The 144179-nt window shown below is 45.1% G+C and overlaps 1 protein-coding gene across 1 annotated transcript; it reads right to left on the minus strand.

Annotated features, from left to right (window-relative positions):
• Positions 1-20277: 20277 nt before the first annotated feature.
• On the minus strand, positions 20278-98529 carry LOC127395155 (microtubule-associated protein 1B-like). Its single transcript, XM_051641626.1, has 7 exons — positions 98107-98529; positions 89470-89571; positions 56170-56252; positions 55278-55418; positions 34044-40008; positions 31434-31672; positions 20278-20928 (listed from the first exon to the last, which is right to left on the minus strand). Exons 1-7 carry the CDS (start codon positions 98273-98275, stop codon positions 20773-20775), a joined length of 6855 nt encoding a protein of 2284 aa, XP_051497586.1. The 5' UTR covers positions 98276-98529; the 3' UTR covers positions 20278-20772.
• Positions 98530-144179: the final 45650 nt, after the last annotated feature.

A 144179-nucleotide genomic window follows, 5' to 3' on the forward strand; every position in this document is an offset into this window, starting at 1 on the left:
AATGACCAATCAATAGTGCTGATAGGCCATTTCCCAGTGGACCCGTGCAAGTAGATTTAAGCACATGCACCTTGTCATCTGTAATTATTGTAGATTCTGCCACTGCCAGATCAACTCCTGCGCTTCTGGCTGTGGCGGCAGTGAGCTCGTGGAGGCAGCCGCTACCCAGGGATATTTGTTCGCCACGTCCCTCTGCATGCGGCTCTGGTAGTTTCCCGAAAGGGAAGCACCATCCTTTCTAAATCGTGAGCGACATTCGGTGGCCTTATGCCCAAACTTATGACATCGGGCGCAGTTTCCGTTAAAATTACCAATTGGCCCCACACTCCCGGCTCCTCCTCCTCTTCTACGCTCTGGGCACTGCCGTTTCAGATGTCCCACTTTACCACATTGAAAACAAGCTTCATGGAGCCCCTTATTCCCCCGCCCTTGGGGCTTCCTCTGATCTAACGCTGCTGCTAGAGCCTGAGCGTGTATCTGTGCCTTTTCTGCCTCCATCAACAATGGGGCACGTGCACAGGCTTCCACCATCTGTGCAAGAGAAACCCCTGGTTGCAAAGTGGCGAGTATCTGTTTACAGGCTGAGTTGGCATTTTGAACAGCCAAGTCTTTCACCAAGACTGCCTTCACTTCCTGAGGAACAGTTGGGGCTGCATCCAATGCCTCTTTAAGTCGGTCCACAAAACTCAAAAAGGATTCCTCTGGCTTCTGCATGATCTTGGTATATGGCAGCTGGGGTGTGCCCACTTGCGGCAGGGCCAAAAATACGGCCAGAGCAGCATTTTTTGATTGTGTCAGGATTCGAGGGTGTAGCGCTGCCTGTCGGGATGGATCCCGAAATTGCCCCGTACCCATCAGTTGGTCTAAGCTGACGACGCGCAGCTGATGCCTTTCCACCAGGTGGTGTGATTATAACTTGGGTCACTAGGTGGCGCTCTCGTCCCGTCTGTCTCCCGAGCTGCCGGGGAAGAAGGCACTTCTGTTTTTTTACCCGATGACGTGGGCGGGCTGGGCGAGATTTGAGATAATGGCTGCCCTCCCCCCGAGGCGGAAGAATCGGCGCTGCACCGCATTAGTTCCTGAAACTCCTGTATCCACTCCTTCTCTGCATCAGAGATTCGAGCAGAGGGTCCATACTTAAGTTGTAAATAATTATCAGCTTCTGATAAACTCCATTCCCCGTCTGCTACCATGTTAAGAATCCATTTGCGCAGAGAGGGGGGCAGGCTTGTTAGTTCCCTGTCTGGCGGGGCGGCAGCCTGGTGAGTTGCCGGAGTAGTTCCCGAGCCAGACTCAATAGCCTGTAGCTGCTGCTCGATATTCTTTAGCCCGCCAACAATCGCCTCATGGGCGCTCTTATACGCCTCCTGTATTGTTTTAGCCTTAGACCCCCGATCTAGGCGCTGCATCTGCGCAAGCAGCTCTGACATTTTTTCTGCCTGTTCCTGAAGCGCCGCTTGCATACCCGCCGTTGCTGTGGGCGTTGCCGCCTCATCGTCTGGGAGGGGAACCTTGGCAGGGTCGATTTCCATCGGCAGCGGGGGTGCCGAGGGTTGTATTTCAACTTTTAGCCCCTCATCCGCTCGCTTTTCCCCCTTCTCCTCACCATTCTAGGGGGGCAATTCATCATCCACACCTCCCCACGCCTCCTTCTCTGCTAACGAGATCGGGAAGGCATTGTAACCGCCCTCCAGTCCCCCATCCTGAGGCGCAGGATCCTTTAACAGCGTCCGTTCCGAGGCGCCCGATTGTCGGCGCTCCTCCCCACTATTCTGCACCGCTCGCCGAAGAGCTGCGGCAACTTGAGCTTCCCCGTGCAACTGCTCAATCATGGAGCGGACTGCGCGATAGACCGGTGCGAAACGTTTCGCCTCCTTGGAGCCGATCTGCACGGACTCCCACAGTTCTCCCCCCACCTTGTTCCAGGCGGCCGGACTGTACACCTGCGAGGGCTCCTCCAAGAGTCCCTTCCGCCTGCACCATACCAACAGGTCGACCAGCGACTGTCGGTCTAACTTTCTTTCAGTCTTTTGCGCCAACTTCATTACACTGTCTACCGTGGCGCACTCCGTTGCCGATGCGGCAATACCCATCCTGCGTTCCCGATTCACTGATCGGCGTGGCCACAACCCGTCTCTCTCGAACAGCCCAGCTTACCCGCTGGCATCAGGATCCTTGCCCTTCTTCGGCTCCGTTCCTCTACCCCGTTGATCACGTCGGGGTCACCAGATGCCGAGGTCGTTTCCGTGGCAAGCCGGGAAAGAACATGACACACCAGTATGATGTAGATTCAGTCCATGTTTATTAGGCTGCGTGCAGATTATATAGTCTCAGGACAGCATGTACGCCACCCACGTGGCAGAGCAAGGTTTTTGAGTGGTTAGTGCACACTGTTTACATGTCCCCATTCCCCTTTTAATTGGTCCCAACTCCAAACCCTTTGTCCAGCCCCCCATCCTGTTTACCACACTACCCGACTGCTGTACATCATCTTCACTATCTAGTTCCCAAAGAATGGCCTTCACTGTTTCTCTTGTTATCTAAAATTTCTCATAACCATTCAGCACAGCTAGGGCCCCAACATCCTTCAGTCAATAAAGCCAAACCAGCACAAAGATATCACTGGGTTGTATTGCCACAAGGTATGAAAAATTCTCCTACCATGTGCCAGGTGTTTGTTGCCTGGGTGTCCTGGTTTGAGCCAGGATGAAGCCAGTTTTTCTTTTGCTGATTCCTTTTTTCATTTCAGTGAGCTTTCTTCAACTAGCAACTGCATGTTCTGCTAGGTTAAGACACTGGAATGTTTTTTATAATTGCTGGGCCCTCAAGGTTGTGCCTTTGCTCTGCTGGCTCAGACACTGCGGGGGGATTTGTGGTCCCCCCGTGGGAGGATGGGTTAGACGAACAGCAAAACTGGCCAGAGATATTCCATTCCATATATCTACGTAGGCTCGGGGGAAGGTCGGAGATGACAGAAGAAAACTTCCTTCCTTCCTGCTTTGCTCTCTCGCTGCTTTGCTTCGCCTCTCTGTCTCCCTTCCTTCTTCGCGCTCTCTCTCTCTCTTCTGTTCGTGGCCGGCGTCTGGGAAAACACCATCTGCCCATCATCGTCGACCTATCGACCTCAAGCCCTCCTGACCCTCGTAGCTCTCTGCCTTTCTCCAGGAGCAGCTTTGGGATTCCTCGAAATTGTCTCGTCTGAGGGAAGTGCTGTGGGAGTTGCTGGGGGTGGGGGGAGGCGAGAGGCTTCTACCCACACCTTTGTATAATCACATACATATATATATATATATATATACATATATCCTCTCATATCACCCATTAGTATTCTAATTAAAGCTGCACGGTTCAGTTTTCAATCTAGCCAAGTCTCTCTCTTTTTTTTTCTCTCTCTCCTTCCCTGCCTGGGTGGGAGGGGGAGGGGATCGAGAGCATTGTTGTCAAACTGAGTCAAACAGTGACAACAATTAATTGGCGCCCAACGTGGGGCTCGAATTTTAAGCCCAGATTACAAATTCTATCTCTGATGGGAGAAACCCCTCACATAGCAATGGCAAGCAATTCTGCTGAATTTCCTGATGGATTGAAAACTGAACAGACATTTGATGCCATGAATCTACTGGATTTTCTTTCAAGCCTGCAGCTGTACATGTGGTATGCAGCCGAGAGCATTCTGCTTTTTGTGGCTGCTCTTGTGATCGTTTTATGGTTTATTGATAGAACTGTAGCCATTATCAACCGTATAATCACTGGCTTGGTCATTTTAGGGATTATGATACTGTTCTTTATGGGGGCACTGTATATGTACAGTCACAGTACAAGTTCTAGCTGGTCCAACTTTAAACCTCTATTTTCTTTCAAGTTGAATTTCCCAGCTTTTGATCTGAATAGCATTGTCACAGTAGGGATGTTTTTGCTGAATGTTTATAATGTAATGTGGATGCGTAGGGCCAGATGCTGTTCTGCTCACTGCCATTCCCCCACAGGCAATGTTGCTGCCACTGCTGCTGCCAACACCACTGCTGCCAATACCACCACTGCTACTGCTACAAAAACAACTGCTCCTACAGAGATAGAGTCTGATCCATCGCAAATCAGGCTAGTTGATCCTGTGACCAGGAGCAAGGCAAAGGCAAAGCGCTCCACCCTTTTCACCTGCTCCCGTCTGAGATATCCAGAGTTGCTTAAAGCAGCAGAAGGTGAGGGTGAGGAAGAAGAGGATTCTAATACAGTTGATGGAGCGGGTGCCTCTCAGACAGATAAAAAACCAGACCACTCTCAAACGGATAAAGAGACAGCAGACCCTCCTCAATTAGATGACAATGATGACGACGAAGACGACGACCTTTTCCATCCTTACTCTATGAAAGAACTGCGCCTCATGAGAAAGGACTTTACCCGCATTGAGGGTGAGGGAATTCTTCCATGGTTGCTCCGATGCTTTGATAGTGGTGCTGAAACCCACAACGTGGACGAGAAAGAAGCCAAGCAGTTGGGATCCCTGGCCAGAGATGCTGGTATTGACAGAGCACTTAGTAGTAAGATGGGAACTACCACCCTGTGGGACCGACTTCTTTCAGCTGTGAGAGAGAGATACCCCCACAAAGGTGACATCGAATGGCGCCAGAGCATAACACCCACTCTTGAGAAAGCCATCACATACTTGAGAGAGATAGCTGTGCGAGAAGTTATCTATGATAAAGATGGACTTACAAATCCTGATGATGTTGAGTGTGACACACCGATGTTCCGGAGATTTGCTCAGGCTGTACCAGCAGCACATGCCCATATATTCTCCTTCAGGGGGTGCTTTAATGAAGGCGCAAGACCAACTGTGCGTGAGGTGGCTTTCAAAGCACGACAGTATGGAGACATCATCTCTGATTCCCTTCAGTTCCAAACCTCAGCCATTGAAAAAATGACTGACAGAAAGAATAGGATGCCAAATGGATGGGGAAGTAAACCCCAGATTCTCCCTAGAGACGACGGGCCACGTGTTGCAGTCATTAATAAGAGACGTCCTGCTACGAGACAGCAGCGAGGAAGACAGGACTCACTGCGACGCCACCTGTGGTCTCTCTTGAAAAATCATTTTAAAGAGGACATGAGAGTCTGGGATAAGAAACCCACTGATATTCTCCAGCTGCATGTGCAAGAGCTACTAAACAGAACAAAACCAGGAGATGGTTCTTCCAAGAGGAAGGTTGCATCAGTCAATAATCAGGATGGTTCATTGAGTTCTAATGCTCAGCCCTAGAGATGCCCTGCCTCCGGCCAGGAGGAGGAGAGGGATAACCAAGTTTATTGGACTGTGTGGGTTCGATGGCCTGTCACATCAGAACCGCAAAGATACAGAGCTTTGGTGGACACAGGTGCACAGTGCACACTGGTGCTGTCGAATCATGAGGGAACAGACTCCGTCACTATCTCTGGAGTGACAGGAGGCTTTCAACAGCTGACTGTTGTGGAGCCTGATGTGAGCCTTACTGGTGAGGAGTGGCAGATGCACCCTATAGTGACTGGCCCAGATGCTCCGTGCATCCTTGGCATAGATTATCTTAGGAAAGGATACTTCTGTGACCTGAAAGGGTACCGATGGGCCTTTGGTATAGCGGCTGTAGAGATTGAGGATACTGAACAGCTGCGTACTTTGTCTGGCCTTTAAGATGACCTTTCTGTAGTGGGGTTGCTGAAGGTTGAGGATCAACAGGTGCCAGTTGCCACTTCAATGGTGCATAGCTGGCAGTATCGCACCAACAGATATTCGGTGGTCCCTATTCACAAGCTGATCCGGCAATTGGAAAGCCAAGGTGTGATCAGCAGGACCCATTCACCCTTCAACAGTCCCATTTGGCCAGTGCGAAAGCCTGATGGCAAGTGGAGGCTGACAGTGGACTATCGTGGCCTGAATGAAGTGACACCACCGCTCAGTGCTGCTGTACCAGACATGCTAGAACTTCAGTATGAGCTGGAGTCGAAAGCAGCCAGGTGGTATGCCATTATTGACATTGCACATGCATTCTTCTCTATTCCCATAGTACCAGAGTGCAGGCCACAGTTTCCTTTCACCTGGAGGGGAGTCCAATACACCTGGAATCAACTGCCCCAGGGGTGGAAACACAGCTCAACCATTTGCCATGGACTGATCCATGCTGCACTGGAGAAGGGTGGAGCTCCAGAACACCTACAGTACATTGATGACATCATTGTGTGGGGTGACACACCAGAAGAAGTTTTTGAGAAAGGTAAAAAGATCATCCAAATTCTTCAGGATGCTGGTTTTGCTGTGAAAAGAAGTAAGGTCAAGGGACCTTCACAAGAGATCCAATTCCTGGGAATCAAGTGGCAAGATGGTCGTCGCCAGATCCCAATGGATGTGATTAACAAAATAACAGCTATAGCCCCACCATCAACTAGAAAGGACACTCAAACCTTTTTAGGGACTGTTGGTTTCTGGAGAATGCATATTCCATGTTACAGTGAAATTGTGAAACCTCTCTATGAGGTGACCCGAAAGAAGAATGATTTTAAATGGGGTCCTGACCAACAGAAAGCTTTTGAGCAGATTAAAAAAGAGATTGTGCAGGCAATGGCCCTTGGACCAGTTTGAATGGGGCCAGATATCAAGAACGTGCTCTACACTGCAGCTGGACACAATGGTCCCAAATGGAGCCTCTGGCAGAAAGCACCAGGGGAGACTAGAGGTCGACCCTTGGGATTCTGGAGCCGGAGCTAGAGGTTCCGAGGGCAACTATACAACAACTGAGAAGGAGATACTTGCAGCATACGAAGGAGTTAAAGCTGATTCAGAAGTGATCGGCACTGAAGCGCAGCTTCTCCTGGCGCCCAGACTACCACTGCTGAGATTCATGTTCCAGAATAACATCTCTCCTATTCATCATGCCACCGATGTGACTTGGAGTAAATGGACTGCTTTAATCACCCAGCGAGCTCGAATAGGGAAACCTAATCATCCAGGTATTGTGGAAGCAATTAAAAAATGGCCAGAAGGCACCCACTTTGGAATGCCAACACAAGAAGTGGTGAAATGAGCTCAAGAAGCTCCACCATATGATCATCTACCAGAGACTGAGAAACAGTTTGCCCTTTTCACCGATGGCTCCTGTCGTCTTGTAGGGAACCGCCGAAAGTGGAAAGCTGCCATGTGGAGTCCTACACGACTGGTTGCTCAAGTACCTAAAGGAGAAGGTGAATCAAGTCAGTTTGCAGAGGTCAAAGCCATCCAACTGGCCTTGGATATTGCTGAGTGAGAGGGGTGGCTGAGACTCTATCTTTACATTGACTCGTGGATGGCAGCAAATGCCTTGTGGGGTTGGCTAAAGCAGTGGCAGCAAAACAACTGGCAGAGAAAGGGTAAACCTATTTGGGTTGCTGACCTCTGGAAGGACATTGCAGCTCGAATAGAGAAATTGGTGGTAAAAGTACATCATGTAGATGCCCACGTACCTCTGAGTCGAGCCACTGAGGAACATCAACACAACCAACAAGCAGATGAGGCTGCTCAAGTGTTCCAAGTAGACTTAGATTGGGAACACAAGGGTGAGCTCTTTCTGGCTCGATGGGCCCATGATGCTTCAGGTCATCAGGGCAGAGACGCAACATACAAATGGGCTCGTGATCGAGGGGTGGACTTAACCATGAGCACTATTGCGCAGGTGATCCACAATTGTGAGACGTGTGCTGCAATTAAACAGGCAAGACGATTGAAACTGTTGTGGTATGAGGGGAGGTGGTCAAAGTACAGGTTTGGGGAGGCCTGGCAAGTTGACTACATCATACTGCCTCAGAGCCGCCAGGGTAAGCGCTATGTGCTTACAATGGTGGAGGCAAGTACAGGATGGTTGGAGGCATATCCTGTGCCTCATGCCACAGCCAGGAATACTATCCTGGGCCTTGAGAACAAATTTTGTGGAGACATGGTACTCCAGAGAGAATTGAATCAGATAATGGGGCCCATTTGAAAAATAGTCTTGTTACTGATTGGGCTAAAGAGCATGGTATTGAGTGAATATACCATATCCCATACTATGCATAAGCCTCAGGGATAATTGAAAGGTATAATGGTCTGTTGAAAGCTACCCTAAAGGCAATGGGGGGTGGAACTTTCAAAAATTGGGATAAAAATTTGGCAAAGGCCACCTGGTTAGTTAATACCAGAGGATCCATCAATCGGGCTGGGGCTGCTCAGTCAGACCTTTTGCATACTACAGATGGGGATAAAGTCCCTGTGGTATGTGAAAGAAACTTGTTGGGTAAAAGTGTCTGGGTGTATCCTGCTTCAGGCAAAGGTAAACCTGTCCGGGGTATTGCTTTTGCTCAGGGACCTGGACATACCTGGTGTGTAATGATGGAGGATGGTGAGGTACAATATGTACCTCAGGGGAATTTGATGTTGGGAGAGAACTCTTGATTTAACAACTGGTAAGGTATAGAGCCTGTATGTAATGTATGGTATGGAATAAGGGGTGGAATGTCCTGGTTTGAGCCAGGATGAAGCCAGTTTTTCTTTTGCTGATTCCTTTTTTCATTTCAGTGAGCTTTCTTCAACTAGCAACTGCGTGTTCTGCTAGGTTGATAAGACACTGGAATGTTTTTTATAATTGCTGGGCCCTCAAGGTCGTGCCTTTGCTCTGCCGGCTCAGACACTGCGGAGGGATTTGTGGTCCCCCCGTGGGAGGATGGGTTAGACGAACAGCAAAACTGGCCAGAGATATTCCATTCCATATATCTACGTAGGCTCGGGGGAAGGTCGGAGATGACAGAAAAAAACTTCCTTCCTTCCTGCTTCGCTCTCTCGCCGCTTGCGCTTCGCCTCTCTGTCTCCCTTCCTTCTTCTCTCTCTCTCTCTCTCTCTCTCTCTCTTTCTTCCGTTTGTGGCTGGTGTCTGGGAAAACACCATCTGCCCATCATCGTCGACCCATCGACCTCAAGCCCTTCTGACCCTCATAACTCTCTGCCTTTCTCCAGGAGCAGCTTCGGGATTCCTCGAAATTGTCTCGTCTGAGGGAAGTGCTGTGGGAGTTGCTGGGGGTGGGGGGAGGCGAGAGGCTTCTACCCACACCTTTGTATAATCACATATATATCTACATATATACTCTCATATCACATATTAGTATTCTAATTAAAGCTGCATGGTTCAGTTTTCAATCTAACCAAGTCTCTCTCTCTTTTTTCTCTCTCTCCTTCCCTACCTGGGTGGGAGGGGATGGAGAGCATTGTTGTCAAACTGAGTCAAACGGTGACAATGGCACATAAAATAAATTGGCATTCACCTAATCATATTGATTCCTGTGTGTCTGTCCGTGATTCCCTCCCGCAGAAAGGGTCCAAAGAAGGGCCACCAAGATGATCAAAGGCCTGGAGCACCTCTGCTATGAAGGCAGGCTGAGAGAATTGGGGCTGTTCAGCCTAGAGAAGAGAAGGCCCCGGGGAGACCTTATAGCGGCCTTCCAGTACTTGAAAGGGGCCTACAGGAAAGCTGGGGAGGGGCTTTTCATCAGAGAAGGTAGTGATAGGACAAGGGGTAATGGTTTTAAACAGAGAGAGGGGAGATTTAGGTTAGATATTGAGAAGAAATTCTTCACTATAAGGGTGGTGAGGAATTGGAATGGGTTGCCCAGGGAGGTTGTTGATGCCCCATCCCTGGAGGTTTTTAAGGCCAGGTTGGATGAGGTTTTGTGCAACCTGGTCTAGTGGTAGGGTTCCCTGCTCATGGCAGGGAGGTTGGAACTAGATGATCTTTAAGGTCCCTTCCAACCATCATGGTTCTATGATTCTATGATGACTTTGCTGTACTAAGCTAGCTGAATGGGTTACTTTTAATACAATGTGGTTTGTGAAACTGTCAGTCAATTATGCCAAGTATCCTGCATGTTGTGATAACATCAAGTCTTCTAAGACCTGTTGTGTCAACAGACAACATTCATGTTGATTCTAGACCCACCCAGGCAATCTACCAGTGGGAGATGGGAGACAGGACGAAGACAAAGGACTAGAATCAACAAAGACCCCCACAGGAGAGCCTTTGAGCATGCATAATTACAAAGCAAATATTATAACTAGTTCCAGGAAATAAAATTACTATGTAAAAGAATTCTGGGTACTCATTGGCATAAAACTGAATATGCATGCTTTTTGTGTATATTAGTTGGGGATTTTTTGCTAACTCATGGGAGCACTTATGGTGGAGAATCACCAGTGCTGCCCTGGTGCCATCAATAAAGAATACCTGCTTAACAGTGACTTGTTTGCTGTTGAGTTCTATTTCTTTTTTTCAGGTCCTTCCCATGGGAGAGAGTCCTCCACAAACCTCTCCTTCACAAGTCCTTTCCATGAGGTACAGTCCTTCAGGAGTAAGCTGCTCCAGCGTGGGCTTCCCACAGAGTCACGGGCTGCTTCAGGAACAGTCACATCCCCTGCTGCAGGGTCTTCCATAGCTGCATGATCCAAATCCACTGGCAACAAATACACATTCACCCCTCCTGGCGCCTTCAGGGAATGTTCCACCATGTTCCTCCATGAATGCAAGGGGACAGCCTGCCATCTTGCTATAGTTTTCAGGGAAACTTCTGTTTGGGCACCTTCTTCCTCACCAACCTCGGAATCTCTGCCCTGGCACTGCTTTCACCTCTCCAGCATAGCTCTTTCTCCCCTGCTTGCTCTCTGCTCAGGTCTTATATCAGTTCTTTCATATGTTAATCGCAGAGGCACATCCACTGTCTCTCTAATGGCTCCTTGGCTAGCTGGTTTTGGAACTGAGTAGCTTCTCAGCTTCTTACTGGTGTGACCAGTGGGGCCCTTCCCCCACTACGAAAAATCCCACCAAACCAGCACACTCTGGTAGCTGTAGCCTCAATCTGAGTAAAGCACACATAGGGAAAAAGAGGACAATGCCCTGGGGACTTCATGCTAGCCTGGACTGATCATGTCTGTGGGAGGTGGAGGTAGGGATCACAGCAATAGGTGGTGGTCAAAAACTGAACCAGTTGCACAGGCAATGCTCATATAGCAGAAGCACCGCATGACCAGAGACACCTTCTAGGAAGCCAAGCTTTGCTGTAATGCTAGGAACAAGCTGTATCTATGAGGTATCACCATGGGTATTACTCAAGAGATCCCTGAACACCTCTTTCCATCCCATCCTAGGAACCACGAAAAGTTACATTTTCCTCCCAAACAGAAAATGCTAGAAATCAGTATTAAACAGCCTCTAGGGCTGGGATGTCACAAATTCAATCCCTCATTGAGTCTAACTGTAAACCTAACACTGTCAAGTCCACCACTAAACCATGTCCCAAAGTGCCCTATCTAGATGTCTTTTAAATATCTCCAGCAGTGCTGACTCAATGAGCTCCATGGGCAGCCTGTTCCAGTGCTTCATAACCCATTCAGTAAAGAAATATTTACTAATATCCAATCTAAAGATCCCCTGGAATAACTTGAGACCATTTCCTCTTGTCCTATCATTTGTTACTTGGGAGAAGAGACTGAAATCCACCTTGCTACAACCTCCTTTCAGGTAGTTGTAGAGAGTGATAAGATCTCCCTTTAGCCTCCTTTTCTCCAGACTAAACAACCCCAGTTCCCTCAGATGCTCCTCATAAGACTTGCTCTCTAGACACTTCACCAGTTTTGTTGCCCTTCTCTGGACTTGCTCCAGCATTTCAATGTCTTTCTTGTAGTGAGGGGCCCAAAACTGAACACAGGATTCATCAGTGCAGAGTACAGGGGTGCAATCACTTCCCTAGTCCTGCTGGCCACACTATTTCTGATACAAGCCAGGATGCTGTTGGCCACCTTGTCCACCTGGGCACACTGCTGGCTCATGTTTAGCCGACTGTCGACAAGCACCCCTAGGTCCTTTTCTGCTGGGCAGCTTTCCAGCCAATCTTCTCCAAACCTTTTGAATGGTGTTATTGTGCCCAAAGTGCAGGCCATACATTCTTTTTTTTCTCCTGAGTTTCAGTCAAAGTTCTATGTTCAACCAGGCCAGTCTTCTTCCCCACCAGCTCATCTTTCAGCACAGAGGGTCAGCCTGCTCCTGCGCCTTTAAGATTTCCTTCTAAAAGTGCATCCTATGCCTATGGGGAGGAGAGGACGGGTCAGGTAATCCAAAATGGACCAGTCACAGTATTCCTTCCCATGGTGCTCAGTATAAAATAGTTCCTAAGAGAGGTTTCCTCTGCCTTGTGTTCTGGCTGGATTGGTGTTTGTTTGTATGTCTGCTTTCCCTCTGCTGGTGTTCCTGTATTCTGTTCTTTGTACTTGAGAAGAACAATGTTCATCAAGACAGGTTGCCTTCCCGAGTAGGGTTGCCTTGTCTGCTCCAAGACTTTTGTAGACTGTCGCTGGGACTTGACTCAGGCATCCCCATCTGCTGCTGAGTCCAGTTTGGGGACTTTTCTGGTCTGGAAGTAATTAGCAACTGAGGAGTGTGGGTTCCATATGTAATTCACCATTATTATTATTACTGCTTATTATTTCATTAAACCTGTTCTAGTTCTGTTTTCCCAACCTTAGTCTCTCTCTCTTATTCCCCTTTTTATCTTCCCCTGGGAGGGTAGTGGGGGAATAACAGAGCGCATCTGTCACCTGGCTATTGGCTAAAACCGCGACATCCACATGCTCCAGGAACCTCCTAGACTGTTTTTTCTCTGCAGTATTGTGTTTTCAGCAGATATCTGGTAAGTTGAAGTCCCCCACAAGAACAAGGTCTAGCACTCATGAGACTTCTCACAGCTGCTTATAAAATATTTTGTCTCCTTCTTCATCCTGGTTGGGTCATCTTTGACAGACTCCCACCATATCTGCCTCATTGGCCTTCCCCATGATTCTTAACCATAAGCACTTGACCGTTTCATCACCATTGTCAAGCTCTCAACTATCAAAACACTCCCTAACATACAGGGTCACCCCACTACCTCTCCTTCCTTGCCTATCCCTTCTGAAGAGCTTGTAGCCATCCATTGCAGCACTCCAGTTGTGCGAGTCATCCCCCTGTTTCGGTGATGGCAACTATATCATAGTTTTTCAGCTGCATAATGGCTTCCAGCTCTTCCTGTTTGTTGCCCATGTTGGGTACATTGGTGTAGATGCACTTCAGTTGGGCTATTGACCCTGCCACCTTTTTTTGGGGAGAGGCTCTGATTCCTACATGACTGTTTTCGGGTGCTTCTGTGGTTTCTAATCCATCAATATCCCCTGTGTATTTGCTGCTGCATGGATCTCCCTCTCCTACTTCCACTGAGATGGCAGATGCAATGTTCTGGTTTGGTTTGGTGGGTTTTTTCATAGCCGGGGAAGGGCCCCAGGAGTGGCTCCCTTAAGAAGCTGAGAAGCTCCCCCTGCTCCAAAACCAGCCAAGGAGCCATTAGAGGGACAATAGATGCACCTCTGCAATTAACATACGAAAGAACTGAGATAACACCTGAGCAGAGGAGCACTTAAAGGAGAAGAGCTGTGCTGAAGGAGAGCGGTGCTGGTGGTTGGTGAGGAAGAAGGTGCCCTAGCAGAAGTTTCCCTGCAACCCATGGCGAGATGGCAGGCTGTCCCCCTGCACTCATGGAGGAATATGGTGGAACATTCCCTGAAGGCGCCAGGAGGGGTGAACTTGGCCAGTGGACTTCAATTTTGTGGCCAGTGGACTCTGATTTGCTGCTAGTGGACTCTGATTACAGAGCTTTGGAAGACTCCAGCGCCAGGGGAGTTGGCAGTTCCCGAAGCAGCCCGTGACTCTGTGAGAAGGCCACACTGGAGAAGCTTGCTTTGGACCTCGTGGGAAGGACTCATGAAGGAGAGGTTCGTGGAGGACTCTCTCCCATGGGAGGGACCCCATGGGGAAGCAGGGAAGGGCTGTAAGGAATCCTTCTTCCTGAGGAGGATGGAGCAGCAAGAACCACCAGACTGTGAATTGACTCTAAACTCCATCCCCTGTCCCCCTGTGCTGCTGGGGGGAAGGAGGGAGAGAAACTGGGAACAAAATAATCTGGGCCCAGGAAGAAGGGAGGAGTGGGGACGATGTATTTAAGCACATCTCTTTGTGTTGTCTGTGTCCTGTGTGTATTTGATTAGTGTGAAATTAAATTATCATTTTTTTCCCCAAGTTGAGTCTGTTTTGCCCGGGGCCTTAATCAGTGAAGAACCCTCCTTGTCCTTTGTCTCAACCCATGAGCTTTGTCCTCCTTATCCCAGAGAGTGTGTGTGTGTGTGGAGTTCAGTGGGTGGCCATGTGGTTGTTTCTTTGTTGTCATGTTGGGCCCAAGACATTATTGGTGAGCCAGGCAGGAGAGAGACAAGGAAACACGACACCCAAGGACCTCACTAGCATACCATCCCATAAACATTGGTGTGCCGCCCCCAGGCTTATCTTTAGCAAGATAGGTTTTCTTCCTTCCCCCCTTCAAATCTAGTTTAAAGCTCTTTCAATGAGCCCTGCTAACTTCTGTGCAAGAATCCTTTCCCCTCTTTGAGACAGGTGTGGTGTCATGTAAACTGACCCATGATCAAAAAACCTTTAAATTCTGCCAGTGACATCAGGGTTAGAGCCAGATATTGATCAGCTAGTGTCACAACCCAGAATGGGGAGATTTGGATTGGACCCCCTTGTTTTCTAAACTCCCTCTTGTAAAGGGAGTAGCTAGATCCAATCCTTCTCTCAGGCCTGGCCCTCCCAAGAAGAGTCCCAATGGGCCCCCTCCCACCTTGTGGGTGAGGGATGCTTATTTTGTGTTATGACCCAGTTGCAGCTGGTTCATGGATCCCTTGGAATAAATTAAGGTGAATCAACACCAAATAACTGGTAAACAATTAAGAAAAATGTATTGGTACAGGGAAAACAGCAAGGCCATAAATGCTTAGGGTTTCTTAAACAAAGGCAACAAGTTTTTGAAATAATAGAGGAGATATGGAAAATAAATGACAGAGAAAAGAAAAATATATCATCACCCTTGGATCCAGTGACAATCTTTACTTGCAGTTGTGATCCTCAGGTGGTGGGCATGCCTGCACCCTAAGTTGTTCATAGAGTTGGTTCTCCAGTGGCAGGCATGCGCATGACTCTTAGGGTGTGTGTCTTTGATAGTCCAGTTCCTGCCATTCAGTCATGCCAGTCACACCCCTCAAGGACTTATATGGTGAGTTGCTAATCAAGGCACACCTTAACACAGAACTGCACGTCCTTCGGTACTCTTCAAGTAATAATCTGAGGGTCATACCAGGGTTGGAAGTTTTCATGTCTTTAACCCAGATTCCAGGGAGGCAGCAAACTTCCCTAAGAAGTGGGTCTGGTCTGCATATTGCGCCTTCTGTACCATTCTGAAGGTAGTCTCCTATGACAGTGACCTGTCTTTTTTTATTTATGGAAGCAGTTTTGATACAGGGCCTAGGCTGACTTAACCTTGGTGACACCTCCAAGCTAGATGAAACATAGTCCTGGTTATTGTTTGGTTCCACTTGCAAACCTTCATACCTATTATGCAAGGGCACCAGGGGAGGTGGGGTAGTCACAGAGGAGACACGCCTGCTGTGCTAGGCAGGAACTTGTCACCATTGCACCCTATCCCTTAAGTCACCATGTTCAGCCTGGTGGAAAGAGGATAGGGAATCCTCTGTATCATGCATCCAGTCTGCCTGTTGGGCCTGTCTCAGGGCAGGTAGGGTGCAATTCCAATAGTCTATCTCTCTCTTGCACTCCCTGATACTCCTCAACCTACTCACCTTCTCCTGGGGTCCCATTACTAAGGTGAGGAGTTCCTCTACCCAGGCACACCTTCCATAGGTGTGCTCACTGCTGTCATCCAATACTGGCATAAGAGCAGGGTACATCCTGCAGCCTGACACCTGGGTGGCAGCATGTTCCCACTGGAGCTCTGTCTGGGAAGATCCATCAGTCATGGTGGGCATAGAGCTTAGAGTGGATGTGGCCTTCTGCCGGGTGTATAATGTTGCTCCCTGGTCGAGTTAGCAGAGCTACAGTGCCCTCCCTATGCGCCCTGCTATGCAAATGGCCGTGTCATGCTCTTGCTGACGTGTAGTGCCACGCCACACCCTATTTGCCCGCCCTAGTCGCTGGCATTCCCTAAGGGCTTTTTTTAAACGTGGAGGAGGGCTTGGCTGCTGTTGCTTCTGGCTCCATCCAGGTCTCCTCAATGGCTGTTGCATGAGCTGAGGGCTTCTGGTGGCGCTCTCAGCTCCCCCTGAGGATCCCCCGGTTCGGGAAACTTCCCTGTGCACCGCGCTAGACTGCTCCACTGCAGATCCTGCTGGCACCAGAGCTGCTCGCCTCAGTGATGTAGCTTTCCTGGGTATCATCTCTGACAGTCCCTTGAATGTGTACTTACTGAAAATGAGGTGTTTTCTCATGCTGCTGAGGGATACAGAAATTAGAACAAAAAGAAGCCACATCATGGTACATCATGGTAATGTTTTACACCGCAAGAGACTGCATTGTAAAATTAAGATTGGCTCTTATCTAGCATTGAAATAGTAATTGATCTTATGAGAAAAAGTCCATATAGTAGGTAATCATGATTGAAGAAAAGGGAAAACTTGAAAATATGTACATACACAAAGACAAGAAGTATCAACACTACTTTACCACCTTTGTATTTTATTATGGAACTGAGTTAATTTCTTTTACACCAAATATCCTCAATGGAAGAGGGGACATTGCGCACAAATATCATAAAAGCACTACATATTACTTTCACTGGAAACTAATTTTCTACATTAGATATGACTGGATAGAAGTGATGCAGGATTATAATAAGACAATACCATACACAGCTGCAGACTGACACAAACACCATTCAAAACAAGAGAGCAGAGGTGTGTGAGGTGCTTCTCAGCCAGCAACAAGACTGTTTCTTTCCATAGTTTGGAAGATGATGGCTGCATGCAAATACATGAAAGCATATTTCAGATTTCCTCTCTTACAATTGTGATTACAGCCCAGTCTTGAAGAGGTAGCTCTGCCATCTGGACCTCCTAGCTAGTCTAGTGCAGAGAAGCTTTTTTTTTCTTCTTCTTTTTTTTTCTTTCAATATTTTTATGTCATTGTTTTATTTAGTTACTTATTTTTTAGATTTTTTTTGTAAAGTCACAGCAAACTTTTTTTCTTTATTTTAGATAGCAAACATTTTTGAACCAGGTGAATATTATAATTGCATTCTAAGAAATGCTTACCCCTAGTTGCTTTTAGTGTTTTATTCAATTAAGTGAAAAGATGAAAACTTAGTTTCTTACAAGTATAAACATTATACTTTTTCCTTTTCTAGTAAATCCAGACCAACAAAATTACTATTTCTCTCAAAACATCATTACCAAGTAAGAACCCCTTGCGACAGATGAACAAAGAGAAGCATATGATAGAAATGTCCTAAATGCACAGTAAGTGCTCTTTGGAACTGAGTTATTTGCGGTGGGAAGGATTGAGAATTCAATTAAGAAATTGATTAAATATTAGTAAATGAGTACCATAACTCCTAAAATGCATAAACTATCATAGACAATTTAAAAAACCCATTAATATACAGTTATCTCCATTCACCACAGTATGTAAGATGATAATAAAAAAATCAAAAGTGAATTCTATGAAAGATGGAGTGAAAAGCAGAGGTCAATAAAGTCAGGCCCACCACAGGGCTTTGAAAAGGCATGCAAGAGAGGCTCTGTCCAAGATCAAGAGTGGGGTGTGATCTCTGAAGTTAATGCTTCATTGAATTTTATAAAACAGTATAGTAATAGCATAAAGATCATGATGGGGAATGCTGATATGGGTAATACCATCATTTAAATGGACTATCCTTTACATTCAGATATTGAATCTTTATAATTAATCAATAACAAACCATGCTCCTAGAAATCTATGCTGATCAACAGCACTCATTATTAATGTACATGGTACATTTTGATGACTATTAATAAACTGGGTAGTATTATGATTAGCACTGTTAGATTAGTTCCACAGGCAGGAAAGACATTACGTTGAAGAGGAGCTAATGGAGGAGTTCATTGCTGTGTTATATCAAGGCATGATTGCCATTTAAAAGGGAAGGGATGGAAAAGGCATTACAATACCTCTGAATAGTCAGGCTGTGGTTTTAATGTTCTTGTAGCAGCAAAAAATGAATGAACCTTTTAAGAGCAGCTGTAACTGCCTAATTATTATTATTTTGAAAGTAAAGCAACTGTTTGAGCCATCACAAAATTATTTGGGGAGATTTAAGGCTTGATTATAGTTTCATTTACAGGACCAAATAACTGTAACTTCCCTGATTGTAGTGAAATTGCTCCTGATTTACAATAAGCAGCATAAGTGAGATTAGTCTCAGGACCACTGCTGTACTTAGATTTTCTACCAAAGCAGAGGTATGAACCATTTCAGATATTGTCAGAAAATCAGAAAATCTGTTCCCACCTACTCAAAAACTTTGAAATCTGACATATATAAGAAATTAGACAAAGCAGAATTGTAGAAATAGTGCAACTATTCTGCCAAACATTTTGCCTATAACTTTGAAGACTGTTTTACAAAAGCAATTTTAAGTGAATTATTATGAGCCAAGCAAACATGCTTGTTTTCACAATACATTTCCATCTGCCTTTTCTGCCATAGTAATTTTGAGTTATTCTTAATGACATAAAAGCTATATTAATAAAACAGCATTGCTTGAGATAGCTGAAAAAAGAAGAGAAGACATTAAAAAAAAAATCAAAACCCCCAACAATTGGCAAACAGTAATTCACAGCATTACATAGGACTCAGGACCCCACATTTAAAGGGCCCTAAAGCAGTATAAAAAAACACCCTCATAAAAATTAGGAGTGCAAATATATACCCATTAAGCAAAAAAATCCTAACAATGTAAAATTGAAAAAAATTATAAAATTAGGTCATAGTTCACTATATTGTGAAACTTAATACCAGCCATAATGATGAATCATACAGACCAGCACATATCTTAATTTTGGAGGCCTTTGCACCTTCTTTAAATTCAGATTTGCAAACCTACAATATAACAAGATTATTTTTTTTTATTGGGATAAAACTTCTGAGAATAAAAAATACAAACTGTCTTAAATGACGGAGCTGTTTTACATGCTGTTCCACTGCAAGAAGTCTAGAGAAGGAAAGGAAGATGGAAAGGAAGAGAGAGATTAAGTAGTAAAGAGGACTTATTTTAGCTTATTGCTTATTCTCTCTTTTTTCAAGATCTTGTGAGGATTGAGAATGTAGGTTACACCTTTTTAAATATTAGGCAATCGACATTTCATATCCCATTTTCTGCCATCATCAATAGGTTAATTTTACCATCAGGGTGCCCCTCCTCCCCACCCCCAAAAAGGTATCAGCAGGTGACTATTTTCAATAAATCTTACCTCAATATCCATTCTCACTAGAACAACATTATTAATTTATTTTACAAAACTACTAAAAAAATTGCCTTCACCTGAAAAATTTTTCTTTGCATTTTCCTGTAAATGAAAACTTTTGTTAAAAATCTATTAAAAGTTCACATAACACTAAAAAAAAAGGTTTCTGTACATTTGTTCCCATGTTTCCTCTTAAATTAAACAAATAAAATAAGGTAAGACAAAGGAAGGTTGAATACTGTAGAGACTTGCAGATAACCTTTTTCATAATCCTGAATGTTTCACTGTTTTGCAATTCTGATACTGGACACCACTTCAATCTTGCTTCTACAGTACAAAAGAAGCTTTTTTTAAAAAAAAAAAAGCTCATTTTGCCTTGTTGAACTGTCCTGGTGCATCAATGAATTGTTCACAGAACTAACATACGTAATTCATAGCACCAAGCCATTTGACCAGTCAGATAGGTTTCTAGTACCACACATGCAAACTCACACTTTTTTATTGGTGCAACTATGATCCTACATGATTTATAACTTTGCTGTCTCAACATAAAAAAATAAGTGCATCAAGTTTCTTTGTACATTCAAATCACTTTCTAAGGCAATTTGTCTACTGTATGTACTCCCAACTGCTTTGGTATTTTGCTTCAGTTAATTGACAGTGGACATGGGTGTTAAAGTGTGTAGACTTGTCAGTTCTGATTGGAGTGAGTGGATTTTTACTGGGAGCATGCCTTAGACCAACAATTCTGCGTGTTGAAAGAAAGGTTTTAGAATTTGGTCTACAATTGGTATGGTATGTAGATTATGCAGAGTTCAAATTAAAGTGGAAAACTGCCAATGAGTAGTTTAGGTTGTATGTCCCTACCTAGCCACATTCTGGTGCTTCTTATTTTCCAGCTAACTTAATTCTGTAAAGTAGGGACCTCCTTAGTGGTAGCTCAGATTGATAAAAATTTAAAACCCCCTTTTCATGTGAGTGCATAAACAGACTGCAGTAAGCAATACAGCTATTGCCATGAGACTACTGGAGATCTAATTATTTACTACTTTCTCCTCCTACCCCTCTCTCTCTTTCTCTCTCTTCGTGTTTCTTTAGAGGGCAAATGCCTCTACCTGGCTTCCAAATGTTCAGCAGAGATGAAACTGGATCTGTATTTTTGCAGTAATCTGAACCCTACTATGGGAATATTGTTATTTCCCTTAGCAATCAGCAAAGACTGAAAAATATTAGTGACTTGCATCACTGTGACACAGCATAGCATTTTGCAGGTATATAATTCAGCAGTTGAAATAGATGGGTTGAATTTTTAGAAAAGGTGTTTTCAAACTGAACAATTGCTGGAAACAAAGTTAAATCTCGTGGTGCATGGTCTTGTTCTTACAGTTCAATCTTGCATGCGGGAAATGATTCATCTTGCATAACAACAGTGCTACTGCTTGCCAAAACCATGATGTTGAGGTCCTGCTGTTTCTCATGCGTCTCTTGGTACCATTCCTTCATCACTTCTGAGTCATGGGTTGGAATTAAGGTCACCTGCAACACAAAACAGGAGAACTCTTGAGGAATGGACTGAGAAGAACTGATAATTGGAGAACAAGGGAGAACAGGCTGTCGGCAGTGGTAACAGGAGCGCCAGTGAGAGGCTGAGGACGCGGGGGAAGAAGGAGGGCCGTAGGGAGAGGTGGACTTGTAAACCTTGGAAACCAGAACTTGAATGCTCTTTTGGGAATAAATCAATGTGCTTACTGTGGAGGTGAAGGGCATTGGAGGTAAGAGTGTCCAAAGTTAAGAGGAGATCAGCAGGAGGCAGCAAAATTGATGATTTTAGAGGAATGAAGGGGACCCGAGGGTGTCAGTGTTTGACTCAAGTCTGACAACAATGCTCTCGATCCCCTCCCCCTCCCACCCAGGTAGGGAAGGAGAGAGAAAAAGAGAGAGACTTGGCTGGATTGGAAACTAAACCACACAGCTTTAATTAAACACTAATGATATAAGAAAATATATACAATTATATACAGATATGTTCAGGTATGTGCAAGAGCCTCTTGCCTCCCCCCACCCCCAGCAACTCCCACAGCACTCCCCTAAGCTGCGAACAGTCCCGAGAAATCCCGGAGCTGCTGCCGGAGAAAGCGGAGAGTGATGAGGATCAGGAGAGCTCAAGCCTGGGGGTCAACGGTGCTGGATGGATGGAGTCCTCCCCGAACGCTGGCCATGGACGGAAGAGAAAGGAAGAAAAAGCAGGAAGGAAGTTGCCTTCTGTGATCTCTGACCTTCCTCTGAGCTTATGTAGATATATGGAATGGAATATCTCTGGCCAATTTTGCTGTCTGTCTAACTCAGCCTCCTACAGGGGGGTCATAGATCTCCCCGTAGTGTCTGAACCGGCAAAGATGAGACCTTGAAGACCCAGCAGTTAGAAAAACATTCCACTGTCTTATCAGCTTTAGAAGAACACACTGTTGCTAGTTAAAAGAAAGCTCACTGAAGGAAAAAAAATCAGTAAAAAGGAAAATTGGCTTAATCCTGGCTCAAACCAGGACAGAGGGGAATCCAGCTGAATGTCTGGTTGTAATCAAGCAGGGAGAAAAGGAGGTTTTTAGTGGATACCGGAGCAACATTCTCAGTTTTGAATACTTGTAAAGGGAAATTGGGCACCAAACCAACAAATATAATTGGGGCCACAGGGAAGGAGGAAAATAGGCCATTCCTTCAACCCCTGGATTTGAAATTTGAAAATAAAATAATCACACATGAATTCTTGTATGTACCAGAATGCCTGATACCCTTATTAGGGAGAGATTTGCTATCTAAAGTAAATGCACAAATTGTTTTTGAAAATGGAGAGCTCCTTCTAAAGATACCTGAGTCAAAGACAGAAGAAATCTTGATGATACAAGAAAAAATAAAAGAATGAGAAATTCCACAAGAAGTGGATTTGGCAGTAATCCCTACAGTATGGGACACAGATATGCCTGGCAAATCAAAATTAGCACAGCCTGTGAAAATAGAATTGAAAGAGGGTGCAAAGCCTGTGAGGATTAAACAACATCCAATCAAACCAGAAGCCAGGAAAGGGATTAAGAAGTTGATAAGTTCGTAGAATATAAAATTCTCAAAGAATATGAACCCAGATACAATATCCCAATCTTACCAGTGAGAAAACCTTCAGGTGAGTATAGGTTGGTACAGGATCTGAGTGCTATAAATCAGATAGTTAAGGACATACACCCTGTAGTGGCAAATCCATACACTCTGTTAACAACTTTAAGGGAGGAACATCAGTGGTTTACAGTGCTTGATTTAAAAGATGCTTTCTTTTGCATACCCCTGGACGAGGAAAGCAGGAAACTGTTTGCTTTTGAATGGGAGAATCCACAAACAGGGCGAAAGATGCAGCTAACGTGGACAAGACTACCACAAGGATTTAAGAACAGCCCAACAATTTTTGGAAAGCAACTGGCAAAAGAACTCAAGATATGGAAACAAGATGATTCAAGAATGAAACTGGAACATTTGCTTCTACAATATGTGGGTGACATACTGATTGCTACAGAAGATAGATCCACCTATATAAAGGTGACAATAGAACTTTTAAATTTTCTTGGACTAAACAGGTACAAGGTATCCACAAACAAAGCCCAAATAACAAGACAGACTGTAATATATCTGGGCTTTGAGATTTCAAAAGGACAATGGCAATTGGGAACAGACCATAAGGAAGCCATTTGTGGCATCCTGGAGCCCAAAAATGTTCATGAACTGAGGGCCTTCTTGGGAATGGCCGGGTGGTGTTGCCTCTGGATAATGACTTACGGTCTAATAGCCAAGCTGTTGTATGAAGCTCAAAAGAATTCTCCCTTTGTATAGGGTCCACATCAGCAACAGGCCTTTAGAGACCTAAAACAAGCATTAATGTCTGCACCTGCCCTGGGACTTCCAGATTTAACCAAAGATTTCCAGTTGTTTGTTCATGAAAGACAGCATCTAGTGTTGGGAGTATTGACCCAGAAGCTGGAAGAGACCAGTTGGATATTTCTCCAAACAACTGGATACTGTAAGGGATGGCCTACTTGTCTCTGAGCAGTTGCTGCTACAGTGATGCTTATCCAAGAAGCCCAAAAACTGACTTTGGGAAGAACAATAACAGTGTATGTCCCACATATGCTCATAACTGTTTTAAAACAAAAGGGGAGACATTGGTTGTACCCTAGCAGAATGATGAAATACCAGGTGGTGTTGACTGTACAACCTGGTAAATCCTGCAGTCTTTTTAAGTTCTACACAGGAAGAAGGGCAGCTGCAACATGACTGCCTCGCTACCATCAAGCATGTATTCCAGTCGAGAGGACTTGAAAGACACACCATTGGAAGATCCCGACTGGGAGTTGTACACAGATGGCAGCAGTTTTGTGGAACATGTAGTTCGATACACTAGATATGTGGTAACAACTGAAAAATCGATCATAGAGGCAAAAGCATTGTCTGGCACCACTTCAGCCCAAAATGCAGAGCTTATTGCTTTAACCAGGGCCCTTGAATTAAGTGGAGGAAAGAAGGTAAACATTTGGACTGATTCAAAATATGCCTTTGGGATAGTACATGTCCATGGGATCCTGTGGAATGAACGAGGTTTATTATCCCAAGGATCAAATATTAAACATCAAAATGACATTTTGCAACTATTGCAAGCAGTGGCAATCGTGCACTGTAAAGCACATCAGGTGGGAAATACAAAAGAGATCAGAGGGAATAACTTAGCAGATAGAGCTGCCAGAAAGGCAGTGAGAAAAAAATCTTTACAAATGCCTTTAATTCCAACCAAAATGATAACTCTCCTGAAGGAGAGGCCTAAACATTCAGAAGAGGATGAAAAATTAGGAAAATTATTGGTTGCAAAGAAAAATCTGGCTGGATGGTGGGTCACACCTAATGGACAGGTAATAGTACCACCTCTCCTAATGAGAGAAATAATTCAGACAAAACACCAAGAATGTCATTGGGGTGTGGAAGCTTTATTAATCCTTTTAAAAAGGCAAGTGGTATCAGTCAAAATGCTAGGAATAGCCAAAATGATAACTGCAAAATGTGATGTGTGTTTAAAGAATAATCCAGTGATGAAGAAAAGAGTTCAAATAGGTAAGCTCAAATCTGGCACAGAACCAGGTGATTAATGGTAAATAGACTTTTCAGAGCTACCCAGACAAAACTGGTATCAGTACATTCTGGTGGGGGTTGAAACTTTTACAGGATGGCCAGAAGCCCTTCCTTGTCATACTACACAGGCAAAAGAGGTTGTAAAATGGCTATTCCAAGAAAGAATACCAAGGTTTGGAGTACCTATTGGGATCTCTTCAGACAGAGGTCCACATTTTGTTGCTGAAGTTGTGCAAAGTGTATGCAAAGCCCTGGGAATTACTTGGGATTTACATGCACCATGGAGGCCACAATCTAGTGGAAAAGTAGAAAGGATGAATCAGACACTAAAAAGGCAAATTAGCAAAATATGCCAAGAAACTAATTTGAAGTGGCCCCATGCACTCCCATTGGCATTGTTGCGGATCAGGGTACAGCCAAAAAGTGGCACCTCGGTCAGTCCTTACAAATTACTATATGGGGAGCCATATGAATCCCAGAACCAAATCCAAACATGCATGTAAAAGGAAAACAAGATGTGTATAACTATCTGCTTTCTCTAGGAAAAACCTTAACTGCAATCCGGGATGCAGTGGTGTTAAACAGCTCTCTCTGTTTAAAAAATCCCATGCATGATTTTCAACCTGGAGACTACATCTACGTAAAAACATGGACCTCTGAACCCTTGCAGGAACGCTGGAAAGGACCCTTTCAGGTGCTGCTAACTACTTTTACAGCCATCAAGATTGCAGAATCAGAGGCGTGTATCCACTACACTAGAGTGAAGAAGGCATCCTCTTCATGGAAGATCATCAATAGAGATCCAGAGACTTTAAAATCAACTCTAAAACATGTCTAATTTTACATACCAGTTTGGGATTGTTGTTATAGGTCTCATTTTTATTTGGAGACTAATGCTAGTGGGAGCCTGGTTTGAGACCAAAATTAAGAGAAAAAATTTAGATTTGAAGGTGAGAAATAAAATAGGTAGAAACGGATCAGCTGATATAACTCCCAAGAAAAGCACCAGAAGAAAATGTAATAGTTGGCTTAATTAAAGAATTTGCCAACTTGCAGAATGTAACACAGGTTACTGCTTGTTTACCAGTGCCAAGAGCAGTAGGTGAATCTGTTTCATGGGGAATTTTAACAATGAATTTAACCAATATAGAGCACAAAAATGAGAATACCCATTGTAAGCAGGTCCCCATTGTTGAATGGCAAGAACAAGTAGAAAACATTTGGAAGAAATGTAAATATCCAGGGAACAGAGCTGATTGTCAAAAGTTACCAAATTTTTGTTTTGAATCAATAAGAGATCTATCAGCTCATATGCATTTTCTTTGTAGTGGACCAACCTGTGATGAAAGAAATAGAGGATATTGTTCTCATACTGAACCAATTAAGATAAATGTTAGCCAAATAATTATGGAATATAGATCATAGAATCATAGAATCCTAGGAGTTGGAAGGGACCTCGAAAGATCATCTAGTCCAACCCCCCTGCCAGAGCAGGGTCACCTAGAGCACATCACACAGGAAGGCGTCCAGGGGGTTTTGAATGTCTCCAGTGAAGAAGACTCCACAACCTCTCTGGGCAGCCTGTTCCAGTGCTCTGTCACTCTCACAGAAAAAAAAAATGTTCTGATATTCACCTTGAACCTCCTATGCTCCAATTTGCATCCATTGCCCCTTGTCCTATCACTGGTCACCACTGAGAAAAGCCTAACTCCATCTCCCTGACACTCACCCCTTACATAGTTGTAAACATTGATGAGGTCACCCCTCAGTCTCCTTTTCTCCAAGCTAAAGAGACCCAGCTCCCTTAGCCTCTCCTCATAAGGGAGATGATCCACTCCCTTAATCATCTTTGTGGCTCTGCGTTGGACTCTTTCCAGCAGTTCCCTGTCCTTCTTGAACTGAGGGGCCCAGAACTGGACACAATACTCCAGATGCAGCCTCACCAATGCACAATAGAGGGGGAGGAGAACCTCTCTTGACCGACTAACCACACCCTTTCTAATGCACCCCAGGATGCCATTGGCCTTCTTAGCCACAAGGGCACATTGCTGGCTCATGGTCATCCTCCTGTCTACCAGGACCCCCAGGTCCCTTTCACCTACACTGCTCTCCAGCAGGTCAGCCCCCAACCTGTACTGGTACATGGGGTTTCTCTTCCCCAAATGCAAAACTCTACACTTGCCCTTGTTGAACTTCATCAGATTTCTCCCCGCCCAACTCTCCAGCCTGTCCAAGTCCCTCTGAATGGCAGCACAGCCCTCCAGTGTGTCAGCCACTCCTCCCAGCTTTGTGTCATCAGCAAACTTGCTGAGAGTACATTCTATACCCTCATCCAGGTTGTTGATGAAGATGTTGAACAACACCGGTCCCAGTACTGACCCCTGAGGGACTCCACTAGTCACACACCTCCAACCAGATTCCGCCCCATTGACTACAACTCTCTGCCTCCTTCCTTTCAACCAGTTCTTGATCCACCTCACTACCTGATCACCAAACCCATTCTTGATCAACTTATCTACAAGGATGCTGTGGGAGACGGTGTCAAATGCTTTACTGAAATCAAGATAGACCACATCTACCGCTCTACCATCATCCATCCACCTAGTAATTTCCTCATAGAAGGCTATAAGGTTAGTCAAACATGATTTACCCTTGATAAAACCATGCTGACTGCTCCTGATGACCCCCATGTCCTTGATATGCCTAGAGATAGCGACAAGAACAAGTTGTTCCATCACCTTTCCAGGGATGGAGGTGAGGCTGACCGGTCTATAGTTACCCGGGTCCTCCTTCTTGCCCTTCTTGTAGACTGGAGTGACATTTGCTATCCTCCAGTCCTCAGGCACCTCTCCTGTTACCCACGACTTGCCAAAGATGATGGAGAGTGGCCTAGCAATGACCTCCGCCAGCTCCCTCAGCACCCTTGGGTGCATTTCATCCGGACCCATCGATTTATGGATGTCCAGATTACTCAACTGATCCCTAACCCAATCCTCATCTACCATGTCAAACTCCTCCTCTATCTTGACTTCTTCTGGGGTTATATGAAACTGGGGCTCATGGGGAAATCCTGCAGGAGTAAAGACAGATGCAAAGAAGGCGTTCAGAATGTACAAGAAACAGAGATGCAGTGGGATTCTATATGGTCCATGCCTATATTGTCTCAATTTCAGTATATGTCTAGAGCTTCCTGGTGCTTTACTTGGGACGGGGCAGCTTTTGCAGTGTTTCCATCAATAAATGATAGAGGAAGTACACTGTGAGAAAAGGAAAAGTTAGTGTCTTGGTGGAAATGTGAAAAAGTATACAATTGCAGTACTGTGGACCTAGTAATTCAGAAAATTACCCCTTTGGCTGTGGCCTATGCCGAGGACTTAAGAATAGTCTTAATTTAACTAAAACCTATCTAACTAAAGGAGGAACAATATTTATCTGTAGAAGGTCTACAATTCAGAGCCCAGGACATTTAGTTTGGGCAATGAGTGATGGAACCTGGACAACACATCTGCCTCTGGATGGAAAAGTAAAAGAGATCATCTTAGGTATGCCAACTTTGTGCCAAATTTGGAAAAAATCACCCTTTAAGGGATCCCTAGAAAATTTGGAAATAAAGCGAGTAAAGAGATCAGAGACAGATGAAATATGGAACGAACCACTGACAGAAGTAAAAATTGGCTGGGTTCTAGAATCCCTCTTAAATCCCATAGCATCATATAGAAACAGGGAATGGGTCTATCAACTGACTGGACAGGTGGAAAAGCTGGTGAACATCACAAAGAAGGGATTTAGAGAATTAAATTTGCAGTTACAGGCAACCTCAAGAATAACTTTACAGAATAGAATGGCATTAGATTTACTCTTACTGAAAGAGCATGGAGTTTGTGGATACCTAAGAAGCAGCATGGACCATTGTTGTATACACATTCCAAATGTAACTCAGGATGTGGAACATGATTTAGAATTATCAGGGAAGATCAGAGAAGATACTCAGACAATCCAAGAAGATATGTCAGAGGACTGGATAGATAAGATTTTTAGTGGATCAGGCTGGAATCTGAGTTAATGGATAAAATCATTAATTGGCACATTATTTGTTTTATCACTAGTTTTCCTAATGATAATGTTGATCTACTCTTGTTTGAAAAGGCAAATTGACAGCAAAACTGCATTTAATCACATGATTATAAGTGCAGTATTGAGAAACAAGATGAAAGAGAAATGATAACAAGGCTCCCACCAGCATATAGTGAAGCAAAACAAGTAATTTTCTTTAGTGTGAAAGTATTGAAATAATTTTCAAAACTTTCAAAGGGGGAAAATGTTACTGATTTGAGGAGATTTTGATTATTTGGGGGGGTGTTGGGGGCCTGATCGGGCCTAGTCGGGCTTGATCAAGATAAGGCCTTAGGAGAAACTGTTCTGTTCTCATAGGAATCATATGGTGGGGGGGGTGATTGTGTTTTACTTCAATAGTCACAGAAACCACATTGTCCTGGTTTGAGCCAGGATGAAGACAGTTTTCCTTTTTATGGAACAACTTGTCCTTGGCACTATCTCTAGACATATCAAGGAGATGGGGGTCATCAAGAGCAGTCAACATGGTTTTACCAAGGGTAAGTCATGTTTGACTAACCTCATAGCCTTCTATGAGGAAATTACTAGGTGGATAGATGATGGTAGAGCGGTAGATGTGGTCTATCTTGATTTCAGTAAAGCATTTGACACCGTCTCCCACAGCATCCTTGTAGATAAGTTGATCAAGTATGGGTTTGATGATCAGGCAGTGAGGTGGATCAAGAACTGGTTGAAAGGAAGAAGTCAGAGAGTTGTAATCAATGGGGCAGAATCTAGTTGGAGGCCTGTGACTAGTGGAGTCCCTCAGGGGTCGGTACTGGGACCGGTGTTGTTCAACATCTTCATCAACGACCTGGATGAGGGCACAGAATGTACCCTCAGCAAGTTTGCTGATGACACCAAGCTGGGAGGAGTGGCTGACACACCAGAAGGCTGTGCTGCCATTCAGAGAGACTTAGACAGGCTGGAGACTTGGGCGAGGAAAAACCTGATGAAGTTTAACAAGAGCAAGTGTAGAGTTTTGCATTTGGGGAAGAAAAACGCCATGCACCAGTACAGGTTGGGGGCTGACCTGCTGGAGAGCAGTGTAGGTGAAAGGGACCTGGGGGTCCTGGTAGACAGGAGGATGACCATGAGCCAGCAGTGTGCCCTTGTGGCTAAGAAGGCCAATGGCATCCTGGGGTGTATTAGAAAGGGTGTGGTTAGTAGGTCAAGAGAGGTTCTCCTCCCCCTCTATTCTGCATTGGTGAGGCCACATCTGGAATATTGTGTCCAGTTCTGGGCCCCTCAGTTCAAGAAGGACAGGGAAGTGCTTGAAAGAGTCCAGCGCAGAGCCACAAGGATGATTAAGGGAGTGGAACATCTCCCTTATGAGGAAAGGCTGAGGGAGCTGGGTCTCTTTAGTTTGGAGAAAAGGAGACTGAGGGGGGACCTCATCAATGTTTACAAATATGTAAAGGGTGAGTGTCAAGACGATGGAGTTAAGCTTTTTTCGGTGATGACCAGTGATAGGACAAGGAGTAATGGATACAAGTTGGAGCATAGGAGGTTTAAGATGAATATCAGGAAAAATTTTTTTACTGTAAGAGTGACAGAGCACTGGAACAGGCTGCCCAGAGAGGTTGTGGAGTCTCCTTCGCTGGAGACATTCAAAACCCGCCTGGACGCCTTCCTGTGTGATGTGACCCTGCTCTGGCGGGGGGGTTGGACTAGATGATCTTTCGAGGTCCCTTCCAACCCCTAGGATTCTATGATTCTATGATTCTTTTTACTGATTTTTTTTCCTTCACTAAGCTCTCTTTTAACTAGTAGCAAGTGTTCCAACTAGAGCTGATAACGGTGGAATGTTTTTCTAACTGCTGGGTCTTCAAGGTCACACCTTCACTCTGCTGGCTCAGACATTACGGGGAGATCTATGAACCCCCTGTAGGAGGCTGAATTAGACAGACAGCAAAATTAGCCAGAGATACTCAATTCCATATATCTACATAAGCTCAGAGGAAGGTCAGAGATCACAGAAGACAACTTCCTTCCTGCTTCTTCTTCTTCCCTTCTCTTCCATCCATGGCCGGTGTCCGGGGAGGACTCCGTCCATCCATCACCATCGACCCCCAGGCTTGAGCTCTCCTGACCCTCATAACTCTCCGCTTTCTCTGGCAGTGATCCAGGAATTTTCAAGACTGTTCACAGCTGAAGAGAGTGCTGTGGGAGTTGCTGGGGGTGGGGGGAGGCAATAGGGGTTTTGTACATTTCCTAAACACATTTGTATACAATTGTATATATTTTCTTTTATCATTGGTGTTTAATTAAAGCTGTGTAGTTTAGTTTTCAATCCAGAGTGTCTCTCTCCTAATTCTCTCTCTCCTTCCCTACCTGGGTGGGAGGGGGAGGGGATCGAGAGCATTGTTGTCGAACCCAAGTCAAACGGTGACACAAGTGTACATTATTACCATATAGATCATGAAACATTCACTTTTCTTTCCTACTTACAAACTGCAAGGTTTCCAAACTTGGATCATATATGGTATAGCAACAAGATGAAATAGCCAAATGATCCTGTAAACCAGTTCCAATTGGTTTATTCTGCAGAGATAGGTCAGAAGGGCCAGAAATGGGGGAGCAGCTGATTATGGTGCAGCTCTGTGCTTCACTTGTGTGTCCTCTCACATCACTGGTGAAACAAGGTGCCCAGGCTGGGAACTCCTGTCCCCAGTAGCCACTGCGCACTCCAAAAGTGCTCTGGTTTCCTGTAGTTGCTTCCCAGAGAAGATTAAATTTCCAGGCAGAAATACTAGTGAACAGCCTACCTGCATGCTACTCTCCCACTGGGCCTTGCCCTCCAGCAGGGAGTCCAGAACAGCCCTGCTTGGTTCCTCGGCTGCAGAATCGTTCCCGCTCACCACGTAGTAGGATGATCGCACCCTCTTGAAAAACTCAATGTTGACATTCTTGCTATTGCTGTGGTTAGGAACGTACACCAGATCCAAATACACTGGAGGTCCTGGAGGAACCGCTGTATATTTTGCTGACTTACTATTCCCAAGTCCTTTGGAAATCAAGCAACAAAAGAGTATATCATAGACTGGTTAAAACATGCATTTGTTAAATACCATTACAACCACTGTGATGATATTCTTAAAAATGCTATTGTTGGTTAAGCATTACATAGCTACAATTGTACTTCTGTGTCCCCTGAAACAGTTATGGCATTACCCTTCTACATCTAATGACACGTTCCAGCTTTCTTGTATGCCAATTACAATTGTACTAGGAGGAAAAAAATGGAATAAAAGTAACTAACTATATAATACAATAAAAACTCACTACTACATAACCAACATTTGACTGAACCTTTCCCAGTAATATACTGTTATTATCCAACAATTACTATGCAGGGCTGTGATTACTGAATTACCATTCAATAAATGGCAGTATTGTTTTCCAAGTTAAGAAGTAGTTTTTCAAAAGACTCTGGTATGCGTTATTATAAAAGCAAGGTGTCGCAAGCCGGTAGCCCCCCGGTTACACAGGGAATCATGCAGAAGCGGCCTTGAGATTTGGGGTATCAGCACATACCAAGACATAGTAGTTGTTGATATGTTCAGACTGTCTTACAGGTGCATCAGGAAGCTACTACATGTGAGCAGAAAGAGAGGCAAAGAGGATCTTGGGAGAACAGAGAAGTTTCCTAATGCAATTACTTCAGGAAACTGAGAACAAGTGTTTGTCTGTCTGTTAGATCCCTATTTGCATACATAAACTAGCCACTTATTACAAAAAGTAGAGGGAAGCATGTTTTTGCTGTTATACATAGTGTAGCATCTGTTTTAAGAAGAGGTTCAGTCAAAAGGAAGTTCAAACACTTGCATTAAAAATGCTACCAAAAAAGCTGCTTTTGCTACACCCTGGATCATTATGTGAACTGACAATCAGGATTTAACCAGTATTTGTATCCAGATGATCATAATTTATGTTTTATTTGCTTTCTCATGATGTTACAGAGGATGAAATTTGGTAAACTAAATTCTCTTAGCAATACAATCTATTTAGGATCACATATTGTAAAGCCAGGAAAGTCCAATATAATTGTCTAGTGTGAACTGCCATTCATCACAGGGCAATGTGCCAAATAAGCATTATAATATTATAAGATTTCCTGAATTACAGAGTTTTAAAATATTAGGTATGTTACAAAATCTTTTATAATTTTTCATCATAAAACATCTGTGATACATCTTTCTGAATTGTGGCTACCAACACCGGATAAAATATTAGACGTTACATTTTGCACTTAAATGTCATTATCAAATAGAGCCTTGTCTTCAGCTCTAGCATATACCTGAGAAGTATGCTCCAAGGAAGAAGACCCTAATATAAAGCTAAAGTGCTGGAAAACTGTACAGCATGAGGATCAGTACTTCTGCTTTGAAAAGCATCTATTAACAGAGACATACAAACAATGGTGTAAGAAAGGAACAGGAGACCACTTAAAATGTGGAAGCTACAGATAGCTGAATTTTACATTTAGGTGTAAAATGTTCTAATATTTTATCCAATGTTGGTATCCACAATTCAGAAAGATGTATCACAGATTTTTTTATGATGAAAGATTATAGGATTTTGTAACATACCCAATATTTAATAGTTTGCTTATACTGAATCCTAGACCTGCTCCTTGTAAAAAGCTTTTAAGAACATCAGTCCTGACAACAGCAAAATCAAACTATCCACAAAACGCTCTCTAACAAGATGTGCCAGAAACAACATATTAGCACAATGCGTCCTTCAGTAATCTAATTAATATTTTATTACTACTTAGAATACACAACATTAATTAAAAATTACATTAATTTTCTGCATGTTTGGCCATCACTGATGGCCTAAGACTTGAACTGGATTATGTGATATACATACTCAGCTCACTGAAAATGCTCTTACTACTGTTATCATTTTAAAAAAATTAATCCAGAAAAGTAACAAAAGCATCCAATGTCTGAGAGTACCTTTGCCTCTCACAATATTAAATTGCATTATTTTATATTAAGAGCATTGTGTCTGCATGATTGTTACAATTAATAAAGTGGTTCACTTTACTACTGATTTCACTTCCCCTACAAAACTAGTACTTTTAAATCTATTTGTTAACAAGTCAGACAACTAGTATTAAGTTCTTTACATGTGATGCACTCTAATTCTTTACATCTGAGCAAACTGACACATCAAGTTTCTCAGACTGAAAAACTTAATGCAGTGAATTTCATTCATTTAAATGTGGCCTTGATATGCCAGATTTATATTTAAAACATAGACTTTCTCTGGAGGTTTGCTACAAACCTCATTCTCAGCTGATACAAAGGCAACCTAACTTCACTGCAACAACTAAGAAAATATTAACATTAGGGAACTCCTGTCTTTACCTGTGGTTGCAGTCTTTGCTGACTTGGATGTCGTATTTGCTGCATTCTTGGTGTCCTTATCTTTCTCTTCCACTCGAGACTTTACTTCTGGAATAGAGATATTTTTGTTTGACTTCTCCACAAACTGCTTCTTTTTTTGAGAACCCATTTTGGAATTTTTGTCTATAGATTCTTTTATAGCTGGTTTTGGTGAAGCCACTTGATTTGATTTACCATCACTTTTTTTAACAGGAGAAGGCGACTTGGTCTTAGTACCCTGCTTTTTTGTCTTTGTCTTTTCTTTGAGTTCCTTCTTCAAAGTTTTACCCAAATTCTGATCAATGGGCAAAGTCTCTGGATCAACCATGGAGACATCAGGGTGCCTCAGAGAAGGGCTGTGATCCTGCATTGGGACAGGTGGTGGGTCAATTTGTTTGTACATGATCATCTTGTCTGTTGGAATGGTTTCTGACTCATCTTCTGAATCAATGTTAGCATCTGCAGTGATGGAAGGACATTCCTCAGTCTCAGGGGGAACATCTGAATCAGTCTGAGATGGGGCAGACTCACTCACAGATGTGGGAGGGGTTTCATCACACTGCTTCCCTTGCTGCTTTCCCCCAGGAGGTGGCTGGGCTCCCCCAGATTGAGTTAATGGCTTTTCTTGATCTTGAGACTGTTCTTCACTTGCAAACCACTCAAAGGGATTTGGGTTGATAAATGAGGGTGAAAGTTCAGTTTTAGGATGTGAGCTCGTGGTTTTCCCTGTTATCTCATAAGAATAATCTGTGGCCTCAGGTGACCTAGTAGCTTTCCCTGTTATCTCATAGGAATAATCTATGGCCTGAGGTGATCTAGTTTTTTCAACTGCCTCATAGGAGTAGCTAATATCCTTTGGTGACCTAGTAGTTTTCTCTGTGTCCTTGTAAGAATAACTAAGTTCTTCTAGTGACCTGCTACTTTTCTCTGAATCTTCCTTTTCTGGGCTGATTAAAGGTTCTGGACTGTGCTTTATTAGGGGTTCCTGGTAACCAAATGCTTTGACAGAGGACACTTGCAGCAACAACAAAGATGTATGACTAGCTGACACTGCTTCTGTGATTACAGGAGGTGAATCTGGAAAACTAGGAGAGTACAGAGAAGATTCCCTTGGAGTTAATGGAGATAGGTCAGACTTTGGTGATAGCTTTTCTCCAAGGCTATGTACCTTTTCAGAGGTAAAAGGAGAATGTAGTGACATATCTCTGAGTGGAACAGCACCTGAAAAAGTTTCTTCTGGCAGTGGTGAAGTTAACTGAGAAGGTGTATGAGCTGATGAAGCTGAGGATGAAGCTTCAATTTGAGAAATTGAAATAATTTCTGAAATATCCTTCTCCTGAGAGTAAGATGACTGTTCCACAGGGGAAATCTTCTGTGCAAAAGTAGGCTCCTGTATATCTGAAGGACTATAATCTACTTCTGTTGGTCCATTTTCAGATATATGGTGTATACTAGTGTCTACAGTAGGACAGCCTGGAGATTGCCTACTAAAGTCCATTGCTAAAGACTGCTCAGGGGACTCCTGACCAAATTCAAATACCATGGTTGACTGCTCAGGAACTCTGTGATTGTGCACCGGGGTTCTTGATTTTGAGGTTTTAGGTGAGAAATCTGGTGGAGAAATTGACATGGGCCTTGGGCACTCTTCCTTAGATGGAGACATGTCTGCTTCCTGAAATGTTGTTGGTGTTTGTACAACTGACACTGAAAGAGAATCATCAACCTCAGTAGAGTGAGGGGATCCAACCTCAGCATGCAAAGGAGATGCATCATCAGTAGTTGGTTCTGGAAATGAACTAGTAGCAACAGATGCTGTAGAGACAGAAGCTACTCCTTCTATATGGGAATAGGTGTCTTCTGCTACAACCTCATCAACTGGTGTTGCAGACTTGTCAGAAACAGTTCCTTCAGAAATTGACATTTTGTTGTCTTCTTTTAAGGAACCAAATTGACTGATATCTATTTGAGTAGGTGAGAGATCACCTGCTAACTTCTGCTCATCCAAGACCAGTGAAGACTGGGAGCTGCTGGGTTCTGTATGTTCTATTTTCCTTTCTAGACTGAAGCCTTCCTTAATTACCATAAAATCCATATTTTTTTCATCTTGTTTTTCTTGAAAAAGGCCCACAGAGCTGGCCTCAGAAGCTGGGCTCATCTGAACAAGTGATTTTTCTTTTTCAGGTTTCCTCTCAGAAGGACTTCCATAATCTCTGGTGGGAGAGTTTACATCAGCACTCAAAAATGTATCATAAGTGGTCTCTGAACATATCAGTGATGGACTCCGTAGAGGTGAGAGAACCTTTTCAATAAGAGATTCTGAATCTGGAACAGGCTCATCCAGAGGGCTTATTGTGGGTTTTTCAAACTCATCTTTGACTTCACTGAGTTCAAAGCTAACAGGAGCTTCTGTTGACTTTTCACTGGTTTCAGAGGAAAGCTGACTGGATTTTTCATCACTGGGAGACTGATAATAAGGTGTGTGGCCAGCACTACCAGCAGCAGACTGTGAGGGAGATGCTACTTCTAATATTTTATATTCAGGGCTTGCACAGTGTTCTTCAGCAACTTCTTGATGTACATTGACAGGGACAGGCTCAGCTGAGACCTTGATCTCATTGGGAGTGAGCGAAAAGTTCACACTACGTTCACTCAGTGGTGTTTTGGCAATGGGTGATGGAGGGGACAAACTCTCAGCTAGACTCTTGGCTGGACTACATTTTCCACCATCTTCTGGATAGGGTTCTTTGATTTCGAATTTGACAGTGCCTTGTATTTCACTTCCTTTTTGCCAATATACATCTTGGAATGCAGATTTGCAGAATTTGTCTTCCTCTAATGAAGAAGGTGGTGAGATGGTAGAAGCTGAGGCATTATAGTCTTTACCTTCTGTGGCCTCTGATAAATTATTAAAAGCATACAAAAGTGAAGAAAGATTAGGTCTAGCAAACTCTTGAGAGTATACTGATGTCTCATACTTGGTAATGTTCATATACTCCTGCGAAGGTGACACGCTTTCCTCATTGTTAGTTTCATCACTCATGACATCCCGGGGTGTAGACATTTCATCCATTGGAGTTGGTTCACTGGATATTTCAATGGTAGACTGTGTATAACCTGAAGTAGCAGTGAATTCCTCAGGTTGATATTCTCTGTCTTCTTCATCAGAAGCAGTGGCTTCACTTTCTGAACCACCAGGTAATGTTTCTTCATGGATAGAAGAGGCCTGTTCAACTGCTGGAGGCTGAGGCTCTGACCATTTTATTGGTGTAATTATGAGTAGGCCATATTTATCTTCAACTTCACCTGCTTCTGCAGCTTTGTCTACCACAGCCATCACATAATCTTCTTCAGCTTCTATTTTTTCAGTCTCCTCTTCATCTCTGATGTCTTCAGCTTTGTCTTCTTCCTCTTCTTCAGTCTCTTCAGTTTCTGCCTTTTCTACTGCTTCTTCCCTGTCTTCCTCAGCCTGTTCATCTGCTGCCTCATCATCTGCCTTTTCAATAGATTTTCTGGATTTAATGTTAGCATCTGCTTCAGCCATTATTTCTTCTGAACTCTCTTCCATTTCTCTTGCTTCCTCCATATATGGTTTTGCAGTGTCCAGTGGTCTCTTTTCTTCCTCATCTTCAGCTTCTTCTGTCTCTGCCTTTTCTTCATAATCTCCTGCTTCATATGATTCTTCCAAGCCAGTTCCCTCATCTTCAAACTTTTCATTGTGCTTTTTCACAGGTTCCAATTCTTCAGGTGTTTGTTCACACTCACCCTCAGCCTCTGTCATAGGTATGCCTTCATCAGAGGACTCGGCAGGTTCTTCATTACCTAATTTTTCTTTTTGGACTTCAAAGGCCTCTTTTTGTTCTGTGCCAGTGAGTTTCAGTTCATTCTCTATAAGTGCAACTTGAGGTTTTGTTTCTTTTATAGTTTCAACTTCTTCAGCTTTTAATTCCTCAAAATCCTTTGTTAAATCCTCTGGTGAAGACATAAGGGATCTCTCCACTTCAAGTTCTTTTCCACTAGCTGCAATTTCTGCAGCTGCTACAGTTATGACACTGGCTTCAGCTGCTGCAAGGGTAGCTTGTCCTCCACTGACTTTGATCTCATTCTTCACAATCTTAATTTTTCCTTTTTCCTTTAGCTTTCCAGCAGGTACTGCTTCTTTTTTAGCAAGTTCCTCCTTCTTTTGTGGCTTAGGCTTTGCTGCTGTTTTTTTTACTTCAGTCGAAGGAGAAGCTGTCTTCTTTGTTTCTTTAGGAATCTTTTTTATGGCCTTTTTGGCTTCTTTTTCTTCCTTCTTAATTTCCTTCTTCTCTTCTTTTTTACCTTCTTTTTTTGCTTCCTTGGGTGGAGCTTCTTTCTTTACTTCCTTCTTAGTTTCCTTCTTCTCTTCCTTTTTCACCTCTTTTTTAACTTCTTGCTTGATCTCTTCTTTTTTTGTTTTTTCCTCTTTTTTGATGGGTGTTTTCTCCTCTTTTTTAGAAACCTCTTTCTTTGTTTTTTCTTTTTCCTCTTTCTTTTCTTCAAGTTTTGCTTTGACTTCCTTTTTCACTGGCTTCTCCTTTGCCACTTTTGGTTTTACATCTGTAGCTTGTTTTTCAAGAGTTTCAGGTTTTACTAATTGCTCTTCTTTACTTGTTACATCTTTTTCTGCCACTACAGGTTTGTTCTCCACTTTTGCTGGTTTATCTTTTTTAGCTGGAACTTTTTCTTTGCTTTCCAGTTTCTGAACCTTTTCCAGCGCTGGACTAGGCTTTGCAGGCTCTGGTGTTTCTTCTTTAGATTCCTTTCTGAGAGGCTTGCTTGGTGGTGTCTTTGAAACAGGCTTCAGACTCTCCTTGCTGTCTGTTCGTTTTTTCAACTTTGCTAGTTTCACAGCTGGACTAGCAATGTTCCCAGTTAGGTCTTTTTGTGTAACCACTGGTTGTTTAAGGAAGTCTAAGTGTTTAAGTTTTTCTAGTCCTTCTAGAATATTATATTGGGTACTGTTTCCAGGAAACAGAACTCGGATTATTTTTTCTGCAGGATTAGCTGGATGCCACACAATCAGGGATGAGACAGAGTTGAAATAGGATAATGGAATGTCTAGTTCTTGGCCATTTGATAGCAGGAATTCAGCTTTATCTTTGCTAGTACCACTCCACTGTTGCATAAAATATTGCATCTCTTTGCTGTTTTTTACAGGATTAAGCACATACATCTCAAGTTTGCCAACTCCCATTTTCTGAAACAAAATGATGGGGTCAATGGTATTTTCTACATTTCTGAAAAGAGGTTCTGGTTTCATAGACAATTTATTTAAATACTGGAGAGTAAAACAAGCTTCTTCTACACTCCTTTTTACTCTAAAGTTAGGATCCAGGTTCTTCAGGTTCTCAGGTACATTAAGGAATATAAATCCTAAATCAGGTGAGATTAGATTTTTCATCCAGTCACTGTTGGAAGTAGATCCTTGGGACTGTTCCTCTTCTAATTCAGCTATCTTTCGCTGAAGCATGCTATTGATTCCTGGAAGGTTATCATCTCCAATGTGAGTGAGTAGAATGGAATCTACCCTGTCCAAGTGCCGGATAAGTTTCCAAAAGCAAGATTTTCTTTCGGATCCTCCATTGATAAGCATGTTGAATCCATTCACTGCAAACAATGCAGAGTCCCCTCTTCCACCTGGGAAAATATAACAGCAGGGTTTGGAGACTTTCAAGAAGCCTCCTGAAGTTGGAGGTTCCAAAATGTCAAAGGGTGATGGCACTTCTACTGATTCTGAAAGATACTCTGTGAATTCAGAGAGTCCTTCCATTTCAGGCAATATGGAAGCTGAGTTGAGTTTAATGTTAATAAAGTCTTGAAGGTTGTGCCTGTCAAGGTTGGAATCTTTCCAGTCCCCTTCCTCAGGGCAGAAAAGAGTTAAGCTAGCTTTGTTGGCGGGGTGTGTGGTGCTCAACAATTCACCAATCTAGGGTTGTAAAACAAAAAACCAATAAGATGCATGGAAATTAATTTTTTAATGACTGTTAATGTCAGAACATAATATTTCATGATCATATAGTTTATACCTTTTTCATTCACTTCTGCACTGTTGAGTACCCATCCTAGAAGCTAAAGGAACCTGTTAGCACAATTAGTTTACTACTGTATTTTTTTAAAATACAAAGGAGCATCTTATGAGAGAAGGTCCCTTCCTCATTGCCCAATGTCCTGGTCTGAGCCAAGACAGAATGACAGTCTCTTCTAAGTAACTGTACTTGCTGAAATTAATGGCATGTTTTTCGGTCAGTGTCTGCTTCTTGGACTGATAAGGCTCAATGTTTATAGTTCTCACTGGAGAATGGTATGCAGAACCAAGTTCACTGCTTGGTTCTACTAAACTTCTTATGTGCCGGAAAGAAAAGGGAGGAGTGGACTGGACAGGTGACCCAAATTGACCAAACAAAGTATTCCATCCAATACATGTCATACTCAGTATAAATCTGAGAGATCACAAGGGTTAAGCTCTTCTTCATCCACAGTCTTCTTTTGATCCCAATCCGTGTTCCTAGATTCAGCTCCCATCTGCTGCTGAGTCCAGGAGTCGAGTCCAGAATTTTCCCAGGGCCTGCTCTGCAGCTTCGGTGGTGATGTATTATTGGGGGGAGCATTATAGTGGTTTTGCATATATTTGTATATATTTCATTATTTTCTTTTTAATCATTATTGTTTAATTAAAGCTGTGTAGTTTAGTTTCCAACCCACAAGTCTCTCTCCCTTATTCTCTCTCCTTCCCCTATAGGGGAAGGGAGAGGGGTTAATAGAGAGCATCTGTCACTCATTTAATTATCAAGCCAGTGTTAAACCTTGACACCCAAAGGAGGAAAGTACCCCAAGGTTCCCCCTTCCCTCCATCCTTTATAGGATGACAGTACAGGCTTTTATATTTAGAGGGAATGAGGACTATGAAGCTAATGCTGCCAGAGCTGCCACTCGGCTGGAACTTCAATACGAACTGAAGTCCAAGGCAGCTAAATGTTATGCAACTATTTACAATGCTAATGCCTTTTTCTCTATTCCCATAGCAGCAGAGTGGAGGCCCCAGTTTGCTTTCGCCTGGAAAGGCATCCAGTACACCTGGAATTGACTGCCCCAGGGAAGCACAGCCCAACTATCTGCTGTGGACTGATTAAGGCTGCACTGGCAAAGGGTGGAGCTCCATAGCATCTTCAGTACATTGATGATATCATTGTATAGGGTAATGGAGCAGAAGAAATCTTTGAGAATGGTAGGAAGGAAAACCACATTCTGCTGGAAGCCTGTTTTGCCATAAAGAGAAGCAAGGTCAAGTGACCTGCCCAGGAAATCCAGTTGCTGGGAATTAAGTGGCAAGATGGGTGCCTACATGTCCTTATGGATGTGGTTAACAAGATACCAACTATGTCTCCACCCACTAATAAGAAAGAGAAACAAGCATTCTTAGGCATTGTGGGTTTTTGGAGAATCCACATTCCCAGGTACAGCCAGATGGTGAGACCTCTCTATGAATGCCATTTCAACGCAGCCACCGAGGTGGAGGGATCACATCTGATCGCGTCGTGGGACTCTTTGCCGAGGCAGCGAAACCGCGGCAACGGCAACACCAACAAGCGCAGAGAGAGAGGGAGGCTGCCTCCTTGCCCCAAGCGGGAAGTGACAGCTCCTGACCAATAGGGGACGGCTCTGCCTCAGCGTGGGCAGAGAACAGGGTGAAGGCGGCCTAACCCCTGTCATATACAAGTACAGCGCTTAGGGAGCACGAGTGACCCGGGAGTGCAGTGAACAGGATGGGCAAACACGGTGTGGCACATCAAAAGGGTGTGGCGCAGCAGTTCGCACAGCAATTCGCGCAGCAGTTCATGCAAGCAGGGCGTGAAGGGCAGGGAGGGAATGGCTTCAAGCTGCAACAGGGTAGGTTTTGACTGGACATTAGGAAATTTTTTTTCACAGAAAGAGTGATCAGACACTGGAATAGGCTGCCCAGGGAGATGGTTGAGTCACCATCCCTAGATGTGTTTAAGAGTCATTTGGATATGGTGTTGGTAGATATGGGTTAGGGGAGAACTTTGTAGAGTAGGGATGATGGTTGGACTCGGTGATCCCAAGGGTCTCTTCCAACCTGAATAGTTCTATGATTCTATGAGTGCACAGTCCATCCCTTGGCTTCAGAGACAACTTAACTAGTGGTCATTGCCCTCCCAGAAGAGTGTTAACTATGGTTTTCACTTGGGCAAAAGCCATTGCACCAGGAGGAATGTGGTGACCCAGACAGAGGTCCCACGCAGACATATAGCTATCCAGGTCTCCAGCCTCAGGGAGTGCCTAAGCCTGTTGTTCATACCAGAGGACAGCAGAGAGACTAGTTGTGTGAGGTGTGACCAGAAAAAATATCTACTCAGCATGGTTACATAGCTGAAGGAGAAGATGGGGAGGCTAAGGAGTATCAGGGAGTGTGAGGGAGATAGACTGTTGGTGTCATGACTTAGCCTCCCTGAATCAAGCCCAACAGTCAGGTGGGTCTCATGATGCAGAGCACTCCCTGTCCTCTCTCTGCCTGGCTGAGTGTGATGGCCTACAGGATAGTGAGCAATGGCAACAAGTTCCTGCATGGCACAAGTGTGTGGTAGATGTGTCTCTAGAGTAACTGTTTGCACCTCCCCGGGTGACCTTGCAAAACAGATATGATGCACTGCAAGGGGAACCAAATAGTGATGAGGGTGATGGTTCACCAAACTTGGAGGTGTCACTGAGGCAAAGTCAAACCACACCTCGCATCAAAACAACCTCAGTTAAAAAAAGACAGGTCCTTGTTATAGGTGACTTGCTTCTGAAGTGGGAGGCCCTATATGTAGGCCGGACCCAATTGTTAGGCAAGTCAGCTGCCTCCCTGGGGCCAGGATTAAGGATATACAAAGAAACTTCCCTACCCTAGTTCAGCCCTCTGATTACTACCCATTACTAATATTTCAGGTAGACAGTGATGAGGTAGCTACTAGAAGTCCAAGGGCAATGAAGAGAGACTTCAGGGCCCTGGGACGGCTGGTTGAAGGATCAGGAGCACAAGTGGTGTTCTCCTCTATCCCACCAGTAGCAGGGATTGATGAGGAGACAAACAGGAAGAGCCAGCAGATTAACTCCTGTCTCCGAGACTGGTGGTAACCAGCAGGACTTTGGTTTCTTTGATCATGGGTTGATCTACAGAACACCAGGCATGCTGGCAACATGTGAGGAAAGCCTAACCCAAAGGGGAAGAAGGATCCTAGGACAAGAGTTAGCAGGGCTCATTGAAAGAGATTTAAACTAGGTTTGAAGGGGGAAGGGGATGAAAACAGGTTTACTAGAGAGGAGGCTGGGAGCAGCATGCCGGTGCTGGTGGGTAAAAGTGCTAGCAAGGTCTTGCAGTCTGTTGTTTCAATGGAGGTAGGGGATGATAATGCATGTGGTAGTGAAGACATGAGGGTTAATGATAGGTTGGTAACTAGGGAAGTGTCTGAGTGTGGTCAGGTGGGAATCAGGGCTTGTTCCCCCAAAAAGGTGGCAGGACAATTAGCCCAGCTGAAGTGCATCTACACCAACGCACGCAGCATAGGCAACAAACAGGAGGAGCTGAAGGCCATTGTACAGCAAGAAAACTATGATATAGTTGCCATCACAGAAACATGGTGGGAAGAGTCGCACAACTGGAGTGCTGCGATTGATGGCTACCAAATTTGCAGAAGGGATAGGCAAGGAAGGAGAGGTGGTGTGGTGGCCCTCTATGTTAGGGATAGATTTGAATGCCTAGAACATAATGTTGTGAATGGCAGTGTTGAGTGTTTATGGGTAAGAATCAAGGGGAAGGCCAATAGGGCAGACATAATGGTGGGAGTTTGTTATAGACCCCCCAATCAGGATGTAGAGGATGATGAAATATTCTATAGGCAACTGGCAGAGGTCTCACAATCGCTAGCCCTTGTTCTTGTGGGGGACTTCAACTTCCCAGATGTCTGCTGGAAATACAATACAGCAGAGAGAGAACAGTCCTGGGGATTCCTGGAGTGTGTGGAAGACAACTTCCTGACACAGCTGGTGAGGGAGCCAACTAGGGAAAGTGCCCTATTGGACCTGCTGCTTGTTACCAGAGGAGGTCTTGTGGGGGATGTAAAGGTTGGAGGTTGTCTTGGGCAGAGTGATCATGAAATGATAGAGTTCTCAATTCTTGGAGAAGCAAGGGGGGAGCCAGCAGAACTGCCACCTTGGACTTCCAGAGGGCAGACTTTGGCCTGTTTCAGAGCATGGTTGAGAGTGTCCCTTGGGAAACAGTCCTGAAGGGCAAAGGAACCCAGGAAGGCTGGTCATACTTCAAGGAGGAACTCTTAAAGGTGCAGGAGAAGGCCAGCCCAGGTCCTGAAAGATGAGCCGGCGGGGAAGACCAGCCTGGCTAAATAGAGAGCTTTGACTGGACCTCAGGAACAAAAGGAAAGTTTACGGCCTTTTGAAAAAAAGGGGTTGGCAACCTATGAGGAATACCAAGATGTAGTGAAGCTATGCATGGGGAAAATTAGAAGGGCCAAAGCTCAAGCAGAACTCAACTTGGCCACTGCAGTTAAAGACAACAAGAAAAGGTTTTTTCAGTATATCAATAGAAAAAGGAAGACTGGGGAAAAAGTAGGCCCACTGATGAATGAGGTGGGCATCCTAGTGGTGGAAGACACAGAGAAGGAAGAGTTACTGAATGCCTTCTTTGCTTCAGTCTTCACTGCTAAAGGTGTCCCTCATGAATCCCAGACTCTGGAGGCAAGGGGAAATGTCTGGAGAGAGGAAGACTTTCCCTCGGTAGAGAAGGACTGGGTTAGAGACCACTTGGCCAAACTGGACAACCATAAGTCCATGGGCCCTGATGGGATGCACCCACGAGTGCTGAGAGAGCTGGCAGATGTTACTGCTGAGCCACTCTCCATCATGGAGAACAGAAGAGGTGCCTGAGGACTGGCGAAAGGACAATATCACTGCAGTCTTCAAGAAGGGCAAGAAGGAGGACCCAGGGAACTACAGGCCAGTTAGTCTCACCTCTGTCCCTGGGAAGGTGATGGAGAGACTCATTCTGGATGTCATCTCTAAACAGATTGAAAAACAGGAAGTTATTTGGAGTGGTCAACGTGGATTTATCAATAGAAATCATGCCTGACCAATCTGCTAGCCTTCTATGATCACATAACTGGTTGGCTGGATGAGGGGAGAGCAGCAGATGTCAGCTACCTTGTCTTCAGCAAGGCTTTTGACACTGTCTCCCATAGCATCCTCATTAGGAAACTGAGTGTGGACTAGATGAGTGGACAGTGAGGTGGTGACACGGCCCAGATTTAATAACCCAGGAAGGTTAGAACTGGACCCCCTTGCTTTCTAAGCTCCTGCTGCAATAGAGGAGCCTAGGTGCGGCTGGATCCAGTCCTGTACGTGTCACAACTCAGACTGGGCAGCCCAGGGAGATTAGGACTGAACCCCCTTGCTTTCTAGACTTCCTTCAGAGAGGAGCCTAGGTGTGGCTGGGCCCAAAATCCTTCTCTCAGACCTGGTCTTTTCCCAGAGAGAGTAAATGCATTACGGTCCGAGCAAAAGCTCAACTGTCCAATACCTCTTGATCAGATTAGGGTGTAGCAACACACAAGGTTTGTTTATAACAAATAACGCATTTATTACACTAGTAGGAGTTAATACTGAGCAACCTAAACAAAACCACCCGCGCATATATATAAAGTAAGGAAAAGGGGATGAAAAGAAAAGGGGGGGAAGACAGTAGAGAGAGAGACTGAGGTCCTGAATCCAGCGTCGGTGGTACAGCCAACGGGGGAGGGTCGGTGTCAATACTCGATGTTGATGAAGCTCCCCAAAGCCCACCATTGCAGCCCCCTATTTTATAGGCCTAAAATCTTGATTTCACAACGAGTACGTGTGATTGAGCCATACACGTGTGAGCAGCTGGAGCAGACCTATGCTCCCTCATTGTTGTTATCTCAGTCGTTGTGGTTATGTCATCTATGAAAGCCCAAGGCCATATGTAGGCCATCGCTGCAGTCTCCATCCTCCCAGGCAGGCCTTTTGAGACTTTGTTCGACGGGCTACAATGGGGTTTTGACACCATTTCCCAAAATAGGTCCTGAGGGCTGGTCCCTCACAGGTGGATGGAGAGCTGGCTGTGTGACAGAACTCAGAGGGTTGTGATTAATGGAGCAGGGTCAAGTTGGAGGCCTGTAACCAGTGGTGTCCCCCAGGGGTCAGTACTTGGTCCAGTCTTGTTCAACATATTCATCCGTGATCTGGACAAGGGGACAGAGTGTATCCTCAGCAAGTTTGCTGATGATACTAAACTGGGAGGAGTGGCTGACACTCCAGAGGGCTGTGCTGCCATCCAGCATGACCTGGACAGGCTGGAGAGTTGGGCAGAGAGGAACCTCATGCGGTTCAACAAGGGCAAGCGTAGAGTCCTGCACCTGGGATTAGATTGTTACAGTGTGCTCCGTGCCTGCCACACAGCAGAATAACAAATATGAGACAATATTCCATCCCTATTGCTGCCTAAGAAGGCATTAAATAAGTAATTTCTGATTTAAAACAAAAGGGCGTTATTGTGCCCTGCCATTCTCCCTTTAACTCCCTAATCTGGCCTGTAAAAAAAACAAATGGTAAATGGTGAATGACAGTTGATCACAAAAAACTGAATGCCAATACAGACACACTCACAGCTGCTGTACCTAACATTGCTGATCTGGTGCTAGAAATCCAGGAAGCAGCACACTCAGTGCTGGCCTCATTGGATGTAAAGGATATGTTTTTCCAAATCCCTATTGATCCTGAGGACCAAAAATATTTTGCCTTCACTTGGGATGGGGTACAGCACACTTTCACAAGGTTGCCCCAGGAATATAAACACTCACCCACACTGGCCCACCACACGCTTGTGTGTGAGCTGGAAAACATTCCAGAAATCAAAAATAACTCCAAAGTCAAGGTCTATCAGTACATAGATGATGTGCTGATAAGGGGCCAGAGTGAGAAGGAGGTAAAAGCAGTTTATGATGCCATAATTAAGCATTTAACAGACATGCAAATAGAGGTCCCTGAAGAAAAATGGCAGCCACCTTTCCAAGAGGCAAAATTTCTGGGAATAAGGTGTAAGGGGGGAATCTGGAATATTCCTTCTGATACTTTGTCTCATCTGAGAGAGATAAAAGTACCTACCAAAGCTACAGGAAATACTGGGGACCCTTCAGCATTGGAGAAAGCATATCCCAGATTTATCCATCATAGCAAATCTTCTTTTTGATTTATTGAAAAAGAATTGTCATTGGGAATGGGATCAGTCTCATGATGAGGCCTTGAACTGTTATTATTGGAGGCACAGACATTCCAGACTCTGGGACCTCTCCACGCAGAGGATCCAATAATAATAGAGTGGGGGTTCTTAGCCAGTGCCTTATCATATCACTTTTGGCAACGGGGACCTGAAGGGAGTACTCGACCAATTGTCTTCTATTCTCAGTCATTTGAGGATTCAGAAAAGTGATATTCCATTCTGGAAAAGGGGTTGCTAACAGTGTGTACAGCACTGAAAGAAGTCAGTAAGATTATTAAAAAACAAAAGGTAATCCTTCAAGGCCCTTTCAAGGTAGTTAACCAAGTACTATCTGGAAAAGCCCCTCCAGAAGGAATATCCCAAAAGGGTACAATCAGAAAATGGTATAGTCAAATTGAGTACTATTCTGGCCTTTTCAAGCTTGAGGAAGGTCCGGACAAACAATTTAAGATTCAGGAACAAATTGGATCGACAGATGAGAAAAATTTAACCATGAAAACTCCCAGTCCTATTAAAGAGGCCCTGGAATATAAAAGTGAAATGGTTAATGCTTGGTTTACGGATGCTTTGTCCTGGAGAGAAGGAAAAACCTGGTTGTTTAAATCTGCTGCAATTAAACCCTCCACAGGCAAACAAATAATAAACCAAGATAAGGGCAGCGCCCAAGTGGGAGAGCTGGATGCTGTTCTCAATGTTTTTGTAAAAGAAAAAGCCTCCAAGGATCTGTGTATATTTACATAGATTCCTTTGCAGTCTTCAAGGGCTGTGTGGAGTGGATAACTTTCTGGGAACAGAGTAGCTGGGAAATTAACAGGGTGCCTGTTTGACATAAGGGGAAATGGCAGCAAATACTGAAGATTACTAAAGAGAACCCTAATTTTCATGTAGGGTGGATTCCTTCTCACCAGACTAATTTGAAAGATGAAGCTACTAAGTGGAACAACTATGTTGATGAAATAGTTAAAATCAGTGCGGTGGAAATCAAATCAGCTATCACAGAAGCAGAAAATCAGAAATGGAAAAGACTGCTTGAATGGCTCCACTGTAAGAGAGGTCATTCAGGAATCTTGGACTTATAAAAAGAGGCACAAGCCTGTGGGTGGCCTGTCACCCGTGAGCAATGCAAGACAGTCATTTCTTCATGTGATCTTTGCAAAATCAGACTTGGGGAACATCCCCTAACAACTGACAATCTGCATATCAGGGACGGGAAACCCTTGTGGTCCACATGGCAGGTGGACTATATTGGTCCCTTCCATAGATCAGGAAACAAACAATACGTCATTGTGATTGTGGAAGTGGTATCAGGATTAACCTGTGCTGAAGCTGCTTCTAAGGCAAATGGGGAAAACAGTTTGCTTTTTGGAAAAGGTATTTGGGGTTCTGCTTAAACCCACAAATATTCAATCTGACAACAGAACTCACTTCACCTCACATCTTGTACAGCAATGGGCTAAAAGGGAAGGTATTAAATAGACATTTCATGTCCCATACTACCCACAAGCTAATGGGATAGTAGAGCACACTAATGGGTTAATTAAAAGTCTCATCCTCTCACAGGATTCAAAATGGGATGAGAGATTGTGGTATGTAGTCACTACTATAAACAATAGGTGGGGGGTGAATGGGTGCCCTCGCCTAAATGCCTTTTTCCCTGAGTCACCTACTCAAGATAACAGACAGCACAGAAGACTTTACAACAAATCCAAAACTCCTCTCCAACCTGGACAAACTGTTTTGTCAAACCTGACCCCCAGTACCGGCTTGTGACACTGACAAATATTGGTAAGGTCAAGCTTACCTTACAAACACCAGTGAATTCAAATACATGGGTTGCATCTGATTTAAATGACAAACAGCATAAAATCAGTACAAAATGGATAATTTATGTTGAATAAATCAGTGTTTTCTTTTGGGAAAAATCAATTATTTCTGTGTACCTGTCTAGTGATGTCAGATAATATATTGCGGTCTGACAACTTAAAGAGCCAGAGACATCCCGGTGACAATGTCAGGCCTGATCAACATGTGACTGGACTCCAGAGGAGTTACTTTGTGACCGCTATGGGACTGATCACTCCATAGCCTAAACAAGGTACTCTATAACATTGTCTCCTTCTATGCTTGCCTTAGAGTTGTTGTTTGCAATATATTGTATTGAATGGGAAAAATTAAGAACATTGTTAAAGGACTCACTGAAGTGGCAAAAACTCGGTTCAAATTTGGGAATTTCCTTAATGGTCTGCTTTCTTTTCCTTTTTTGACAGAATTGGGGACTGGGTTTATGTTATCATTTCAATTATTTTATTCCTTATCTTGTTCCTGTGTGTAACTACTGTTTGTTCCTTGTGAATGAATTGTGTTTGAGTAAGGCGACTTTGCCAGACTCCCACCAGAACAAGGAAATCCGAAGCCAGTGGAAAATTATGAAGACCTAAGGGCTATTACCCAGGTTAAAGAATAATAATTAAGAAAGTTTGTTGTAAATAAAAGAGATTGTAATAATTGTTATGAAGTAATGGAAGTTCAATAGATTGAATGTTTCTTTATTTTAGTGTTTTTCGAAGTTGTGTTTATGTTTCTGTATTATTCTGTTTTACTCATTAAAATGAAGATAGCAGTCATGAAACTTTAATGATACATTGAATTGTTAAGAATGCTATTGTATATGATGTTTGGGAGTTGTTCCCTTGTTTGTTGTTATGGATGATTACATATTAGTAGTAGTTTTACATTTGTTTCTACACCCGAGGAGGGGAGGGATCTAATGTGAGAAAAAGGGTTTGGACAAGAGCCTGATTGATACATACATTGATAGACAAAAAAGACTCTAAATTATTGCTGCCTTAAAAGCCACGGGGTGAGATGTGGGGAATGGTCCATCTTCTCTGCCCCCACATAAGACTAAACAAAATGCCTTTCAAGCCAGCAAACCAAGAGTGGCATCTTTTTACTGATTTAGCCAAGGACAGACTGGAACAGGCCCTTTGCTCTACCAGGTAAGTCCACAACAAGAAAAGAGCATAAGGGTTATGATAACTGGCAGCAAAATGGACAACAGGTTAAAGACTGCCTCTGACAGAGTACGTACCTGGCCAGTGCTAATTGGGTAATTTGAACAGTGGTACTTTACTCAAACAGTGACTTCTGATCTATAAAAGAGGGCAAGTTCTGCAGGCCCGGGGCTCTCTGCCTGCCCGGGAGGAGACCCTGCTGCAGTACCAAAAGCCGCCTGGAACGCCAGCACCGCTGCCCAGAGAAGCCGAGGTGGGGGCACCTGTACCCGCTCCGCGGAGTGCCAGCCTGCTCCCCGAGGGACTGCTGCTCGCCAGAGCCTGCCTGGCTTGAAGTGCTTGGCCTAAGCCTGCCCGAGCCTAATACCGGAGCCGGAGCCAAACCGAACCGGAGCCCGCAGCTGTCTTCCCGGTCTGCCTGCCGCTCTGCCCCCGAATTGGAGCTCGCTGCGACTCACGGAAGAGCCGCATCTTCCTGCCTGCCTGCCTGTTACGGGGGGTCGCCCCTGTTACCGGGAAGCCGGCCCCCCTACGGACCTGCTACCGAGCCCTGCCAGCCAGAAAGAATCCGTGTCACAGGAACCACACGCTACGGAAAGGTAAACACACACACACTCTCTAACTTTCCTACCGGGCTCAACTCCTACCCTTGTACTCCATTGATTCCACACCTCTCCCTTGGAGTGTACATTTAATAAGACCATAGTACTTTGGAATTATTTTCCCGACATATCCCTAGCCTACCTCTCCTGAGCCTTGGTCCCTTGGTCCCTCAGTTTGTGTTAACCCTTAATAAACTGGTTAATTCATAAACTAAACATTGGTCTCAGTAACAATTTGTGAGCATGGTGAGGGTGGTATTTTAATCTCCGCTCTAAAATACGGTCCTGCAGCAGCTGTTCCTCTGTGAGAGGCGAACGCCACGTGTGAGCTCTCGGTTTCATTCACAAAGCCCTCCACATTAGGAGGGGAAGTCGCAGAAGCGTCCTGACAGCAGGTAGCCTCTGTGGCTTTGGCTCACAACACCCACACATTCTATGATTCTAAGATTCTATGGAAATAGGACAACTGGCAGCACAGAGCCATCCTGTGGCAAGATATAGCTACCCAGCTAGAGACACTTTTGGTAAAGGTAAAACATGTAGATGCCCACATGCCTAAAAGCTAGGCCCCTGAAGAACACCAACACAACCATCAAGTGGACCAGGCAGCTAAAATGTTCCAAACAGATTTGGACTGGGAGCACAGAGGTGAACTGCTTTTAGCTCAGTGGGCCCATGAAACTTCTGGTCATCAAGGAAGAGACCCAACATGCCAATGGGCTCATGACCAAGGGGTGGATTTAACTATGGATATTGCACAGGTTATCCACGATGGTTAAAAACCTTGTGATATGGGGGATGTTGGTTAAAATACAGGTATGGATAGGCCTGGCAGATTGATTATATCACACTCATCTTGTAGTGGCATTGGACCCCAGAGAGGATCAAGTCAGACAATGGGACTCATTTCACAAACAGCCTAATAGACAATTGGGCCAAAGAGCATGGTATAGAGTGGATATATCGTATACCCTATAATGGACCAGCCTCTGGAAAGATTCAATCTTATAATGGCTTGCTAAAAACCACCCTGAAAGCAATAGGTGGTAGAACTTTTAAAAACTGGGATAAACATTTAGCACAAGCCACCTGGTTAGTTAACACCAGAGGATCTATCAATCGAGCTGGTCCTGCCCAATCAGACCTTTTACATGCAGTAGAAGGGGATAAAGTCCCTGTATATGAAAGGAATCTGTTGGTAAAAACTATTTGGGTCTCTCCTGCTCTAGGCAAAGCAAACCCATCCTTGGGATTGTCTCCGCTCAAGGCCCTGGACATACCTGGTGGGTAATACAGGAAGATAGTGAAGTCCAGTGTATACTACAAGGGAGTTTAACTCTGGCTGAGAAAATTTAATTTTAGGTTGCATAGTTTTAATTACTGTATAATAGTAAGTGTTTTTCTAGGATAATACAGTGGCATCCTGGAACCTCAAGATGAACCTGCAGCACGAGGGCACGAACCCCAACAAACTCCATGCCATCTCTCCTGCCCTGAGAGACTGTCATGATGGATGAAGATCTGCAACATGAACTCAACAAGCTGTTGTATAAAGACAATTCATAACACAGTGAATGAGTATGACACAAAATGGTATGGAATAAGGGGTGGAATGTTATGGTTTGAGGGGACCCAGGCTAATTTTATGGTATTAATATGAGAACCTAGAGAGTGGGTGTTGTTTAGGATCCCCAAGAGATCCAGGGGGCAGAACAGAGAGGGGTCAGTATTCCCTCCCATTTCCTGCCATACCCTATAAAAGCCAGAGGGGTGAAGTCCGTCCCTTCCCCCTTCCAGCTTCTTTTCTCCCTTCGCTCATCTGGTGGACATCTTGGGGAGAGGCTCGTGCTCTTTGTATTCAGCTTGCCACATGCTCTGCAGGATCTGATTTGATCAATTGCTGGGAGGAGCTCTGGCCCCTTTTCCCGATTCGGCTCTGCTATGAAGGACTTTTGGACACATATCAGAGACCACTGAAATGGGTTTTTTGTATATATTTGTATATTTTTCATTATTATCCCACGTGTTACTATCCCTTCCCTGTTGTATTAAACCTGTTCTAGTTTCAAGTTCCAACCTTGAATCTGTCTTCCTTATTCCCCTTTTATCTTCCCCTGGGAGGATGGGGAGGAGTAATAGAGAGCAATTCTGTTCTGTGTTTTTGGTTCGCCCTGATCACTAAACAGAGACAGACAGTATCAAAAGCCTTACTAAAATCCAGAAAAACTCCATCCACCACCTTCCTTTCATCCACTGGGCAGGTGACCTTATCATAGAAGGATATCAAATGAGTTAGATAGGACTTTCCCTTTGTGAACCCATATTGACTGTGCCTGATGATTGCATTGTTCTTTACGTCTTTCAATAGTATCCAGTATGATCTTCTTCATAATTTTTCCAGGTACAGAGGTTAGACTAATAGAGCTGTAATTTCTTGGGTCTTCCCTCACACTCTTGCAAATTGGAATAACATTGGCTAGTTTCCAGTCAGCAGGGACTTTCCCAGGCTCCAAAGACCTTTGGTAGATCATCAAAAGGGGTCCTGTCATAACCTCCGCTAACTTCCCAAGTACGCTGGGATGAATCTCATCAGGCACCATGGACTTATGAACATTCAACTGATACAGCCAATCCTTTACCATTTCAGTGTCCACAAATGGAAAATCACTGTTCCTGCGCTTGTGGTCCTCCAAACTCAGAGGACTGGGAAGCCCAAGGTCTGTCAGTATTATTAAAGACTGAAATGTTTTCTAACCTTTTTTCCAATTTGTAGACCACCTAAAAATTTCCCATTTTAAAAATGTCACATGCACAGACTGCAGTATGGCAAATATGATCTTTCTTCGCTTTTGTGAAATCTTTTAGAAGCAGTGGGAGCCCAAGATTTCATAGACAATAAGCTGGAAGCTAACATTTTAAAACAGCCGTTTTTGCTGGTTGGTGAGCATGCTGCCAGCAGCAGAGACAAGCCAAGTGAGCTTTACTCAGAGACCAACATGGGATAGGGATCAACATGATTGGCAGATAAGGAGCAGCACAGCCCTATGTCATCTGCTGATCTGCAGAGAGTTGTCCCTGCAGAGGGCTGTCCCGGTGCAGAGATGTCCCGACATTGAGTTGTCCAGCAGAGAGTTGGCTGCAGAGAGTTGTCCTAGACCCCGTCCACCACTGCGACAATCCCTCAATGGCTGTAACTCATAGCCAGCCACCACTGCTCCACTTTCCAGCCAATGGTTTGGCTTCCTAACTGTAATGGTAGTATTTACCCCTAGTTTTGTATGTTGTCAGAAAGTAATTGTGTGTCACTAATTAGCTAGTGATTCAAAGATCTTGGGTTTGCAATTTCATAGAAAAGTAACTGCAAATTGACAGTGACTTTTAGATGTCATGCACATTTCAGAGAGCAGGACTACAGTTCTTTCCCCAATCTTACAACCATATGTTCAACAAAGAGGCTTTGAGAAAAGGATCAAATGGATACAATAAGGTCACTCTAGAGCTCATGCAAACTTTGCTTTTTCAATGCTGAACTTTCAAATCTCACTCCACTGAAATGCTCCTAATTAATTTTGGAAACTAAATATCTAGGAATACAGTCATATAGTTTATTTAAATATACGTTTTACTCAGCAGCCAAATTAAGTGTGACATCTTGTTTACTATGGCTTCCTGCCCTATGGGAGCTTTCAGACACAGTACATTAAGCAAGACAGCAAAATAATAAGTTGTGAAAGAAACAGCATTAAATATTGGTATACTTCATACTTATATTTTTGGTACGTAAAAATCACAAGATGTACAGATTTCACTAACAAAATTTTAAACATTACAGTAAAGAAGCCAAGCAGGTAAGTGGTGCAAAAAACTACAGCCATGCAAATAGATAGCCTCTGTCTTATTTAATGTCACCTATTACTTAGTTGCCACCAGGCAAGAACCTGGTGTCAAATTCAATTTGAGTGCTTTGCATGTGCACCTTAGATGAACAAGCTGTATCTTTTAAACACGCTATCTCCTTCCATTGTCAAAATGTTCCTTGGTTTTCTGTTTCTTGAAGTTACAATTTAACTCCCAAAATTAAAATGGAATACCTTTGTTAAGTAATTAACATCAAAACTAAAGTAAATTAAATTAATATCTTGAAAGCAAGCCTATAATGAAGAGTAAAGAGCATCAGCATCAGTGCTAACACCATAGAGGGCCAGTTTTACTCTTCTAAAAACCTGTACCATCACATTACAATTTATGGAAGACACTTTTCTTAACACACCTCTTGATCTGTGAAGATCTCAATGAAGTTCTGGAAGGAGAAGGTCCCTGACTGAAGAATGAGTTCTCCTGTGTTTTCAAAGCATTGTCCAGTTAGTACAAGGAGCTTGTGTCTTGCAGCATCTGTGATCATTAAGCGCACCTAGAGTGAAGGAGAGAAACACAATAATGGGAGTTACCACGTTTGTACATTCCTCTGAGAACATACAGTTTACATCGTCTAATTTAAAACATATTTTGCACCAGTGTCCCAGAACTGTTGAAACATTTTCAAGTTATAGTGCTGTTTACAAGAGGAGACTGAGGGGCAACCTCATCAATGTTTACAAATATGTTAAGGGCGAGTGTCTGGAGGATGGAGCCAGGCTTTTTTCAGTGATGTCCAGTGATAGGACAAGGGGCAATGGGTGCAAACTGGAGCATAGGAGGTTCCATGTAAATATCAGAAAAAACTTCTTTACTGTGAGAGTGACAGAGCACTGGAACAGGTTGCCCAGAGAGGTTGTGGAGTCTCCTTCGCTGGAGACATTTAAAACCTGCCTGGACAAGTTCCTGTGTGATGTGCTCTAGGTGACCCTGCCTGGCAGGGGGGTTGGACTAGATGATCTTTCGAGGTCCCTTCCAACCCCTAAGATTCTGTGATTCTGTGATCAAGAAGGGAATTTGGTGTGTTATGATGAAATGTGTGTTGGGATAAGTGGTGTGTTTCTGTCCTATACCTCTGACACATTATTAGGAGTTCAGGAAACCAGAAAGAAAATCAAGGGATGGCTGATGTCTTTGATTATATTTGCTCCTAACATGTCCTTTTGTCCAGTTAGGAGCTGCTCTCAACCTGTCCACTTAATGGAGCTTTTATGACAAATCCAGTGAAGTATTTCTGACTGACTTACCTCAGTACTAACTGCTTCATCTGAGGGATTGATCAGGACTACAGTTTCTAAGACATCACTTTTGTGGTGAAGAATCTTCTGACCTGCAAGCACAGAGATTAAAAAAAATAAAAAAGAAAATACATTAAATTCAACAAGCATGGTTTAAACCAGTGCTTTCCCTGAGCTAGTTATATGTTCCAATGTGCGACAGCCCTCTGGTTACCCAGGGCAACACACAACAGCCACAGCAACTACTGTGCTGGCTCATGCCTTTGGAAATACCCATGGCATGTGGTCCTATGGGCCAGAAACAACACTCCAGAAAATTCAAGGTAATGAAAACAAACTGGCAACAGCTCTGGGGCCTGTCCCTTCATCCTGGCGAGAGGAGTCCCTGTTATTCACCTTGGTTTAACTGAGCTAATGTGGATCAGGGACTGGAGTAACCATCACCAGCTGACCATCTAGCCCTGGATTTTCATTGATGTATCTACATCACAGATACAGCTGAGATTACACAGTCCTGTAACATACCTAGGTGGTTTTAAATTAACTTTTCCAGGAACTATTGGTAGCTTAGCCACAGCAGGAGGAAAGTCAGCATGGGCTGCAAATTTCCCCTGCAAGAAGCAAAGTGAATACTTAGGCCATATGCCAGCTATTCTGGTTTGAGCCAAGATAGAACCAATTTTCTTCATGGTGATTTTACTTTTCAGTTAAGTCCCTTCTAAGTACCTACACTTGCTGAAATTAACGGCATGTTTTTCAGTCAGTGTCAGCTCCAGGATTGATAACACTCGATGTTTATAGTTACTGCTAGAGAATGGTATGCAGAACCAAGGCCACTGCTTGGTTCTGAAAAACATTTTATGCTCCAAAAACAAAAGGGAAGAAAGGGGTCACACCAGCAACCCTCCTTTGGGGAGGAGCGAACCAGACAGGTGACCAAAATTGACCAAAGTATTCCATCCCATATGCATCATACTCGGTATAAACCTCAGGGATCACAAAGGTCAAACTCTCTTCGTCCATGGCTGGTGGCCTGGGAGGATTTAATTTGTCTGCCTCTGATCCTGATCTGTGTGTTCCTGAATCCATGCACTCCTGCATCCAGCTACCATCTGCTGCTAACTCCAGGAGTCCAGTCTGGGACTTTCCCAGGGCCAGCTCTGCAGCCTCAGTGGTGCTTTTGTTTATATTTGTACATATTTAATTATTTTCCTTTTCATCACTACTGTTTCATTAAAGCTGTGTAGTTTAGTTTCCAACCCATATAAGTCTCTCTCCCTTATTCTCTTTCCTTTCCCTTCCTAGGAAGGGAGAGGGGTTAATAGAGAGCATCTGTCAGCCGTTTAATTGGTGGCCCAGTGTTAAACCATGACACCAGTGCTGCCCACCATGGATAACAAGCACAATTTGTGATACAAGCAAAAGAGCCCAGAGATGTCCCCGCTCACCACCACCAGCACTGTCCTGCACAGCACACACATGCTCCCCATCACACACTGGGAGCACTCTCAAGCCAGACAGCACCCCATGCAGACCACAGGTCCATGACTGCACCAAATGAACCAGGTGAAATCTGGGACCCACTCTGCCAAAACTCACCGTTCAGCCTTCTACTAATAATAATTAACACTGGGACACTGTGAGAAATTCCCTATCGGGATGGTTGAACACTTGCCGTGGTGCCCTGCTTCATCTTTCTCCTGCTTACAAAAACTGCTTACTTGCTATAAGTAAGGTTAGGCAACAAGAGTGAACAGACACAAAATACAGCTAGCTTCTGAATTAATAACATCTGGGCAATATTGGAACAGCCTCATAGTCCACTGGCTTTCATAGTTAGTAGTTACTCTGTTCTCTGTATTTCATAGTGATCTGATTGGGAGTGGATGCCAGGAAAACACAACAGGAGTCTTGATTGTTTTTTTCCTACAGTAATTAGCAAGTTCTTATCAGCATCTCTTTCTGTAAGAACTGCACTGAGATTACTTAGAAGCCGTACTGTCATTCAGAAATTCAGACTGGTAATTAGTCCAAAAACCAGAAGAGCAGTCCCTTCTGAGCAAACAGTAATATTGATCAATTAAAATAATTAATTGTGCTTAAAAGGATGCATGAGGGACACTGAACAAGTCACCTATTTGCCAAATTAGAAAAAGTGCCCTGTAAAGAGGAGGACAAGAATGGCAATGGTGAAAAGAGCTCTGCATTCCTGAAATTACTCCAGGAGCCCAGTCTGGGACTTTTCCAGGGCCTGCTCTGCAGCCTCAGTGGTGACATAAGTGTTATTGAGTGGGGGGGACCGCAATGGTGGTTTAGTGTATATTTGTATATATTTCATTATTTTTCTTTTCATCACTATTGTTTCATTAAAGCAGTTTAATTTAGTTTCCAACCTGTAAGTCTCTCTCCCTTATTCTCTCTCCTTTCCCTATAGGGGAAGGGAAAGGGGTTAATAGAGAACATCTGTCAGTCATTTAATTGCCCGCCCAGTCTTAAACCATGACACAATGTTGTGTTTGAGAAGTGCAACCATTTTCCTTGATGTTTCTGGGTATACATGGCAGGAAAGGCCTGGTATATTTTAATTCCTACTCAGGACAACATCCTGTTTATGGGTATTCGCATATAGTCACATCTTATAAGCTTGAGTTCCCACTGCTTTTACATCCATGGTAAGCAAGAGGTTAGTTAATACATTGCAAATTATGACAGCCTAAAGAGCCAGAGACATCCCGGTGACAGTACCAGGCCTGATCAACCTGATACTGGACTCCGGAGGAGTTACTTTGTGACCGCTGTGGGACTGATCACCCCATGGCCTAAACAAGGTGCTCTACAACATTGGCTCCTTCTATACTCACCTTTGAGTACAGAACTCACTTAAGTAACAAGAACTTGGTTCAAATTTGGGGATTTTCTAAATGATTTGCTTCCTTTTCTTTTGACAGAATTAAAAATTGGGTGCATGTTTTAATAACTGCAATTATCCTTTTCCTTTTACAGTTTTAAACAAGGTTGATAAAAAAGGAATGTTGTTTGTTTTTTTTGTTTTGTTTTGTTTGTTTGTTTTCTAACTGTGGTTCCTCAAGGTCGTATCTTTACTTTGCCGGCTCAGACACTATGGGGAGATCTATGATCCCCTGTAGGAGGCTGAGCTAGACAGATAGCAAAATTCCTGCTCTTCTTCCTTTCTCTTTCGTCCATGGCCGACGTCCAGGGAGGATTCCATCCATCCATCACCCTCGACCCCCAGGCTCGAGCTCTCTTGACCCTCATCACTCTCCACTTTTCTCCATCAGCAGTCTGGAATTCTTTAGAACTGTTTGCAGCTGGGGGGAGGGGGGGACGAAATAAGAAGCTTTTGTACGCGTCTGAACACCTTTGTATATGGTTGTACATATTTTCTTGTATTATTGGTGTTTGATTGAAGTTGTGTGGTTTGTTTTTTGGTCCAGCAGGGGCTCTCTACTTTTTTCTCTCTCTCCTTCCCTACCTGGGTGGGAGGTGGGGGGGATCAGGAGCGTTGTTGTTGGGCCTGAGTCAAATGGTGACATATATCATAGTATATTATGTTTGGGAATTGTTCCCTTGTTTGTTGTTATGGATTATTATATTTTATTAGTAATGTTATATTTACATTTGCTTTTACACAAAGGAGGGGAAAGATCTAATGTGAGGAAAGGGTTTGGACAAGAGCCTGGTCCACACATATATACTAATGGACAGTAAGGACACTACATAATTGCTGCCTCAAAAGCCACAGGGTGAGATGTGGGGAACGGTCCATCTTCTCTCCCTCCACATAAGACTAAACAAAATGCCTTTCAAGCCAGCAAAAATTGATTTAGCCAAGGACAGAATGGAACAAGCCTCTTGCTCTACCAGATAACTCCACAGCAAGAAAAACAGCATAAGGGTTACGATAACTGGCAGAAAAATGGACAACAGGTTAAAGACTGCCTCTAACAGAGCACGTACTTGGCCAGTGCTAATTGGCTAATTTGAACAGTGATACTTTCTCGAACAGTGATTTCTGATCTATAAAAGAGGGCAAGATCCACAGGCCGGGGCTCTCTCTACCTGACCGGGACGAGACCCTGATGCAGTACCTGGACCTGCCTGGAACGCCAGCCTCGCTGTCCGGAGGAGCCGAGAGGGAAGTGGGGGGGGGGGCGCCTGTGCCCGCTCCCCGGGGACCCTGCCTGCCCAGCCTAAACCAAACCGGACCAAAGTAGGAGCTTGCCCAGCCTGCCTTCGCCACCCACTTCGGGACTAAAGCCGTGCTTGCCGCAGCTGCTGATGCTGGGAGGGGTCGCCCCGGTTACCGGGAAGCCGGCCCCCCCACGGATCTCCTGCCGAGCCTGCCAGCCGCATCCCGGGAACCACGCGCTACGGAAGGAGGGTAAAAACACCGCCCCCCCCCCCCCCCCCCACTCTAACTTTCCTGCCGGGCTCAACTCCTACCCTTTCACTCCATTGATTTTACACTCCTCCTCGGAGTGTGCCTTTAATAAGACCATAGTACCTTTGAATCCCTTTTCCAATATACACCTAGACAACCTCTCCTAAACCTTATTCCCTTAATTAGTGTTGACCCTTAATAAACCGATTAATTTGTAAACTAAACATTGGTTTCAGTAGCAATTTGTGAGCGTGGTGGGAGGGTATTCTAATCTACCCTCTAAGATATGGTCCCGCAGTGGCCGTTCCTCTGTGAGAGGCGAACGCTACGTGTGACCCTCGGGCTCATTCACAAACCTCTTCACATTCGGGGGGGAAGTCGCGGAAACATCCTGACAGCCGGTAGCCCCCCAATACCGGCCCGCGACACTGTCAGTCTGGTGAAGTTCCCACTGACTGGAAAAGGGGAAACATAACCTCCAGTTCTAAAAAGGGGAAAAAAGGAAGACCCGAGGAACTACAGGCCAGTCAGTCTCACCTCTGTGCCTGGCAAGATCATGGAGCAGATACTCCTGGAAATTATGCTAAGGCACATGGATAATAAGGAAGTGATTGGTGGCAGCCAATGTGGCTTCACTAAGGGCAAATTGAACCTGACAAATTTGGTGGCCTTCTACAATGGGATCACAGCATCGGTGGACAAGGGGAGAGCAATTGATGTCATCTACTTGGACTTGTGCAACGCATTCAACACTATCCTGCATGACATCCTTGTCTCTAAATTGGAGAGAAATGGAGTTGATGGATGGACCACTTGTTGGCTGGATGGTCTGTAAGGGTTATGCCACTTACCACAAAAAATATATGTCTCTCATAAAACTATTTCATCATATGAACACTGCTCTTGCACGGTGCCTGTGGCACCAGGCACCATTCAAGATCTGAAGTGCTGGCTTCTTGCAGGGGGATGAGCGGGCTGCCTGCCTGTGGGTATTATGTTCTGCCCCAGGACTCAAGATTGGCTGAGCCAAGGCTGGCATGCAGATGAGATAATGCATTGCGGCACCTGAAGCCGGGTCACTGTAACCTGAAGAGATGTTGCAGAATGGCTTGAGCAGCAGGGCCATGGGCCCCTGCTATCTCCTCGAGAGGCCTTGAGAGTGTGGCACAAACAGCAGCTGTACAAGCAATCTCTTTTCTTAGCCTAACACAAGTATAAACAATCTCTGTTAGCTTAAACTAACTCAAGGACAAGGTAGAGAAGTAGAATGATAGAAAACAAGGAAGAACCCTGGAACTCAGATGTGTGTTATTATCCAGTAAAATCACTGCAAGTAGTTGCCGTCCAGTGAAATCACTACAAGTAGTTACTATCCAATGAATTCACTATGCGTGGTTACTATCCAATGAATTCACTACATGTAGGTTTGGAAAAGGGTATAAAAGTAACACTGTGTATTCAATAAATCGAAGCTTGCTTTATCAATCACATTGATTCTGGACTGCTTGCTTCCCTCGCCGTCGGCAAGAGAAGTCACTGGACAGCACAGGGGGGGTTTCTGCGTCTGTTGAATTGAGACCGGAAATCCCTGGTACTCTGCAGGCACGCTAGTCTGCTGTGGCCTACCAGATCTTTGTGGGATACTGAGGGGATAAAGGCTGAAGTCTAACTGCTCTTTTAAGAACACAGAGCTGAGACCTCTGCCTGCTTCCAAAGAAGAAAGGAGCTGCTGCACCGGACCTCTTGCCTGCAGCCGAGCCTGAGTCGAGCCAGCAGCAGCAGCAGCAGCACAGCGCAGGAGCCCCGCCTCTGCCGAGCCGAGGACAGCACAGCGCCAATCCCAACCGAGCCGAGGACCGTCGCCCCGAGAAAGCTTGGGGTGGAGCCGGGTAGCGCCCGAGCTCTGCCGCACACGTGGTGCGTGTCTGTCTGCTGTCCATGCGGTGCGCGCCTGCTGCCCTCCAGCCCAGGAGCCATCGCTGCTGCTACCTTCAATGCGTCAGGAGTGTCAGAACCGCATCCACAAATCTTCCCTGCTTTCCTATCTCTCTATAGTTAATTCTCCATTCTTACACGCACAACAGCGACCCCAACGGGGGGGAACTGCGACGCACACTAAATCACCTCTCTTTATCATAACAGTCCTTTTCCTATCCTTTGCATCCTGTCAGTGGCTTGTATTACAGTTATATATTTGTACATCTCTGGTTTTGTTCATAAAATACCAACACCTATAAACCCCTCACAGTGTCCTCATTCCCTTTTTGAGCAGAAGTGTGTACTATCTGGGGGGGGGGGTTGACAGGTATCAAGTAAAGCCTAAGGGGGAGGGGTTAACTGCTTGAACCCCCCCTTGTTCTGTTTTTGAACCCTTACATGGTCACACTCAAAGAGTTGTGATCAACGGCTTGATGTCCAAATGGAGACCAGTGATGAGTGGTCTTTCTCAGGGGTCGGTACTGGGACCAGTGCTGTTTAACATCTTTGTCAGAGACATGGACAGTGGGTTTGAGTGCACCCTCAGCAAGTTTTCTGACAACACCAAGCTGCGTGCTGTGGCTGACATGATGGAAGGAAGGGAGGCCATCCAGAGGGACCTTGACAGGCTTGAGAGGTGGGCCTGTGCAAACCGCATGAAGTTCACTAAGGCCAAGCGTAAAGTCCTGCACGTTTGTCGGGGCAACCCCAAACACAAATACAGACTGGGTGGAGAATGGATTGAGAGCAGTCCTGAGGAGAAGGACTTGGGGGTGTTAGTTGAGGAGAAGCTTGACATGAGTCAGCAATGTGCACTTGCAGCCCAGAAAGTCAACTGTATCCTGGGCTGCATCAAAAGAAGTGTATCTAGCAGGTCAAGGGAAGTGATTCTCCCCCTTTACTCCATTCTCATGAAACCCCAGCTGGAGTACTGTATCCAGTTCTGGAGCCCCCAACACAAGAAGGACATGGAGCTGTTGGAGTGGGTCCAGAGGAGAGCCATGAAGATGATCAGAGGGCTGGAGGACCTCTCCTATGAAGACATTAATGAGAATTGCTGAGAGAGTTGGGGTTGTACCTGAAGAGAGCCTACAGCAATGCTGGGGAAGGACTTTTTATAAAGGCATGTAGTGATAGGAGAAGGTGGGGATGGCTTCAAACTGAAAGAAGGTAGATTTAGATTAGATATTAGGAAGAAATTCTTCACTGTGTGGGTGGTGAGGCACTGGAACAGGTTGCCCAGAGAAGTTGTGGAAGTTGCCTCCTTGGAAGTGTTCAAGGCCAGGTTGGAATGGGCTTTGAGCAACCTGGTCTAGTGAGTGGTGTCCCTGGCCATGCAGGGCGGTTGGACCGATATGATCTTTACGGTACCTCCCAACACAAACCATTCTAATATTCTATGATTCTTGTGTTTTATTTCTCTCTCTTTGTAATTTTCATTGTAATTGTAAATAAGTATTTATTATTATTGTTATTATTATTATATTTCAACTATTAAACTGTTGTTATCTCAACCCATGAGTTTTCTCATTTTTACCCTTCCACTTCTCCCATCTTGCTGTGGAGGAACTGAGTGAGTGGCAGTGTGGTGTTCAGTTGCTGACTGGGGTTAAATCATGACTGTCCTTTTTGGCACCTGAACAGGGACTCAAAGGGTTTGAGATAATAACAGATTGACCAGACTGTATTAGAAGGGATTTATATCTGTTAACAGCTGCAAGTCACAATACTGAGTCATCTGTTCTCGATATTAGTTAATTTGCTCTGAACCATGCTCTTTTGTTTTGCTCCACATGTTTAAAGATTGGTGTTGGCTTTTGCAGGTTGCTGTGCTCTGTAGTGATTAGTGATGTTTTGCCTGGGAGATTTGTTATTAAAACACTGGCCTTGAGTTTAATCTGGTATTTTGGCTCTGTATCAAAGCATTACTTTGGGTAATGCTTACAAAGCAGTACTTCGGGTACCATCTCATATATACAATTAACAATTACACTTCTTCCTCTGAGCATCTTTTTTTGTGGAGGAAAAACAGAATGGCACCTTCAATACCTTCTTCTGTGATGTTTTCTCCCTTCTCACAATAACTTCTCAGTATCTTGAACATCCTTGGGTAGTTAAAATACTTATATTGGTATTTCTTAGGAATATTGCTTTGGTTTTGTCTGAGGTTAATAAGCAATTTAGGAATATGACCCAGGCTCTGTGAGAGTATCATCATGAGTGGCACAGCACATGGGAGAATATGGGCAGGTATCTAGGGAACTTCTTACCTCCAGTGGTCTGGAACTTCACTCCTGAACAACTACAGCATCCTGATGATGTGATAGAATGTTTGGAAAAAAAAAAAAAAAAACCACAAAAAAAAAAAATGCCATGGCTATTCCAAAGAGGCACAATTTACCACACTGTGCTGGGCCCTAGCCAGCATCTACCAAACACTGCTCAATATTATGCAGCACCCTCAGGGAGAAGACAGGGAAAACATACCAACAGACACTATATCAGTCACCTCTATAGATAAAAAGAAGCAATGGAAGTAGAAGTCAGCTCCTTTGGTAAGGGATGAAGAAGCTTCTCCTTAGAGGGAGCAGGAGAAAGAATCAGAAGAGGCAGTCTGTTCTGTAGCAGAGCAGTCACAAAAACAGGAGGAAGAGACTGAAATAATAAACATAATCATAATAATAATAAACATAATCCCTAAGTGAGCTGCAAGATATGCAAAAATATTTTAGCCATCAACCACGTAAACTAATTCTCATCTGGTTACTCTGATGCTGGGATACTGGAGCCAATAGTCAGGAATTAGAGGATAAGGAAACCAGGCATTTGGGATCCCTTGCTGAGAAGAAGGCCATTGACAAAGGGACTGGAAAAAAGGCAGGAGTCCTCAGTCACTGGCAGCAAACCCTGTCAAGTATGAAGAACAGGTATCTCTTCAAAGATGAACCTGCAAATTCTGAAGGCAAATGGACCACCATTGAGGGAGGTATCCAGTATCTGAGCCATGTTGGAGGTGATCTATGACAACTTGGATGATGGCCAGGCATCCAAAGACCCAGATTAAATACAGTGCATATGTTCCACATGACAAAAGTTTGTATGAAATGCACAGTTGTCATGAACAGACATTATATACCCACACCCTGGTGATAATGAGCTGGACAGACATAGAAGCACCAACTACACATGAACTGGCCAGACAATTCTGAGAATACAAAGATAATCTTGCTTCCTCCATGAGGGCCTGTGTCTTGCCTGTGGACAGATGTCCTGGTTTGAGAATACCAGGATAAATTTTTTTCTATGGCCATACTAACCTGAGACGGCCCAGAACACTACCAGTTGCTACTAGCCTGTTTATGTGGCAATTACAATGGGGGAGGAGCAGCTGTGCCTATGGTATTCTTTCCCATGGTGCTCAGATCTCCCCCAGGGAGGTCTGCTGCCTCCCTGGGGGCCCGGGTTAGGGATATAACCAGGAAACTTCCTGGTCTGGTATGGCCCTCAGATTACTACCCTCTTTTGATCTTTCTCGTAGGCAGGGATGAGGTAGAGAGAAGAAGTCTGAGGGCAAGGAAGAAAGATTTCAGGGCCTTGGGATGACTGGTAAAGGGATCAGGAGCACAAGTTGTGTTCTCCTCTGTCCCTCCAATTCCAGGGAATGATGAATGGGTAAACAAGACCCACCAGATCAATACCTGGCTCCAAACCTGGTGCTACCAGTAGGACTTTGGGGTTTTTGACAACAGTTTGATTTACAGGACACCGAGCCTGCTCACAATGGATGGGAAAACTCTATCTTGCAAGGGGAAAAGGGTACTAGGGCAAGAGTTAGCAGGGCTCACGGACATGGCTTTAAACTACACTCGAAGGGGGAGGGGGCTAAAAACAGGCCCACCAGAGATGAGCCTAGAGGTGAAGTGCCAAGGATGGGATGAGCCCAGCTCAAGTCCATCTACACAAATGCATGCAGCATGGGCAACAAACAGGATGAGCTGGAAGCCATTGTGCAGCAGGACAGCTATGATGTAGTTGCCATCACAGAAACATGGTGGGATGACTGTCATGACTGGAATGCTGCAATGAATGGATATAAGCTCTTCAAAAGGGATAGGCAAGGTAGGAGAGGTGATGGCATGGCTTTATAGGTTAGGGAGTGTTTTGATTGTATAGAGCTTGATTACAGTGATTATAAAGGTGAGTGTTTATGGGTAAGGATGAAGGGGAAGGCGAATAAGGCAGATATTGTGCTGTTATAGACCACCCAACCAGGATGAGGAGGCAGATGAAGTATTCTACAAGCAGCTGGCTGAAGTCTCACATTAGCCAGCCCTTGTTCTGGTGGGAGACTTCAACCTACTGGATGTCTGCAGGAAATATAACACAGAAAAGAAGAAACAGTCTAGGAGGTTCCTTGAGTGTGTGGAAGATAACTTCCTGACACAACTGGTAAGTGAGCCTACCAGGGAAGGTGCCTCGCTGGACCACCTGTTCACAAACAGAGGACTAGTGGAAGATGTGGTGATCAGAGGCACTCATGGGCTTAGCTGTCCTGGTTTGAGCCACGATTAAGCCAATTTTCCTTTTTATGAGTTTTTTTTCCTTCAGTGAGCTTTCTTTTAACTAGCAACATTCTGTTCTAGCTAGGCTGATAAGACATTGGAATGTTTTTCTAACTGCTGGGGCTTCAAGGTCGCACCTTCACTCTGCCGGCTCAGACACTACGGGGAGATCTATGACCCCCCCCCCGTAGGAGGCCAAGTTAGACAGACAGCAAAATTGGCCAGAGATATTCCATTCCATATATCTACATAAGCTCAGAGGAAGGTCAGAGATCACAGAGGACAACTTCCTTCCTTCTTTTTCTTCCCTTCTCTTCTGTCCATGGCCAGCGTCCGGAGAGGACTCCGTCCATCTATCACCGTCGACCCTTAGGCTCAAGCTCTCCTGACCCTCATAACTCTCCGCTTTCTCCAGCAGCAGCTCTGGGATTTCTCGGAACTGTTCCAGCTCAGGGAAGTGTGGTGGGAGTTGCTGGGGGTGGGGGGAGGCGAGAGGCTCTTGCACATACCTGAACATATCTGTATATAATTGTATGTATTTTCTTATATCATTAGTGTTTAATTAAAGTTTAATTAAAGTTAGTTTTCAATCCAGCCAAGTCTCTCTCTTTTTCTCTCTCTCCTTCCCTACCTGGGTGGGAGGGGGAGGGGATCGAGAGCATTGTTGTCAAACCTGAGTCAAACGGTGACAACAATTTATTGGTGCCCAACGTGGGGCTCAATTTTAAGCCCAAATTATACATTTTTATTAAATGGGAGTGTTCAAAATTCCATCTCTGATGAGAGGAATCCCTCAGATAGCAATGGGTAACAATTCTGCTGAATTTCCTGACGAATTGAAAACTGAACAGACACTTTGTGCAATTAATCTACTGGATCTTTTTCAAAACCTGCAATTGTACATGTGGTATACAGCCAAGGGCATACTGCTCTTTGTAGCTGCTCTTGTGATTGTTTTATGGTTTATTGATAGAACTGTAGCCATAATCAACCGTATAATTACCGGCCTAGTGATCCTAGGGATTATGATACTGTTCTTTATGGGGGCACTGTATGTGTACAGTTACAGTACAAGTCCTAGTGGTACAACTCCTAAGGTGAACGGTTCATGTTGATAACAGCAGTAGCTGGTTCAACTTTACCTCTCCGTTCTCTTTCAAGCTGAATCTCCCAGCTATTGATCTGAATAGCATTGTTACAGTGGGAATGCTTCTGCTGAATGTTTATAATGTATTGTGGATGCGTAGGGCAAGATGCTGTTCCGCTCACTGCCACTCCCCCACAGGCAATGCTGCTGCCACTGCTGCTGCCAACTCCACTGCTCCTGATTCCACCACTCGTACTGCTACAAAAACAACTGCTTCTACAAAGATAAAGTCCAATCCCTTGCGAATCAGGCTAGTTTATCCTGTAACCAGGAGCAAGGCAAAGGCAAAACGCTCCTCCCTGAGATATCCAGAGTTCCTTAAAGCAACACAGGCTGAAACTGAGGAAGGAGAGGACTCTAAATCAGTTGATGGAGCAGGTACCTCTCAAACAGATAAAAAATCAGACCACTCTCAAGCAGATAGAAAAGCAGGCCCTCCTCAATCAGATGACGACGATGACCTTGTCCAGCCTTTCTCTATGAAAGAACTGCGCCTCATGAGAAAGGACTTCACCCGCACTGACAATGAGGGAATTCTTCCATGGTTGCTCCGATGCTTTGATAGTGGTGCTGAAATGTGGATGAGAGAGAAGCCAAGCAGTTGGGATCCCTGGCCAGAGATGCTGGTATTGACAGAGCACTTAGTAGTAAGACAGGAACTACCACGCTGTGGGACCGACTTCTTCCAGCTATGAGAGAGAGATACCCCCACAAGGGTGACATCGAATGGCGCTGGAGTAGAACACCCACTCTTGAGAAAGCCATCACATACTTGAGAGAGATAGCTGTGCGAGAAGTGATCTATGATAAAGATAGACTTACAAATCCTGATGATGTTGAGTGTGACACACAGATGTTCCGGAGGTTTGCTCAGGCTGTCCCAGCAGCACATGCCCATATATTCTCCTTCAGGGGATGCTTTGATGACGGTGCAAGACCAACTGTGCGTGAGGTGGCTTTCAAAGCACAACAGTATGGAGACATCATCTGTGATTCCCATCAGTTCCACACCTCAGCCATTGAACAAATGACTGACAGAAAGAATAAGATGCCAAACAGATGCGGAGGTAAACCACAGAATCTCCCTAGAGACAACTGGTCACATGTTGCAGTCATTAAGAAGAGATGTCCTGCTACGAGACAACAGCGAGAGAGACGGGACCCACTGCGACGCCACCTGTGGTCTCTCATGAAAAATTGTTTTAAAGAGGACATGAGTGTCTGGGACCAGTTACCCACTGATATTCTCCCGTTACGTGTGCAAAAGCTACTAAACAGAACAAAGCCAGGAGATGGTTCTTCCAAGAAGAAGGTTGCACCAGTCAACAACCAGGATGGTTCATGGAATTCTAATGTTCAACCTTAGAGGTGCCCTACCTCCAGCCAGGAGTAGGAGAGGGACAACAGAGTTTACTGGACTGTGTGGATTCGGTGGCCTGGCACATCAGAACCACAAAGATATAAAGCTTTGGTGGACACTGGTGCACAGTGCACACTAATGCCATCGAATCATAAAGGGACAGACTCTGTCACTATTTCTGGAGAGATGAGAGGTTCTCAACAACTGACTGTTGTGGAGGCTGATGTGAGCCTCACTGGTAAGGAGTGGCAAATGCACCCTGTAGTGACTGGCCCAGATGCTCCGTGCATTCTTGGCATAGACTATCTCAGGAAAGGATACTTTCCGGCAATTGGAAAGCCAAGGAGTGATCAGCAGGACTCACTCATCCTTCAACAGTCCTATCTGGCCAGTGCAAAAGCCTGATGGTGAGTGGAGGCTGACAGTGGACTACCGTGGTCTCAATGAGGTGACACCACCACTCAGTGCTGCTGTGCTGGACATGCCAGAGCTTCAGTATGAGCTGGAGTCAAAAGCACCTAGGTGGTATGCCACTATTGACATTGCTCATGCCTTTTCCTCTATTCCTACAGCACCAGAGTGCAAGCCACAGTTTGCTTTCACCTGGAGGGGAGTCCAGTACACCTGGAATTGACTGCCCCAGGGGTGGAAACACAGCTCAACCATTTGCCATGGACTGATCCATGCTGCACTGGAGAAGGGTGGAGCTCCAGAACACCTGTAGTACATTGATGACATCATTGTGTGGCGTGACACATCAGAAGAAGTTTTTGAGAAAGGTAAAAAGATCATCCAAATTCTTCAGGATGCTGGTTTTGCTGTAAAAAGAAGCAAGGTCAAGGGACCTTCACAAGAGATCCAGTTCCTGGGAATCAAGTGGCAAGATGGTCGTCGCCAGATCCCAATGGATGTGATTAACAAAGTAACAGCTATGGCCCCACCATCTACTAAAAAGGACACTCAGACCTTTTTAGGGACTGTTGGTTTCCGGAGAATGCATATTCCATGTTACAGTGAAATTGTGAAACCTCTCTATGAGGTGACCCGAAAGAAGAGTGACTTTAAATGGGGCCCTGACCAACAGAAAGCTTTTGAGCAGATCAAAAAGGAGATTGTGCAGGCAATGGCCCTTGGACCGGTTCGAACAGGGCCAGACATCAAGAATGTGCTCTACACCGCAGCCGGACACAACGGTCCCAACTGGAGCCTCTGGCAGAAAGCACCAGGGGAGACTAGAGGTCGACCCTTGGGATTCTGGAGCTGGAGCTAGAGAGGTTCCGAGGCCAACTACACAATAACTGAGAAGGAGATACTTGCAGCATATGAAGGAGTTAGAGCTGCTTCAGAAGTGATTGGCACCGAAGCACAGCTCCTCCTGGCGCCCAGACTACCACTGCTGAGATTCATGTTCCAGAATAACCTTTCTCCTATCCATCATGCCACCGATGTGACTTGGAGTAAATGGACTGCTTTGATCACCCAGTGAGCTCGAATAGGGAAACCTAATTGTCCAGGTATTCTTGAAGCAATTACAAACTGGCCAGAAGGCACACACTTTGGAATGCCACCACAAGAAGTGGTGAGACGAGCTCAAGAAGCTCCACCATATGATCATCTACCAGAGACTGAGAAACAATTTGCTCTTTTCACCGATGTCTCCTGTCATCTTGTAGGGAACTGCTGGAAGTGGAAAGCTGCCGTGTGGAGTCCTACATGACTGGTTGCTCAAGTAGCTGAAGGAGAAGGTGAATCAAGTCAGTTTGCAGAGGTCAAAGCCATCCAGCTGGCTTTGGACATTGCTGAGCGAGAGGGGTGGCCAAGACTCTACCTCTACACTGACTCGTGGATGGCAGCAAATGCCTTGTGGGGTTGGCTAAAGCAGTGGCAGCAGAACAACTGGCAGTGAAAGGGTAAACCTATTTGGGTTGCTGAACTGTGGAAAGACATTGCAGCTCAGATAGAGAAACTGGTGCTAAAAGTGCATCATGTAGATGCACACGTGCCTCTGAGTCGAGCCACTGAGGAACATCGACACAACCAACGAGCAGATGAGGCTGCTAAAGTGTTCCAAGTAGACTTAGACTGGGAACACAAGGGTGAGCTTTTTCTAGCTCGGTGGGCACATGATGCTTCAGGTCATCAGGGCAGAGATGCAACATACAAATGGGCTCGTGACCGAGGGGTGGACTTAACCATGGACACTATTGCACAGGTGATCCATGACTGTGAGACGTGTGCTGCAATTAAGCAGGCAAAACGGTTGAAACCTTTGTGGTATGAGGGGAGGTGGTCAAAGTACAGGTTTGGGGAGGCCTGGCAAATTGACTACATCACACTGCCTCAGAGCCGCCAAGGTAAGCTCTATGTGCTTATAATGGTGGAAACAAGTACAGGATGGTTGGAAACATATCCTGTGCCTCATGCCACAGCCAGGAATACTATTCTGGGTCTTGAGAAGCAAATTTTGTGGAGACATGGTACTCCAGAGCGAATTGAGTCAGACAATGGGACTCATTTCAAAAACAGTCTTGTCACTGACTGGGCTAAAGAGCATGGTATTGAATGGATCTACCATATCCCGTACTATGCACAGGCCTCAGGGAAAGTTGAGAGGTACAATGGTCTGTTGAAGGCTACCCTGAAGGCAATGGGTGGTGGAATTTTCAAAAACTGGGACAAACATTTGCCAAGTCTCTCTCTTTTTCTCTCTCTCCTTCCCTACCTGGGTGGGAGGGGGAGGGGATCGAGAGCATTGTTGTCAGACCTGAGTCAAACGATGACATTAGCGATCATGAAATGGTGAAGTTTCCAATTCTTAGTGATGTAAGGAGGGGGGGTTAGCAAAACCTCCACCTTGGACTTTCAGGGGGTGGACTTTGGTTGGGAGACAATCTTGAAGGGCAAATGGGTCCAGGAAGGATGGACACTCTCCAAGAATGAAATCTTAAAGGCCCAGGAGCAGGCTGTCCCCATGTGTCACAAGATCAAAGGGCAGGGAAGATGGCTGGCCTGGCTGAACAAGGAGCTTTAGCTGGGACTTAGGAAAAAAAGGAAGGTTTACCACCTTTGGAAGAAGGGACAGGCAACTCAAGAGGAGTACAGAGATCCTGTTAGGTCATACAGAGAGAAAATTAGGAAGGCAAAAGCCCAGCTGGAGCTCAACTTGGCCACTGACATAAGGGACAACAAAAAATTTTTACAAATACATCAATAATAAAAAAAGTGACAGGGAGAATCTCCATCCCTTATTGGATGCAGGGGGGAACATTGCAACCAAGGATGAGGAAAAGGCTGAGATACTTAATGCTTTCTTTGCTTCTTTCTTTAATAGTCAGACCATCTACCCCAAGGATGTTCAGCCTCCTGAGTTGGAAGATAAGGGTGGAGAGCAGAACAACTCCCCCATAATCCAGGAGGAAAGAGTTAACGATATGCTTCTGCACCTAGACATGCACAAGTCTAAGGGGCCTGAGGGGTTCCACCCTAGAGTACTGAGGGAGCGAGGTTTTTTGTGGACTGTTGCTGGGACCCTAGAGTCAGGCACCTCCATATACTTCTGAGTCCACTTAGGGACTTTTCTGGTTGGGATGTAATTACCATCTGAGGAGCATGGCTTCCATGTTTACATATTAATTTATATATTTGAATATGTTTATATATTTATATATACTTTGTCATCTTCATTATTATTGTTACTATTTATTATTTCATTAAACCTCTTCTAGTTGTTTTTTTTTCCAACCTTAAAATCACTCTATCTTATTCCCCTTTTATTTTCTCCTGGGAGGGTAGTGGGGGGATAACAGAGAGCATCTGTTACCTGGTTGTTGGCTAAAACCATGACACATTTATTGGTGCCCAACATGAGGCTTGAATAATTGGGGCTTTGCTATAAAACAAAGTAAGGTCAAAGGACCTGCACAGGAAATCCAGTTTTGGGGAATAAAAGGCAAGATGGGTGTCATCATATCCCAATGGATGTGTTCAAGAAAATATCATCTATGTCTCCACCTAGCAAAAAAGAAACACAAGCTGTCACCTAGCAAAAAAGAAACACAAGCTGTCTTAGGTATCATGAGTTTTTTAAGAATGCATATTCCAAATTACAGTCTGCTTATAAGTCCTCTCTATTAACTGACCTGAAAGAAGAATGACCCTGAATAGTACCCTGAGCAATAGACAAGCCCTTGAACAAATTAAACAAGAGTTTGTGCAGTAACACTTGGGCTAGTTGAGACAGGACGAGATGTGAAAAATGTGCTTTACACTCCAGACAGGGATAATGTCCCCACCTGGAGCCTTTGGCAGAAACTGCCCGAAGAGACTTGAGGTTGACCTCTAGGGTTTTGGAGCTGGAGAGATAGGGGATCAGAAGATAGCTACACTCAAATTGAAATAGAAATATTGGCAGCATATGAGAAAATTCAAGCAGCTTGAGAAGTACTTGGTTCTGAAGCACAGCTCCTTTTGGCACCTTGATTGCCTGTGCTCAGCTAGTTGTTCAAAGGGAGGGTCCCCTCTACACATCATACAACTGATGCTATATGGAGTAAAAGCAGGTTGCACTGATAACCCAACAAGCTCAAATGGGAAACCCTGACCACACAGTAATTCTGAGGGAATTGAGATTGTTTAGTCTGAAGATGAGGAGACTGAGGAGAGACTTTATCACTCTCTACAATTACCTGAAAGGAGGTAATAGTGAGGTGGGTGTTGGTCTCTTCTCCCAAGCAATTGGTGATAGGATGAGAGGAAATGGCCTCAAGTTGTGCCAAGGGAGGTTTAAATTGGATTCTAGGAAATATTTATTTACTGAAAGAGTGGTCAAGCATTGGAACAGGCTGCCCTGGAAAGTGGTGGAGTCACCATCCCTGAAGGTGTTCAAAAAACATGTAGACGTGGCACTTTAGGACATGGTTTAGTTGGCATGGTGCTGTAGGACCTGATGACCTTAGAGATCTTTTCCAAACTTAATGAAAAGGCTGAGGTACTTAACACTTTCTTTACCTCAGTCTTTAACAAAAATACTAGCTACCCTCAGGACAACCGGGCTCCTGAGTTGGTAGACAAGGATGGGAAGCAGAATCCCCCATCTGTAATCCAGGAGGAAGTAGTTAGGGACCTGCTGTGCCACTTAGATCCCAACAAGTCCAGGGGTCTGGATGGGATTCATCCTAGGGTGCTGAGGGAGCTGGCGGAAGAACTGGCTAAGCCACTCTCAATCATTTATCACCAGTCCTGGCTGACTGGGGGGGTCCCAGATGACTGGAGGTTGACCAATGTGACGCCCATCCACAAGAAGGGCCGGAAGGAGGATCCGGGGAACTATAGGCCTGCCAGCCTGACCTCAGTGCCTGGCGAGATTATGGAACAGATCATCCTGAGTGCCATCAAGCGGCATGTAGAAGACAACCAGGGGATCAGGTCCAGCCAACATGGGGTTAGGAAAGGAAGGTCCTGCCTGACCAATCTCATCTCCTTCTATGACTGGGTGACCTGCCTAGTGGATGAGGGGAAGGCTGTGGATGTGGTCTACCTCGACTTCAGCGAGGCCTTTGATACAGTCTCCCACAGCATCCTCCTGGAGAAGCTAGCAATCCACAGCTCAGACAGGTGCATGCTTCGCTGGCTTAAAAACTGGATGGCCAGAGAGTGATGGTGAATGGTGCTGCATCCAGCTGGCATCCGGTGACCAGCAGTGTCCCCCAGGGATCAGTACTGGGCCCAGTCCTGGATGTGGGGATTGAGTCCACCCTTAGCAAGCTCGCAGATGACACCAAGTTGGGGGGAGTGTCGATCTGCCTGAGGGTAGCAAGAAGCTGCAGGAGGACTTGGACAGGCTGGGTCGATGGGCTGAGGCACTGGTGAAACCTCACCTTGAGTACTGTGTACAGTTCTGGGCTCCTCACTTCAAGACGGATATTGAGGTGCTGGAGCAGGTCCAGAAGAGAGCAACGAGGCTCGCAAAAGGACTAGAGGGAAAGTCTTACGGGGATAGGGTGAGGGAGCTGGAGTTGTTTAGCCTGGAGAAGAGGAGACTCAGGGGGGACCTTATCACTCTCTTCAACTACCTGAAGGGAGGTTGTAGTCAGGTGGGGGCTGGGCTCTTTTTCCAGGCAACCAGCAACAAGACAAGAGGGCATGGCCTGAAGCTGCGCCAGGGGAGGTTTAGGTTGGATATTAGGAAGTACTTCCTCACGGAGAGGGTGATTAGAGATTGGATTGGACTTCCCAGGGAAGTGGTGGAGGCACCGTCCCTGGATGCGTTCAAGGAAAGGCTGGATGTGGCACTTAGTGCCATGGTCTAGCCGATGTGGTGGTGTTAGGGCATAGGCTGGACTTGATCTTAAAGGTCTTTTCCAGCCTTGGTGATTCTATGATTATGTTCTATGATTCTAAGTGATAATGGACTGACCAGCGGGCTGAAACTTTGGAGTGTTGCCAGAGCAGGCATAGAGTCCTAAAATGCAGAATTGTCTCAAAACAGCCGTCCTTAAATCTGGACATTGTGGTTGGGTGGGGTCCTCAGTTGAAAAGCCACCTGAACCCTCACAAGGAGAGCCCCTCATTTGGTAACCAGCCTCATAAAATGGACACTGTCGGGAGCCCCTCCTTCAGTAGCCCCCCCGATAAATGGGACAATGTCCTTATTTGATAAGGAACAGTGGCCAGCAAGAGGAGCCCTGCAGAGGTACAGTGCCATCTTGCGAAAGAACACTTTCCTGTTTAAGGACAGAGCGTATGCATGAAAATAAAGGTCAGTCAACCCTGTTGGGGGGAATCAAATGACCACCTGGACCCCCACTCCCCACCAACTCATTTCCAGAACATTCTTGAACTCAACGCTGAGTCTGCGCAAGGTAGTCTGAGCCTCACCTAGGAGAGGTGGGGCCTGGTGCCATAAAAGAGACAGACTCAAAGTGCTTGGTGCACGTGTCCACCATCCAAGGACCACAACGTCATGCCGAGATTGTCACTGCATCCAAGGGTGGTGGTATCTTTTCTATCCCCTCTTTCTTCATCTCTGCCTCTCTGTTTCTAACCTTCTTCTCGGCACATAACGGTAACATAATTTCTAATTTTGCTACATTTTGTTAGTTGTAACATGTTGCTTTGAGAGTGATATTGTTGTGGGTTTTTTGACAAGCTTTATAATCTTACTTTAAGTAAAGTTGTGTTTTGTATAAGCCTCCTGGGTAATGGTCCTACTCTTAGAATACAGCGCAGAGAATTCCCTATCTTAATCTCGTCGAATGGGTTGTTAAGAGAGATTAACTAAGAGAAGGTTGACCCTGCCGCTAGGGAACTCTAGCCATCTGTGACAGGAGGTGACTCGTGCTGAAGAGGCCTCTCTGTATAATAAATTACCAGAAAATGAAGAGCAATATGCCCTGTTTAAAGATGGATCCTGTTGTGTTGTGGGAAAACACTGAAGGTGGAAAGCTGCTATGTGGAGCCCTTACACAACAAGTTGCAGAAACTGCTGAAGGAAAAGGTGAATTGAGTCAATTTGCAGAGGTGAAAGCCATCCAGCTGGCTTTGGACATTGTCGAACGAGAAAAATGGCCAGTGCTCTATCTCTATACTGACTCATGGATGGTGGCAAATGCCCTGGGGGGGATGGCTACAGCAATGGAAGCAGAGCAACTGGCAGAGCAGAGGTAAACTCATCAGGGCTGCCACATTGTGGCAAGACATTGAACACAACTCTTTGGACCCAGCCATCCAACCAATTTTTTATCCTACAAACCCTGGCATGCATCCCCCAGGCTTATTTACAGCAGGCTCAGTTTTATCCCCTTTCCCCTTCAAATCTAGTTTAAAGCTCTGTCAATGAGCCCCACTGACTCCTGTTCCAGGATCCTTTTTCCCTCTCTGGGGCAGGTGCATTCCATTTGTTGCCAGGCCTGGTGTCTTGTATAGTAACCCATGATCAAAGAACTCAAAGCCCTGCGGATGACACCAGTCCCGGAGTCATGAACTAACCTGTTGGCCCTTCCTGTTAGTTCCCTCATTCATCACTACCATTAGGGGGATGGAGGAAAACACAACTTGTGCTCCTGATCCCTTAACCAGTTTCCCCAGAGCCATGAAACCTCTCTTGATCACTTTTTATGTTCTCGTTACCACTTCATCACTACCTACCTGAAAGACCATAAGTGTGTAGTAATCTGAAGGCCTCACCAGGGTGGGAAGTTTACTTATGACATTCTTTATCCCGGCCCCAGGGAGGCAGCAGACTTCCCTATGAAGTGGGTCTGGTCTGCATATTGGGCCCTCTGCACCTTCAGGAGGGAGTCACCCACAACAATGACCCGTCTATTTCTTTCTGGACTGAGTTATGATGGTTGGTGTAGAGTGAGTTGGCCTTAGTGGCACTTCTGGCCTACGTGAGGTATCCTCACCGCTATCAGCCATTTCCTCCTGCAGGGCCCCATATCTGTTCTGCAAGGGCACTGAATACCCACTATAAGGTACTACAGGATACTCCCAGCAGTCTACAGACAGGAGCACCTGGATTTGCAGCCAGTACTAATGCATCTCTTGAAATACTTTCTGCATTTGTATCTACATGGTAGTTGATGGCTGAAGCTTCTCATGCTGTTCTGAGGCTGATGGCACAGTTACAGTGGCACCTCTCATGCTACATTTGGCAACAGGGACGAACATGTGCTCCCCATTACACTCAGTCTAGAGACAAGGAGCATCTAAACTCTTTCCAGTGAAGGCTGGGTCTGGTCCTATTAATGAATACAACGGTAGGCAAATCACTGTGAATAAAGCATAATTTTTATCTGGTAAGAAACAGAAGTTAAAATTTTCCCTTTCTCCCTCTTTATGTGAAAATTTGGTCCTTGTTCTGCCTTAAAAATATTAATATTTCCTCTGATTTTCAAGGCTTGATCCAAAGTCCAATCCAGTTATTTCAATGACCTTTGGATCAAGTCTTTTCTCATTATAAAGTCCAATTACAAACACTTAATATTTCTCTCAATTCACTGATAAACAGTACCAGAAAGTAACAGAAAATTCAGGAAATTAAAAAATATAAATCTTAGAAAGAATAACAGACATTTGAGAAAAATGTTGCCCATGAAAACCAGAAACTAGATGAAAAAAATGGCAACTATTATCTAGCTATACATTTTTTATAAATTCATGATGTAACAGATGAGAGATAGGGTCACCTGTAAATATTACTGGGAAAGGGTCAAAAATAAAATATTGTTTACGTCTTCAGTTTAAGACATCCAACATAGACAAAATGTTAGCAAAGAAAGACTGAGGAGACTCGTAAGGGACAAATTAAGAAGTATAATGCTGCAAGTATTTGTTAAATAACCATTACCAAAATAACCCTTGTGAATATACAATTAGATACACTGAATTGTCCTAATGAAAAGGAATGGGGATTCAAATTTCATAATGGAGTTAAAATTCTGTCAATATTCATCACAACCTTAATCCCATGCCTCCGATTACTGCCTCACACATGTCAAAAAACAGTCCCCATAAAATATGGGCTATTCTAAGACAAGTGAACTCATTGTATGCACTTGTGATACAAAGCAGTTAAAAATAACCTCTGAGCCATTTTGCTGATTCATGCTAACAGCTTAGCATGAGCGGGTACTGGTGTTTTGGCAGTAATGTAAATTCACGCTAATTTTCTTTGAGCAGAAATGCAAGTCAGTGCCAGAATGATTCTCACACAAGCTCAACAATTGCCCTGGTTTGAGCCAGGATGAAGCCAATTTTCCTTTTACTGATTTTTTTTCCTTCAGTGAGCTCTCTTTTAACTAGCAGTAAGTTTTCCAGCTAGTGGACTGATAATGCTGGAATGTTTATGTTACTGCTGAGATGCCAAGGTCGCTTCTTTGCTCTGCTGCCTCTTCTGCTACAGGGAGGAGAAGAGTCGTATCTACAGCCCTCCCATAGGGAGGAGTGGACTAGACAGACAGCAAAATTGACCAAAGTATTCTATTCCATATATCTACATAAGCTCGGTGTAAGGTGTCACAGTTTGACTCAGGACTGGTAATTAAACCAGTGACAACAATGCTCTCGATCCCCTCCCACCCAGGTAGGGAAGGAGAGAAAGAATGAGAGACTCTCTGGATTGAAAACTAAACTACACAGCTTTAATCAAACACTAATGATGAAAGAAAATATATACAAATGTGTTCAGGAATGTGCAAAAGCCTCTTGCCTCCCCCCACCCCCAGCAACTCCCATGGCACTCTCCTTAGCTGCGAACAGTCCCGAAAAGTCCCTGAGCACTGCTAGAGAAAGAGCTTAGAGTTATGAGGGTCAGCAATGCCTAGGGGTCAATGGTGACGGATGGACCGAGTCCTCCCTGGACGCCGACCATGGACGGAAGAGAAGGGAAGAAGAGGCAGGAAGGAAGTTGTCTTCTGTGATAGAGAGGTGATTGTCCCCCTGTACTCAGCACTGGTGAGGCCACACCTGGAGTATTGTGTCCAGTTTTGGGCACTTCAATTCAAGAGAGATAGAGGTGCTGGAGCGAGTACAGAGAAGGGCAACAAAGCTGGTGAAGGGCCTAAAGAAAAAATCTTATGAAGAATGCTTGAAAGAGATGGGAATGTTTAGTTTGGAGAAGAGGAGGCTGAGGGGAGACCTCATCAGTCTCTACAACTACCTGAAAGGTCATTGTATAGAGGTTGGTGCTGGTCTCTTTTCACAGGTAATTAGCGACAGAACAAGAGGGAATGGCTTCAAGCTGCAACAGGGTAGGTTTAGAGCGGACATTAGGAAAAAATGTTTCACAGAAAGAGTGGTTAGACACTGGAATAGGCTGCCCAGGGAGGTGGTTGAGTCACCATCCCTGGATGTGTTTAAGGATCATTTGGATGTGATGTTGGTGGATATGGGTTAGGGGAGAACTTTGTAGAGAAGGGATGATGGTTGGACTCGGAGATCCCAAGGGTTTTATCCAACCTGAATAGTTCTATAATTCTATGATTCTATGATCTCTGACCTTCCTCTGAGCTTACGTAGATATATGGAATGGAATATCTCTGGCCAATTTTGCTGTCTAATTCAGCCTCCTACGGGGGGGGGGGTCATAGATCTCCTAGTAGTGCCTGAGCCAACAGAGCAAAGATGTGACCTTGAAGTCCCAGCAATAACATAAACATTCCAGCGTTATCAGTCCTAGCTTACTGAAGGAAAAAAAAAACAAAACAGTAAAAGGAAAAGTGGCTTCATCCTGCCTCAAACCAGGACGTAAGGTCAGAGATCACGGAAGACAACTTCCTTCTTCTTCTTCTTCCCTTCTCTTAAATCCATGGCCGGCATCCGGGGAGGACTCCGTCTATCCATCACCATTGATCCCTAGGCTTGTGTGTTCCTGACCCTCATAACTCTACCCTCAGCTCCTGTCTGCTCTGCCACTATCTCCAGCAGCAGTCTGGGACATTTCAGGACTGTTCACAGCTAAGGAGAGTGCCATGGGAGTTGCTGGGGGTGGAGGGAGGCAATAAGATTTTGCACATTCCTGAACACATTTGTATAAAATTGTACATGTTTTATCATTAGTGTTTAATTAAAGCTGTCTAGTTTAGTTTTCAATCCAGAGCGCCTCTGTCCTAATTCTCTCTCCTTCCCTACCAGGGGGGGAGGGGATTGAGAGCATTATTTTTGCTGGTTCAGTTGCCAATCCTGACTCAAACCATGACAATAATTTATTAGCTGACAAAAAGATAATTCACTTATTGTCCCATCTCTGGAATTTTGATTAGTGCTCAGAAAGGAAGGCTTTGACAATTCATGTATTCAGATGTATAGACTATTGCACTGTAATCCTTCCTGAGCCACCAAAATCCTAGCACCCTCCCAATCAAAAAACCCCAAAAAAACAACAAAACAAAAAAACCCCAACAACTTGCAAGTGGATGGGAATGCCATGTGCTCCCCTGACAATCATCCTTGCGAGGACACCCAGTCTCCTTCCACTTCAGCACTGATGTGCAGCCCCACCACTGCAACATTGCATTGCTTGCAGCAACACCCTGCAGGTACACCAAACACAGGTGCAGCATAAGTCAGCTCAATTCCCTATTCAAGTCCTACTCTGTCTCCATTTTCTTTCTGCCAAGACAGAAATACTTTAAGATACACAATTCTGGTAGCCAACTAAAATTAACCTTTCCAACATATGATGAGCTAAAATAATACAATCATAGTATCATTTAGGTTGAAAAAGACCCTTAAGATCATCAAGTCTAACTGTAAACCTAACACTGCCAAGTCCACCACTAAACCATGTCACTAAGCACTGTGTCTTTTAAATACTTCCAGGGATGGTGACTCAACCACTTCCCTGAGCAGCATGGTCCAATGACTGACAAACCTTTTGGTTAATAAATTCTTCTGAATATCCAATCTAAACCTCCCCTGGTGCAACTTGAGGCCTTTTCCTCTTGTCCTATCTCTTGTTACTTGGGAGAAGAGACCAACCCCCACCTCATTACACCCTCCTTTCAGATAGTTGTAGAGAATGATAAGGTCTCCCCTCAGCCTCCTTTTCTCCAGGCTAAACAACCCCAGTTCCCTCAGTCGCTCCTCATAAGACTTGTGCTCCAGACCATCACCAGCTTCTTTGCTCTTCTCTGGACACACTCCAGCACCTCAGTGTCCTTCTTGTAGTGCGTAGCCCAACTTCCTGATGTCTGCTGGAACTATAACATGGCAGAGAGGGAACAGTCCCAGAGATTCCTAGAATGTGTCAAAGATAACTTCCTGACATAGCTAGTGAGTGAACCAACCAGGCAAGGTGCCCTGCTAGACCTGCTCTTTGTGAAAAGGGCTGGTAGGAGATGTGATGACTGGAAGCCGTCTAGGGTACAGCCACCACAAATTGTTTAAGTTCTCCATTCTTAGTGATGCCAGGAGGGAGGGTGGCAAAACTGCCACCCTAGACTTCCGAAGGGCAAACTTTACCTTGTTCAACACCCTGACTGCCAGAATCCATCTGGAATCTGCTCTGAAGGAGTATAGGAGTCCAGGAAGGCTGGACGCTCTTCAAGGAGGAAGTCTTGAAGGCGCAGGAGCAGGCAATCCCCATGTGCTCTAAGACAAGCCAGAAGCATAAAAGACCAGCCTGGCTGAACAGGGAGCTTTAGCTGGACCTCAGGGAGAAAAAGAAAATCTATGGCCTTTGGAGGAAGGGGCAGGACACTCATGAGGACTACAAAAATGCTGTGAGGCTATGGAGGGAGGGAATTAGAAGGTCCAAAGCTCGGCTAGAAATTAATCTGGCCTCCATGGTAAAGGATAACAAGAAAAGCTTTTATAAATATATTTACAGCAAAAGAAAGACCAGGGAGACCCTCCATCCCCTATTAGATGCAGGGGGAAACATAGTGATAAATGACGAGGAAAAGGCTGAGGTGCTTAATGACTTTTTTGCCTCAGTGTTTAGTAGCAGGACCAGTTATGTTGAGGGAATCAAACTCCCTAAGCTAGGGGACAGGAACCAGGAGCAGAACAATCCTCCCACAATCCAGGAGGAGATAGTCAGTGACCTGCTACACCATGTAGGCAGGTACAAATCTATGGGGTTGGATGGGATCCACCCAAGAGTGCTGAAAGAGCCGGCAGGGGTGCTCACCAAGCCACTTGCTATCACTTACCAGCAGTCCTGGCTGACTGGAGAGGTACCAGCAGATTGGAAATCAGCCAATGTTACCCCCATGTACAAGAAGGGACGGAAGGATGATCCGGGAAATTGCAGGCCTATTAGTCTGACTTCAGTCCCAGGGAAGCTGATGGAGCAGATCATCCTGAGTACCATCACATGGTACATGCAGAACAACCAGGCGATCAAGTCCAGTCAGCATGGGTTCATGAAGGACAGGTCCTGTTTGACTAACCTCATCTCCTTCTATGACAAGGTGACCTGCTTATTGGATGAGAGAAGGGCCGTGGATGTTATCTACCTTGACTTTAGCAAGGCCTTTGACAAGGTTTCCCACAGCATTCTCCTAGAGAAGCTGGCTGCTCATGGCTTGGATGTGCACACACTTCACTGGATAAAAAAATTGTTGGTCCAAAGTTGTGTTCAATGGAGTTAAATCCAGTTGGCAGCTGGTCATGAGTGGTGTTCCCCAGGGCTCAGTGCTGGGGCCACTCTTGTTTAACATCTTTACTGATGACTTGGATGAAGGGATAGAGGGCACCTTCAGTACGTTTGCAGATGACACTAAGCTGGGTAGAAGTGTCAGTCTGCTTAAGGGCAGGGTGGCCCTGCAGAGGGATCTAGATAGGCTTGACTGATGGGCCAAGGTGAATAGCGTGAGTTTCAATAAGGCCAAATGTCAGGTCCTGCACTTTGGCCACAACAACCCCTGGTAGCACTACAGGCTTCGGGAGGAGTGGCTGGAGAGCTGCCCAGCAGAGAGGGACCTGGGAGTGTTGATTGACAGCTGGCTGAATATGAGCTGGCAGTGTGCCCAGGTGGCCAAGAAGGCCAACACCATTCTGGCCTGCATCAGGAATGGGGGGACCAGCAGGACCAGGGAGGTGATCTTGCCCCTCTACTCGGCCTTGGTGAGGCCACACCTTGAGTACCATGTGCAGATCTGGGTGCTGCAGTATAAGAAGGACATTGAGGTGCTGGAGAGGGTGCAGAGAAGGGCAACTAGGCTGATTAGGGGTCTGGAGAACCGGCCTTATGAGGAGAGGCTGAGGGAGCTGGGGCTGTTCAGCCTGGAGAAGAGGAGGGGCTGAGGGGAGACCTCATTGCTCTCTACAACTACCTGAAAGGAGGTTGTAGTGAGGTGGATGTTGGCCTCTTCTCCCTAGTGACTAGCGATAGGACAAGAGGAAATGGGGTCAAGTTGCACCAGGGGAAGTTCACATTCAGTATTAGGAAAAATTTCTTCACAGAAAGAGTGGTGAGGCATTGGAACAGGCTGTCCAGGGAGGTGGTTGAGGCACCATCCCTGCAGGTGTTCAAAAAATGGGTAGACGTGGTGTTTCAGGAGATGGTTTAGTGGTTAAGGGTTGTAGGGCAGACAGTTGGACTTGATAATCTTGAAGGTCTTTTCCAACCTTGATGATTCTGTGTTTCCCTACCTGGGTGGAAGGGGGAGGGGATCAAGAGCATTATTGTCACTGATTTAATTGCTGATCCTGAGTCAAACTGTGTCAACAATTTATTGGCACCCAACATGGGGCTGTATCTTAAGCCCAGGCTATAAATTCTGACTAATTGGCTGGATGTTTAAAATTCCAGCTCTGATGGGAGGAATCCCTCAGAGAGCTATGGGCAATGCTTCTGCTGAATATGTTGACAGGTTGAAAACTGGACAGACACTTTCTGCAATGTTTCTGCTGGACTTCCTTCCCAACATGCAATCATATATGTGGTATGCAGCAAGGATAATACTGCTCAGTGTAGCTGCTCTTGTGATTGTTTTATGGTTTATCAACAGGATTATAGCCAAAGCCATAATCTATCATCTGATAAGCTATTTAGTGATAACAGGGGTTTTGATACTGATGTATAGGGTGGCACCATATAATGAGGATTTTTATGTGAACAGAAAGGTCTGTTGGTAATGGCAGGGTCAGATTAACCTCTCCATTTTCTCTCAGGCTGAATCTTCCAGCTTTTGATCTAAATAGCATTGTTTCAGTAGGGATGCTGAATATTTATAATGTATTGTGGATGTGTAGAGGAAGATGTTCCACTCACTGCCCCTCCCCCACAGGCAAGACTGCTGCCACCACTGCTGCTGCTACAAAGACCAAGGCCACTCCCACTCGATCCCAAACAGTAAAAGTTAAAGTTAATCCTGTGACAAAAAGCAAAGCAAAGAAACAGCCAACTGAAACCACAATAATGCATTTAACAGTAGAGGACCCCTTTTTAAAAGCAATGTTAAAAGATCTATTCAAAGGAGCAGACCCTTCTAAAATAGATGGAGGAGCAGGCCCTTCTCAAGCAGATAGAGAAGCAGGTTGCTCACAAGCAGATGAGGATGAGGATCTTGTCTGGCCTTTCTCTCTAAAAGAACTGCGCCTCATGAGAAAGGACTTTACCCGCAATGAAGGTGAGCTGCTGCTTTGTTGGTTGCTCCGATGCTTTGCTAGTGGGGCTGAAACCTATGACGTGGATGAAAGAGAAGCCAAGCAGTTGGAAACCCTGGCCAGAGATGCCGGTATTGATAGAGCACTTGGTAGTAAGAGAGGAACTACCACCCTGTGGAGCCGACAGCTGTAAGGGAGAGATACCCCCATAAGGGTGACATTGACTGGCACTGAACCAGAACGCCCACTCTTGAAAGAGCCATCACGTATTTGAGAGAATTAGCTGTGCTAGAGGTGATCTATGATAACCTGATGACGTTCTGTGTGAAATACCATGTTCTGGAGGTTTGTGCAGGCTGTAACAGGAGCACATGCCCATATATTCTCTTTCATGGGATGCTTTTATGACTACTTAAGACCAACTGTGCATGAGCTGGCTTTCAAAGCACAAAAATACTGAGATATGTTCTCTTATTATCGTAATTTCCACACCTCAGCCATTGAAAAAATGACTGACAGAAGGAATAAGATGCCAAACAGATGGGAAGGTAAACTCCAGTATCTCTCTAGAGACAATTGGGCTCGTGTTGCAGCCATTAAGAGCAGACGTCCTGCTACGAGACAGCAACGAGAGAGACAGGACCAACTTCGATGCCACCTGTGGTCTCCCTTGCATGATTATTATAAAGAGGACATGATAACCTGGGACAATAAACCCACTGCTGTTCTTCAGATATGCATACAAGAGCTGCTAAATAGAACAAATGCAGGAGACGGTCCTTCCAGGAAGAGGGCTGCTCCAGTCTCCAGCGACTGGTCCTTCAACCAGGATGGTGCATTGACATCTAATGCTCAACATTAGAGGTGCCCTGCCTCCAGCCAGGAGTAGGAGAGGGACAACCAAGTTTATTTGACTGTGGATTCGGTGACCTGGCACGTTAGAACCACAAAAGTATAAAGCCTTGGTGGACACTGGTGCATGGTGCACCCTAATGCCATCGAATCATCAAGGGACAGAATCTGTCACTATTTCTGGCGTGACAGGAGGTCAAGAACTGACTGTTGCGGAGGCTGATGTGAGCCTCACTGGTAAGAAGTGGCAAATGCATCCTATCGTTTTTCTTTTATCATTAGTATTTAATTAAAGCGGTCTAGTTTAGTTTTCAATCTGGAAAGTCTCTCCTTCTATTCTCTGTCCTACTGTTAGAAATGAAATGTAGTGTTGTTTTTGCATTCTAGTGTTAGAAATATAGTGTTGGGTTTGTTTTTTTTATATATATACCCTAGTGTTAGGAATATAATAGTTTGTTTGAGAGAAGTGAGATATCTGCATGTTCCAAGGGACACCGGGAGTGGTTTACAGTCCAAGAAACTGAGGGAGTGAATTGAGCTCCATCTGGGGATCCGAACATGGAGAAGGATTTATGGCCCAAGATAAGACCGAACAAAGCCACTTCTGTCTTGCTCCTCAGGGCAGGATGACACCAGTAGGTATAGATAATTTTGTTAATTGGGAAGACAGCCAAGGGGGCAAGAAAGGTCAAAATTTTACCTTAAAAGGTAAAAAGTAAACTGCTAGAATGGAATGTGTAAACAGGGGCGGGAAACTTACAGGATAATTTGAAGCATCGGATAGGCTGTAAACCCTGGAGTACTCAGCCAGTGGGGAAACAGGGGAGGGAACTTTGCATTGGGAATAGGGAATATAAACCGTTATTCACCTTACTATGGGTGTGCCTACTTGCTTAGGTCACCCATTCTTGCAAGAATGTAAATAAACTGTGCTTCGCTGAAGGATCTGTGTGGGCCTGTTCATTGGCACGACAAACGTTTCTCACACTACCTGGGTGGGAGGGGGAGGGGATCAAGAGCATTGTTGTTGCTGGTTTAATCACCAATCCTGAGTCAAACTGTGACAATTTGTCAAACAGAAATAAAACATTCTGAAATTTTATTAACAAATGGCAAGAAAACACCCTCTTTCCTATCAAACAGTAGAAAGACACAAAGGAGCCTCATGCAGATTCAACATCAGAGGGACTAGAGAGACTAAAATATTGTCCTCTCATCTGTGCAGTGGGATTCTGAAAGTGTCAATGAGCTTCTCCACAAAATTTGAGAAATTAAATTGGTCAAGAGAGCTAGCTGTATTCCTGGATGTTCCTTCTTTCCTGGTTTCAGGCTCCCTTAATTCTCTTTCAACAGATATTTTGGCAGCTTATTGTTTAAAGATTGAACAATGCTGGAAAACACATTAATTGCTGCTTGTCAAAGAGATGTTGATGAATTCTAGTCATGTGCAATTAAGCTGCAATTCAATGCAATGACAGACTAAATAGGCAAGTCTAGAAAAACAAGAAATAAACCAACCAAAAATAAAATTCCTAGAGAAAAATTCCTAGAGGATTCTGTAATCTTTCTGTTGAAAAAAAAGAGGTGCACAATTGTCATGGTTTGGGCAGTTGCTCTAACATCCAATCCAAGAAGGGGAACTGGGAAAAGGAAAGGAGACCTGTGGGTTGAAATGAAAATAGATTTAATATAACAATAATTATGAACTAATATTCCCCCTAATGGTAATATAGGATACAAAGTAGTCTCGAGCTGTGCACTTCTAGCAGTGAAGGCTGAATGCCTGTCACGGGTTTGACTCAGGATCGGCGATTAAACCAGTGACAACAATGCTCTCAATCCCCTCCCACCCAGGTAGGGAAAGGAGAGAGAGAGAATGAGGGAGAGAGACTTTGGGTCAATGCTGTCATGCTAGCAAGATGTCAGGATTTCTGTCAACAGTGTATAGCAAATTACCCTAGGAATGTGATGTAATAGAGTATGATACAACATTTCATAGCTCTTCTCACCATACTTTAGAGATGTTCCTGAAGCCAGAATTTATAACATTCATCAATATTAGGTTGTACTAGTCAATATGCACAAAGCCACAATAATTTAACCAATTAAAGCAACCTATACTCCTTGGAGAAGGCTATATATTTTTAAACAAAAAAACAAATTAATTTCACACATACTCAGCATTTGTGTTATAGCAATGAGATGTTAGAAAACTTACCAAACACTTGAATCCCATGCACTAAATCAAATTTTACACTTCATTAAATTGTTGAGGTTTTAATTTATTTTATGAATCCTCTAAAGGAAAGACAGGCTTGAAGAAAAAGCAGTAGAAGTTTTGGTGTCATGAGTCCTGTAAAATTCTTATTTCTTCATACAAGCCAATGAAAGTTCCTGCGAGTCAAGGTAGACACTCCATCCCTCAGCTTTTTCATACCAAGAAAGAAAAAAGTCCAAGCCCTTTGGGGACAAACATGGGGCTTGAGCCACACTTGTACAACAGTCATGACATAATTTCTGTCTCTATTAAACTGTAGAGCTAACCTTTCAGGTTATTTTCTGTATGTGCTCTACCTACCACAGTGAGGAACAGCTTCAGTCTCCAGGACTACTAGATTGGTGCTACATGAACAAGTTGGTCAGTCAAAAAGTGAGTTTCGCTTAACTTTAATGAGGCCCTAAAAAAACATCTACTGTCAAAGTAATCATGGTGAGATACATGAAGCTAAACTAAAAGACTGATTATTTTAAAGTTTCAAACATTTCCTGTTGTGAGAAAACTAACAAATTATAATTTTCAACCCATATTTTAAAAGAAAGAAAAAAATATTAATTGTAAAGAATCACAAAAGAAAGTGGGCCATCCGATAGCTGAGTATATTTATTAATTCTGCTCTGAAAAAAAAAAACAACATATAAAACAAAGCTTTGCCAAACACTTCAAAAAACTCACCTCGAATTTCAGGAGAGAATCGAGCTGAATGGCGAGACACAAAAAGTTTCAGTTCTTGATCCAAGATGCGTTCAATCAAATTTGTGTCCCATGATCGGATTCCTAAAATTCAAAATGCAAAACACATCTAGCTTGATATAAGAGCACTGGAAATTTTAATTTATTATTTCTCCATTTGTCTTAATGGTATTTGCCTATTTCTAAATTCCATAACAAACCTGTCTTCCTTTCAAGCCATGCAGCTATACTTTGCAAAGTGCTGAGTGCTCAGAAGAAGCACTTTTGACAGGGATCAGTCAGAAACAAGACAAAATCTACCTTTCCAAAAGATAACAAGCCTTTAAGGCCCCTGCTTTAGGACTCCTGGTTCCAACATTCTAGTATCCAGATTACGAGAAGTTATTGATGTCCTGGACTTGACTTTAAAATAGCAATACGCTGATTTTACAAAACTGAAAAGAGAGAAACACACAGGAGATAAGTTTGCCCTATTGCAAAACCATTGTATTTGTCCCCCTGAGAATCACAGAAACACAGAATGTTAGGGGTTGGAAGGAACCTCCGAAGATTGAGTCCAACTCCCCTGCCAGAGCAGGACCAAAAAAACTAGGGCAGATCACTCAGAAAGGCATCTAGACAGGTCTTGAAAGTCTCTAGAGAAGGAGACCTCACAACCTCTCTGGGGAGCCTGTTCCAGTGCTCTGTAACCCTCACAGTAAAGAAGTTCTTCTTCATGTTGAGGTGGAACTTCCTGTGCTCAAGTTTGAATCCATTGCCCCTCGTGTCCTATCACAGGGCACAAGTGAAAAGAGGTTGTCCCTGCCTTCTTGATGCCCAGCCCTCATGTATTTATAGACATTAATTAGATCCCCCCTCAGTCTTCTCCTCTCCAGACTGAAAAGCCCCAGGTCTCTTAGCCTTTCCTCGTAAGGCAGGTGTTCCAGTCCCTTAATCATCCTCGTAGCCCTCCATTGGACTTTTTCCAGCATATCCCTGTCCCTCTTGAACTGGGGAGCCCAGAACTGGACACAATATTCCAGGTGACGTCTCACTAGGGCCGAGGGGGAGGAGAACCTCCCTCGATCTGCTGGACACACTTCTCCTAATGCACCTCAAGATACCATTGGCCTTCTTGGCCACAAGGGCACATTGCTGTCCCATGGATAACTTGTTGTCTACCAGGACTCCAAGGTCCTTCTCCACGAAGCTGCTCTCTAGCAGATCACCTCCTAGCCTGTACTGGTGCATTTTGTTGTTTCTTCCCAGATGCAGGACTCTGCATTTGCTCTTGTTGAACCTCATTAGGTTCCTCTTTGCCCAGCTCTCCAGCCTGTCCAAATCTTGCTGAATGGCCACACAGCCTTCAGGTGAATCAGCCAATCCTTCCAGCTTCGTGTCATCAGCAAACTTGCTGAGAAGACTGTCTGTCCCATCATCAAGGTCATTGATAAAGATGTTGAACAGGACTGGACCCAGCACTGATCCCTGAGGGACTCCACTAGTTACAGGTCTCCAGCTGGACTCTGCACCATTGATCACCACTCTTTGGGCTCTATTGTGTAGCCAGTTCTTAATCCATCTCACTGTCCATTCTTCTATCCCACATTTCCTGAGCTTGCTCACGAGGATGTTATGGGAAACTGTGTCAAAAGCCTTGCTAAGGTCAATGTAGACTACATCCACTGGTCTCCCTGCATCTATTCATTCAGTCACAACATCATAGAAGGCTATCAGATTAGTCAAGCATGATTTCCCCTTGGCAAATCCATGCTGACTACTCCTGATAATCTTCTTCTCTTTCATGTGCTTAGAGATGACCTCCAAAATGAGCAGCTCCATCATTTTTCCAGGAATGGAGGAGAGGCTGACTGGTCTGTAATTTCCTGGATGTTCCTTCATGCCCTTTGTGAGGGACCAGCCCTCAGGACCTATACTTGCTAGAACTGGTGTGGAAACCCCATCGTAACCCCTAAACAAAATCTCGCTTGCATCCCAAAAGGCCTGCCTGAGAGGATGGAGATTGCACTGATGGCCTGCTCAGGCTTATGACTCAAACACACTTGCCTATAAAACAGGGAGCTGCAATGGTGGGCTTAAGCAGCCTCACTAATACCAACTTTCCCCTGTTGGCTGGCCCAACGCTGGATCCAGGACTGGTGATTTTCTATTATCTGTCTCTCTAAACTTTTCTTCTCCTACTCTCTCTCTCTACCTTCCTATCATCATTAAGTAACGCAAGGCCTAACCATGATTTTTTCTCAGGTTGTGCAGCTTAAACATATGTATTGTACTCTTGTGATCTAATTGTCAGCCTTTATGATTGTGCAGCCTAAGATAATAACTGAAGTATCCGTATTCCTTCTATAGCTTTAAGTAAACCTAATATTCAAATACAGACTGAGAGTGTCATTTCACCTTAATCTGATCAAGGGATATTGGACAGTCGAGCATTTTCTCAGACTGTGACATTTTAATCACTCTCACTGGAAGGGCCAGGTCTGAGACAAAGGTTGGATCCAGCTGCACCTGGGCTCCTTTACGAGAAGGAGTTTAGAAAGCAAGGGGGTCCAATCTGAATCTCCCTGGGTTGCCCTACTTGGGTCATGACACCCTTTTTGAAGACTGGAGTGACATTGGCTTTCCTCCAGTCCTCAGGCACCTCTCCTGTTTGCCATGATCTTTTGAAAATGATGGAGAGTGGTAGAGCAATAACATCAGCTAGCTCTCTCAACACTCTTAGCTGGATCCCATCAGGGCCCATGGACCTATATATATTTAATTTGCATAACTGATCTCTGACCCACTCTTCATTGACTAGTGGAGAGTCTTCCCTCCTCCAGGCTTCCTCCCATATATCCAGGGTCTGAAGTTCAGAAGGACTGGTCTCAGTAAAGACTGAAGCAAAGAAGGTATTCAGCAACTCTGCCTTCTGCATCTTCTGTTATCAGGGCTCCCACCTCATTCAGCAGTGGGCCCACATTTTCCCTATTCTTCCTTTTACTACTGATATATTTGAAGAAGCTCTTTATTCTCCTTTACTTCCTTTGCCAGTTTAAGATCTAAGAGAGCTTTGGCCTTTCTTGTTGCCTTCCTACATACCCTGACAACATCCCTATAGTTCTCCCAAGTGACAAGTCCCTTCTTCCACGAACTGTAAATTTCTTTCTTGCATGAGACTTTCTTCAGAAGATCCTTGCTTATCCATGCAGGTCGTTTACCACCTCTACCTTTTACTCAAAGGAATGCACATATCTTGGGCTTGGAGGAAGTGGTATTTAAAAAATTACCAGCTTTCCTGGGCTCCCTTTCCTTCCAGAGTCTTGGGATTCCTACAAGTAGATTTTTGAAGAGTCCAAAGTTAGCCCTACAGAAGTCCAGGGTTGTAATCCTACTTATTGCCCTGCTTCTTCCTTGTAAAATACTAAACTCCACCATGTCATGGTCACTGTTGCCAAGGCTATTCCCAACCTTAATGTCCCCAACCAGACCTCCTTTATTTGTTAATACAAGGTGCAACAGTGCACCTCTCCTCGTTGGTTCCTCCACTACCTGCATTAGAAAGTTATAATTGATGCACTGCAAGAGCCTTTTGGACTGAACATGCTTTGCTGTGTGGGCTTTCCAGCAAATATGAGGATGACTGAAGTCACCCATAAGTACTAAGGAGTATGATCTGGAGAAAAAGAGATGGCATCACCTAGCATGTTGCAAATTCATATTTAAATACAAGGTATTACATTTCTGACTCCTCCATTCAAATCTTTGAAGCATCCCATATTTTAAATTAAAATTCAAGTAATATTTTATTTATGAAATATCAAAATTCTAGTTTTGACATTTTAATATGCTACACTTGATCTTTTTCTTTTAAAGAATAAACATCACATCTCTATTCCCTACCATTTTTCCCTCAGCTACTTAGAAAGTGAGACACTTGGCACATATATAATCATTATATTAAAAAATATATTATTCAAAAATATATTTTTAGGGATTGAAATTATACCAGTGTCAAAAAAAAAAAAAAAATCACTGCAGCCAAAAGACAAATTTATAGTTTCCTACCATAAGATTTTTATATCTAAATTTAAAAAACAAACAAACACAAACCCACAAAAAAACCCACAACAAGTTAACATGAGAACACGCTTTAATTTTTTATTTTTTTTTTTTAGTTTTCTTGTTTTGTTTTGTAAATAATGAGCAGGCAGTTGCACTACTGGTAAGTCTAGGCACTGCTGTGATTTTAAACACCAACATTATAGTGATTTTTGGCTTTTTTCCTAAAGGAATATCATTAGTTAAACAAATTAGCTGGCAAATGCAGAAGGAACTGCAGGTGGGGAAGTGTCTAGTGGCCATTAATAGCTGCCATTTGAAACTAAATACATTTGGAAATACAGTATTGCCTGTGTGTTTCATAACCACTCAAGAGAAAAATAACTGAACTACAACCAGCCACCTCCACTTTGAGTTATGCATCATTGTTCAGAGGCATAAGCAGTGAGTCTCTTCTGTAAGTCTCCTTACTTTCATTTCTCAAAAAAGTCTTGGCCATATGGTGCATCTTTGGAGCATGGTTTTGGCAGATAAATACAGCTCAGCAGGCTTTAACATTTTCCAGATGTTGGAATATTTGAGAAAGTAAAGATGATCTAATACCACATACGTATAGCGCATATGAAAACTGACTGACTGACACTGATCACAAAGCTGAATTAATGAGTACTGAACTTCAAGAAGCTAGAAGATAAATGGGCCTCTGACAACAAGCTTGTGTGGGGAGACTATAAAGCTTTCCAGAGGTCAATTAGGCAATATGATTCAGCAATCCTGCTAATGATAGGATCTGTCCACCATCCATTCCTAGCTGCTTTTATCATTAATCCAAATTTGCAGTAGGGAGAAGATTCCAATTAGGCATAGTTAGACTGCTGAGCCAGGCAATGTCCAAAATACAGGACTCAAAGTAAAATAAATAACAAGCAAAAAAAAGCCTAGACATTCCACATACACAGTAGTCCTAGAAGCTGTAGTTGGGATTTGGATAGAACACCCCAAATCTGCAGCTGCATGATTCAGCATCCTGGATGCAAAAATTATGCATATACATTATAATGTAATATAATGTATTATATACATTATATAACCAAATCAGGTTTGGGTAGAACTGAGGTAATTCTGGAACTAAAATCCAAGGTCAATCCAATTATGTATATCATTAGCAGCATGGAACTAACTACTGTGTGACTGAACTGGCCCTATTTCTTTCTGCAGGCTTAGGAGTGCAATGCCACTAGACACAGGACTTATCAGACAGCAGAAAGGGCACACCCCATGGCATCTGTCAAATCACTGTAAAAATCTTGAAGCTTTCTCTTCACTCCCTCCTTTTTTGGTGGGTGGTGGGTTGGAGGATTGCCTCCTTAGCAAAGTGACATCCTAAATGTAATTATTGAAAATGCAACTTGCCGCACCATTCCCTCTTCATGATATAGTAAAAAAATTACTCTGCATTCCACCAGGTTGAATCATAGAATCATAGGGGTTGGAAGGGACCTTGAAAGATCATCTAGTCCAACCCCCCTGCCAGAGCAGGGTCACCTAGAGTACATTACACAGGAATGCGTCCAGGCGGGTCTTGAATGTCTCCAGTGAAGGAGACTCCACAACCTCTCTGGGCAGCCTGTTCCAGTGCTCTGTCACTCTCACAGAAAAAAAAACTTTTCTGATATTCACCTTAAACCTCCTATGCTCCAATTTGTATCCATTACTCCTTGTCCTATCACTGGTCATCACTGAAAAAAGCTTAACTCCATCTTCTTGACACTCACCCTTTACGTATTTGTAAACATTGATGAGGTCACCCCTCAGTCTCCTCTTCTCCAAACTAAAGAGATCCAGCTCTCTCAGCCTTTCCTCATAAGGGAGATGCTCCACTCCCTTAATCATCTTTGTGGCTCTGCGCTGGACTCTTTCAAGCACTTCCCTGTCCTTCTTGAACTGAGGGGCCCAGAACTGGACACAATACTCCAGATGCAGCCTCACCAATGCACAATAGAGGGGGAGGAGAACCTCTCCTGACCTACTAACCACACCCTTTCTAATACACCCCAGGATGCCATTGGCCTTCTTAGCCACAAGGGCACACTGCTGGCTCATGGTCATCCTCTGTCTACTAGAACCCCCAGGTCCCTTTCACCTACACTGCTCTCCAGCAGGTCAGCCCCCAACCTGTACTGGTACATGGCATTTTTCTTCCCCAAATGCAAAACTCTACACTTGCCCTTGTTGAACTTCATCAGGTTTTTCCCCACCCAAGTCTCCAGCCTGTCTAGGTCTCTCTGAATGGCAGCACAGCCTTCTGGTGTGTCAGCCACTCCTCCCAGCTTGGTGTCATCAGCAAACTTGCTGAGGGTACATTCTGTATAGGTTGCATAGCTTCATGCCACTTATGTGTTATCAGCAGATGTTTTCTTTGACATGTTGTGTTGCAGTTCAACACATGAATCCACACTTTTCAGTGATGGTACTTAGGAGATGTACCAGAGAAGACAATGAGGCAGTTATCAAGAACCCTAAACACATTTAAGATTCTGTTGAGAACAAAGGTTGAAAGTAGTAATTTTTTCCAGACTACAGCATACTTTCCAATAAGAAGGAGATTAGTGAAGGCCATATTTCCTCATACAGATAAAGCTTCAGACTCCCAGCATACTCATCCAGAACAATGCACCTCAAAATTTGATCAATTTTTTTTCCTAGCAGGTAAAATCTCAATAAGATCATCTGACACCGGGACCAGTGAGGTGATGTCTAATCCAAAATGATTAATAAAAAGGCCAAAGCATTCCCTCTGAATATCTAAAACTCTAAGTGGGTGTTATGCTTAGTGGCAAGAGGTAGCAGCAACAGAGCTATGTAGCAGCAACTATACAATAGAAGCTTCAAAAAGAGATTGAAGAGCATTTCTTCAGAGGAAGAATGACATAAAATGTCTTGAGGGCAAACATTTTATCCATTTGCTTTATAAATTTTAGTAATTTAAATGCAGCCAATTTACTTCTGACACAACCAAAAATTAGATAGCATTAGGAAAGTGTAATGCTGAAGAGGCTCTGAATGACAAAGCATCTGCCCTCGGTACTTCTCTCTAGGAGACAATGGTAGCAATAAAGATTAACATGGCACGGGTGAAGCTGGTTAGCTGTGATGAGGCAGCCCTTTACCACAAGCATTCATTAAAAAATAATCGAGAAATAGCCAACTAAAGAAACAATAGTTGAGAAAACAACAGAGGCAAATGAAGTCTTAACTGAACTGCTGAACCACACCTACATGGCAAGGCTGCTACTAATTCCCCTTTCCAAGTTCTCTTTCTCCCTTGTAACAATGGCAGGTTTCTGATATTTCTGCTTTCACCAGCCCTAAACAAAAATGTTACAAAATCATATATCAATTGAGTTTAACAAACCATATGGTCCAGCAATAATTTTCTTTGTGCTTCATTCCACTGTTATGGCAACAGAGCTTTTTTCCCCTCTCCATGTACACTGCAATCCATTGTATCAGAAACCACACTGAGAACTTATAAAACTGTTATTTCACTTGCAATACCTTCCTGTATTGCTGTCTTAAGAAAAGGACAAATAAACACTGCGTCCCATAGCTGAACAATTAAGCTGAGCATTCAGGTATTAGCCTTATTACCCATATATTTTTCTTTATTGAAATATATATGTGCATATAAAGCTTAGATTCTGAAAAATTATCCAGCCAAGAGAAAAGTCTCGTTGCCAAAAGTTAAACACAACAGGCACAGCTGCATTCCTGCTCAGGGAGTCTTTGCCACTGAAAAGGTAAACACTCCGAATTTCGCAGGTTTGGTTTCGCGGTAGGAAACGGGTTTGCCGGGGAACCGAGGGAAACGCCGAATGGCCGCCCCAGCCCCAGCCGCGGGTATTTTTCGGCGGCGCGGACGCCTTTGTCCGCTCCGGGCTGCCATAGGGACTGCAGTGCGGACTGCGCCACGCCCATCCGCCGCTGTCTCTGGGCCGACGGGCTTGGTGCTCGGTTCCCGCTGCAGCCCCAGCCCCTCCACCCCAACAATGGTGAGGAGGGGACTTGCCCCCTTCGCCCGCTGCTATCGGCGGGGCAGACGCTCCTGGGGATGAACAGCGGGGCGCGGTACGCGCCCAGCCGACTGCGGATCTTTGTGCGGGTGGCAGCAAGGAGCAGCTGCCGCTGGACGCCGCTCGAGGCTTGTCCCACAGCCGCTGACCGCCGCGGGCAGCTCCCCCTCCGAGTCCGGTGGGGCGGGAGGGCTGTGCGCGCAGACGGGACGACGAGCCCTTCATGAAATAAAAAGAAGAAACCAGAGACCACGACTTCGCAGCTTATGTGTCTGTGCCGTGTGACTACGACCAAGAGGCAGCCAGGCCCTCCGCCCCGCCGACTGAGCCCGGGCTGCGCCTCTGCTCGCCCCACGCAGAAGGGGAAGAAAATGGGGAGCGGCTGCCTGCCTTCCGCGACACCCTGCCAGGTCGGGGAGACCCGCCACGGCCGCTTCCGAGAGGAAGGGGTCACCGGGGTGGGAGCTCCTAGGGGCTGCGGCGGCCCCGCTTCCCGCCACCTCACCTCGCTCGACGTTGGCGATAGCCCGCCGCAGGTGCTCCTCAGTCACCAGCTCGCCGATGATCACCAGCAGGTAAAATTTGCTGTCCAGGAAGCGGTGCGAGAGGGAGGTGGGGCTGAGGATGCTACAGGAGGGCTCTGATTCTACTTCCACCACCACCACGGTGGCCATCGTGGGCGCTTCACTCCGCTCTGGGGAGAGAAGGACCACTCAGCGACGGTTCTGCAGGAGGCAGGGAGTGAGGGCTGGTGGGGAGGTGGCGGCGGTTTTATACGGAGAAGGTGCAGGGCAGGGACCTAGCGAGGAGGAGGAGGAAGCGAAGAAGAAGGAGGGGGGAGGGGCCGACGCATCTCCACACCGCCACTTTTCCAGCATCCACATCTGATGTCATCTGCGGCAAATCCTCGCCGCAGCGGCCCCCGGAAGCAGGAAGGACGTGGAGCGCGAACAATGCCGTGAGGGGTGCTCCCCGGCCTGCCGCGTGACCCCTCCGCCCGTGCTGCCCCGGCCGGCGCAGCTCCCGCGTCCCTCACGCACACCCACCCACACCCTTCCCCTGTGCCCTCCTGCTGTCTTACCCTGTTGCTTTGGTCATCCTTTGTTCCCCCAAGGCCTAACTCTGCTGGCTTGGCCATCTCCTGCTCCCCCTCCCAAGGTCTCAGCCATGAAGCATAGTGGCTGTGCCATGAGGAGCCGCAGGTGATGCCCTGGCAGACCTGGTGAGCTCATCTGGGAAAGCCAGCATCAGGGCTCCAGCTACACCCCTGATGCTGGATGAAAAAAGCAACCCTACTGTCCAAAGCCAAGAGTCCAGTCTCCTGCATCTTGCTGTAGTACTGTAGCAAAATTTGAGCCATATTTCCCCCCCAACTGGCAATTAAATATTCTTGTTACCTATTTTTTGTTTGAAAGCAGTTAACTTAATAAGATACTTCAAACATAGGCTTTCTGCACATATTCAAAGTCCGTGGATATATGACTCGCTCCAGAAAAGCACTGTTTCTGAACAAGCTGCTAAACCCCCTACTCTGAAGGCTCCAGAAGTTCAAAGGGCAACTCCAGGGAACAATGGTATCAGAAAACATCTACAATTACCAAAACAAAGGCTTGATTCCTCTTGATTACCATGTAAAAGTTAAACATTTCCCTGATACTCAGAGACCTGCTCAAGAGAGAAATACAATCACCTTCTAAAAGTGTTTTATCATCCCCTAAAATGTGATAGAGATAAATCAGCCTCTCTTAAGATGTTCCTCTCACTTTACTGACAGAAGCCAGGTGCTGTTTTACACCAAGCATCTTATTTATATGGCTAAAGTGACGTGGGAGAAATCTCACTGTGACCTAGGAAAGGATATAAACTTTTATAATCTGGTTTTTAAGATAACCTCTGGTCCCTGACTGAGAAGACACTTCCTCTGTGTACAGCTTCTTCCAGTACTGACTGCTCAAATTCCCTGCCTGCTCCTCAGAAACGGAGTACTTGCCTGGATGAACCAATACATCATTCCTGTTTTCTTAGAATATGTGCCTTGTTTCAGGGCACACTGGACTCATTCTAATTAACATGTCTTATTTGTCTAAAGGAACCTACAAAGACTTGCCACATGGTGCCCACTGAAGGAAGCCAGTTTCTGGCTTCTCCCACTGAAATGCATATCTTTGGGATATGCCTTTATTTCAATCACCAACAAGAATGTCTGGTCTCTGGAGTGTGAACTCGCTAACTGGTTGCAGAATAGACTGGTAGTGATTCCCAGATGTAAAGGTAAAACAATTACTTGCCTCACAAGTGCAGCAGGTTAAATGCATTGCTCTGAGAAATGCATGTGCTTTTTAGCACTTCCTTATTTTAAGAAAAAAAGGAATACATACATAACTAGAAAATTGCCTGTGGGCTTGAAAAGTAAAAAATGAAGTGAATGTATTGAGTCAAAGAAGAAAACACATACATGTAGGTCATTATCCTGGTTTGAGCCAGGATAGAACCAATTTTCTTTCTAGTGATTTTACTTTTCAGTTAAGTTGCTTCTAAGTAGCTGCACTTGCTGAAATTAATGGCACATTTTCCAGTCAGTGTCTGCTTCTAGGACTGATAAGGCTCAATGTTTATAGTTCCAGCTAGAGAATGGTATGCAGAAGCAAGGCTTGGTTCTGAAAAACATCTAATGGTCCTGAACCAGAAGGGAGGAAAGGAGTCACACCTGCGACCCTCCTTTGGGGAAAAGCAGACTAGACAGGTGTCAACGTTTGACTCCGTTTGACAACAATGCTCTCGATCCCCTCCCCCTCCCACCCAGGTAGGGAAGGAGAGAGAGAAAAAAAGAGAGAGAGACTTGGCTGGATTGAAAACTGAACCGTGCAGCTTTATTTAGAATACTAATATGTGATATGAGAGTATATATATATATATGTGATTATACAAAGGTGTGGGTAGAAGCCTCTCGCTTCCCCCCACCCCCAGCAACTCGCACAGCACTTCCCTCAGACGAGACAATTTCGAGGAATCCCGAAGCTGCTCCTGGAGAAAGGCAGAGAGCTACGAGGGTCAGGAGGGCTTGAGGTCGATGGGTCGACGATGATGGGCAGATGGTGCTTTCCCAGATGCCGGCCACGAACGGAAGAAAGAGAGAGAGAGAAGGAAGGCAGACAGAGGCGAAGCGAAACGGCGAGAGAGCGAAGCAGGAAGGAAGGAAGTTTTCTTCTGTCATCTCCGACCTTCCCCCGAGCCTACGTAGATATATGGAATGGAATATCTCTGGCCAGTTTTGCTGTTCGTCTAACCCATCCTCCCACGGGGGGACCACAAATCCCCCCGCAGTGTCTGAGCCGGCAGAGCAAAGGCACGACCTTGAGGGCCCAGCAATTACAAAAACATTCCAGTGTCTTATCAACCTAGCAGAACACGCAGTTGCTAGTTGAAGTAAGCTCACTGAAATGAAAAAAAGGAATCAGCAAAAGAAAAACTGGCTTCATCCTGGCTCAAACCAGGACAACAGGTGACTGAAATTAAACAAATGAAGTATTCCATCCCATATATGTCATACTCGGTATAAATTTGAGGAATTATGAGGGTCAAGCCTTCATGATCCATGGCCAGTGTTCTGGGAAGACTCTGTCCGTTCATCTGCCTTTGATCCTGATCCATGTGTTCCTGAATCCGTGTGTTCCTGCACCCAGCTCCTGTCTGCTGACTCCAGGAGCCCAGTCCAGGACTTTTCCAGGGCCTGCCCTGCAGCCTCAGTGGTGACATGAGCGTTATTGGGGGGGGGAAGCAATAGTAGTTTTGTATATATTTGTACATATTTCATTATTTTCCTTTTCATCACTACTGTTTCATTAAAGCTGTGTAGTTTAGTTTCCAACCTGCAAGTCTCTCTCGTTCTTTCTCCTTTCCCTATAGGGGAAGGGAGAGGGGTTAATAGAGAGCATCTGTCATTCATTCATTTGCTGGCCCAGCATTAAACCATGACATTGTCCTGGTTTGAGGCAGGATGAAGCAAATTTTCCTTTTACTGATTTTTTTTTTCCTTCAGTAAGCTGGGACTGATAACACTGGAATGTTTATGTTATTGCTGGGACTCCAAGGTCGCGTCTTTACTCTGCCGGCTCAGGCACTACCGGGAGATCTATGACTCCCCTGTAGGAGGCTGAATTAGGCAGACAGCAAAATTGGCCAGAGATATTCCATTCCATATATCTGCGTAAGCTCAGAGGAAGGTCAGAGATCACAGAAGACAACTTCCTTCCTGCTTCTTCTTCCCTTCTCTTCCGTCCATGGCCGGGCATCCAGGGAGGACTTTGTCCATCTACCACCATCAACCCCTAGGCTCGAGCTCTCCTGACCCTCATAATTCTACTCTCTCTCTCTGGCAGCAGTCCAGGACTTTTTGGGACTGTTCACAGCTAAGGGGAGTGCTGTGGGAGTTGCTGGGGGTGGGGGGAAGCAGTAGGCATTTGCACATTCTTGAACACATTTGTATATAATTATACATATTTTCTTTCATCCTTAGTGTTTAATTGAAGCTGTGTAGTTTAGTTTTCAATCCAGAGAGTCTCTCTCTCATTCTCTCTCTCCTTCCCTACCTGGGTGGGAGGGGGAGGGGACCGAGAGCGTTGTTGTCGATCCTGAGTCAAACCGTGACAGACAGTAATACAGATATACTTGAAATAGCCTGCTGAAGTAGTCCTGTCTTTTGTATTGCTGTGTAAAAGAATATGCAGCAAGAACATGGTATGATAAAAGGTGAACTGTTACAATCAAGCTGTTATTGCGATTGGAGATGTTTCACACATTAAAAACCCAAGGACAAGAAGGTGCCTTTGGAAGAAAATGGTCTTGTGCTAAACTCTTTAAGGGATACAGACCTCTGTCATCATGTATTCACAAGCATATGCTGCTTCATCTGAGATGGAAGTCAGACAAGAAAATATGCTTTGACCTCTGAGAAAGCTGCAGGTTCTCTGCTCCATGTTCAGTGTTCATGCTATAACTTGCCCTGTTGGAGTTTCACTCCAGTAGTTGTGTTTGTCATCATCTTTCCATATCTGGAAACCCATTTTTATTCTACAATATGAAGCGTATCAACAGATCTGCTGCTGGGTGAAAAATGGCACTGTGCTGTATAAAGCTGACTTAGTGTCATGTGACCCTCAGTGTTTGAAAGTGCTACCAGCTTCCTAGCTGCAGCTAAATCACATAGATATACCACTTCAGTAGAAAAAATAGCAAAATACATGTGGACTATGGAATATATCTTGCTGTTTTAAAGAGACAATGATCGATACCTACTGCTGTCTGACTTTTTGTTTGGTTTGGTTTTGTTCCTTTTGTATGTTTAATACCAAATTGGTATTCCACAATTGAATATAGTTAAACATTACACACAGAGCTGAATTTTTCTTCTGGATCTGGTATTTTTTCAAAGTAAACAGGCAATTTAAAATAAAGCATTTGAAACCTAAAACTAGAACATACTTCCTGATGGTGCATACCATTTGTTACCCACTAATATTCAGGTTTTGTTCAGGTCCTATCTTCAAGTTTTAAATGAGGTTTCAGTGATGCACAAACCCTTAGGCTGACCCTTTGTGCAAGGCAAGATGCCACTCCCTAGTATATAAGAAATACATATCCATGTTCATTTCTTCAGACCAATTTAAGAAATTAAATGAAAGTGAAGTGGTTCAGAAGGCTTTTAAATATAAAAATATATATTTTGCAGTTCCCTCTGGACTGCTCCTCCCCACCTTGTTTTTTCTCCCCCTTTTGTTTTTGGGGGGTTGGTTTCTTTCATATTGAGGAATTTATGGGCACAGAGTCCCACAACCCCAGCATCCTCATAATTTACATTTGATTGACTGCTTTTACCTCCTTTCCCCCCCGCCCATATTTCCCATTTGATTGACAACAAGATACAAGCAAAAAGTTAACAATGTAAGAAAGGCAACTTAATCACAATTAACTTACCAAACATTCACTATGAGATCATAGAATCATAGAATCCTAGGAGTTGGAAGGGACCTCGAAAGATCATCTAGTCCAACCCCCCTGCCAGAGCAGGGTCACCTAGAGTACATTACACAGGAATGCGTCCAGGTGGGTTTTGAATATCTCCAGTGAAGAAGACTCCACAACCTCTCTGGGCAGCCTGTTCCAGTGCTCTGTCACTCTCACAGTAAAAAATTTTTTTCTGATATTCACCTTAAACCTCCTATGCTCCAATTTGTATCCATTACTCCTTGTCCTATCACTGGTCATCACTGAAAAAAGCTTAACTCCATCTTCTTGACACTCACCCTTTACGTATTTGTAAACATTGATGAGGTCACCCCTCAGTCTCCTTTTCTCCAAACTAAAGAGACCCAGCTCTCTCAGCCTTTCCTCATAAGGGAGATGTTCCACTCCCTTAATCATTTTTGTGGCTCTGCGCTGGACTCTTTCCAGCAGTTCCCTGTCCTTCTTGAACTGAGGGGCCCAGAACTGGACACAATACTCCAGATGTGGCCTCACCAAGGCAGAATAGAGGGGGAGGAGAACCTCTCTTGACCTACTAACCACACCCTTTCTAATGCACCCCAGGATGCCATTGGCCTTCTTAGCCACAAGGGCACACTGCTGGCTCATGGTCATCCTCCTGTCTACCAGGACCCCCAGGTCCCTTTCACCTACACTGCTCTCCAGCAGGTCAGCCCTTAGACCGCACACAGACCTCTAACTCTTCCTGTTTATTCCCCATGCTGCGTGCATTGGTGTACAGGCATTTCAGGAAGCAAGCAGAGCACACTGGTAGGACCAAATCCTCCTTAGACCACCTTCCTTCAGGCCCTGGTATGTTCCTCTTGGGCTTGTCCCTAACAGACCCAGTTTTCTCCCCTTCCCCCTTCACATCTAGTTTAAAGCTCTCTCAATGAGCCTTGCTAAGTCCTGCCCCAAAAGCCTTTTCCCCCTCTGTGACAGGTGCATCCCACCTGCCACCATCAGGCCAGGTGTCTCATATAGCAACCCATGATCAAAGAAACCAAAGCCCTGCCTTTGGCACCAGTCTTGTAGCCATTCATTCATCAGTAAACTCTTCCTGTTTACCGCTCCACCCATTCTTACAAGAGGTATGGAGGCAAACACGACTTGTGCTCCAGACCCCCTAACTAGCCGTCCCAGGGCCCTGAAGTCTCTCTTCATTGCCCTTACATTTCTTGTAATAATTTCATCACTGCCAACCTGGAAAATCAGCAGTGGGTAGTAATCAGAGGGATTTACAATACTAGAGAGTTTCCTTTTAACATCTCTAATGCGAGCCCCAGGGAGGCAGCAGACCTCCCTGTGGGATGGGTCTGGTCGACAGATGGGCCCTTCTGTTCCCCTCAGAAGGGAGTCACCCACCACAATTACCCTCCTTTCCTTCTGAGTTGAAGAAGTCCTAAGGTGTGGAGCTGAGCGACAAGTCCTAGGTGGTTCACTAGACAAATCTATCCCTCCAACTTCATTTTCCTGTCCTTGAAGTACCAAGGCCTCATACCTATTCTTCAAGGGCAATTCGGAGGGCGGAGGGGGTTGGGAGGGTTTTTGCTAAAGATAACTTATTCAAACCTTAGACAGGAAAAAAATCATGACTAGGTAAAAGTAACTCAATCATACAAATAAATAAACCCAGCATGTTTGTGCTGGCCAAAGTTTTAATTTTTATGTGTGCAAAGTTTTAATTCTCATGTTTCAAAAAAGCAGGGCTTGTCTGAAAAGGTTTGGGGCTACAGGCTTGGGCAGAGTGGCTGGAAACCTGCCCTGTGGAAAAGGACCTGGTGGTGCTGGTTGACAGCCAGCAGTGTGCCCAGGTGGCCAAGGCCAACAGCATCCTGGCCTGCATCAGGAATAGTGTGGCCAGCAGGAGTAGAGAAGCGATCGTGCCCCTGTACTCAGCACTGGTGAGGCCGCACCTCAAGTACTGTGTGCAGTTCTGGGCCTCTCACTACAAGAAGGACAGTGAGGTGCTGGAGTGTGTTCAGGAAAGAGCAACCAAGCTGGTGAATGGTCTAGAGAGGAGAGGCTGAGGGAATGGGGATTGTTTAGTTTGGAGAACAGAAGGCTGAGGGGAGACCTCATTGCTCTCGACAACTACCTGAAAGGAGGTTGCAGTGAGGCAGGCAGGGGAGGTTTAGACGAGATATTAGTAAGAATTTATTTACAAAAAGAGTAGTTAGGCACTGGAACAGCCTGCCCAGTGAGGTGGTGGAGTCACCATTCCTGGAGGTATTCAAGAAATATGTAGATGTGGCACTTCAGGGCATGCTCTAGTGGGCATGGTGGGTTTTTTGGGGGTTGTGTGTTGTGGGTTTTGTGGGGTGTGTGGTTGTGGTTTTGTGGTGGTTTGTTTGTTTTTCCCCTGGGTGGACAGTTGGAATTGGTGATCTTAGAGGTCTTTTCCAACTGTGACAATTCTGTGATTCTGTGAAAAAATGGCAGGCTCTCTCACTGGGCAGTGCTCAGATGTGCATTTTCCCCCTGAGCCCCTCCCACATATAAAAAAAAGCCCTTAGGGAGTGCAGGTGACCAGGGTGGACAAACAGGGTGTGGCATGGAAGAAAGGGCATGGTGCAGCAGTTTGCACAGAAGGCAGTCCCAGAAAGGGTGCTGAACTTTGCCAGCTTGACCAGGGAGCAATGTTATACGTTCAGCAGAAACCCATGTCCACTAAGCTCTGCACCCACCATGACTGATGCAGCTTCCCAGACAGAGCTCCAGTGGGAACATGCTGCCTCCCAGGTGTCAGGCTGCAGGGTGTGCCCTGCTCTTATGCCAGTACTAGATGGCAGCAGTGAGCACACCTATGGGAGGTGTGCCCAGGTAGAGGAACTCCTCCATTTAGTGACAGAGCTCTGGGAGGAGGTGAGTAGGTTGAGGACTATCAGGGAGTGCGAGAGAGAGAAACTACTGGAATCGCACCCTACTTGCCCTGAGACAGGCCCAACAGGCAGACTGGATGCATGATACAGAGGATTCCCTAACCTCTTTCCACCAGGCTGAACCATCATCCTGGTTATTGTTCAGTTCCACTTGCAGATCCTCATACCTATTATGCAAGGACACCAGGTTGGAAGGGACCTCTGAAGATCATCGAGTCCAATCCCCCTGCCAAAGCAGGAACACCTAGGGCAGATCACATAGGAATGCATCCACACAGGTCTTGAAAGTCTCCAGAGAAGGAGAGTCCACAACCTCTCTGAGCAGCCTGTTCCAGTGCTCTGCCACTCTCACAGTAAAGAAGTTTTTTCTGATGTTTATGTGGAACCTCCTATGTTCCAGTTTGCACCCATTGCCCCTTGTCCTATCACAGGGCACCACTGAAAAGAGACTGGCCCATTCTTCACATCCACCTTTCAGATATTTATAGACATTAATAAGGTCCCCTATTAGTCTTCTCTTCTTAAGACTAAACAGCCTTGAGAATTGGGGGATACTTATTTAGAGCTCAGTCTCCCCCATGGACTATTAATATTATTCTGTGTGATAACCGTATTAACCTTAGTAGTTTTATCTTGCTCGTGTAGATAATCAGAGGTCATGCACATCCAGTAGAGTATGGGTTTGTTGAACTCGACAATGTGAGCCTAATACTAATAACTAGCTTGGGAACATATTCCATGGACACATGCCTTGGGAAAAGAACACGCACATCAGCTTGGCCCAGGAGATAGCTAGAACAAGCAACAAGTCCAGCTGCTGGATTTGTGCTAATTTCCCTGAATATTCAGGAAAGAGGCACCTATGTTTGGTGTCCCTATTCCTTCCAGTATCTCCTGGAGCAACCTCTGGATAAACAAAACCTCTAATATAGTAAGGAATTAGAAACCCAGGACTGGGAAATAACTACCCTGATACTAAGGAACAAGTATTGCACTTGTATACAAAGGTACAACCCCCCAAAAGGCATGGATAAGGTAAACTGTCTAAAGGATACATTCTTTGTATCCCCATTTAGCCTTCTATGAAGAAGTAACTAGGTGGATAGATGATAGTAGGGCAGTAGATGTGGTTTATCTTGATTCCAGTAAAGCATTTGACACTGTCTCCCACAGCATCGTCATAGATAAACTGAGGAAGCGTGGTCTTGATGGTCAGGTAGTGAGGTGGATCATGAACTGGTTGAAAGGAAGAAGTCAGAGAGTTGTGGTTAATGGGACAAAATCTAGTTGGAAGTCTGTGACTAGTGGAGTCCCTCAGGGGTTGGTACTGGGACCGGTACTATTCAATATTTTCATCAATGACCTGGATGAGGGAACAGAGTGTGTCCTCAGCAAGTTTGCTGATGACACTAAACTGGGAGGAGTGGCTGACACACCAGAAGGCTGTGCTGCCATTCAGAGAGACCTAGACAGGCTGGAGAGTTGGGCAGGGAGAAACTTGATGAAATTCAACAAGGGCAAGTGTAGAGTCTTGCATCTGGGGAAGAACAACCCCATGTACCAGTACAGGTTGGGGGCTGACCTGCTGGAGAGCAGTGTAGGTGAAAGGGACCTGGGGGTCCTGGTGGACAGGAGGATGACCATGAGCCATCAATGTGTCCTTGTAGCCAAGAAGGCCAATAGCATCCTGGGGTGCATTAGAAAGGGTGTGGTTAGTAGGTCAAGGGAGGTTCTCCTCCCCCTCTATTCTGCCTTGGTGAGGCTGCATCTGGAATATTGTGTCCAGTTCTGGGCCCCTCAGTTCAAGAAGGACAGGGAACTGCTTGAAAGAGTCCAGCGCAGAGCCACAAAAATGATTAAGGGAGTGGAACATCTCCCTTATGAGGAAAGGCTGAGGGAGCTGGGTCTCTTTAGCTTGGAGAAGAGGAGACTGAGGGGCGACCTCAATGTTTACAAATATGTTAAGGGTGAGTGTCTGGAGGACGGAGCCAGGCTTTTTTCAGTGATGTCTAGTGATAGGACTAGGGGCAATGGGTACAAACTGGAACATAGGAGGCTCCACGTAAACATCAGAAAAAACTTCTTTACTGTGAGAGTGACAGAGCACTGGAACAGGCTGCCCAGAGAGGTTGTGGAGTCTCCTTCACTGGAGACATTCAAAACCCGCCTGGATGCGTTCCTGTGTGATGTACTCTAGGTGATCCTGCTCTGGCAAGGGGGTTGGACTAGATGATCTTTCGAGATCCCTTCCAACCCCTAAGATTCTGTGATTCTGTGATTCGTGGGAAGATATTCAGAATGTGCCCCAACTCTTTTGATAGGAAGGCCTTTTTGTAGAAATTGGCTGGTCTCAGAAGGAAAAGGTTGGTATTGGATATGTGGAGACAAAGCTAGAAAGGTGTTGCCAGCAAATTGGTCAGGAATATGCACTTTAGGAGCTGTAGTCCCTAATGTGACCATTATTGACAAATTGAAAAATGAGGAACAAATATGGCTCAGAACCTTCATCAAAAGAAACAAAAGAAGTAGCAACCCCCTGCCATGCAACAAAGAATGGGGATTTAGCCTGCTGGGTTTGCCACCTTTTGCAAGCAGCTCTTGGTGTGTCATTGTCAATGTTTGACTCAGTTTGACAACAATGCTCTCGATCCCCTCCCCCTCCCACCCAGGTAGGGAAGGAGAGAGAGAAAAAAAAAAGAGAGACTTGGCTGGATTGAAAACTGAACCGTGCAGCTTTAATTAGAATACTAATATGTGATATGAGTGTATATATATATACATATATGTGATTATACAAAGGTGTGGGTAGAAGCCTCTCGCTTCCCCCCACCCCCAGCAACTCCCACAGCACTCCCCTCAGACGAGACAATTTCGAGGAATCCCGAAGCTGCTCCTGGAGAAAGGCAGAGAGTTACGAGGGTCAGGAGGGCTTGAGGTCGATGGGTCGACGATGATGGGCAGATGGTGTTTTCCCAGACGCCGGCCACGAACGGAAGAAAGAGAGAGAGAGAGAAGAAGGAAGGCAGACAGAGAGGCGAAGCGAAGCGGCGAGAGAGCGAAGCAGGAAGGAAGGAAGTTTTCTTCTGTCATCTCCGACCTTCCCCCGAGCCTACGTAGATATATGGAATGGAATATCTCTGGCCAGTTTTGCTGTTCGTCTAACCCAGCCTCCCACGAGGGGGCCACAAATCCCCCCTGCAGTGTCTGAGCTGGCAGAGCAAAGGCACAACCTTGAGGGCCCAGCAATTACAAAAACATTCCAGTGTCTTATCAACCTAGCAGAACACACAGTTGCTAGTTGAAGAAAGCTCACTGAAATGAAAAAAGGAATCAGCAAAAGAAAAACTGGCTTCATCCTGGCTCAAACCCGGACAGTCATGCAGTGAAGCAAGCCCATGCAGGCATCAGATGTTTCCCTGTTTCCCATAACAGGCAACAGTGGAAGCCCCTGAGTACTGGCCATGATTTGTAGGTATCCCTTCCTCATTGCTGCCCAAATTTTATTTTCTCTCATATTTTTCAGTGTTCTTTCCTTAGGAACAAAGAGATTTCTTTAATAAACACTGATTTTAGGGAATCTGTTGTACCCTTCTCAAAGGGGCTGAAGCTCTGACTTATAGAAGCATTGATAAGCCCTAACTCATCCTCACTGTCCAAGGAACATTGGTCTTTTAGAAAGGAAGCTACAATCTAAATTTAGCTAAGTTAAACAAGAAAAAAAAAATCTGAACAATCTGCTTAAATGTTGCAAACTCATTTTCTAAACTGTCTGAAATCTTATTGACATGTTGGGGGAAAAAGAAACCACTGAGATGAGACTCTGAATGTGAAACATTCTTCCTGAATATTACATTTAATTCAGAAACTTACAAACACTTGAACATGAGGGTTTCAAGTGGAAACACCTTCCTTTCTTTCTACCCTGAAAACATTTATGGTGGACTGATAAACTTGACGGGTGCATGTATCTAGTGTATCTTTGCATATGCATGTACACGCACACACACTCGCTCAAAGAATTACCCAACAGCCTTTCATTTCAGACAGGTAATATCAAATTGAATACAGAGTATTCAATTGGGACATACATTCTGTTGGAATGAGGAATGAAGGAAATTATAATTATTTTTTTCTGTATTTATGAATTGCTTCTTGATGAGAAGGCTTTTCTCCAGTGGGGGTGTGTGCACTGTTCATAACACCTAGCATGAGTGCACACCTGGAAAATTCTTTCAAATGTCTTATAACTTGCTGTTGGTGATGAGGTATTCCACAAACACAAATACTGTGATTAAATCTCATTTGAATGGCATTTGTACATGCCCTGGTTTAAGCCAGGATTAAGTCTATTTTCCTTTTACTAATCTTTTTTCCTCTAGAGAACTCTCGTAACTAGCAGCAAGTTTTCCAACTAGTGGACTGATAACACTGGAATGTTTATGTTGCTGCTCGGACTTCAAGGTAATTTTGCTCTACTTGTTGAAACTGTGGCATCAGATGCTACAGGGAGCAGAAGAGTCGTATCTGCAACCCTCCTGTAGGGAGGAGTGGACTAGACGGACAGCAAAATCGACCCAAGTATTCCATTCCATATATCTACGTAAGCTCAGTGTAAGGTCAGGGATCACGGAAGACAACTTCCTTCTTGTTTCTTCTTCCCTTCTCTTCCATCCATGGCCAGTGTCCAGGGAGGACTCCGTCTGTCCATCACCTTTGAACCCTAGGCTCATGCGTTCCTGACCCTCATAACTCTACCCTCAGCTCCTGTCTGCTCTGCTGCTCTCTCCGGCAGTGTTCTGGGACTTTTCGGAACTGCTCACAGCTAAGGAGAGTGCCGTAGGAGTTGCTGGGGGTGGGGGGAGGCAATAGGGTTTTGCACATTCCCGAACACATCTGTATATAGTTGTACATATTTTCTTTTATCATTAGTGTTTAATTACAGCTGTGTAGTTTAGTTTTCAATACAGAAAGTCTCTCTCCTTCATTTCCTTTCTCCTTCCCTACCTGAGTGGGAGGGGGAGGGGATCAAGAGTGTTATTGTCAGTGGTTCAATTGCCGATCCTGAGTCAAACCATGGCAATAAATCAATCAGGGCTGCTCTTTCTATCAGGCAACCTCAAAGGTAAATCAGCAATGCATTTGTACAAATATCATAAGAATCTTCATGAGCTCTTGCTGGAGATAATGAAATACCATGATTGGTTCCTAACATATTATTTGGAGAGATGTTGAGATTTTGCAAAGTTGTAAGCATGTCCAATGATATTGCATGCATGAGATAGCCTAGCTCTGCCTTTGAGTAGGACAGCCTCCTGCACATTCAGCAGCCCTAGGACTAAGCTTTTCAAAGGGTGCTTTCTAAGCTCCCTGTATTCTCCTCTGAAGTTTCCAGTCTCTGTGATTGAAGTTATTCTCCAGTTAGGGATTGTTCATTAGGTAAATATATAAAGCAACTGTATTTTTACTTCAGCTGTGGATCAGGACTCCTGTGCCCTTGTAATTTGGAGTCCCCTAAGGACTGACTGAATGATTCCGTTTTTACATGTCATGACAATGCATATTCCACAATTATTTAAAAATATGACAGGATAGCTGTGAATGGTTTTATCTGTGATTCTCACAAGTTTTAGAGACCTGTTTACATTTCTATACTCCTAATCACTTCCATAAAGGCAGTTTGTTGTCTTTGTCCTGTGTCTGGTAAACTTTGGGGAGAAGATAACAGCATCAGAAAACATGCTTGTCAGCAAATGCTGGTTACATGAAAAGAACTCTTCTTCCTGCTTAATATCTTCCTTTCTCTCAGGTTTTTCTTACTATGCTTTCCAGTGGGCATGAAACACAGAGCATGTCCTCCCCACAACAAAGTTGCACCACAAATTAGGCCACGTAAGGAGAACAGCCAGCGCACCACAGGGAGTTATTACCTCCCTGTCTGTGTCCCTGGATGAGGCTGCACTTTGTGTGCTGTGCAAGGGGTTTAACCCCCTGTTCAAGAGGGATGTGAGAAACCTGGTGAAGGTCCAGCAGAGACCCTCTGATATGTTCAGGTCCTGTGGAAAATAGCCATGAGAAAAGAAAAAGGGCCTCCTCTATCTGTAAAGAAGTAGGCAAAACAATGTGAGACCAGCTAAGGGCCAGGGCTTGCTGTGAGCAGCACTGTGAATGTTGACAAAAATCAGAACACTGTTTATCATGTGTTTGGTGTGTGATTGGCTACATCCTGGGAGCCCAAGGTCTGTGTATGTGCCAAGGAGCAGGTGTGAGTGCTGTTTACACTCTCTGTACCCCGGTTGCTTATTCTCAGTTCCCACTGTAAAAGTATATAAGGGAGCATTTTCTCATAATAAACGATTCCATTGCTTCTCACCCTGGAGTCCGTGTCTTAACCACCACAAGGTCCTAAGGCACACAGAGGCTGAGGGAGCCAGGTTTTCCCAGTTTGTACAGCCTAAGAGTTGCCTGCAGCCGTGCGAGGGGTGACTGCCAAGGTGGTAGGGCCAAGATTGTCTAAGTAGTAGCAGCCAGCGAGACTAGGCTGACGCATTGCAGCTTAGAAGGCTCAGACTGGGCACCCTCTTCACTAGGGGGTGGCATAGCACTGACATAGCTGGCCCACAGAGGGGTCTCCATCCTTGGAGGCTTGGCTAGGCAAAGACCCAGCAACCTGTTAGAGAGCTGGAGCATTGAGTAGGAGGTCAGAGGAGAAAGTTCCAGGATGCAATCCCAGCCAACACTTTTGTGATTCTCTAGTATTTTAACATATGAGCCATGCCACTGGGCTTCAGACTTCATGTCTGACTAATCTGATAGCCTTCTATGATGGTGTGACAGAATGGATAGATGCAGGGAGAACAGTGGATGTTGTCTTCCTCGACTTTAGCAAAGCTTTTGAGACTGTCTCCCATAATATCCTTGTGGATAAGCTCAGAAAGTGTGAATTAGAACAGTGAGATGGATTGAGAAGTGGCTAAACAATAGAGCCCAGAGGGTTGTGATCAACAGTGCAGAGCTCAGCTGGAGACCTGTGACTAGTGGTGTTCCCCAGGGGTCAGTACTGGGCCCAGTCTTATTCAACATCTTCATCAATGACCTGGATGAGGGGATGGAGCGTATGCTCAGCAAGTTTGCTGATGATATGAAGCTGGGAGGATTGGCTGATACACCTGAAGGCTGTGCAGCCATTCAGTGAGATCTAGACAGACTGGAGAGCTGGGCAAAGAGGACCCTAATGAGGTTCAACAAGAATAAGTGAAGAGGATGATTAAGGGACTGGAACATCTGTCATACGAGGAAAGGCTAAGAGACCTGGAGCTGTTTAGTCTTGGGAAAAGAAGACTGAGAGAAAAGAAGACTTGAGAAAAGAAGACTGATTGATGTCTATAAATATCTGACGGGTGGATGTCAAGAATGAGCCAATCTCTTTTCAGTGGTGCCCTGTGACAGGACAAGGGAAAACAGCACCAAGCTACAACACAGGAAGTTCCACCTCAACATAAGGAAGAACTTCTTTACTGTGAGGGTGACAGAGCACTGGAACAGGCTGCCCAGAGAGGTTGTGGAGTCTCCTTCTCTAGAGACTTTCAAGACCCATGTGGACACATTCCTGCATGATCTGCCCTAGGTGTTCCTGCTTTGGCAGGGGGGGTTGGACTCGATGATCTTCAGAGGTCCCTTCCAACCCCTATGATTCTATTATTCTATGATTCTATGCTCCATTCCTCTAATCATCTTTGTGGCCCTGGACTCTTTCCAGTAGTCCCTTGGCCTTTATGAACTGGGGAGCCCAGAATCAGACACTGTATTCCAGATGTGGCCTCACCAGGACAGAGTAGAGGGGGAGGATAACCTTTAATCTACTGGCCACACTCTTCTTAATGCATCCCAGGATGCCATTGGCCTTCCTGGCCGCAAAAGCACATTGTTGGCTTATGGTCAGCCTCTTATCCACCAGGACCCTGAGGTCCCTCTCCCCAGAGCTGCTCTCCAGCAGGTCAGGCCCCAACCTGTACTGATACATGGGGTTGTTTCTTCCCAGATGCAGTACCTTACACTTGCCCTTGTTGAATTTCATTTTCTCCATGCCCAAGTCTCCAGCCTGTCCAGGTCATGCTGAATGGCAGCACAGCCTTCTGGTGTGTCAGCCACCCGTCCCAGTTTTAGCCTGGAGAAGAGGAGACTCAGGGGGGACCTTATCACTCTCTACAACTACCTGAAGGAAGGTTGTAGTCAGGTGGAGGCTGGGCTCTTTTTTCAGGCAACTAGCAACAAGAAAAGAGAGCATGGCCTCATGCTGCTCCAGGGGAGGTTTAGGTTGGATATTAGAAAGTACTTCCTCACGGAGAGGGTGATTAGACATTGGAATGGACTTCCCAGAGAAGTGGTGGAGGCACTGTCCCTGGATGTGTTCAAGGAAAGGCTGGATGTGGCACTTAGTGTCATGGTCTAGCCGATGTGGTGGTGTTAGGGCATAAGCTAGACTTGATGATCTTAAAGATCTTTTCCAGCCTTGGTGATTCTGTGATCATCAGCAAACTTGCTTATGGTACACTTTATTCCTTCATCTGGGTCGCTGATGAATATATTGAATAGGGCTAGACCCACTACTGACCCCTGAGGAAACACCACTAGACACAGGTCTACAACTAGACTCTACCCCACTTACCACAACTCTCTGAGCTCTTTCATTCAGACAGTTCCCAGTCCACCTCACTGTGGATTCCTCTATCATCATCACCAAATTGGTATCAGTTTCCGAATTTTCCTGTTCCTTGCCTTTCTTGATTTTTTTTCAGCACAATTTTTTTCCAATACTACTCCCAGGAAATCGCACACTGATTTAACCCTAATGGGGCTCAATTTTGGAAATCCCCCATAGACAATGATCTTACACGTCTCACCTGCCCTAGCCTCTGCTTTTTAGTCGCCCACCTCTCTCAAGATTATTCTGTTATAGTGGCAGCTAAAAACGACGCCTGCAATTTCATTTTCTTTTTTCTCCTTCTCATCTCAGTTACTATACACCTTATATACTATGTCAATCAACTGCAAGATTGACATTCCACCCACCACATTCACTTTTTGCAATTTCTTTCTAATATCCGAGGCAGACCTATAAACAGCATGTTCAACATCTTCTGGTTAGTTTCCTCCTCCAGATTCAAATGAGTCCACTTTCTAGCAGTGTCACGGTTTGACTCAGGATAGGCAATTGAACCAGAGACAGTAATGCTCTCAATCCCCTCCCCCTCCCACCCAGGTAGGAAAGGAGAGAGAAAATGAAGGAGAGACTTTCTGGATTGAAAACTAAACTAGACAGCTTTAATTAAACACTAATGATAAAAGAAAATATGTACAAACATATACAAGTATGTGCAAAACCCTATTGCCTCCCCCTACCCCCAGCAACTCCTACAGCACTCTCCTTAGCTGTGAACAGTTCCAAAATGTCCCAGAGCGCTGCCAGAGAGCGGCAGAGCAGACAGGAGCTGAGGGTGGAATTATGAGGGTCAGGAATGCATGAGCCTAGGGTTCAAAGGTGATGGACAGACGGAGTCCTCCCTGGACACCGGCCATGGACAGAAGAGAAGGGAAGAAGAAGCAGGAAGGAAGTTGTCTTCTGTGATCTCTGACCTTACACTGAGCTTATGTAGATATATGGAATAGAATACTTTGGTCAGTTTTGCTGTCTGTCTAGTCCACTCCTCCCTATGGGAGGGCTGCAGATACGACTCTTCTCCTCCCTGTAGCAGAAGAGGCAGCAGAGCAAAGAAGCGACCTTGGCATCTCAGCAGTAACATAAACATTCCAGCATTATCAGTCCACTAGCTGGAAAACTTGCTGCTAGTTAAAAGAGAGCTTACTGAGGGGAAAAAAGAAAATTGGCTTCATCCTAGGCTCAAACCAGAACAAGCAGTCTCACATAGCCTCTCATAAAAGATCGAGGGTTCCTCACCCCACCCCTGTCTAACCTTATATAATGTTGACAAGTTTTTCGGTTTACAAGTCCCATCCTGAACCCCAGAAAAGATTAATTGCTTATATTGCTTAAGTCTGTCCAGGTCCTTCCCAGAGTTAGGATCCCAGTCTGTGTTCTCCCTGGGCCTAACCTGATTAATGTCATCTTATGGATATTTGCACTCCCCTTCTCTAGCTTTCTTCAAAACTATTTTCTTTTCCTCAGTAGTGAGGAGGGTTTCTTAAAGTTCTTGGATATCCCCCTAGGTGGGGTTATGTGTTGTCATGATTGTTTTGAGTAGCCCATACATTCCTTCCGGATTAGCCCAATATGACCCCACAGACTGTTTCCAGTTTAACAGGTCCAATGCTGTAAAAGGGACATGCACATAAAAAGTTAGCCCTCCACCCTGACTGCTTGTCTTAAAGGGGCTTGAACAGCAGGACGCTGTCCGCTCGTTCTCCTGGCCACCAGACTGAAATCTGTATCCTCCAATCCCCCATTCACCCCCCTTTCACTGCCCTCATGTTATCTGAAAATGTGGATCTGTTGCCCAGTGCTGCAAGCACAGTGAAGCAAACAAAAGTGACGAGGCCAGGCGAGTCATATATTCGTGGTAATATGACTGATTTTAATCACTGATCAATGTTTCTTATATAAGATACAAACAGTATGACATCATGGTAATCTTGATAATAGAAAACAAGGGATAATAGACCATAATTATTGTCACAAGCCGATGCCAGGGGGGCTACCAGCTGTCAGGATGCTTTCGCGACTTCCCCCCCAATTTGGAGAGGTTGTTGAATAAGACCGAGGGCTCACACCTGGCGTTCGCCTCTCACAGAGGAACGGCCACTGTGGGACCGTATTTTAGAGTGGTAGTTAGAATACACCCCCACCACGCCCACAAATTGCTACTGAGACCAATGTTTAGTTTATGAATCAACCGATTTATTAAGGGTTAACACAAACTGTGGGATGAGGTTTAGGGAAAATGTACAAATGGCAAATGGCTACCAGGGATATATCAGGGAAGTAATGGGTCCTTTAGGGAGGTAATGCAAAAAGTACTGTGCCCTTAAGGAGTTCTCTCCGAGAGAGGGTTGTGGATCAAAGGAGAGGGAGGAAGGACTTGAGCCCGGCAGGATTGATTGAGAATGTGTGTGTGCGTTTACCCTTCCGTAGCGTGTGGCTCCTGAGATGCGGCTTCTTTTCCAGCTGGCAGGGCTCGGTAGCAGGTCCGTAGGGGGCCGGCTTCCCAGTAACAGGAGCGACCGCACAGCAGCAGGCGGGCGGACGCGGCAGGCAGCTACGGCAGGATCTCGAAATCCGTGGTTTCGAGGGGGGGGGGCTCTCGCGGCTTGGCAGCGGCAGCGGCGGTTTGGTTTCCCCGGCAACCGGCAGCAAAACGGGGCGGTGAGCTCCGGCCCCGACCGCTGCGGGAAGGACCCGGTGTTCCAGGGGTCAGAACCCCGGCACATAGGGGTCAGAATCCCGGCACGCTCACCGCTAAGGCTCAGGCTCGATCCCCGGGGCAGGCAGGCAGGCTGACTAGCAGGCCCAGCAGAGTCCCAGCGCCAGGCTCTGCAGCCGGGGGGTGTCCCACGCAGGAAGCGTCCGAGCAGGCCTCGGTCCCACCTGCTGAACTCGCCACCTTTTTATACCCCCGTGACCCACTTGTCCAGCCAGTGTCACTGTCCAGAGCCAATTGGCATCCATGAGTCCCAAGTTAGGGCAGTAACTAGCAGGGCCACTGCATAACTTGTTGCCCATCCTTCCTGCCTTGTACCACATCTGTTGTTTAGCTTTCGTTTGTCCTTGAGCAGCAGGCCTGGTTTTGGTCCATTAACTGGGTATAATCAGCAGAAGGCCTTCACTGACTTAAAAGGCATTTTGTTTAGACTTATGTGGGGAAGAAGAACTGTTTCCCACAATTATACAAAAGCATTTAAAATGTTTTTATTTTTTTTTAACGCAAATATTAGTTACAAGATTTACTTCTCTCCTAAATGTCCAAAAATTCATTACACAGATAGCCCAGATAGATTTATTAGTCTCCTAATCTCCAAGTATCCATTTGATACATCATAGGATATTCGTTAGTAAATTCAATAGAAATATAGCCTAATAAAAGTTTACTAAAATAATGAATTTGCTATACTAAAGGTTGCTTTTAAAACAATGTGCTTTGTGAAGCTATCAGTCAACTATGCCAAGCATCCTGTAGGTTGTGATAACATCAAGTCTTCTAAGAACCTGTGGAGCCTACAGACAACATTTATGTGGATTCTGACCCACCTGGGCAATCTCCCAGCAGGAGACTGGAGACAGGACCAGGGAGACTGGAGACAGGACCAGGAGGAGAGACCAGGACAAAGACGACAAAGGACTAGAATCAACAAAGACCCCCACAGGAGACCCTTGAGCATGCATAATTGCAAAGATAGCCAATTTCAGGAAATAAAATGACTATGTAAAAGAATTCTGGGAACTCATTGACATGGAACTGAATATGCATGTTTTTGGTGTATATTAGTCGGGGTGTTTCACTGACTCCTTGGAGCACTCATGGTGGAGAATTCCCCAGTGCTTCCCAGCGCTGCAATAAAGAATGCCTGCTCAATAATAGCTTGTTTGTTGTTATTGGGTCTTGATCTCGGAATCCTTACCCAGCCGCACCTAGCCTCCCACTTCGGTGAGGAGTGTTAGAAAGCAAGGGGGTTTGGAAGCTCCAAATTTTTGTTTCAGTTGGCAACCCAGATGGGACCCTTTTCTCTGCTCGGCTGCGGGAACCTCCGAATCGGCGACCCCCTAGGCTGGCCCCAGAGAGTTCTCTGGAGAGACTCACCGATTCGGCGGATCCACGCGGGAGCAGACAAGGACCTCTGGTAAGAATAAGGCATTCGTTTGTTTGTTTGTTTTTGGGACCGGTCAGTTGGAAGGCTGCTTTGTAAGTCGCAGTTCGTAAGAACCCCGCAGGGTGGCGGTACAAACTCAGTAGAGTGAGCTTTGGTACATTTGGTTCAGCACGCGTAAGTGTGCGTTGGCGGTATAAGCTCAGTAGAGTGAGCTTGTACAAGTATTGATTTCCTGGTAACCGGACTCGGCAAATGTTATTTTACGTTGTGAACTTGGAAAATGTTATCTGGATATTGAGTTATTATTGGAAATACTGATTTTTGGTTTGGGAATTGCATTGTATTATCTCATGAGATTGGTTGAAATATTTGTGAATTGGGTGTGTGTGTGACTGAGACGTGCAGTTAAGCACGAAGTGAGTGTGGAGTTCTGATCCGCGGTTCCATAGCTCCGCGAGGGGCGCGGCCGGAGACGAAGAAAGCGAAAGTTTTGTCATTTGTAACTATGTTTAAAGAGATCCCTGTTTTAAAATTTAAACAACAGCAAAGTTTGGCTGGTAGTAACTTGGAGTGTCTTAGCAGCTGCCGAAGGGATAATAACTGGATTGATAATTGTTTAATGTGTGTTTTGTAAGTGTCCCAGTACCCTATGTCTTATGTGACTAATGTATGTATTTTAGAGACAATGGTATTATTGGCATTAATTATGGGGAGGATGTGGGAAGAATTTATACCCTCACTGAAGTATATTGTGTTGGGTTAAAAATGAGAAACACACAGGACAGTGGAATTCTTAAGAAATGTCCCCTGGGCTGTATACGGGCCTACTGGAAGAATATTGCAGAGGGGCTGGGAGAGTCACTTAGTAAAAAGACTCTAATCAAATATTGTAACCAATGGTGGCCACCATATCGATTAGAAAATGAAGAAAAAGTGGCCAATGAATGGGACCCCAAATTATAATACCCTCCTTCAACTTATGTTATTTCTCAGGAGAGAGGAAAATGGGTTGAAGTATCATATTCAGATATGTTCTTTTCCCTGCGAAATCATCCGGAGTGGCAAAGGGACTGTGGGATGGTCCCACTCTCTGACCCGCTCTAAAGGTGGTATTGTGAAAAAAATTTTGTTGTCTTACTTGTCTGGTAACTGTTTAAAAGTGTTGTTTAGCTTGTGTCTGGTATTGCCCTTTTGTTTCACTTGTGTCTTATAACACGATAATGTATCCTCAGCAAGATGTGACATTACTAAATGCTCACCATTAGGATGTATTCTGGAGATTGGAATAAGTTTGGGAGTAAGCCTTTGAAGATTCGTGGATTGCAGTTAATGTGGTTTTGCAAACATGAAGGAGGATGAGATGTGCCGTGTGTAGATGGTTTTATGATAATGAAATGTGAGTTTGGTAAGTGTCGCGGGGGCTACCGGCTGTCAGGATACTTTTGCGACTCCCCCTCTAGATGTGGAGGGGTTTGTGAATGAGCCCGAGGGTCACACGCGGCGCTGCCTCTCACGGAGGAACGGCCACCGCGGGACCGTATCTCAGGGTGGTAGTTAGAAAGCACCCCCCACTCCACCACGCTCAGAAATTGTCTCTAAAGCCAAGATTTACTCCACAAACTAATAGGTTTATTAAGGGTTAACACAAACCGAGGGATGATGTTTAGGGACAATGCAAATGTGAATGGCTACCAGGGATATCAATATGTATGTAGTGAGAAAGTGTCCTTTAGGGAGGCAATGCAAAGGTGCTTTTAAGGGAGAAGATTAAGGACCAAAGGGAGGAGGGGAGGAGGGAAGGAAACCCGATAAGAGGTCGCGCTGTATGTGCGAGTATGAGGAAAGGAATGTGTGTGTGTGTGTGTGTGTGTGTGAGGTGATGTTACCCTCCGGCGGCTTGTCCAGCGGTGGTCGGTGGCCGGAAGGCAAGGATGGCAGGTCCGTGGTGTCGGAGGGGCAGCCTCTCGGCAGCGGGTGCAGCGGCCGTTGGTTTCCTCTCCAGCGGCAGCAACACGGGGAGGGGGCTCCGGCCCCGACCCCAGGGCTCAGGACCCCGGCACGCTCGGCACTGAGGCTCAGGCTGGACCCGGGGCAGGCAGGCAGGCAGGGTCCCAGCACCAGTGTCCACAGCAGGGGGGTGTCCCACGCAGAAAGCGTCCGAACGGGCCTCAGGGAGGAGGGAAGGGCCCACCTGCTGCCCTCACCACCTTTTATACCCCCTGACCCACCGGTCCAGTCAGTGTCACTGTCCAGAGCCAATGAGCGTCCATGAGCCCCACTTTAAGGCGGTGACTGCCAGGGGCACAGGGTGGCTTGTCGCCCATCCTTTCTGTCCCGGACCACATCTGTTGTTTTGGGTTCAGTTGTCCTTGAGAAGCAAGTCTGTTTTAGTTTGTTAGCTAGGGATAATCAGGAGAGGCCTTCGCTGGCTTAAAAGACATTTTGTTTAGACTTATGTGGGGAAGAAAATAACAGTTTCCCACATCTCACCCCATGGCTTTTAAGGCAGCAAGGTGTAAAGTTAAGTTTTATGTTCATAAATGTATATTATATCTGGATTCCTGCCCAAATCCTTCTCCTCCGCATTTGATCCTTACCCCCCCGTGGGTGTTGGCTAGAATATATATATATGTATGAACAAGGGAACAATTCCCATATAGTATAAGCATATACAATCACGTCTAACAATCTAACATATCTTCAAAAGCTCTATGATCACTAATTATTACTAGTTTTAACAAATAAGTTATACACAGTATTAATAAAACATTGTAAACACTTAAATTTACCAATCATCTAGTCTAAACCACATTGTTATCAACATGTCAGACTCTTGTTATTTTTGACAGTCATTAGATTGTTCAATGGTTATTATTGAACCAGAAGAGAGCATTTATATTATCATTCACCCTTGAATCCCAGCTGCAGTATCAGACTCGATCAGTGGGAATCTTGAGTGAAGTCGTCTTGCTCGAGCACAGTTCATTCAGGAAGGACATAACGCTGGCTACACATGGGTACAAGACTAGGAATAGAATAATTGCAGTTATTATAACACAAACTCAATTTTCAATTCTATTGGAAAGAAAAAATAAATAAAAGAAAAATAGATTATTTAGGGAATTCCCAAACTTAAATCAAGTTCTTGTCACTTCAGTGAGTTTTATAATAATGTTCTGAATTATTTCCATCCAAGATAATATATTGCAAACAGCAACTCAAAGGCAAGTACAGAAGGAGACAATGTTACAGAGCACCTTGTTTAGGCCATGGGGTGATCAGTCCCACAGCGGTCACAAAGTAACTCCTCCGGAGTCCAGTAGCAGGTTGATCAGGCCTGGTACTGTCACCAGGATGTCTCTGGCTCTTTAAGCTGTCATGCTTTGCAATATATTGATTAACATCATTAGACATAAATACACAGAGATACAAACATACATACAAAACTGAAACACCAATTTACTCGACATGAATTATCCACCTTGTACTGATTTTGTGTTGCTTGTCATTTAAATCAGATGCAACCCATGTATTTGAATTCACCGGTGTTTGTAAGGTGAGCTTGACCTTACCAATGTGTGGCAAATTTGCCAAGACAATTTGTCCAGGATGGAGAGGAGTTTTAGATTGCTTAAAAGACCTTTTATTTTTTCTGTGATCTTTAGTGGGTAACTCAGGGAAAAAGGCATTCAGGTGGGGGCACCCGTTCACCCTCCACCTATTATTTATAGTAGTGACTGCATACCTTAACCTTTCATCCCATTTCGAGTCCTGTGGGCGAATAAGGCTTTTAATTAATCCATTAGTGCGTTCCACTATTCCATTTGCTTGTGGGTAGTATGGGACATGAAATGTCCATTTAATACCTTCCCTCTTAGCCCACTGCTGTACAAGGTGTGAGGTGAAGTGAGTTCCATTGTCAGATTGGATATTTGCGGGTTTAGGTAGAATTCCAAAGACCTTTTCTAAGAAGCAAACCGTGTTTTCACCATTTGCCTTAGAAACAGCTTCGGCACAGGTTAATCCTGACACCACTTCCACAATCACAATGACGTATTGTTTGTTTCCTGATCTTCAGAAGGGACCGATGTAGTCCACCTGCCCTGTGGACCACAAGGGTTTTCCTTCCCTGATATGCAGAGTGTCAGTTGTTAGGGGATGTTCCCCAAGTCTAATTTTGCAAAGATCACATGAGGAGATGACTGTTTTGCACTGCTCATGGGTAACAGGCCATCCCCGGGCTTGTGCCTCTTTGTATAGATCAAAGATTCCTGAATGGCCCCTCTTACAGTGAAGCCATTCGAGCAATCTTTTCCATTCCTGATTTTCTCCTTCTGTGATAGCTAATCGGATTTCCTTCACATCAATCCTAGCTAGCTCATCAACATAGTTATTCCACTTACTGGCTTCATCTTTTAGAGCAGCTTGGTGTGAAGGTACCCATCCTACATGAAAATTAGGATTCTTTTTTGGCAATTTTCAGAATTTGTTGCCACTTCTCTTTATGCCAGACAGGCACTCCATTAATTTCCCAATTGCTACTTTCCCAGAAAGTAATCCATTCCACACAGCCTTTAAAAACCGCAAAGGAATCTGTGTAAATGTACACAGCGTCCTTGGAGGCTTTTTCTTTTAGGAAAACATTAAGAACAGCATCCAATTCTCCCACCTGGGCACTGCCCTTATCTTGGTTTATGATTTGTTCGCCTGTGGCAGGTTTAACTGCAGCAGATTTGAACAACCAAGTTTTCCCTTCTCTTCGGGATGAAGCATCTGTGAACCAAGCATTAACCAGTTCACTTCTATATTCTGGGGCTTCTTTGATAGGACTGGGAATTCCATTATCAGATCCTTTTCATTTGTAGATTCAATTTGTTCCTGGATTTTCAATTGTTTATCTAGGCCTTCTTCAAGTTGGAACAGTCCAGAATAGTACTCAATTTGACTATACCATTTTCTGATTGTACCCTTTTGGGATATTCCTTCTGGAGGGGCCTTTCCAGATAGTACTTGGTTAACTACCTTGAAAGGGCCTCGAAGAATTACTTTTTGTTTTTTAATGATCTTGCTGATTTCTTTTAGTGCTGTACACACTGTTAGCAATCCCTTTTCCAGAATAGAATATCGTTTTTCTGAATCCTTCAAAGACTGAGAGTAAAAGCCAATTGGTCGAGTACTCCCAGGAGGTCCCTGTTGCCAAAAATGATATGATAGGGCACTGGCTGAAAACCCCCACTCTATTATTATTGTATCCTCTGGGTGAAGGGGCCCCAGAGTTTGGTATGTCTGCGCCTCCAATAACAACAGTTCAAGGGCCTCATCATGAGATTGATCCCATTCCCAGTGACGATTTTTCTTTAATAGATCAAAAAGAGGATGTGCTATGATGGATAGGTCTGGAATATGCTTTCTCCAATACTGAACGTTCCTAGTATTCCTTGTAGTTCTTTCTTATTGGTGGGTGCCTTTATCTCTCCTAAGTAAGATAAAGTATCGGAAAGAATATTCCAGGTCCCCCCTTTCCATCTTATTCCCAGAAATTTTGCCTCTTGGGATGGAGATTGCTTTTTCTCTTCAGGGATTTCTATTTGCATATCGGTGAGATGCTTGATGATAGCATCATAAACTGCTTTTACCTCCCCCTCACTCTGGCCCCCTACCAGCACATCATCTATGTATTGATAGACTTTTACCTTGGAATTATTTCTGATTTCTGGAATGTTTTCCAGTTCACACGCAAGCGTGTGATGAGCTAGTGTGGGTGAGTGCTTATATCCCTGGGGCAACCTTGTGAAAGTGTACTGCACCCCATCCCAAGTGAAGGCAAAATACTTCTGGTCCTCAGGATCAATAGGGATTTGGAAGAACATATCCTTTATGTCCAGGGAGGCCAGCACTGGGTGTGCTGCTTCCTGGATCTCTAACACCAGATCAGCAATGTTAGGTACAGCAGCGGTGAGTGCATCTGTATTGGCATTCAATTTCCTGTAGTCGACTGTCATTCTCCATTTACCATTGGGTTTTCTTACAGGCCAAATTGGGGAGTTAAATGGTGAATGACAGGGCACAATAATGCCCTTTTGTTTTAGATCAGAAATGACTTCTTTGATGCCTTCCTTAGCAGCAACAGGAATGGAATATTGTTTAATATTTGTGATCCTGCTTTGTGGCAGACGGGGAGCACGTTGTAGCAACCTCAGCTTTAGTGTGGGTGTGCCAAAATTCCAGTAGCGACCGTTCTCATCTCTCCACGCTCGGCCCAAGAGAACATCCATTCCTAACAAATTGTAAGGAATGTCACCCACAATCATTTCAGTCCGAATCGGTTCTTCCTCTCCTGGTAGATTTAAAGTGACTTTAGCTGTTTTTTGTAAAGCAGAGTTACCAAATGCTCCACTTACATGTATTGGCTTTTTAGTTGGTTTAATACCACATTGTTCAGCTACATCAGCTTTTAGCGTGGAAATCTGTGCTCCTGTGTCCACCACAAATGTTACAGGATAGCGTCTTGGTCCAACAGCACAAGTAAGCTCCAAGTCCCCATTTTTGTTTTGAACTAATCGTAGTACATTCTGCCAATCTTTTGGAGGGTTGGAAGCTTTAGGGCCTGATTGTTTGTCATTTTCCTGTTGATCATTTTCATTTCCTATGTCAAAATTTTGGTTTTCCTCTCCCCCCCCGTCTCTTTGTCTTTCTTTTTGATTTCTTTTTCTTGGCAGAAGGAGGGCTATTTAGTTTCCCGACTTGTTGGGTATTTTCCTGGATCTCTCTCTTGAATTAGACCTTGAGCTGGGCCATGTAGGCCAACTTTCTACTAGGTCTTTCAGAAGCTGGTAAGAAAGATCTCGAGACAAAAGCTTCGATGGGACACCTATACGCCTGGCTTCCTCCTTAAGCTTAGCGTAGGGCCCTTTGTCATCACCCCGAGATGAAGCACTTTTGTTTTCAGGGTACTGGCTTTTATGGGTGCTGTTTGGCTTTCTGTTGTTTTTAGATCTATCCACTACTGTCCAGTCACCCCGTGATTTCTCCCGCTGCTTAGGAGGATCCCGGGGTGACCTGGCAGCCACATCAGCATAGGAGGCTCGAGTCTTTTGTCTGGCTGCAGAAGGCTTGGGAACATCTTCAGAATCAGATGTATCCTCATATTCCTTGCCGTATTTTACCAATTCTTTGGCCAAATCAGACCATGTAAATCCTCGCAGATCTCCGTTTTCGATTTTAAGTTTGATTTTCACGGCTGCCTCTTTAAGTGACAGAGGGAGCCCCCTGATTAAGGCCTTCATTCTGTCTGGTTTCACTCGAAGATTCATAGGACTTTCTTGATCTGGTACTAAATCATGGTCATAAATCATCTGAATTGCAGCAGCCTTTTGGACTTTGTCCAAAAGGTTAGAATAGCCCCCCCGCAGGGTCCTCGGCTCTCCTCTGCTAAGGGGATCAGTCAAGCCAACAAAAAAAGCTGCTCGCTGGGTTAGGGACCAGTGGTGTCCCCTGTCTCCAGTCGTTAGAATGATTCCGGATCCCCAGAACCCTCTAGCTTCTTGTTCACTTAACCTGATCTCGTCTCCTCCTGTGAGGGACACTCTCATTACATATTCAGCTTCCGTCTCAGATGGGAGCCTGCTGTATTGTTTTCTAATTTGTGCCAATTCTAATGGTGTGTAAGCTACTTCCTTGACTACCTTATCTTTCTTCCTACCAGTATCTTCATCAAGAGAAAAAGTTGTTCTCATAACCGGGCGCAGTTGTTTATGCTCTATTCTCTCCTCCTCCTCATCCTCAGAACCGGTATAGCGAGAAGGTAAATTAGTTGGGACTTTGTCCCTATTTGTGGAAAGTCGGTGGACATATTCTTCCAATTCGCTAATCCTATTGTCTATAATCGTGGAAACTTTATGGACATTTATCTCCAAATTGCTAATTCTTTGAGTATTATGTGTCATGAAGTCCTTAACTGCCTCGTGTAATATCCTAAAATCTGCCCTTAGTCCCTCCTCCTGCTCCTTGGAGAGGGGGGGCTGCAGCTGCGCGGGGGCTTGCTGTTCTTGCGGCTGTGGCTTTGATTCCAAAATCGGGCGCTGTTTTTCTGTCCCAAAATGAAAACTCACACTTTTCCTATCTGATTGCTCAGAGTTTATGGGCTTACATTTCTTTAGTGTGTTAAAGTCATCCAAGACCTCAGTATCTTGACTACCAGAACCTGAAGGAATCCTCGCAATTAGCAAGTTCCCCACATTTATCACCTAAGTAAGACAGGGTGGCACCAATTCTCTCCTTTCTCTGCTTTCTTAACCCTTCAATCTCTTGCTGCAACCATTCAATCTCTTGCTGCAACTCTTCAGGTTTTTGCTGTAACCATTCAATCTTTTGCTGCAACTCTTTATTCTCTCCCTGTAACCCTTCAATTCTTTGCTGTAATCCCTCCTTTGCTTGCTGCACCACCATGGCCAGGATAAAGAAATTTCGGGCATTGATGAAATCAAGCCCGTGTTTCTTAATCTCCTTTTTAAGCTCTTTAGACAGAGGAGTACCATCTTCCAAAGTCATGATGTAATTTGCGAGTCTACTGAGGTCTCCCCCCATGTAGGCATCATAAATCACTTTGTACTGCTCCCTCTGTATAGCGTACCCGCGCCTCTTAAGGTGCTCCCAGAAGGGACGCACAAATGCACATTTCTGCAATTCCTCCTCAAAACTAGAGGGAGATGAAAATGGCGCCTCCTGAACTTCAGTGCTTTCCTCACTAATTTCATTTTCTACATTTTCTGCACCAGCACTTACAGCATCTGCATCACCTATATCCCCCTTGGTAGCCATTTTCTTTTATATAATTAATTTTTATTTTTTTTTTACTAGTTAAGCAATTTCAGAGCGTGGGGGGCTTCTAACGAGCCCCGTTATCCCACTTCTGACACCACTTGTCGCGAGCCGGTACCAGGGGTCTACCAGCTGTCAGGATACTTTTGCGACTCCCCCTCTCGATGTGGAGGGGTTTGTGAATGAGCCTGAGGGTCACACGCGGCGCTGCCTCTCACGGAGGAACGGCCACCGCGGGACCGTATTGCAGGGTGGTAGTTAGAGAGCACCCCCCACTCTGCCACACTCAGAAATTGCCTCTAAAGCCAAGATTTACTCCACAAACTAATAGGTTTATTAAGGGTTAACACAAACCGAGGGATGATGTTTAGGGACAATGCAAATGTGAATGGCTACCAGGGATATCAATATGTATGTAGTGAGAAAGTGTCCTTTAGGGAGGCAATGCAAAGGTGCTTTTAAGGGAGAGGATTAAGGACCAAAGGGAGGAGGGGAGGAGGGAAGGAAACCCCATAAGAGGTCGCGCTGTATGTGCGAGTATGAGGAAAGGAATTTGTGTGTGTGTGTGTGTGTGTGTGAGGTGATGTTACCCTCCGGCGGCTTGTCCAGCGGTGGTCGGTGGCCGGAAGGCAAGGATGGCAGGTCCGTGGTGTCGGAGGGGCAGCCTCTCGGCAGCGGGTGCAGCGGCCGTTGGTTTCCTCTCCAGCGGCAGCAACACGGGGAGGGGGCTCCGGCCCCGACCCCAGGGCTCGGGACCCCAGCACGCTCGGCGCTGAGGCTCAGGCTGGACCCGGGGCAGGCAGGCAGGCAGGCAGGGTCCCAGCACCAGTGTCCACAGCAGGGGGGTGTCCCACACAGAAAGCGTCCGAACGGGCCTCAGGGAGGAGGGAAGGGGCCCACCTGCTGCCCTCGCCACCTTTTATACCCCCTGACCCACCGGTCCAGTCAGTGTCACTGTCCAGAGCCAATGAGCATCCATGAGCCCCACTTTAAGGTGGTGACTGCCAGGGGCACAGGGTGGCTTGTCGTCCATCCTTTCTGTCCCGGATCACATCTGTTGTTTTGGGTTCAGTTGTCCTTGAGAAGCAAGTCTGTTTTAGTTTGTTAGCTGGGGATAATCAGGAGAGGCCTTCGCTGGCTTAAAAGACATTTTGTTTAGACTTATGTGGGGAAGAAAAGAACAGTTTCCCACAGTAAGGGAAGTTGTAAGTCGATGAAAGGGGATGAGAATATAGAGGATCAGTTAATGGAACCCTCAGCTCTCCCTCTCCACCCTAGTGTGAGAAACGTTTGTCGTGCCAATGAACAGGCCCACACAGATCCTTCAGCGAAGCACAATTTATTTACATTCTTGCAAGAATGGGTGACCTAAGCAAGTAGCCACACTCATAGTAAGGTGAATAACGGTTTATATTCCCTATTCCCAACGCAAAGTTCCCTCCCCTGTTTCCCCACTGGCTGGGTACTCCAGGGTTTACAGCCTATCCCACGCTTCAAATTATCCTGTAAGTTTCCCGCCCCTGTTTACACATTCCATTCTAGCAGTTTACTTTTTACATTTTAAGGTAAAATTTTTACCTTTCTTGCCCCCTTGGCTGTCTTCCCAATTGACAAATCTACTGGTGTCATCCTGCCCTGAGGAGCAAGATAGAAGTGGCTTTGTTCAGTCTTATCTTGGGCCATAAATCCTTCTTCCCCAGATGGAGCCCAATTAAGTCCCTCAGTTTCTTGGACTGTAAACCACTCTTGGTGTAATTGGAATGTGCAGATATCTCACTTATCTCAAGCAAACTATATATTCCTAACACTAGCATATATATATAAAAAAACCAAACCCGACACTCTGTTTCTAACACTAGAATGCAAAAACAACATTACATTTCATTTCTAACAATTTCCCCTTCTTTTATTTACCCTACTGTTGCTTTTTGCATTATCTCAGGTTGTTTTGTAAGATGCCTCTAGTTCGGACAACATGATTTCACATCTCTCTTCAGGGGAGAGACAGTCTGGATTTTGCTCATCTAATAATAGCATTGTGTCAGTGTATGAAGGTGGCTTTAGAGGCATTTGCTTTGATAAAGCAGTTTCAATGAGACATTGAACAAGACCTCGTATGCATGGAATTATGCAGCATCCTATTGCAATCAGTACTCCTGTCATTATAATTAAGGATGTTAAAACGGAAATTATCATCCCCTTCCATTTCACTTCCATCTCACTTATCTCAAGCAAACTATATATTCCTAACACTAGAGTATATATATATATATGTGAACCAAACCTGACACTATGTTTCTAACACTAGAATGCAAAATCAACACTACATTTCATTTCTAACACTACCCAGCTGAAAACCCCTTGTGCCTTAAACTGAAGAAGCACTAGAATTGATCAATGCTAACTGATGAAGTAGAGCTTGTAGTAATTCTGGTTATTGCAGTTATTGGGTTAATGTTTATCTGTTGTGTGGAAAAACATAGGTTCTGTGGGCATAAAAGGAGAAGAGAATATTTTAGTGAAAATGAGGGGGATCATCATAATAGTGAGTTGTTGTCTGTGGATCCAAAAGTAGTAACCTTGACAGAGGTCAAGGATATAAAGCAAACCTTTGAAATTGAAACTGGATATGGAGATACAAATGCCTGAGTAGAATGGGTCAAATATACAGTGTATGCTTGTGCCTCAGGGAGGCCTATGGCACAGATAGTTCCTTTTCCATTGGGGTGGAGCAAAGACCCACAGGGAATGAAATGCATGATTGCTTTATACCAAGACACAACTGCATGGGGTGATGAAGCTTGCAAGTCTCTATCGCTGCTTTTTCCTGCTGTACAGATAAAAGACCTTAGAGTGCTTCCTGCTTTCTCTGTAGTGCCCGGTAACCATACAGCTTGTCTCTCATGACAGGATGTGAATGCTGCCAGGTATCTCGGAGATTTGGAGATGTGTATTGATGGGGATTGATACATCACAGGATATTCGTTAGTAAATTCAATAGAAATATAGCCTAATAAAAGTTTACTAAAATAATTAATTTGCTATACTAAGGGTTGCTTTTAAAACAATGTGCTTTGTGAAACTATCAGTCAACTATGCCAAGCATCCTGTAGGTTGTGATAACATCAAGTCTTCTAAGACCCTGTGGCGCCTACAGACAACATTTATGTGGACTCTGACCCACCTGGGCAATCTCCCAGCAGGAGAATGGAGACAGGACCAGGGAGACTAGAGACCAGGACAAAGACGACAAAGGACTAGAATCAACAAAGACCCCCACAGGAGACCCTCGAGCATGCATAATTGCAAAGATAGCCAATTCCAGGAAATAAAATGACTATGTAAAAGAATTCTGGGAACTCATTGACATGGAACTGAATATGCATGTTTTTGGTGTATATTAGTCGGGGTGTTTCACTGACTCCTTGGAGCACTCATGGTGGAGAATCCCCAGTGCTTCCCAGCGCTGCAATAAAGAATGCCTGCTCAATAATAGCTTGTTTGTTGTTATTGGGTCTTGATCTTGGAATCCTTACCCAGCCGCACTTAGCCTCCCACTTCGGTGAGGAGTGTTAGAAAGCAAGGGGGTTTGAAAGCTCTGAAATTTTTGTTTCAAAAGTATACATCAGTCGGGCTCTCATCCAAACCCTTTTTCTCACATTAGATCCTTCCCCTCCTCGGGTGTGGAAACAAATGTGAAAATACTAATAAACCTTTTGTGTAATCATTAATAACAACAAACAAGGGAACAATTCCCAAACATTATATGCAACATTCCTAACAATTTGATATATCATTAAAGTTTCATGACTGCTATCTTCATTTTAACAAGTGAGTAATACAGATAAATTAATAAAACTTTAAAAAACACTAAAATCAAAAAACATTCTGACGTGCGGAATAACGACTTTACAACCAGGAAGGTTATAAAGAAGGTATGTTTATTCAGCGCTGGGTGCACGGGGGATCACTCCTCCACAAGCGTGCACACCCTAGAGCTGTTGGCAAGCTCATTATATGACACAAAGTAATACATATTCATCCATGTTCATAGAATCATAGAATCATAGAATCCTAGGGGTTGGAAGGGACCTCGAAAGATCATCTAGTCCAACCCCCCCTGCCAGAGCAGGGTCACCTAGAGTATATCACATAGGAACACATCCAGGTGGGTTTTGAATGTCTCCAGTGAAGGAGACTCCACAACCTCCCTGGGCAGCCTGTTCCAGTGCTCTGTCACTCTCACAGTAAAAAAATTTTTTTGGATATTCACCTTGAACCTCCTATGCTCCAATTTACACCCATTACCCCTTGTCCTATCACTGGTCAACACTGAGAAAAGCCTAACTCCATCTCCCTGACACTCACCCCTTACATAGTTGTAAACATTGATGAGGTCACCCCTCAGCCTCCTTTTCTCCAAGCTAAAGAGACCCAGCTCCCTCAACCTTTCCTCATAAGGGAGATGTTCCACTCCCTTAATCATCTTAGTAGCTCTGCGCTGGACTCTTTCCAGCAGTTGCCTGTCCTTCTCGAACTGAGGGGCCTCACCAATGCACAATAGAGGGGGAGGAGAACCTCTCTTGACCAACTAACCACACCCTTTCTAATGCACCCCAGGATGCCATTGGCCTTCTTGGCCACAAGGGCACATTGCTGGCTCATGGTCATCCTCCTGTCTACCAGGACCCCCAGGTCTCTTTCACCTACACTACTCTCCAGCAGGTCAGCCCCCAACCTGTACTGGTACATGGGGTTGTTCTTCCCCAGATGCAAGACTCTACACTTGCCCTTGTTGAACTTCATCAGGTTTTTCCCCGCCCAAGTCTCCAGCCTGTCTAGGTCTCTCTGAATGGCAGCACAGCCTTCTGGTGTGTCAGCCACTCCTCCCAGCTTGGTGTCATCAGCAAACTTGCTGAGGGTACATTCTGTACCCTCATCCAGGTCATTGATGAAGATGTTGAACAACACCGGTCCCAGTACCGACCCCTGAGGGACTCCACTAGTCACAGGCCTCCAACTAGATTCTTCCCCATTGACTACAACTCTCTGACTTCTTCCTTTCAACCAGTTCATGATCCACCTCACTGCCTGATCATCAAACCCATACTTGATCAACTTATCTACAAGGATGCTGTGGGAGACGGTGTCAAATGCTTTACTGAAATCAAGATAGACCACATCTACCGCTCTACCATCATCTATCCACCTAGTAATTTCCTCATAGAAGGCTATGAGGTTAGTCAAACATGACTTACCCTTGGTAAAACCATGTTGACTGCTCTTGATGACCCCCATGTCCTTGATATGCCTAGAGATAGTGCCAAGGACAAGTTGTTCCATCACCTTTCCAGGGATGGAGGTGAGGCTGACTGGTCTATAGTTACCCGGGTCCTCCTTCTTGCCCTTCTTGTAGACTGGAGTGACATTTGCTATCCTCCAGTCCTCAGGCACCTCTCCTGTTACCCATGACTTACCGAAGATGATGGAGAGTGGACTAGCAATGACCTCCGCCAGCTCCCTCAGCACCCTTGGATGCATTTCATCCGGACCCATTGATTTATGGATGTCCAGATTACTCAACTGATCCCTAACCCAATCCTCATCTATCTTGGCAAACCCCTCCTTTATCTTGACTTCTACTGGGGCTATATGAAACTGGGGCTCATGGGGAAAGCCTGCAGGAGTAAAGACAGAGGCAAAGAAGGCATTCAGCACCTCTGCCTTCTTTATATCCTCTGTCACCAGGGCACCCGCCTCATTCAACAGTGGGCCTATATTGCCTCTGGTATTAGTTTTGTCGGCTATGTATTTGAAAAAGCCCTTTCTATTATCCTTAACCTGACTTGCAAGGTTAAGTTCCAAGGAGGCCTTAGCTTTCCTAGTTGCCTCCCTACATTCTCTGACAACAGTCCTATATTCCTCCCAAGTGACCAGCCCCTCCTTCTATGATCTATAGATTTTCCTTTTCCACTTGAGTTTGCCCAGCAGTTCCTTTTTCAACCACGCTGGTCTCCTAGCTCCCTTACTAGATTTTCTACCCATTGGGACACACTGATCCTGTGCTTGCAAGAAGTGGTCCTTGAATGTTGACCAGCTATCTTGAGCCCCTTTACCTTCTAGCACCCTGTCCCATGGGACTTCCCTTAACAATTGATTAAGGAGGCCAAAGTTTGCTCTGTGGAAGTCCAGGGTTCTGGTCCTGCTGGGTATTCTGTTCCTCCCACACAGGATCCTGAACTCCACCATCTCGTGGTCACTGCAGCCAAGGCTGCCATTGACCACCACTGCTTCAACAAGGCCCTCCTTGTTGGTGAGCACAAGATCCAGCAGCGCTCCTCTTCTAGTCGGCTTGTCCACCATTTGCATTAAGAAGTTGTCGTCAATGCACTGGAGGAACCTCCTAGACCGTGAAAGGCTGGCTGTGTAAGTCTTCCAGCAGATATCGGGGTAGTTAAAATCTCCCATGAGGACCAAGGACTGTAGTTGTGAGGCTGCTTTCAGCTGCCTGGAGAAAGCCTCATCAACTTCCTCATCTTGATCAGGAGGTCTGTAGTAGACCCCCACAACTGTATCACCCATACCACCCTGCCCTTTAATTCTTACCCACAGACTTTCAACTTGCTCCTCATCAGCCCCTGCACAAAACTCGATACCATCCTGTTTACTCCTTATGTGTTAGTCCTTTTACCAAGGGAGGCCATCTGGTTTCCTCAGATCAGGTGCAGTTTGCAAAAGCCTCAAGCAGGGTATGGGCAGCCCAAATTTCCATTCTCTGCCCTTTGAATCCACCCACGACTTCCCTTTGAGCAAATCCAGACCTAAAATACTGGTAGACAGGGCCCCAAGTATCACAACAACATATGTGGGGTTTTCATTCCCCCGTAACCAACATTTAACCTGAGCAGTCTGTTGCGGTTTAGAATTCCCAAAAACATCAGTAACCCAATTTTGTTTTTTGTCAGGTTTGATGCCACTTTTAAGAGCAACATCTGTTTGTATAGCAGATACTTGTGCACCCGTGTCTACCAAAAAGGTGACTGGTGTTTTAAAAGGTCCCAAAGGGAAGGTAGCCATCAAGTCTCCACTTTTATTTTCAGTGAGCCATCTTATATAAGCCCAGCTGCTGTCCCCTGGCCCACATCTAGGGGGACAGCAGTGCTGGTTTCCCGACTCCAAATCTATCAATCCTCCCTCAGGGAGAGAGGGAGCAGAGGCTTCTTTGAACAGCAGTTCTTGATTACTGTTATTATTACCAGGCTGTTTGGGCCGTGGCTTAGGAAGGGATTTTCTATCCTTCCAGGCTCTTACTAATTTTTCTAAAGCCACAGTTGGTAGCCCATCCATCACATCCAGTGGGATCCCTTCCTCTAGTCCATCAGCCCATAGCAAATTTCGTTTTGGCCCAAAAGGTCTGACAGGGAGGTTTTGCTTGTCCTGGTATTCTACCCTTCTTACAACCTTTTGTTTGGGTGGGATCATGGTGACTCCATTTCTTCCATAATTAATTAGCTCCTGAGCCATCTCCCCCCATTGTCATTCGGTCAGCAGCCCTTCCTTGCCTGTTACCTCTCACAGGCCGATCACGTAAACGGTCTTGTAACTGGACTCCATATAATCTTAAAGGATCTGGGAGTCCCCGAATTAAAGGAGTTAACCATTCTGGGTGTGTATTTAACAACATGGGAGAGGGCTGCTGGGGTACCAGTGTTCTATCATGCATCAGTTGGAGACAAGCTGCTTTCTGCAAATTTTCAGTCAAATTATTTGCAGACTGGGTATAAATAGTATGAGGATCCCCACGCTCTAGGGGATCCATGCTCCCTGCCCAGTAAGCTGCACATTGGGTCAGGGACCACATATCACGCTCATCACCAGTGGTTAAGAAAACTCCAGGGCCCCAGTACCCTTGTGCTTCATTTTCGGAGAGGAAAATCCTGTCTCCTCCTGTTAGTGAAACTCTCCAAATATACTCAGTTTCAGTTTCAGAGGCCAATCTTGAGAATTTCTCCTGGATTTTAGCAAGCTCTGTAGGTGAATAAGGTGTTGTACAGGTGGTGGTTTGTGGAGCCAGGGCTTGCTGGCCATTGGCAGCCAGAGCTTGAATATTTTCAGTTTTAATCAAAGGCCTCATTACTGCCTCAGGTTTGTTTGTGAAAAATGTTTCTCTGCTTTCGGCCAAGTCCTCAAAAGGATAACCGGACAATTGGCCTTGTTTTTTAGTTGTTTGGGCCAAGCACAAGATATTGGAATCACTATTTACAGAATCCTCATCCACCACCCGATCTTCTAATTCAGATCTGAGGATTTTTTCTCGATCAAGACAGTCCGATAACGCAGCATGAAGCCGCTGAGTTGTACAGCGTTCAGCTGCCAACTGACTGTAAAGCTTGGACTTGCTCTTGCAAAGACTTTACAGTTTCATCATTATTTTCACTTTGTTGTTTCTCTTTCTGGGCTGCCATTAATGCAGCTCCCAGAACTGCACATACCGTGGCTTTGTTTTTTCCAGGTTTTAGTTTTTGCTTCTTCTGTAAGTTGGAAATCCTCTCCACTACTGCCTGGGGATCGTGCCAGTTACTATGAGCCCAGGACATGCCCGGTGGAGAGGGACAAGCATTAAACTCCTTCAATTTCTCAATTATAGGCGAACAGTCAAGCGTAGGTATTTCCCGGGGAACCCATTGCTCGCCACTGTTTGAATCTCTCCCGGAACATGCTAAGAGATCGCCTCATAGTCTCCCTTCCTATGTAATCAAGGAGGAGATCTACTACCCCTACAGACCTTCTGATAAAGGGGTATCCTGTCCGTGACGCCAATTAAATGACATGGCCCGGATTTAATAACCCAGGAAGGTTAGAACTGGACCCCCTTGCTTTCTAAACTCCTGCTGCAATAGAGGAGCCTAGGTGCGGCTGGATCCAGTCCTGTAAGTGTCACAACTCAGACTGGGCAGCCCAGGGAGATTAGGACTGAACCCCCTTGCTTTCTAGACTTCCTTCAGAGAGGAGCCTAGGTGTGGCTGGGCCCAAAATCCTTCTCTCAGATCTGGTCTTTTCCCAGAGAGAGTAAATGTATGATGGTCCGAGTAAAAGCTCGACCGTCCAATACCCCTTGATCAGCTTAAGGTGCAGCGACACACAAGGTCTGCTTATAACAAATAACACATTTATTACACTAGTAGGAGTTAATACTGAACAACCTAAACAAAAACCACCCGCATATATATATATAAAGTAAGGAAAAGGGGATGAGAAGAAAAAGGTGAGAGGGGGGGAGAAAGAGAGAAATAAAGAGACCAGGAAAATCACCAGTCCTGGTTCCAGCGTCGTTGGTCCAGCCAACGGGGGAGGGTCGATGTCGATGGTCAGTGTTGATGAAACTCCCAAAGCCCACCATTGCAGCCCCCCTATTTTATAGGCCTAGAATCTTGATTTCACAACAAGTACGTGTGATTGAGCCATACATGTGTGAGCAGCTGGAGTGGACCTCCACCCCCTCCATCATTGTTGTTATCTCAATCATCCTCCATTACTGCAGTTTCCATCCTTCCAGGCATGCCTTTTGGGATGCATATGAGCAGGGGCTACAAGGAGGTTTCGATACCATTTCCCAAAGTAGGTCCGGAGGGCTGGTCCCTCACAATGGGGCCAGATGGGATCCACCCAAGGGTACTGAGGGAGCTGGTGGAAGTGTTCACCAAGCCACTTTCAGTCATTAATCAGCAGTCCTGGATAACCATAAAGGTCCTAGTTGACTGGAGGTTAGCAAATGTGCCGCTCATCTACAAGAAGGGCAGGAAGGAGGATCTGGAGAACTACAGGCTTGTTAGTCCAACCTCAGTGCCAGGGAAGGTTATGGAATAGATCATCCTGAGTGCCATTATGCAGCACGTGCAGGACACCCAGGTGATCAGGCCCAGTCAGGATGGGTTCATGAAAGGCAGGTCCTGCTTGATCAATCTGATCTCTTATGACAAGGTGACCTGCTTAGTGTCCAGTAAGGTTATAAAGAAGGTATGTTTATTCAGCGCTGAGTGCACGGGGGATCACTCCTCCACAAGCGTGCATACCCTAGAGCTGTTGGCAAGCTCATTATATGACACAAAGTAATACATATTCATCCATGTTGTTGCATATACATTAGGTGTCCGAGGATAGGGAGGGGTTATTACAATTAGTTCCCGGAAATCATTATCATAGTTGCCCCCCCCCCCCCCCCCCGAGCTCCTCCTTGTTGCACCTGGGCAGTGTCTTCTGGTGGTCGCGGGCAGGGGTCTCTGGGATGAAGGCTGTATGTCTTCCTCGCTGTGCACTTTTCACCTCTCGGCATTCCTTTCTGGGGTCTGCTCCACGTTCTTGCCTTCTCAGCAAGTTTCTGGGGGAACATCCTCTCAAACAACACCCTCCCTCACAATCCAAGCCTTATCAATACATTCCAAGCCTTATCTATGCTAAGCAATGCCATCCTGTTTACTCCTTATGTGTTAGTCCTTTTACCAAGGGAGGCCATCTGGTTTTCCTCAGATCAGTTCAACCTATTAAACTTCCACTACTTCATAACTGCCACCGTTTGACTCAGGTCCGACAACAACGCTCTAGATCCCCTCCCCCTCCCACCCAGGTAGGGAAGGAGAGAGAGAAAAAGAGAGAGACTTGGCTGGATTGAAAACTAAACTACACAGCTTTAATTAAACACTAATGATAAAAGAAAAAATATACAATTATATACAGATATGTTCAGGTATGTGCAAAAGCCTCTCGCCTCCCCCCACCCCCAGCAACTCCCACAGCACTCTCCTTAGCTGGAACAGTTCCGAGAAGTCCCGGAGCTGCTGCTGGAGAAAGCGTAGAGTGATGAGGGTCAGGAAAGCTCGAGCCTAAGGGTCGACGGTGATGGATGGACAGAGTCCTCTCCGGACGCCGGTCATGGACGGAAGAGAAGGGAAGAAGGAAGTTGTCTTCCGTGATCTCTGACCTGTCTCTGAGCTTACGTAGATATATGGAATGGAATATCTCTGGCCAATTTTTCTGTCTGTCTAACTCAGCCTCCTATGGGGGTTGTCATAGATCTTCCCGTAGTGTCTGAGCCAGCAGAGTGAAGACGCAACCTCGAAGACCCAGCAGTTACAAAGACATCCCACTGTCTTATCAGCCTTAGTCGGAAGGCTCTGTGACTAGTTAAAAGAAAGCTTGCTGAAGGAAAAAAAAATCAGTAAAAGGAAAATTGGCTTCATCCCGGCTTAAACCAGTGTCACCGTTTGACTCAGGTCCGACAACAATGCTCTCGATCCCCTCACCCCCCCACCCAGGTAGGGAAGGAGAGAGAGAAAAAGAGAGAGACTTGGCTGGATTGAAAACTAAACTACACAGCTTTAATTAAAACACTAATGAATCATACAAGAAAATATATACAATTATATACAGATATATTCAGATATGGGCAAAAGCCTCTCGCCTCCCCCCACCCCCAGCAACTCCCACAGCACTCCCCTGAACTGGGAAGAATCCCGAGGAATCCCGGAGCTGCTGCTGGAGAAAGCAGAGAGTTATGAGGGTCAGGGGAGCTCAAGCCTAAGGGTCGACGGTGATGGATGAACAGAGTCCTCCCCGGACGCCGGCCATGGACGGAAGAGCAGGCGAGAAGAAGAAGGAAGCTGTCTTCTATGATCTCTGACCTTCCTTTGAGCTTACGTAGATATATGGAATGGAATATCTTTGGCCAATTTTGCTGTCTGTCTAACTCAGCCTCCCACGGGGGGGGTCAGAGATCTCCCCATAGTGTCTGAGCCGGCGGAGTGAAGGTGTAACCTTGAAACCTTAGGAGTTAGAAAAACATTCCACTGTCTTATCAGCCTAGCAGAACACACAGTTGCTAGTTAAAAGAAAGCTTACTGAAGGAAAAAAAAAAAAAAATCAGTGAAAAGAAAAACTGGCTTAATCCTGGCTCAAACCAGGACAACCAGGACAATAACAATTAGTAAACTTCTTTTATTTACAACAATCTTTCTTAATTATTATTCTTTAACCTAGGTAATAACCCTCAGGTTTTCATAATTTATCAATGGCTTCCAATTTGCTTGTTCTGGTGGGAGTCTGCTGAAGTTGCCTTACTCAAGCACAATTTATCCATAAAGAACAAGAATAAACAGGATCTATAAACGGGAACAAGATAAAAAATAGAATTATTAAAATGATAACATAAACCCATTCCCCAGTCTTGTCAAAAGTGCAAAAGAAAGCAGACCAATTAGGGGATTCCCAAATCTGAACCGGAGTTTATGCCACTTTATTAATTTCTTTAGCAATGTTCTTTATTATTCCCATTCAATACAATATATTGCAAACAACAACTCAAAGGCAAGCATAGAAGGAGACATGATGTTAAAGAGTACCCTGTTTAGGCTATGGGGTGATCAGTCCCATAATGGTCACAAAGTAACTCCTCTGGAGTCCAGTAGCAGATTGATCAGGCCTGATACTGTCACTGGGATGTCACTGGCTCTTTAAATTGTCACGACCTGCAATATATTAACTAACATCACTAGACACAGGTACACAGAAATAATTGATTTTTCCCAAAAGAAAACACTGATTCACTCAACATAAATTATCCATTTTGTACTGATTTTATGCTGTTTAAGTCAGATGCTACCCGTGTATTTGAATTCACTAGTGTTTGTAAGGTAAGCTTGACCTTACCAATATTTGTCAGGTTTGCCAAAACAGTTTGTCCCGGCTGGAGAGGAGTTTTGGTCGCGAACCAGTAAGTCTGCGGCAGCCAATCAGGTGCGGACGGGGTGCGGCCAGGAGCCGCGCAGGAGATTTAATATCCCGTGGGGAGCGCGGCGAACAGAGGTGTGGTGCGGCAGTTTGCACGGGCAGGGCTAGCAGGGAAGGCAGAGCTCGAGCGTTATCGGCAGGCACCTGTGGCACGCGTCCTTAGTGTCACACAGGGAAATATGGTGAACACTTGGCGCAGAGCCAGGGTTGCACCTGCGGCTGGGGGATCTGCACCATTCATTCTGATGGTGAGAGATGCCTCCACCCAGACAGAGGTAGGGAAGAAGGAGGAAGCCGCGCAGACCTCAAGCTGTGGGAAATGCCTAGACCTCACCTACGGGGCAGGGACTGATGGCAGTCCTGCATGTAAAAGGTGTGTGCAAGTGGAGGACTTTCTGCAGCAGGTGGCCGAACTGCAGGAGGCAGTGAGAAGGCTGCAGGACATTAGGGAGGCAGAGAGGGAGCTAGACAATCTTTTTCAGGTACATACCGAAGCAAACTCGCAGCCTAATTCCACACAGCACACAACTCCAGCAACAAACACAGAAAGGAGAGATGTAAATAAAGATAACAAGAAAAAGGAATGGATAACATTGAAAGCAAAATCCCACAGGAAGAACAGACTCCTCTCCAAACTCAAGGTGCCCCTGCAGAACCATTTTACAGTTCTGCAGACTGATGGGGAGAAACTACTCATGCAACATCAGTTGCCAGAACAGAGGAAGGAAGTCCACTCAGCTCACCACATAACAACCAGTGCCCAGAAGAAACAGTGATGGGTAATAGTAGTGGGAGACTGTTCTCAGGGGCACTGAGAGACCCATTTGCAGACCTGACCCACTTAATAGAGACATCTGCAGCTTACCGGGGGCTCAAATTAGGAACATAACTGAAAGATTACGGAAACTTGTACATTCTACTGTTTACTGTTGTCACCGTTTGACTCAGGTCCGACAACAATGCTCTCGATCCCCTCACCCCCCCACCCAGGTAGGGAAGGAGAGAGAGAAAAAGAGAGAGACTTGGCTGGATTGAAAACTAAACTACACAGCTTTAATTAAAACACTAATGAATCACACAAGAAAATATATACAATTATATACAGATATATTCAGATATGGGCAAAAGCCTCTCGCCTCCCCCCACCCCCAGCAACTCCCACAGCACTCCCCTGAACTGGAAAGAGTCCCGAGAAATCCCGGAGCCGCTGCTGGAGAAAGCAGAGAGTTATGAGGGTCAGGGGAGCTCGAGCCTAAGGGTCGACGGTGATGGATGAACAGAGTCCTCCCCGGACGCCGGCCATGGACGGAAGAGAAAGCGAGAAGAAGGAGGAAGCCGTCTTCTAAGATCTCTGTCCTTCCTTTGAGCTTACGTAGATATATGGAATGGAATATCTTTGGCCAATTTTGCTGTCTGTCTAACTCAGCCTCCCACGGGGGGGTCAGAGATCTCCCCATAGTGTCTGAGCCGGCAGAGTGAAGATGTAACCTTGAAACCTCAGTAGTTAGAAAAACATTCCACTGTCTTATCAGCCTAGCAGAACACACAGTTGCTAGTTAAAAGAAAGCTTACTGAAGGAAAAAAAATCAGTGAAAAGAAAAATTGGCTTAATCCTGGCTCAAACCAGGACAACTATCCTCCCTTACTATTTCATGTGGGTACCAATGATACTGTTAAGAGTAACATGATGTCGCAAGCCGGTACCGGGGGGCTACCGGCTGTCAGGATACATTTGCGACTCCCCCTCTCGATGTGGAGGGGTTTGTGAATGAGCCCGAGGGTCACACGCGGCGCTGCCTCTCACGGAGCAACGGCCGCCGCGGGACCGTATTTCCGGGTGGTAGTTAGAAAGCACCCCCCCCCCCCTCCACCACGCTCAGAAATTGCCTCTAAAGCCAAGATTTACTCCACAAACTAATAGGTTTATTAAGGGTTAACACAAACCGAGGGATGATGTTTAGGGACAATGCAGGTGTGAATGGCTACCAGGGATATCAATATGTATGTAGTGAGAAAGTGTCCTTTAGGGAGGCAATGCAAAGGTGCTTTTAAGGGAGAGGATTAAGGACCAAAGGGAGGAGGGGAGGAGGGAAGGAAACCCGACGCCGGTCCTCCTTAAGAGGTCGCGCTGTGTGTGCAAGTATGAGGAAAGGAATGTGTGTGTGTGTGTGTGTGTGTGTGTGTGTGGTGATGTTACCCTCCGGCGACTTGTCCAGCGTTGGTCGGTGGCCGGAAGGCAGGACGGCAGGTCCGTGGTGTCGGAGGGGCAGCCTCTCGGCAGCGGGTGCAGCGGCCGCTGGTTTCCTCTCCAGCGGCAGCAACACGGGGAGGGGGCTCCGGCCCGACCCCAGGGCTCAGGACCCCGGCACGCTCAGCGCTGAGGCTCAGGTTGGATCCCGGGGCAGGCAGGCAGGCAGGGTCCCAGCACCAGTGTCCGCAGCACGGGGGCGTCCCATGCAGAAAGCGTCCAAACGGGCCTCAGGGAGGAGAGAGGGGCCCACCTGCTGCCCTCGCCGCCTTTTATACCCCCTGACCCACCTGTCCCCTCAGTGCCACTGTCCAGAGCCAATGAGCGTCCATGAGCCCCAAGTTAGGGTGGTGACTACCAGGGGCACAGGATGGCTTGTCGCCCATCCTTTCTGTCCCGGACCACATCTGTTGTTTTGGGTTCAGTTGTCCTTGAGAAGCAAGTCTGTTTTAGTTCGTTAGCTGGGAATAATCAGGAGAGGCCTTCGCTGGCTTAAAAGGCATTTTGTTTAGACTTATGTGGGGAAGAAAAGAACAGTTTCCCACACGACCCTTGAGGAATGCTACTTGTCATTGATCTGCGTTTGGACATCGAGCCATTCACCACAACTCTCTGAGTGCCACCATGCTGCCAATTCCTTGTCCACCAAGTGGTCCACCCATCAAATCCATATCTTTCCAGTTTAGAGATCAGGATGTCATGCAGGATAGTGTTTGTCCTGGTTTGAGAAGTCCAGGAGAAAAAATTGTCTGCAGCCATACTGATCCAAGATCTGCCTGGGACTCCACCAGCCGCTATCAGCATGTTGATGCGGCACTTACAATGGGGCGTAGCAGCTGTGCCTATGGGGAGGAGAGGATGGGTCAGGTGTTTCAAATGGACCAATCACATTATTCCTTCCCATGGTGCTCAGTATAAAATGGCTCCTAAGGGAGTTCCCGTTTGGTGTGCTGGCTAGGTTGGAGTTTGCTTGTTTATCTCTTCCTCTGGTGTTGTTTTTGCATC

Source organism: Apus apus, chromosome W, assembly GCF_020740795.1.
Source record: "Apus apus isolate bApuApu2 chromosome W, bApuApu2.pri.cur, whole genome shotgun sequence".
NCBI classification, from domain to species: Eukaryota; Metazoa; Chordata; class Aves; order Apodiformes; family Apodidae; genus Apus; species Apus apus.

Coding starts and splice junctions, on each gene's coding strand:
- LOC127395155 (XM_051641626.1), bottom strand. CDS start 98,275: ATGGCCACCGTGGTGGTGGTGGAAGTAGAATCAGAGCCCTCCTGTAGC. Junction 40,009..55,277: donor AGATCTTCACAGATCAAGAG/GTGTGTTAAGAA, acceptor TTACAACCCTAG/ATTGGTGAATTGTTGAGCAC. Junction 20,929..31,433: donor AGTGGGAGAGTAGCATGCAG/GTAGGCTGTTCA, acceptor TTTGTGTTGCAG/GTGACCTTAATTCCAACCCA.